The sequence below is a fragment of the Oncorhynchus gorbuscha genome, linkage group LG19, assembly GCF_021184085.1.
Source record: "Oncorhynchus gorbuscha isolate QuinsamMale2020 ecotype Even-year linkage group LG19, OgorEven_v1.0, whole genome shotgun sequence".
Taxonomy (NCBI): Eukaryota; Metazoa; Chordata; class Actinopteri; order Salmoniformes; family Salmonidae; genus Oncorhynchus; species Oncorhynchus gorbuscha.
The window spans coordinates 23,390,342-23,534,520 of record NC_060191.1 but is presented as its reverse complement, the minus strand read 5'-3'; the positions used below and the strand labels follow the sequence as shown (position 1 = coordinate 23,534,520).

The 144,179-nt window shown below is 44.6% G+C and overlaps 4 protein-coding genes and 2 long non-coding RNA genes across 14 annotated transcripts in view; 2 read left to right on the top strand and 4 right to left on the bottom strand.

Moving 5' to 3' along the window:
* Positions 1–1,814, bottom strand: part of LOC124004864 (uncharacterized protein C1orf232) — a 4,767-nt gene extending 2,953 nt beyond the window's left edge. The window contains exon 1 of the mRNA XM_046313693.1: positions 1,389–1,814. Within this exon, the coding sequence (XP_046169649.1) occupies positions 1,389–1,469 (81 nt within the window). The 5' untranslated portion in view covers positions 1,470–1,814. The remainder of the gene's footprint in view (positions 1–1,388) is intronic.
* A 28,183-nt stretch (positions 1,815–29,997) lies between these two features.
* Positions 29,998–36,291, bottom strand: LOC124005776. The gene is made up of 3 exons (XR_006833687.1): positions 35,982–36,291; positions 34,770–34,884; positions 29,998–31,612 (listed from the first exon to the last, which is right to left on the bottom strand). It is a non-coding gene; the product is annotated as an uncharacterized LOC124005776 (long non-coding RNA).
* Positions 36,292–53,542: 17,251 nt separating this feature from the next.
* LOC124005437 lies at positions 53,543–57,151 on the bottom strand. Its single transcript, XR_006833615.1, has 6 exons — positions 57,008–57,151; positions 55,695–55,715; positions 55,260–55,289; positions 55,100–55,150; positions 54,760–54,810; positions 53,543–54,183 (listed from the first exon to the last, which is right to left on the bottom strand). It is a non-coding gene; the product is annotated as an uncharacterized LOC124005437 (long non-coding RNA).
* Positions 57,152–59,082: 1,931 nt separating this feature from the next.
* dhdds (dehydrodolichyl diphosphate synthase) lies at positions 59,083–69,079 on the bottom strand. Of its 3 annotated transcripts, XM_046314696.1 has the most exons (10): positions 68,970–68,989; positions 68,266–68,422; positions 65,877–65,960; positions 65,633–65,749; positions 65,236–65,378; positions 62,848–62,964; positions 62,475–62,576; positions 60,164–60,278; positions 59,766–59,873; positions 59,083–59,528 (listed from the first exon to the last, which is right to left on the bottom strand). In XM_046314696.1, exons 3-10 carry the CDS (start codon positions 65,937–65,939, stop codon positions 59,286–59,288), a joined length of 1,008 nt encoding a protein of 335 aa, XP_046170652.1. In that variant the 5' UTR covers positions 65,940–65,960; positions 68,266–68,422; positions 68,970–68,989; the 3' UTR covers positions 59,083–59,285. The 3 variants fall into 3 exon arrangements, with proteins under 3 accessions (XP_046170652.1, XP_046170650.1, XP_046170651.1); XM_046314694.1 differs by lacking the exon at positions 68,266–68,422 and having other exon boundaries at positions 68,970–69,079; XM_046314695.1 differs by lacking the exon at positions 68,266–68,422 and having other exon boundaries at positions 68,982–69,054.
* Positions 69,080–69,410: 331 nt separating this feature from the next.
* On the top strand, positions 69,411–92,362 carry ago1 (argonaute RISC component 1). Of its 6 annotated transcripts, none has more exons than XM_046314688.1 (19): positions 69,411–70,012; positions 75,184–75,370; positions 76,882–77,002; positions 77,182–77,363; positions 78,911–79,047; positions 79,518–79,652; positions 81,660–81,747; positions 82,078–82,225; positions 82,323–82,442; positions 82,706–82,828; positions 84,893–85,026; positions 85,424–85,608; positions 86,400–86,559; positions 86,782–86,872; positions 87,621–87,815; positions 88,134–88,268; positions 88,466–88,567; positions 89,132–89,331; positions 89,562–92,362. In XM_046314688.1, exons 1-19 carry the CDS (start codon positions 69,988–69,990, stop codon positions 89,671–89,673), a joined length of 2,580 nt encoding a protein of 859 aa, XP_046170644.1. In that variant the 5' UTR covers positions 69,411–69,987; the 3' UTR covers positions 89,674–92,362. The 6 variants fall into 6 exon arrangements, with proteins under 6 accessions (XP_046170644.1, XP_046170643.1, XP_046170641.1 ...); XM_046314687.1 differs by having other exon boundaries at positions 79,518–79,667; XM_046314685.1 differs by having other exon boundaries at positions 79,518–79,671; positions 81,643–81,747.
* A 489-nt stretch (positions 92,363–92,851) lies between these two features.
* LOC124005429 (protein argonaute-3) lies at positions 92,852–135,411 on the top strand. 2 transcript variants are annotated; one of them, XM_046314692.1, is made up of 19 exons: positions 92,852–93,922; positions 106,044–106,215; positions 106,491–106,611; positions 106,776–106,984; positions 107,892–108,028; positions 112,694–112,828; positions 112,962–113,049; positions 113,567–113,714; positions 113,810–113,929; positions 118,564–118,686; positions 123,973–124,106; positions 124,464–124,648; positions 127,225–127,384; positions 128,019–128,109; positions 128,419–128,613; positions 128,998–129,132; positions 129,971–130,072; positions 130,439–130,638; positions 133,745–135,411. In XM_046314692.1, exons 1-19 carry the CDS (start codon positions 93,904–93,906, stop codon positions 133,851–133,853), a joined length of 2,583 nt encoding a protein of 860 aa, XP_046170648.1. In that variant the 5' UTR covers positions 92,852–93,903; the 3' UTR covers positions 133,854–135,411. The 2 variants fall into 2 exon arrangements, with proteins under 2 accessions (XP_046170648.1, XP_046170647.1); XM_046314691.1 differs by having other exon boundaries at positions 92,853–93,922; positions 118,564–118,707.
* Positions 135,412–144,179: the final 8,768 nt, after the last annotated feature.

Here is a 144,179-nt window from a genome sequence, read left to right as displayed (position 1 = left end):
TTGTTTATACTGTATTATTGACTGTATGTTTGTTTTACTCCATGTGTAACTCTGTGTCGTTGTATCTGTCGAACTGCTTTGCTTTATCTTGGCCAGGTCGCAATTGTAAATGAGAACTTGTTCTCAACTTGCCTACCTGGTTAAATAAAGGTGAAATAAAAAAAAAAAAAAAAAAAGGAAAAGTCTGTCATTGAAAAGGCTGGACAGTGCCCAAATGTAACACATAATCCACATCAACAGCAAAATCTTCATTTGTAGCAGCATCCTTTACTCTATTGAGGAAGTCCGATCGGGCTAAAGTCCCCCCATAACTCAAAGATCTCTAAGGAAACGATGTATTCAAACATCATTCTAATGCAGTATCGTTCACATAGGCCCTGTCACCATGTCCAGGACACAGGGAGGGAGGTTGGTCTGAACAGACCTCGCGTCTCAGGGGGTGATCTAGGATCAGCCCCCACTCCTATCCATATAATATTATTCATTATTATCTAATAGGCAAAACTGATCCTAGATCAGCACTCCTACTCTGAGACTTGAACACAGGACATTCTGTCTGTATCCGTTTCGTCCCCCTGTCACTGGAATGCCATCTAATCCGTGTACGCAGCTCCAGTTCGAGATCAGGTTTCCGATGTTCCGAAGAACTGGGTCGTCCTTATTCCTACAGCACGTTCCAATCCCGGACACATCAGGGGTGTCGAGAGACAAGAAAAAATCCTGTGAACTCAATCATCGAAAGACCCTTGGATTTTTTTAACAACCATTCAATATCGGGCATCACTGATAGTATGTCTGACAGCACTCATAGCTTGTCCATCATATTAGCTAACATAGGTTACAGTATGAGGGTTGGGTGAATGTTCATATGAATAAACCAGTAGCTACTGCAGACAGAGTACTATAGCAACGATTTGGGTTTCGGTTTTGCAATTGAAAGCCTATGCTACAGTGATTAGCGTGGTTCAGCCAAAACTATAACAAAGCACAAGAGGAACTGCTCTGCAGTTTCCTCAAAGCTCCAGCAGAAATAAGCCTTCAACAACCATGAATAAAACGTCAACAACAATGGATAAGCAAACCAGCAGATCGGTCGCTGTGCGAACCCACAGCGATCCTAAATGAGAGGTTGTGTGTATCAAGCGTCTCAGAGTAGGAGTGCTGATTTAGCATTAGTTGTACCTTTTAGATCCCAAGTGAATAAGACTACCTTAGTGGCGGTGGGGAATTGATCCCAGATCAGCGCTCTTACCTGCTTGCTTTCTCTTTACCTGATCTGACATCAGTGCCCACACCTGACAAACACAAACTTGAATTCGTGGAACACAAACTCGAATCAGGGAGAGCAAGACATCTGCAGATGAGAGATAAGCTTTTTATTTTCCTACCTCTTCCTCCGTGTACTCCTCTAGGTCCGGGTTCAGGGTCTTCAGCACTTTGCTCTTGTACACGTTCCATATGGGATTCATGCTTGTTCACCCTACAGGACCTCTAGAACTGTTGAAACAACTCTCAGTAAGGCCTCGCAGCTTCGTGAGGCAGACCACCCTCCAACAAAGTCCCCTCTGCAGGTCTTCTCAGTTTGACTAATGCCCTTTTCCCATTCGTACACTTCCAGCTCTTAGACAACGACTCAGCCTCGACGGAACGTTTGACCTGACTCACCCTAGGCCTGTCTACAGTGTTGTAGGCCTGTGCTGTTTCATGTTGTTAGAATGTCAATGTCTCTTGTCAGGAACACAGGTTGCTGGTAACATCCCTATGAAGCATCTGATCAGCTAGAGGAATCAAACAGTTGCCGATGTGAGCACACACACACACAACCCCGGTGCATGTACGCAATCACACACACAAACACACACCAACACACACACCGTCACGGTTCTGGATTCAGGCTGCATCGGTTACCTGGAAACAGGTGTGGGTTTCCTCATGTATTTTTCAGCAGGGCTCTTTCCCAGAGGTAGTGGGCCATTGTCGGCTGGCACCGCTAGACTGGCCACTGTAACCCTAACCCAGTGGGCGCTGGCTCCACCCGGGTGCCATGTTTAGATGCCCGTTACACTCAGATACTGATTAGAGTATATGTCCCATTTGGCCAACATTATGAGAAGTCAGGCCCAAAGCCCAATGATGCTCCTGTTCAGTAGATCAGTACACAGGGCTTAATCTTCCTCCTCGTTGGTAGTCGTTCATTTCTGTCACACGTTGTCATGTGGTAGACTACAAGCAAGATCAGCTCTTTATAAAATGTGGGACGATTCTGGCTGAACGTTCAGGGCAGACTACTGCTACCAAATGAAGTTGTACCATCGCGACATGTACGTCGATACACTAGGGTCGGGGGACTAAAGAGTAGAGTACTTCATGGACTCCAGATACATTTGAAAAGTGTTGAGTGACAAAACTTTATCATGTCTTTCTTGTTTCTTTCTTTATCTTCTACCTAATTAACTTTTAGTGCCTTTGTACACTGCAAACTCCAATCCTTACCTGTTCACCTCCTTGGAGAGCTGGATTCCAAGTTCTGGTTTGTTGGCAACCTGAGGAGGGCTTGCCAGTGTAATGTAGATGGAGACAGATATCATAAAGCTTTGATGACCTATACGGTTTCATTGACTACTGAGCACAATACAACCAGATATTTAAAGGAAATATGTTTCTGCACGATTTTTATAAACTCTTCGAAAACAGTTTTACAAAGTTTCATTATTTATTATCTGACTTTATTTATTACAAAAAAAGTGTTATATAGTTTTGCGTACACCAATCATAACCATGGTAAATATAGCCTCAATCCTAAATGCATTGGTGGTGTTTTGACAATGTAATATTGGCAGCCTTGACGATAATCTTGATTCTACTACACGTCGGTGTGATCTTAGCATGCCTGTAGTTCTCACTATGCCGGTTTTGATGACCATGTAGAGTTCCACTTAATGAGGGGCTGTATAACTATAAGATTGACTTCAATAATATATGGGCTTGTATGAGAGAGGCATACACACACACACACACACACACACACACACACACACACACACACACACACACACACACACACACACACACACACACACACACACACACACACACACACACACACACACACACACACACACACACACACACACACACACACACACACACAGTATAGGCTTGACTGCTGATGGATGTTTCCCGTTTCCAGCCACTGATCATGGCTGCCCGGGATTGGATGTCCTCAGATGGAGATATCCAAATATTTATCTGGGTCCTATTCATTAGGAAACAAGGTTTTTTATTGTAAACCAGTGCCTGTTGTACAGGCCTAAAACTCACTGATCCCCTTCACTCACAGTGTGTTGTTAGTGTTTGCTGCACCTGATCATCATGCCTCTGTCTGCTGAACGGTTGTGTCCTTCTACATTAAAGTTCCATCTGCATTATTCAACAGGAAGTCTACTGGCACAGCAAATCAACTTAGACTTAGGCTGGGATTCAATCCCAAGGTGTGTCACCCTGTACCTAGTTCTAGTCAAGGAATGATCAAAACTCACTAATATTGTAGGAATGTAGCCTCCGCTATGTATTGTAGGCTATATGGGCCTTCTATTTCATGCATTTTCTCCTTATAGACCATAGACCATAACCCTCCACTTAGCTCCATCCTCAATCAATCCTAAGAGGCCAGACTGATCTGACAGCACTGGCCATCTGGAGGTGAAAGAAACAGCATTGGGTTTTCCTTTACCTTGCGCTCAACCTCACATGTGTCTTATTCCATTAGATTTACAATGCATTATCCCTTCTTCCCTTCCTTGAAGTAATCACTGATCTTTAAGTGATTGGATTGGTGTAGGCAAGGCTTTGACCAATCCAAACCATTTAGATCTGTGATAACCAGGAACAGAGGAAGGCTCTGACATGTGGAGTACATCCTTTGTGCATTGCCTTTCATGGCCACTAGATGACTCAGGAAGTCTAAACGTTAATATTTCACGATAGTTTTTTGTGTGTGTTTGACTTCATGGATAAGAATGTATTGATTTACCTTGTCCTGCTTTACCTTTGCTCCTTGACTCAGGATTGATTTACCCTTTATGTTATTACATATGGGGCATGAAACCAGTTGAAACCGGTGTATCTGTACGAGGCTACCAAACTAAATCAATTGTGGTGGGCTAGGAAATTTGAGGAGAAGAAACACCGAATGCTCTTTTTAATGATTGTTTAAGGGGGTGTTGTATGTGAATGTTGGCTAAAAAGAAGTCAGAAATCATCTTGCATCTGTAAAGTGTGATACACCTTGACAGTCGGTTACTTCCTGGTACATGTCAGTTTAAAGTGGCAATCAGCAGTTGAAACAATAACAAAGCACTTCCCCTGCCCCTGTTTCGCTAAAAACCTGTGGGGCTGGAGAAATGTAACCACTCTAAAAACCTGTGGGGCTGGAGAAATGTAACCACTCTAAAAACCTGTGGGGCTGGAGAAATGTAACCACTCTAAAAAACATGTGGGGCTGGAGAAATGTAACCACTCTAAAAATTATAGACAGAGTTTAGTTTTAACCATGTTTTGCGGCTATATCGTGTTTGTTTACATTTACTTTGTTTCCAAACTAAGCTTATATTTTGACGGTTGAACTAAGCTCATGAGGCATTTATAAGTGATATTCTTAAAGAATCAGTAGGTGCATATTAATATAGAAGCCCAAAAATGTTGCAACTGCTGATTGCCTCTTTAAGGAAAAGTATAAAGTAATTGAAGGAAGGGTGTTGGGGTGACATTATTAGTATGGAGAGTATCATATCAAGCTTAGTGAGTAAATGTTCCCAAATCAATGATTATGGAACAATGCTTTTCTCTCCATATGTAGAAAAGTAAAGTCCAACAACATAGCAGTAATCATTATAGGTCACCTAATTCCTGGGACTAGGAACATCAGTAAATGTAAAACATACTGTATGTGTGTGTGCACATGTGTGTGTGTTTGTGTGTGCCTGCCCACCTGCCTGCCTTTTTGTGTATGTATGTATGTATGTATGTATGTATGTATGTATGTATGTATGTATGTATGTATGTATGTATGTATGTATGTATGTATGTATGTATGTATGTATGTATGTATGTATGTATGTATGTATGTATGTATGTATGTATGTATGTATGTATGTATGTATGTATGTATGTATGTATGTATGTATGTATGTATGTATAGTAACTACATTTTAGCAGTGAGGGCTAAGGGTAGATGCATTTCCACAATACACCAACAGGTGGCAACGGGGAGCCATGTCACTACTCTCAGCTCTGGGCATGAAGCACTACCCGAAATGTAGAACAAAATGTACAGAACACAGTGTTCCATCCACACACACACAGTTTTATCTAGCACTTCCTAACATTACTCTTCAGGCAGCATTGGTTCTGTGTTTATGTCCAGACGCTTCTCTTGTTTTGTATCGCTCAATATTCTTTATTATTATACTCACCAACTGCACCTTCTTCCTGACTCCTAGCGTCATTGTTACAGAATACTGCCTCTACAAATGGAAGCACTAGGGACTCAAAACATCTCCTAGACGGTCGGCGAACAGGGACACCTACTTCTCCAACGCCACAATGAGCTGGCGCAACTGGGAATGTCTATGTATGAGGTCCTCCGTGTTCTTCAATGTCTCGATATTACCCAAGGGGCGTCACCTCCAACGAGCGGAGGATTCTCTGCCACAAGTCAACCCAGCGAGCCAGCACCCCAGCCCATCCAGCATTCCACCCAGGTCAGCGATGGCCGTTTGTCCTCCCCCGGAGAAATACAAGAAAGAGATTGCGTTTTAATCTGACAAAGCCGATGTCCTGTTCAGTCTCTACGACTCGGGAGATGTTCCTGTCCTGAGTATACCCACAGTTCTCGAGTCTTGACCCTGTGCTCCTGGACGTAGTTGTGAACATTCGCCAGGCCCTGGAGAGGGAACCTGCTACCTGTCCTCCTGAGCGCAGCTACGTTCCCACGGGGATAAGGGACCGGCTGCTGACCTGGGCGCACCTACGTTCCCACAGGGACAAGGGATCGGCTGCTGACCTGGGCGCACCTACGTTCCCACGGGGACAAGGGATCGGCTGCTGACCTGGGCGCACCTACGTTCCCAAGGGGATAAGGGATCTGCTGCTGACCTGGGCGCACCTACGTTCCCACGGGGATAAGGGATCGGCTGCTGACCTGGGCGCATCTACGTTCCCACGGGGATAAGGGATCGGCTGCTGACCTGGGCACACCTACGTTCCCACGGGGATAAGGGATCGGCTGCTGACCTGGGCGCACCTACGTTCCCACGGGGATAAGGGATCGGCTGCTGACCTGGGCACACTTACGTTCCCACGGCGATAAGGGATCGGCTGCTGACCTGGGCACACCTACGTTCCCACAGGATAAGGGATCGGCTCCTGACCTGGGCACACCTACGTTCCCACGGGGATAAATTGATCGGCTGCTGACCTGGGCACACCTACGTTCCCACAGGATAAGGGATCGGCTGCTGACCTGGGCACACCTACGTTCCCACGGGGATAAGGGATCGGCTGCTGACCTGGGCACACCTACGTTCCCACGGCGATAAGGGATCGGCTGCTGACCTGGGCACACACAGCTGTCGTTGCTGGACATCCAGGTATCACCCGCACTATTCAATCCATCTCTGGAAAGTACTGGTGGCAAACATTAGCGCAGGACGTCACTCGCTACATCAACTCCTGTTCCGTATGTGCCTAAACAAAATCTCCCCGGCATGATCCAGCAGGGAAACTCCTTCCCCTTCCTGTGCCTCAGCATCCCCGGTCTCATCTGTCCACTGATTTTGTCACTGATCTTCCCTCCTCTGATGGTTTCACCAGCATTTTAGTGGTTGGGGACAGGTTCTTTATATCCTGCCGTTTTACCCCTCTCTCTGGTTTCCCTACCACTCCCCAGGTTGCTGAGGCACTGTTCCAGCAGGTCTTCTGGCACTATGGCCTTCTGGAAGACATTGTCTCTGACCGCTGCCCCCAATACATGTCAAGGGTATAGAAAGCCTTCGTGGAGACACTGGGGGATCACGGTCAGCCTCACTTCTGGGTACAGGCCTCAGTCTAACGGGCAGATGGAGAGGATGAACCAGGAGCTGGGGAGGTTCCTGAGGCTCTGTTGGACTCCAAACTAGACTGAAGCTCCTGCGGTGGACAAGTGGTGCAGGCGTGAAGAATACGTTTGGAACGATGCCTACGTGAGGCTCCAGCGCACCGTCCTCCATCAGAAAGAGTAGACTGATTCGCCACTGCAGTGAGGCCTCCATGTTCCATCCTGGTGTTCACAGCTGGCTCTCCACCAGGAACCTCCCACTCCGCCTGCCATGTAAAACGCTGAGCCCCTGGGTTTGTGGGGCCGTTCAAGGTCCTCCAGAGGGTCAACGAGGTGACGTGTAGATTACAGCTCCCCACTAACTACCAGATCTCACCCTCTTTTCATGTTTCCCTCCTCAGGCCGGTGGTTCCTGGTCCCCTGGCTGAAGCCATCCCCAACACACAACACTCCTCCGCCTCCCCTGGACATTGATGGAATCCCCGCCAATGCCATCAGATCCCTCCTGCACTCCCAACGTCATGGGGGTCGGCTTCAGTACCTGGTGGACGACACTCTAGATCGTCCACCGGGGGGGCGAGGGGGGGCGTTACAGTCACGTCTACTCCCCCTCTTGCGATCGTTGTTGCCAGTTTACTAACCACTGGTCCCGGCAACCCATCATTACACTCCCATGGCAACCCTCATTACACACACCTTTATGTCCAGACGCTTCTCTTGTTTTTTATCGCTCAATGTGCTTTATCATTATACTCACCAACTGCACCTGCTTCCTGACTCCCAGCGTCACTGTTATACAACGCTGCTGGGTTTTTCACACTCAACAGTTTCCTGGGTGTATCAAGAATGGTCCACCACCCAATGGACATCCAGCCAACTTGACACAACTGTGAGAAACATTGGAGTCAACATGGGCCAGCATCCCTGTGGTACGCTTTCGACACCTTGTAGAGTTCATGCTTCGTCAAATTGATGCTGTTCTGAGGGCAAAAGGGGGTGAGGGGGGGGGGTGAAACTCAATATTAGGATGGTCTTCCTAATGTTTTGAACGCTCAGTGTATATAGATAATAGGCTTCTTGTACTTGGATTCCTTATCAAGACAGGACAAAAAATGCTTACAGAGGAAAGTGAATCTGCTTAAGAAACCAAACAGAATGGGTGGCATGTTGGTGACTGATGGCGGTCCTTGGTGGTCTGTAGTGGATTAGCCTGCATGGGGGTTCGTGACCCTGGACATTAGGGTGTCTCTGTTTCTCTCTGCCTTAGGCTTTATTCAGGAAGGTACACAGTCACCCCATGATGAACGCGACTAACGGTTTTGTAGACTGAAGAGACAGTGAGATAGGGTCATGGGTTGAGGTTAGAAATCCCCACTAGGACAGTGTACTGTACAGCCTTGAAAAAAGCACATTATCGCCTTAAATATGTCACATGAAGAGTACGTTGATATTTGTAGGTTAAGTGATCTACAAGCCCATTTTTGTGTTGGTATCATCTCTCGAACAGCTGATGGAGAATAATGACTAACAGATCAACACATCTTTGAGGCACTTTATCACGTGGATCCTCAGACTACCGATGTATGGTGTGTTTTCGCTCATCACCTCGAAACCAAAGAACTCCAACCGAACTGTAGTCATCTGATGAGTCTTCACCGTGCACTCACATACACCATGGTCCATTACCCAGAATGCATCTCAGAGTTAGCAGAATACCCACACACCATGGGCTACTGTAAGACCAGTCGTTGTTTGCGGCTGTGCGCAAAAGTATCCACTTCCATGCACCTTGTAGAATTGCTATATTGGTATGAGGATCTTGGCAGATGTCAATATATCTGCGCTCGTCCCTTTTCCCTTTCGTTATCTGAATCCCAAATCAAACTCTGGCTCCTCCTTTCTAGTCTCTAGGTCCTAATGGGAATCTGAAGGGATTGGATAGGTGCAAGCAATATGGCCAAATTCCACACAGTCTAATAAGGTGAAGCACGGGTGTGGGGTGAAGTTTCACCTAGATCTTGAGTCAGTTTTGCATTTTCCTATTAACAGATAAGGTTGGGATTGGGGGAGCTAGGACACGCACACACACACACGACACGGACTCGCATTTAGTATTTAGTATTTAGTATTATGCATCTGGCTGTTCCGCTCGGGCAGCCGAGCGGAAATGGAGGAAAACTCGCCTCCCTGCGGACCTGGCATCCTTTCACTCCTTCACTCCCTCCTCTCTACATTTTCCTCCTCTGTCTCTGCTGCTAAAGCCACTTTCTACCACGCTAAATTCCAAGCATCTGCCTCTAACCCTAGGAAGCTCTTTGCCACCTTCTCCTCCCTCCTGAATCCTCCGCCCCCCCCCCCTCCTCCCTCTCTGCAGATGACTTCGTCAACCATTTTGAAAAGAAGGTCGACGACATCCGATCCTCGTTTGCTAAGTCAAACGACACCGCTGGTTCTGCTCACACTGCCCTACCCTGTGCTCTGACCTCTTTCTCCCCTCTCTCTCCAGATGAAATCTCTCGTCTTGTGACGGCCGGCCGCCCAACAACCTGCCCGCTTGACCCTATCCCCTCCTCTCTTCTCCAGACCATTTCCGGAGACCTTCTCCCTTACCTCACCTCGCTCATCAACTCATCCCTGACCGTTGGCTACGTCCCTTCCGTCTTCAAGAGAGCGAGAGTTGCACCCCTTCTGAAAAAACCTACACTCGATCCCTCCGATGTCAACAATTACAGACCAGTATCCCTTCTTTCTTTTCTCTCCAAAACTCTTGAACGTGCCGTCCTTGGCCAGCTCTCCCGCTATCTCTCTCTGAATGACCTTCTTGATCCAAATCAGTCAGGTTTCAAGACTAGTCATTCAACTGAGACTGCTCTCCTCTGTATCACGGAGGCGCTCCGCACTGCTAAAGCTAACTCTCTCTCCTCTGCTCTCATCCTTCTAGATCTATCGGCTGCCTTCGATACTGTGAACCATCAGATCCTCCTCTCCACCCTCTCCGAGTTGGGCATCTCCGGCGCGGCCCACGCTTGGATTGCGTCCTACCTGACAGGTCGCTCCTACCAGGTGGCGTGGCGAGAATCTGTCTCCTCACCACGCGCTCTCACCACTGGTGTCCCCCAGGGCTCTGTTCTTGGCCCTCTCCTATTCTCGCTATACACCAAGTCACTTGGCTCTGTCATAACCTCACATGGTCTCTCTTATCATTGCTATGCAGACGACACACAATTAATCTTCTCCTTTCCCCCTTCTGATGACCAGGTGGCGAATCGCATCTCTGCATGTCTGGCAGACATATCAGTGTGGATGACGGATCACCACCTCAAGCTGAACCTCGGCAAGACGGAGCTGCTCTTCCTCCCGGGGAAGGACTGCCCGTTCCATGATCTCGCCATCACGGTTGACAACTCCATTGTGTCCTCCTCCCAGAGCGCCAAGAACCTTGGCGTGATCCTGGACAACACCCTGTCGTTCTCAACTAACATCAAGGCGGTGGCCCGTTCCTGTAGGTTCATGCTCTACAACATCCGCAGAGTACGACCCTGCCTCACACAGGAAGCGGCGCAGGTCCTAATCCAGGCACTTGTCATCTCCCGTCTGGATTACTGCAACTCGCTGTTGGCTGGGCTCCCTGCCTGTGCCATTAAACCCCTTCAACTCATCCAGAACGCCGCAGCCCGTCTGGTGTTCAACCTTCCCAAGTTCTCTCACGTCACCCCGCTCCTCCGTTCTCTCCACTGGCTTCCAGTTGAAGCTCGCATCCGCTACAAGACCATGGTGCTTGCCTACGGAGCTGTGAGGGGAACGGCACCTCAGTACCTCCAGGCTCTGATCAGGCCCTACACCCAAACAAGGGCACTGCGTTCATCCACCTCTGGCCTGCTCGCCTCCCTACCACTGAGGAAGTACAGCTCCCGCTCAGCCCAGTCAAAACTGTTCGCTGCCCTGGCCCCCCAATGGTGGAACAAACTCCCTCACGACGCCAGGACAGCGGAGTCAATCACCACCTTCCGGAGACACCTGAAACCCCACCTCTTTAAGGAATACCTAGGATAGGTTAAGTAATCCCTCTCACCCCACCCCCCCTAAGTTTTAGATGCACTATTGTAAGTGACTGTCCCACTGGATGTCATAAGGTGAATGCACCAATTTGTAAGTCGCTCTGGATAAGAGCGTCTGCTAAATGACTTAAATGTAAATGTAAATGTATGTGCACAGAATGTTCCCCATCGAAATAGCACCTTATGTAAAGAGATCAACCCTGGGAGGATTCCAACTGGTTGGCCCTCCTCTCCATGCCAAACACAGTATGGTTCCTATAGTCAAGGCCTAGTGGCTGGAGTGGACTGGACTGATATCCTCCTAGGGGGTCCTTTATGACAGGCTGAGTCCCACATGGCACCCTAATCCTTTTATAGTGCATTGCTTTTGACCAGGCCCCATAGGACTGGACAAAAAGTAGTGCACTAGGGAATAGTATGCCATTTGGTACTCACCCTTGGGTCGTCCAGTGTGTCCAGGGACATCTTCCCAATCAACATGTTGACGCTGAAGACAAATATAGATGCCAAACCAATGGTGGGTTTAATCTGCACAAAATGACCATTATTTTGCCATCTACATATGACACTAGCTCCTCAGGCAATGCATTTTACACAAACAAGTCACATGTCATGTTACTATGATCCATAAACTAGGAGTAGGACACCACTCCTAATATATTTCAAAGCTAGATTTTTTTTTACATGCATCTATGCTCTACTTGTCTTTACAAACACGTAGAGACAAACATACACCCAGCACAGGAGGCTGCTGAGGGGAGGACGGCTCATAATAATGTCTGGGATGGAATGAATGGAATGGCATCAAAAATATGGAAACCATGTGTTTGTTGTATTTGATACCATTCCACTGATTCTGCTCCAGCCATGACCATGAGCCCGTCTTCCCCAATTAAGGTGCCACCAACCTCCTGTGACACCCAGCAACATGTTTGCTGTTAGCACACACAACAACAATCCAAGTTCTCCAAACCCTCCCTGTCCTTGGTTCAGCAGAGAGCTTTAAGTTACTGCTTCTGGGAGGTGCAGCCATTATTAGATACTATTCCGTGTGTTAGATACTCACACTCTTCTGTGTGTTAGATACTCACACTCTTCCGTGTGTTAGATACTCACACTCTTCCGTGTGTTAGATACACTCTTCCGTGTGTTTGATACTCACACTCTTCCGTGTGTTAGATACTCACACTCTTCCGTGTGTTAGATACTCACACTCTTCCGTGTGTTAGATACACTCTTCCGTGTGTTTGATACACTCTTCCGTGTGTTTGATACTCACACTCTTCCGTGTGTTAGATACACTCTTCCATGTGTTAGATACACTCTTCCATGTGTTAGATACACTCTTCCGTGTGTTTGATACACTCTTCCGTGTGTTTGATACTCACACTCTTCCGTGTGTTAGATACACTCTTCCGTGTGTTAGATACACTCTTCCGTGTGTTTGATACACTCTTCCGTGTGTTTGATACTCACACTCTTCCGTGTGTTAGATACACTCTTCCGTGTGTTTGATACTCACACTCTTCCGTGTGTTTGATACTCACACTCTTCCGTGTGTTAGATACTCACACTCTTCCGTGTGTTAGATACTCACACTCTTCCGTGTGTTAGATACTCACACTCTTCCGTGTGTTTCATACTCACACTCTTCCGTGTGTTAGATACTCACACTCTTCCGTGTGTTAGATTCTCACACTCTTCCGTGTGTTAGATACTCACACTCTTCCGTGTGTTAGATACTCACACTCTTCCGTGTGTTAGATACTCACACTCTTCCGTGTGTTAGATACTCACACTCTTCCGTGTATTTGCGTAACGCTCCACATGGGATGCCAAGAAATGGACTGATAGAGGAGCATTGTAGCTAGTGGTCCTCAATGACCATGAGGATTGTCACTTGTGCTTTCCCATTGAACTTGTATTGTGGTGTTGCCGTACAAAGATAGTGTTGATTCTTTAACCTGCGTAGCCCAGCTATGTCATAGATCATGACTCTGTCACGCCCTGACCGTAGATTGCTTTGTATGTTTCTATTTTTAGTTTGTTCAGGGTGTGATGTGGGTGGGTATTCTATTTTTTTGTTCTATGTTTGTATTTCTATGTGTTTGGCCTGGATTGGTTCCCAATCAGAGGCAGCTGTCAATCGTTGTCTCTGATTGAGAACCATACTTAGGCAGCCTGGTTTCGCCCTTGAGTTGTGGGTAGTTGTTTTCTGTTTTGTGTGTATCACCTGACAGAACTGTTTCGTTCTTGTTATTCCTCGTTGTTATTTTGTTTAGTGTTCAGTTTTTGATTAAATTTACAACATGAACACTTACCACACTCCACCTTGGTTCTCTCCTTCTTCCACCTACGACGACCGTTACAGACTCATTAAGAATGATTGGAACACTATAATAGGGGTTCTATATATATGTATATACAAACCCATACGTATGTTTTTGGACAGTGATTCCTCTGTACTCCAGAATTTGAGATTTGAGATCAAATGTTTCATATGAGGTGACAGTTTAGAAATGAAAGCACTTTATAGATCATTTGACGTCAGAAGTATGTGGACAAATTTCATTTATAGTGTACTAAGTGTTAGCAGTTGATGTTATTCTTCAATAACACAGACCCCAAAGCAAATCAGGGGGAGAATTTATCTTTGAAATATTCTTACACAAGGTTGTCCGAAGTTTACTATCTGTTCTAATGTTAATTGCACACAATGACAACATCAAGCTTGTGACTCTACAAACTTATTGGATGCATTTGGTTTTGGTTATGTTTTGGGTTACGTTTTGCCCAATGGCGAGCTTGGGACTATGAGGTTCTACTTGTGTTTTTGTCGAAATGTAGTTATTGGCATAGCCTTGTTCTGTTCAATGGTCTCTACCTAATATAGTACTCTAATGATCTTTGTCACTCTGTAACTTTCTCTCTCATCATTCACAATTAGTTTGTGATTATCCATAATCACGGTAGCATCCACATTCATGTACACATGTAGGTTCTTAATTTGAGCCCGTTTGCTACAGCAAGAAAATAATAATTACAGCAACAGAAAATGTGAATTATTATATAGATATTAGATATATAAAGCTTTCATTACGAAACGGTAAAACATATGCATGAAAATACCCTCAAATAAAAGGTGACATTCTGTCCTGTCACCTCATATAAAACATTTGAGATTCAATCCAAAATCCTGGAGTATAATGACAAATTAAACATGTTAGCATCACTATCCAAACACATATGTAGGGGAGTGTAATCATGTATCACAGTACATGAACAGAGTATGTTCTGTATATTTAGAATCGGAAGAATGTATACAAACCTATACATTCACTCAGCAAACATGACTTTGGCATCATAGTACAGGTTTATGTCATCTGAAATCCCAAACCTTAGTGGAAACAACAGCGAATGACTGTTGTAGTGACGATGAGAGGTGAATGGGTGCTTCATAGTTTGTTACGCAAAAGTTGGAATAGTAGTAGCTAGGAAAATACCTCATTCTACTGCCATTCCCAACAGGCACTTAAAACATGAGTAGCCACACAGCATAGAATGTGTGTGTGTTTGTGTGCAAACCTGTTTATAGGACACAAGCACATGCTTGTGTTTGCTCAATCGCGCGCGCGCACGCACGCACGCACGCACGCACGCACGCACGCACACACACACACACACACACACACACACACACACACACACACACAGGATATATGTCCAAGAGACAACTGTGGTCAACAACCCTTGCATAGTGGACCGGGCACCTACCTACCCACCCACCTGGCCTGTGTACCAATTTGTATAAACTTTAGCCAACTCCTTTGTTGTTGTCATTCCAAACCTGTCTGAGGACCTGGCTTACCACCCATGACCATAATGCCATTTGCAACACTTGTCCCATATAGCCCATAGGTAACATACCTCCATATTGCCAACCCTTGTGTTTACCCCAAAGCACACCCAAAATCCATAAATCAGGAGGCAAAAATAAGCCTGGACGAAAGGTAAAGAGGCTGAGGGAGTAAACAACGGAGCATTCTGGGTGAGAGCCTAATGGCTGACATTAGTGCCCTTTTCATCACAATAATGACCTATCACAGAGTCACCACTACAAACACAGGATGCATTCCTCCAGGCCCCAGCTGCTGATCTGTGGAGGTATACTCAAACACTGGCCAGCCTTCCTGCCCCTCCCCCTTTAGGGCCCCCGTGAGTTGCATTACCAATGGTCCGTAAGGGAAAGGTCTGCGTAATGAAGTCCTAGCCAGTCTCTATATGCATGAGGCATGCAGCGACTCGCCCCTTAACCTCCTCGAGTCGAGGCTGCAAGCTGGAGCATTTCTCATATGCCTGGTAACATTCCGTCACTTAAAGTCAAGCTCCTGAGTAACTTTCACCCCTCTTAACATATAACTACCAACACTTGGAGTGCTTGTAAAAAGCTCTATATCGATGTAGTTTTTACCATTACCCTCTATCTAGATGCAATGCAATAGAAGTTCCCTCGTTGGCCTTCTAGGATTATTAATAGTCCTACAAGGATTGCTCATCTGTCACAGCTGGCATTCATTCATATCATCATAATGTTTCTGTCAGGTCACAAGAGAACATTGGCGTCAGGTTTGGCTGGGGAAAGCAGCTCAACCTTTGTGGGGGTGTTTATTTCGGTGGAGTTTACTGGGGTGCACACGCGCGTGTTCCTGTGTTCCTGGGCAAGCTGGAATGACCTTTGGGCTACTTTGCCAGCTTGTTGAGGGAAACAACGGGGGAGATTTTGGGGTACGCAGTTGCAAAATAGCCCACGGTAAAACTGTTCAAACTGGCTGTGGAGGAGTAGGTTACACAACAAGTTTTCCTGCGTAGTGACACGTACATACACGTACATACACGTACATACACGTACATACACGTACATACACGTACCCTACACCGGACCATATGTCTATGTCTCAGCACGGTTAACGTCTCAGTGGCCGTTATTGAAAATAACACATACATCCGGCATTGGACTGTACAGACGTGCAGATACACACACAAACAAATATGTGTACAGTGAGTTATGACCACAGCCTTGACAAACGGTCGACAGTAATGTATGTTTCAAGGTGCCCAATGCCAGCTGAATAAAGGTGCTCTCCATTGATGACACACAACACACATACCGCAAATGAGCCTGGCTCATGTAGAACCCTTCCTCTACATACATACATGAGGGTAATATTACCCTGTCACTAGGTTGTAGAATAAGGGTCGTACAGGGGGGCAGTGACATATGTTATATTACATGACTGCATGCGCAAAACATGAATTGGATTGAATGTCTTGATATCCAATTTTAGAAAATGATCATGTGACCAGCCCTCTTGACATTGCAGAACACCAAAAGGGCTATATACTGAAACAACTTTACGGTTAAATTCAACCTAATTCACGTTATGTAAGACTTGTGACCTTTGACATTTGGGTGACACACTTAAAGCGAGCGTTCCTTGAAACCATCCAAGCCCTTTTGTTATGTTGGTATGCTTGAGGGCACTGGATTATGCTTGTATTGTCATCACGTTATTCACTTTGATCCTTTGAAGGGCTTGCACAAAACATTTGAGAGAGAGAGAGAGAGAGAGAGAGAGAGAGAGAGAGAGAGAGAGAGAGAGAGAGAGAGAGAGAGAGAGAGAGAGAGAGAGATCATAGCCATGATAAAGAGACAAACCGGTGCAGCCAATTCAACGTCATTATTTACATACAAGACAGAGCCATAGATCAGATTAAGCAACATAACCATGTGATTCAACTCAACCAATCAAAGACCTCCTCTCCAGTCACACTGCATGTTTTCAACTGTTGTTGGCACAACAGAGCACATGCGAACACCAATTCCCTTCCATTCGCAGCCAGCCTATCCTGACAGATCTGCTTTTAAACATATTATGATTGACAGCTCTCTGGACCAATAAGGAGGCAACTCGGCCCACAACAAAGGTATCGGCATCCAGTGAATGGCTGTAAATCCTTTGGGCCCACTTTTAGAGATCCCTGCTGCTGCTACTGCTGGCTGTCGCATTTGGCTACTCTCCCTCGACATGCCATCCCTACACACGGGTCAGTCTCGTTGTCTTTCAGATGGCCATCTGCACCTGTCCCCTTCAACTGTGCTTTCTTAAATAAACCAGCGCTGGTGTGGAATAAATCACTCAAGGAATAAGATCCAGGGTGGAGAAAGGGCTAATATGTACCTCTGAACTCTTCATCCTCATCATTGTACCTGCATCTGCAGTTGTTTTAGGAGGGGGTTACTGTGGTGCATATTTCGTTTTTTTATACACACACACACACACACACACACACACACACACACACACACACACACACACACACACACACACACACACACACACACACACACACACACACACACACACACACACACACACACACACACACACACACACACACACACACACACACACACACACACAGGGAGAGAAGTTAAAGATCTACACCCTACACAATACGCTGTTGTAATTACACTCCACGATACAAAAGCCACCCAATCCTGGCGGACTATGTGCCTTTGTTTTCTCCACCGTCAGCAGTGAGGAAACCAGAGTACTCAGCAATGTCAGTCTATGTCACTCACTTTGGGGGAAAGACTGACTGGCCTGGGGAGTGCTATACACTGCACAACGGTCATACAATGATCACTGCTCGCCGCTGTCCTTCATTTCTATATAGCGGGGAATGTTGTTGTAGCGATGGATGTTGCTAAGTGAGAAAGATCCTCTGTTGACGAAGCGGTGTGAGTATTGCCACCCCAATGAAAGACTGTATTTGCATAATGAGGGTTTATTACAACGTGTGCTTTCACAAACACCTCAGCCTCCCAGGTGGTGAAAAGGTTATAGTACCATTAGTAGAGACTAATGAGTCCCTGAATCTGCAGTTTAGCAGTATGTTAGATTCTACCACATGTACAGTGAAGTTATACTCTCCTCTGGGCTTAATCTATTGCATGCCTTTGCTCATGATCCAGATAAACTGTATATTCCAAGTATATGTCCTGAAAGTATAATGTAAACCTTGCTGTTACTAGGCCGACAAGAAGTATAGGGTGCGGTTCCATTTGATCGCATTAAAACAAATATAGGTCATATGTGGCAGGTGTGAGTGAGTTCTACTGTCATGTGGTCCTGTGTAGCTCAGTTGGTAGAGCATGGCGCTTGTAAAGGGTCAACCACCCATACCTAAAATGTATGCACACATGACTGTAAGTCAGAAATTATATTATTATATCATATATTATGTCATAACCAAATCAACTGGATCCAGATTCTTTTTTAATCTACTGTAGAAACTAGGCTGCCTTCCTAAAGGGTATGTGGGCTAGGTAGGTACTGTATGTGTCAGTTAGTGAAAATGACATGTTTTACTCAAGGGGGAAAGATCCAGGCTGATCTCCGTGGCGGAGATCTTTGTGGGCTATACTCAGCCTTGTCTCGGGATGGTAAGTTGGTGAAGATATCCCTCTAGTGGTGTGGGGGCTGTGCTTTGGCAAAGTGGGTGGGGTTATATCCTTCCTGTTTGGCCCTGTCCGGGGGTGTCCTCGGATGGGGCCATAGTGTCTCCTGACCCCTCCTATCTCAGCCTCCAGTATTTATGCTGCAGTAGTTTATGTGTCGGGGGCTAGGGTCAGTTTTTTATATCTGGAGTACTTCTCCTGTCCTATTCGGTGTCCTGTGTGAATTTAAGTGTGCTCTCTCTAATTCTCTCTTTCTCTCTTTCTTTCTCTCGCTCGGAGGACCTGAGCTCTAGGACCATGCCTCAGGACTACCTGACATGATGACTCCTTGCTGTCCCCAGTCCACCTGGCCGTGCTGCTGCTCCAGTTTCAACTGTTCTGCCTTATTATTATTGGACCATGCTGGTTATTTATGAACATTTGAACATCTTGGCCATGTTCTGTTATAATCTCCACCCGGCACAGCCAGAAGAGGAATGGCCACCCCACATAGCCTGGTTCCTCTCTAGGTTTCTTCCTAGGTTTTGGCCTTTCTAGGGAGTTTTTCCTAGCCACCGTGCTTCTACACCTGCATTGCTTGCTGTTTGGGGTTTTAGGCTGGGTTTCTGTACAGCACGTTGAGATATCAGCTGATGTATGAAGGGCTATATAAATAAATTTGATTTGATTTGATTTGATCACAACCAGCCGTGATTGGGAGTACCATAGGGTGGCGCACAATTGGTCCAGCGTCGTCCGGGTTTGTCCGATGTTGGCCATCATTGTAAATAAGAATTTGTTCTTAACTGACATGCCTAGTTAAATAAAGGTTTTTTATTAAAAAAGGCTTTTAAAATGGCTTTGCTTATCTCCCTGGCAAGCCACGCCCTCCTCTCCCTTTGCAGAGGCTTTTCAGTCAACTCTTTGAACTGGGCTGGGCAAAGCAAAATGTTTCTGCTGTAGACTAGAGAACTGAACAGGCAGAGAAACGGGTGATTGTAGCTATGTTCCTACAGTGTGTTTTCATGTACAGTACCTGTCAAAAGTTTGGACTGGTGACAACATCAAAACTATGAAATAACACCAATGGAATCATGTAGTAACCAAAAAAAGTGTAAAATAAATCAAAATATATTTTATATTTGAGATTCTTAAAAGTATCCACCCTTTACCTTGATGACAGCTTTGCACACACTTGGCATTCTCTCAACCAGCTTCATGAGGTAGTCACCTGGAATGCATTTCAATTAACAGGTGTGCCTTGTTAAAAGTTAATTTGTGGAATTTGTTTCCTTCTTAATGCGTTTGAGCCAATCAGTTGTGTTGTGACAAGGTAGGGGTGGTATACAGAAGATAGCCCAGAACAGCTCAAATAAGCAAAGAGAAATGACAGTCCATCATTGCTTTAAGACAAGAAGTTCAGTCAATACAGAAAATGTCAAGAACTTTGAGTGTTTCTTCAAGTGCAGTTGCAAAACCCAAATCAAGTAATAGACACATCTCAACATCAACTGTTCAGAGATGAATCAGGCCTTCGTGGTCGAATTGCCGCAAAGAAACCACTACTAACGGACACCAATAAGAATAAGAGACTTAATTGGGGAAAGAAACACTAGCAATGGACAATAGACCAGTGAACATCTGTCTTTTGGTCTGATAAGTCCAAATTGGAGATTTTTGGTTCCAACCGCCGTGTCTTTGTGAAACGCAGAGTAGGTGAAAGATGATCTCCGCACATGTGGTTCCCACCGTGAAGAATGGAGGAGGTGTGATGGTGTGGGGGTGCTTTGCTGGTGACACTGTCAGTGATTTATTTAGAATTCAAGGCACACTTAACAAGCATGGCTACCACATCATTCTGCAGCGATACGCCATCCCATCTGGTTTGCGCTTAGTGGGACTGTCATTTGTTTTTCAGTTTTTCAACAGGACAATGACCCAACACACCTCCAGGCTGTGTAAGGGCTATTTGACCAAGAAGGAGAGTGATAGAGTGCTGCATCAGATGACCTGACCTCCACAATCACCCAAACTCAACCCAATAGAAATGGTTTTGGGTGAGTTGGACCACAGAGTGAAGGAAAAGCAGCCAACTTGTGCTCAGCGTATGTGGGAACTCCTTCAAGACTGTTGGAAAAGCATTCCAGGTAAGCTGGTTGAGAGAATGCCAAGAGGTTGCAAAGCTGTCATCAAGGCAAAGGGATGCAACTTTATTTTAGAAGAATCTAAAATATATTTTGATTTGTTTAACACTTTTTTTGGTTACAACATGATTATATGTGTTATTTCATATTTTTGATGTCTTGACTATTATTTTACAATGTAGAAAATAGTCAAAACAAGGAAAAACGCTTGAATGGTGTGTCCAAACTTTTGACTGGTACTGTATATCAAATGTGTGTTTGTTAGAAAGAGATAGACAGAAAGAGAGAGGGGGGATAGGGAGAATTTTAAAAAATGCCTCTGGCGACCTAGTCTCCCCCGATGTAAGCACAAGTGAAGAGGCTTCTTACACAAACCCATTGAGATTCACACAAAGCCTCCAACATTCCTATTTACAGTGCAACGCCTATGACCCTACTTAGAACAGGAATATAATTTGACTTAACAAGCATGTCCAAATTAAACCAAATCTTAAAATGACTGTAAGCCACAATGATAAGACTGTTTTGCAGCTATACTCAACACCCCTCCACTGGGAACTTGTGGAGAGTATAATTCTCTAACCACTGTCTATAACTGGCCCCGGCGTCTATGGCCACAAGTTCTAACAAACAGTACTCCCTAAAAACCTGGTCTGCGAGCCAATCAACTTTTGCTTTAGCTCCCGTTGCTTCCAGCTGTGCAATGACAGGGCCTGTAGAAAACATAGAGCTGACCTACATTTCCTTCCTTTGATTATTATGAAGAGGTTTTTAGTATCAATTAAGGTGAATAGACCGTGTGTACCTGAGAGATGATATTGGTAACACTACTTGACGGAGGTATACATAAGGCAATCATAACACTTTTATGACACCAGTCATAGCACCTTTATTAGTGTTTCAGTATCACTCAGAACAACCTTCATAATGTATTTATTCAACATCATTCATAAGCCCCCCCCCTCATTAAATTGTTACATGTCACCTATTTAGGCTAGTTTGTAGACACATGTTTGTAGGCATCTGAGAACAGCATCAAATAATGAATGATTGACTCTACTCTAAGTTTCCAAACTATTTCTATACTGTATAACTTGTTTATATATGAGCAGTCTAAGATGTCCCACAGTGTTTTCATTTGGCTCTCCTGTTGAGAGGAACTGTAGCCTTGTCCTTGGGCCAGAACTAAGAGCTGTTGAATCAGATTGTAGGGTGTCAGGTGGTTGTGGTCTGTTATGTCAGAGCACTTCCTGATCGGGTTTAGCAACATCTCTTGGCAATGCCTCTCTGCCCCTCGTGTTTTCTCTCACAAACGTAGTTCTGCTCATGAAATGTCTGTGGTGAAGGATTTGTAGCTATGATTGCTGAGGGTAACCCAGATGGTCACTTTTATTATGCTCATACTTAAATCGCTCAGTGCATTGATTTTTATGAAGAAACAGGGAAACATTGTAAGGACATTTCTGAGCTCAACATTGACATAAGATGTTTGCCTTGTGTAATCTTTGTTTCAAAATAATTTGAACAACGATGAGGTTATCTGCACCAAACATGACATCTGGCAAGAACCCATTCTGTCCTTAGGTCAATCTGGACTTATTTTATTGTAGGGGTAGATTTACACCTAACAAAGAATCCCTTTTAGAACTTTGATCTTGATGCCCAGTAGAGGGTTCTTTCTTTTTCTGTTTTCCATTAACAGGTACCAGACAGTAACTAACAGTAACAGGTAACAGACAGTAGCAGGTACCAGACAGTAACTAACAGTAACAGGTACCAGACAGCAACTAACAGTAACAGGTACCAGACAGTAACAGGTACCAGACAGTAACTAACAGTAACAGGTACCAGACAGTAGCTAACAGTAACAGGTATCAGACAGTAACAGGTACCAGACAGTAGCTAACAGTAACAGGTACCAGACAGTAACTAACAGTAACAGGTACCAGACAGTAACTAACAGGTACCAGACAGTAACTAACAGTAACAGGTACCAGACAGTAGCTAACAGTAACAGGTACCAGACAGTAGCTAACAGTAACAGGTACCAGACAGTAACAGGTACCAGACAGTAACTAACAGTAACAGGTACCAGACAGTAACTAACAGTAACAGGTACTAGACAGTAACTAACAGTAACAGGTACCAGACAGTAACAGGTACCAGACAGTAACTAACAGTAACAGGTACCAGACATTATCTAACAGTAACAGGTACCAGACAGTATCTAACAGTAACAGGTACCAGACAGTAACAGGTACCAGACAGTAACTAACAGTAACAGGTACCAGACAGTATCTAACAGTAACAGGTACCAGACAGTAACTAACAGTAACAGGTACCAGACAGTAGCTAACAGTAACAGGTACCAGACAGTAGCTAACAGTAACAGGTACCAGACAGTAACAGGTACCAGACAGTAACTAACAGTAACAGGTAGCAGACAGTAACTAACAGTAACAGGTACTAGACAGTAACTAACAGTAACAGGTACCAGACAGTAACAGGTACCAGACAGTAACTAACAGTAACAGGTACCAGACAGTATCTAACAGTAACAGGTACCAGACAGTATCTAACAGTAACAGGTACCAGACAGTAACAGGTACCAGACAGTAACTAACAGTAACAGGTACCAGACAGTATCTAACAGTAACAGGTACCAGACAGTATCTAACAGTAACAGGTACCAGACAGTAACAGGTACCAGACAGTAACTAACAGTAACAGGTACCAGACAGTATCTAACAGTAACAGGTACCAGACAGTAACAGGTACTAGACAGTAACTAACAGTAACAGGTAGCAGACAGTATCTAACAGTAACAGGTACTAGACAGTAACTAACAGTAACAGGTACCAGACAGTATCTAACAGTAACAGGTACCAGACAGTAACAGGTACCAGACAGTAACTAACAGTAACAGGTACCAGACAGTATCTAACAGTAACAGGTACTAGACAGTAACTAACAGTAACAGGTACCAGACAGTATCTAACAGTAACAGGTAGCAGACAGTATCTAACAGTAACAGGTACTAGACAGTAACTAACAGTAACAGGTACCAGACAGTATCTAACAGTAACAGGTAGCAGACAGTATCTAACAGTAACAGGTACTAGACAGTAACTAACAGTAACAGGTACCAGACAGTATCTAACAGTAACAGGTAGCAGACAGTATCTAACAGTAACAGGTACTAGACAGTAACTAACAGTAACAGGTACCAGACAGTAACTAACAGTAACAGGTAGCAGACAGTATCTAACAGTAACAGGTACTAGACAGTAACTAACAGTAACAGGTACCAGACAGTATCTAACAGTAACAGGTACCAGACAGTAACAGGTACCAGACAGTAACTAACAGTAACAGGTACCAGACAGTATCTAACAGTAACAGGTACTAGACAGTAACTAACAGTAACAGGTACCAGACAGTATCTAACAGTAACAGGTACTAGACAGTAACTAACAGTAACAGGTACCAGACAGTAACTAACAGTAACAGGTAGCAGACAGTATCTAACAGTAACAGGTACTAGACAGTAACTAACAGTAACAGGTACCAGACAGTATCTAACAGTAACAGGTACCAGACAGTAACTAACAGTAACAGGTACCAGACAGTAACTAACAGTAACAGGTACCAGACAGTAACTAACAGTAACAGGTACCAGACAGTAACAGGTACCAGACAGTATCTAACAGTAACAGGTACTAGACAGTAACTAACAGTAACAGGTACCAGACAGTAACTAACAGTAACAGGTAGCAGACAGTATCTAACAGTAACAGGTACTAGACAGTAACTAACAGTAACAGGTACCAGACAGTATCTAACAGTAACAGGTACCAGACAGTAACAGGTACCAGACAGTAACTAACAGTAACAGGTACCAGACAGTATCTAACAGTAACAGGTACTAGACAGTAACTAACAGTAACAGGTACCAGACAGTATCTAACAGTAACAGGTAGCAGACAGTATCTAACAGTAACAGGTACTAGACAGTAACTAACAGTAACAGGTACCAGACAGTATCTAACAGTAACAGGTAGCAGACAGTATCTAACAGTAACAGGTACTAGACAGTAACTAACAGTAACAGGTACCAGACAGTATCTAACAGTAACAGGTAGCAGACAGTATCTAACAGTAACAGGTACTAGACAGTAACTAACAGTAACAGGTACCAGACAGTAACTAACAGTAACAGGTAGCAGACAGTATCTAACAGTAACAGGTACTAGACAGTAACTAACAGTAACAGGTACCAGACAGTATCTAACAGTAACAGGTACCAGACAGTAACAGGTACCAGACAGTAACTAACAGTAACAGGTACCAGACAGTATCTAACAGTAACAGGTACCAGACAGTAGCTAATAGTAACATGTACCAGAAAGTAGCTAATGGTGACAGTTACCAGAAAGTATTTTTTTATTTAACCTTTATTTAACTAGGCAAGTCAGTTAAGAACAAATTCTTATTTACAATGACGGCCTACTCTGGCCAAACCCGGAAGGCGCTGGGCCAATTGTGCGCCACCCTATGGGACTCCCAATCACGGCCGGATGTGATACAGTCTGGACTCAAACCAGGGACTGTAGTGATGTAGTCTTGCACTGAGATGCAGTGCCTTAGACCGCCGCGCCACTCGGGAGTCGCTAACAGTAACAGGTAATAGACAGTAGCTAACAGTAACAGGTACCAGACAGTAGCGAACAGTAACAAGTACCAGACAGTCGCGAACAAGTCTAAATAGAAAAAGCTAAAAAGATTACCACAAAAAACAGAGATACTGTGTCTTGCGAATACCCCCTTGGCATTTTCCTATTTTTTGCCTTACATCCTGAAATGTAAATTTATTTTGTATTTTGTTTGTATCATTTTATTTATACAACATGCCTACCACTTTGAAGATGCAAAATATGTTTTATTGTGAAACAAACAAGAAATAATTGTCCTGTTGGAAGGTGAACCTCCGTCCCAGTCTCAAATCTCTGGAAGACTGAAACAGGTATCCCTCAAGAATGTCCCTGTATTCCCAGTCCCTGCCTATGAAAAACATCCCCACAGCATGATGCTGCCACTACCACGCTTCATTGTGGGGATGGTGTTCTCGGGGTCATGAGAGGTGTTGGGTTTGCGCCAGACATGGCATTTTCCTTGGTGGCCAAAAAGCTCAATTTTAGTCTCATCTGACCAGAGTACCTTCTTCCATATGGTTGGGTAGTCTCCCACGTGCCTTTTGGCAAACGTGTTTGCTTATTTGTTTCTTTATTAAGCAATTGCTTTTTCTGTCCACTCTTCTATAAAGCCCAACTCTGTGGAGTGTACGGCTTAAAGTGGTCCTATGGACAGATACTACAATCTCCGCTGTGGAGCTTTGCAGCACCTTCAGGGTTATCTTTGTTGCCTCTCTAATTAATGTCCCCCTTGTCTGGTCTGTGAGTTGTGGTGGGTGGCCCTCTCTTGGAAGGTTTCTTGTGTTGCCATATTCTTTCCATTTTTAATAATAGATTTAATGGTGCCTCTGTGGGATGTTCAAAGTTTTGCATATTGTTTTATAACCCAATCCTGATCTGTACTTCTCCACAACTTTGTCCCTGACCTGTTTGGAGAGCTCCTTGGTCTTCAGGGTGCAGCTTGCTTGATGGTGCTCCTTGCTTAGTTGTGTTGCAGACTCTGGGGCCTTTCAGAACAGGTGTATATATACTGAGATCATGTGACAGATCATGTGACAGATTGCACACAGGTGGACTTTGTTTAAGTAATTATGTGACTTTTCAAGGTAATTGGTTGCACCAGATCTTACTTAGGGGTTTCATAGCAAAGGGGGTGAATACATATGCATGCATCACTTTTCCGTTTATTAACAAAAACAAAAATGGAACAAGTATTTTTTTTCATTTCAGTTCACAAATTTTGACTATGTTATGTATGTCCATTACATGAAATCCAAATAAAAATCCATTTAAATTACAGGTTGTAATGCAACAAAATAGGAAAAACGCCAAGGGGGATGAAAACTTTTGCAAGGCACTGAATATGTATACATTTACATATATGGTCGTAATAAAACCATGGGGAAACCATAACAGGCCATAAGTAAACAATGTTTGAGTCCAGAGAGATAATCATAGAGTTAAGCAGCTTTCACAAAATCCTGATTAAAAAAGTTTTCGATAGACAGATGGTAAAAAAAACAGCTAGATTATGAGGGGGAACATGCTGCCCTACATTAATGGCTCACCAGGCCAAAGGCTGCCATGGCAGAGGGTGGAAATGATCTAAGGTCAGTTTTTGTATTTCACCAGCTAATGTCAAGATTTGGGGAGGGTGCACTGATCCTCGATCTGTGTCTTGGTAACGGAGTAACAGTGGTGGGGTTGCCACCAGTGTCGTATTCATTAGGGCCCACTGTAGCAAAACGTTTTGCAACGGAAAATCAAAAGGAGCATTCGGCTCATAATAATGTCCGGAGTGGCGCAAATGGAATGGAAACCATGTGTTTGATAGTATTCCACTGATTCTGCTCCAGTCATTACCACGAGCCCGTTCATTAAGGTGCCACCAACCTACTGTGGATGCTAGAGACTGACCGGATGGGGTGTGGGTGCGTATTTGTGAAAATAAAGGTCCTATAAAACACTTATAGAGTTAATAAGTACATGTCTGTGAGCAGATACTGTGTCCTTTTGAGTGGTATTCATTTTGCAAGCCTTTCCACTGTCCCAGTAGCCATTCATTTACTTCATCCATTTGTTTTAGTCATGTTAAATCTTTTTTTAAATAACTTAAACTAAAGACTAGAATCAATGATCACAGATACAGAGGACTAGCAATTCAACAAATACTTTTGTAGGGAAAGGGACAGGGGGTTTGCCCAACCCACTCAGGCACCACAAAGTAATATAGCATTTGCAGAAAACACACATTTCTGGAACCTTCTCTGACAAATCCTCTCACTCAAGAATTGTTACGTTTAGACTTGGAAGGCCACTTTGTTCTCACTTCTCCCCTAAGTGCTAATCTTTGACCTCCTCCCTCACTTATGGTTAAAAAGGAAGCATGTTGGAGCATCATAGCAGTAGACATTTCCCCTGAATTTCTCCCCCACCAACCTGAACCCCATCCCTTTGTCTCGGTGGCTCATATCTGGGCCGATTTCTGTGACGCATCACCGGATAGCCAATGAGAACGCTTCTTTTAGGTTTGTTGTCCCAGGCTCGCATCACGGAGACACCAATGTGGTGTTTTTGCCCAGTGATGGCCAGACAGAACGGTAGGGTGGAGGGGGGCTCGGGCCATGGGCAGAGGGACACGTGTCACCCAACGAGGCCCCATCCCTGGCCTGTCACAGAGCATCACATCTGCAAGTGAGCGTCTGAGCGAGCAATGAGCATGCATTCTCTAGCTTTAGCCCACTGACTCGTTAGTTGAAGAGGAAATGTGGAGAATAGCAGGCTCCAATCTGCCTTCTCTGGGCTTGCCATGAATAAACAAAGCGATTTTGATGTGATCCCCAGTTGATCAAGCTATCTGCCTGACTGACGATCATTCAGAGGGAAATCGACAATATTTTGTCTACTGCTAAAAGTGCTAACAGTTTCATTATTGCTATTGGTGGCTTGGGGCTAATCTATCAGACTGGTTTTCAAAAGCCAACCAAAGCAAGGACAATTCAGACTTCTCTATTATGTGACAGGTTAAACCTATTCATATAACTACTTGAACACAAATTCCTAACACTCAACATGGAACATTCTAACACTACACATACTTTCTCCTAGTTCTGACAAACATCACTTAAGCGCAAGCAATGATCCTTCGATCATTAAAACATTCTTATATCTTCCAAATTTTTTAAGAGCTCAATATCTATCTCCTTTATACTCATCTTCCTAAACTTTAAAGGAGGACAATGAGGAAATAAACTATTCCTTAGATCCATTTGTACCAACTCACCATTGCCATTCCAACTATTTTCTTATTTTGTCCTGACAAAAAAAAAAAAAAAACATTCTTCAAAATAACCTGTATAAAGAACTGGACTGGTGAATCAACACACCGTACACAAACAGCTTTCAACCCCCGTCCCTCTTCTCTGAGTTCCTCATCAGTCACCACTACCCTCACACCCTCCCTAACATGGTCATGCTATAAGTACCTCAGATGCATAGCTTCTATACAGTCTACCCAGGTATAGAAGAGAACATTCTGTAGAGATAACATGGAACAGACAAGGAGGGGCCTCAGAATGGCTGATGTTTAACCGGTGCATGAGTCTTCCTCCAACCCTCGGGATGTATAATCTGCACACATTCTAAAATGAGTGCCATTGGAGAACGTATAGTAACAATTCAGATTTTGCTGCTTTTCTCTATTAACAAACTGTCTGACAGTTAAAGCAAAACATACTGAACAAAAATATAAACACAGCATGTAAAGTGTTGGTCCCATGTTTCAATTTTAAATTTTCCGAATGCACAGAAAGTGTATTTACCTCATATTCTGGGGACAAATTTGTTACATCCCTGTTAGGGAGCATTTTTCCGTTGCAAAGATAATCCATCCACCCGACAGGTGTGGCATATCAAGAAGCTGATTAAACAACATGATCATTACGCAGGTGCAGCTTGTGCTGGGGACAATAAAAGGCCACTAAAATGTGCAGTTTTGTCACACAACACAATGCCACAGATGTCTCAAGTTTTGAGGGAGTGTGCAATTGGCATGCTGACTGCAAGAATGTCCACCAGAGATAAATGAATGTTCATTTCTCTACTATAAACCGCCTCCAACGTCATTTTAGAGAATTAGCAGTACATCCAACCGACCTCACAACCGCAGACCAAGTGTAATAACGCCAGCCCAGGACCTCCACATCAGGCTTCTTCACCTGCGGGATCGTCTGAGACCAGCCACCCAGACAGCCGATGAAACTGAGGAGTAATTCTGTATGCATTAAAGTCCTTTGTGCTGAAAGAATAATTCTGATTGGATGGGCCTGGCTGCCAGTGGGTGAGCCAGTCTCCCAAGTGGGTTGGCCTATGCTCTCCCAGGCCCACCCATGGCTACACCCCTGCCCAGTCATGTGAAATCCATAGATTAGGGGCAAAGAAAATTCAATAAATCAATTTCCTTATATGAACTGTAACTCAGTAAGATCGTTGAAATTATTGCGTTTATATTTTTTTCGGTATAGATTAAAACATTGCCCTGTGATTTTGCCACCACTGTTAAATTGGTGCAGGAGGGGCAACGGATTTGAGGGCAAACTGGTACAGACTACAGATACAGATGCCCCAGTTATGAAGACAACGGCTGTCTGGAGGCCTGAACACTTCCTGTGCGTGCAGACTGCACACTCCTGCGGACACCAGACACCCTGCGATACAGGAAGTGGTGCTGCAAGAGTCTAATATGCCAAATCCAACCAAGCAGCTATTGAGCTGAAATGGTGGGGCAAGATCGTCTTTTCACAGAAAAAAATTGAGATTAAAGAAGTTCCCCTAAACTAAATAGTGATAAAATGCTTGTTCACGTCGGTTTTTCCAAAATTCCCAAACACCTTAAAATCCTTACTAAACTGCCACAGTTCTTATTATTCAAGTCACAGCTTTATTCAAGTCACAGCTTTTCTATAAAAACATCATAGAAATATACATTCATGGTTATCATCCTTTAAAAAAACTGAATGTGACAGTATTAACGTAGAGAATAAAAGCCGCACACCCATGCAACGTTTACTAAAGTTAGAATATTTGTGGTAACACCTAATAGCTATTGCAGATCGAGTTCTTTAAAGAAAGCCACACATTTTTATCAAGACTTTAATCTAGAAACATTGTGAAAAACAAAGTTGTGATTGAAGTGCCTTTCTTTCATATATTTGGATAAGCAAGTTCCCAAAACGTTAAAATACTTAATTTCACCAGTAATGTACGATTGTTTGTGTCTGACATTAACAGATATTGAACATGTGTGGAATTATTGACCAGTTTGAGACTCCTCCACATCTAGTTCACATGGCTCAATTAAAAAATTTAACAATAAGGAATTACAAAAAACCTAAGAGGGTTCCTTTCTTCCCATTTCAACCACACTACGGGCCCGCCTTCAGTCATTACTAGATGCATCTCAAGTGCAGATAGCCTTCCCTTAAAAAATAATTACTGTTCAGTTATTTTAGACAAACTGTCATATAGTTGGCAAGATTCACTGGCAAGATTCACAGTACATTAGAATATTCAATTAAGCATTTCTCTATCCCTTTTTAGCTCAGAACAGTATTGACGGCATCCTGCACGCATGTACCTGGCAACGACTGAAGCGGGGGCCCAGCCTGACCAGAGACAGCTGGTTGTACTTTTTACCCCCCAAACTTTATCAGGACCACACAAACCCCACCATGGGCCTTTCCCACATACACACACACACCCCCCCCATTTTTTTTATATCGACCCACAAGGTCCTCCCAACATCCATTGGGGTGAAAAATTAAGATACCCTTAACAGCAGCAGCCCCCGAATTCTCCTCGCATTGAGAGTGATCCCAGTAAAACTCCAGTGTCTGAACGAAAAGGTGTTGTTCTGGACACCGACACTGTCATCTCCATGGGGGGGGGGGGGGGTCTCTTCAGGGGGTATGGGGATCTCTTCTCTTCTGGAGCCTCTGGACCTTCTCGGTCATCTGTTTGGCACTGTAGTAGGACAGGCTCAGGCCCATGATGGCCAGCATCATAGCTATCTGGTTGACCGCGCGGTCCTGTGGCTGGGTCTGCACCTCACCCGCCACCTGTCTCTGTAGAGAGAACACACAAAAGGCAAAAGTTGAGTTATCAACATATGGGTCGGAGAACATATCTGAACCAAATCTGGAAAAGCAAAACCAATGCCTTAGGCAACATTTAAGTCAAAGATTCTATAAAAAAGATAATTGAATGTGATGAAACATGAAAATGTACAGAACAAAAAAATGCAATGAAGCTTCTTCCTTTCAAAAACAATACCGCTACCTGGGCGGCAGGTAGCCTAGTGGTTAGAGTGTTGGGCCAGTAACCGAAAGGTTGCTAAATCGAATCCCCGAGCTGACAATTTAAAAATCTGTCGTTCTGCCCCTGAACAAGGCAGTTAACCCACTGTTCCTAGGCAGTCATTGTAAATAAGAACTTGTTCTTATTACCTAGTTAAATAGAAAGGTACAATACATTTAAAAAATAAAATAAAATGGAGAATCTTGATTTACTAACCAGATGTACAGTTGAAGTTTACATACACCTTAGCCAAATACATTTAAACTCCGTTTTTCACAATTCCTGACATTTAATCCTAGTAAAAATTCCCTGTTTTAGGTTAGTCACCACTTTATTTTAATGTGAAATGTCAGAACAATAGTAGAGAGAATGATTTATTTCAGCTTTTATTGTCAGATACACACTAGTGTTTGGTAGCATTGCATTTAAATGGTTTAACTTGGGTCAAATGTTTCCGGTAGCCTTTCACAATAAGTTAATTTTGGCCCATTCCTCCTGACATAGCTGGTGTAACTGAGTCAGGTTTGTAGGCCTCCTTGCTCGCACATGCTTTTTCAGTTCTGCCCACACATTTTCTATAGGATTGAGGTCAGGGCTTTGTGTTGGCCACTCCAATACCTTGACTTTGTTGCCCTTAAGCCATTTTGCCACAACTTTAGAAGTATGCTTGGGGTCATTGTCCATTTGGAAGACCCATTTGCGACCAAGCTTTAACTTCCTGACTGGGGTTTTGGGATGTTTCTTCAATAAATCCACATACTTTTTCTTCCTCGTGATGCCATCTATTTTGTGAAGTGCACCAGTGCCTCCTGCAACAAAGCAGCACCACAACATGACGCTGCCACCCTCGTGCTTCACAGTTGGGATGGTGTTCTTCAGCTTGCAAACTTCCTCCTTTTTCCTCCAAACATATGCATGGACATTATGACCAAACACTTATATACACTGCTCAAAAAAATTAAGGGAACACTAAAATAACACATCCTAGATCTGAATGAATGAAATATTCTTATTAAATACTTTTTTCTTTACATAGTTGAATGTGCTGACAACAAAATCACACAAAAATGATCAATGGAAATCAAATTTATCAACCCATGGAGGTCTGGATTTGGAGTCACATTCAAAATTAAAGTGGAAAACCACACTACAGGCTGATCCAACTTTGATGTAATGTCCTTAAAACAAGTCAAAATGAGGCTCAGTAGTGTGTGTGGCCTCCACGTGCCTGTATGACCTCCCTACAATGCCTGGGCATGCTCCTGATGAGATGGCGGATGGTCTCCTGAGGGATCTCCTCCCAGACCTGGACTAAAGTATCTGCCAACTCCTGGACAGTCTGTTTGTACAGATGAACATGCTACCTTCAGGTGTTTGGAAACTGCTCCCAAGGATGAACCAGTCTTGTGGAGGTCAACGATTGTTTTTCTTAGGTCTTGATTTATTTTGATTTTCCCATGATGTCAAGCATAGAGGCACTGAGTTTGAAGGTAGGCCTTGAAATACATCCACAGTTATACCTCCAATAGGCTAATTGACATAATTTGAGTCAATCAGAAGCTTCTAAAGCCATGACATCATTTTCTGGAATTTTCCAAGCTGTTTAAAAGGCACAGTCAACTTATGTAAACTTCTGCTCCACTGGAAATGTGATACAGTGAATTATAAGTGAAGTAATCTGTTATTAAAACGAGTTTTAATGACTCCAACCTAAGTGCATGTAAACCTCCGACTTCAACTTACTGTATCTGAAAGCGTAATAACCATCATGAACCATAAATTCAAACCAGAATGCAGAGACGTCCTCACTACCATCACACATATTCAATTCCTCCTTCCACAAAGCAATTATCACAGCAACATGTGTAATTTTATGTAACAACGAGTCACTTTCTCCTAAAGTCTGTATTTGGGGTATTTGTTTTCCAATGAGTTAAAATATCAGAGAAAACACTTTACACAAATGATGACATGCATCACATTCATGGCCGTAAAGGATTATTGCGGCGGAGGAGGAACAAAAGAATGGGGGAGGAAATAATATCACTAGCATTAGCGTCAATGCTAATCATATCAGTGGCTTTGTTGATGAAAGCAGATTGTGCGTCGCAGATGGGGGGTCCTGGGGAAAGTGGCTACTATTATACACCAGGCCCAGATTCCCGCCTGGCTGAATTCAACATGACAAGTTAGTGTTAGTCATGCCGTTTTAACAACTGGTCACTTGCACCGTTGAGAGTCCACAGTAGAGCTCAGGCAATAAGGGGGAAAACACTACTTAATTTTAAGAGGATTAGAGGCCGTTTTCATTAGCTTTTAGCTACTGGATGTGAGGAGAGAAACCATGGCCTTGGAATAACGCTCAAATACTCTGACGTGGTCCATTTTTCATTTTGCTTACATTCACATCTGAGCCAAGGGGGAAGTTAAACCTTGTCACGCTGCTCTTACATTCCAAGTCGAGTGAATCATAACTCCCTCATAAGAGATACATCTTAGCTGACATTTCCTAAGTCAACAAGGACTCTATTCAACAAAAAAAAACACAAATAAATAAATAATGGGCCATGGCCATTGTTATTCAAGCGTAAAGATCAGCAAATACCAAACTGTGGCAAGGAGAATAGGAATTTCATTGACTGGGTGGGAGCGGATATGCTGCCCATATGACTAATTTCTAATGCATCTGCGACTCTAGAACACAATACTGTTTCACTGAACTTGAATGGTGGTTTTTTTCTTCCTTTAAAAAAAAAAGTGTTGACGATTCCACATGGACTGCATCTTTACATTATTCAGTGCTGACTCACTGTAACAAGTCATATCAATAAGTAGAGAAATGTCAATATATTTCCTTCCGCATGAATTCATACAGTATTAGGCACACACAAAACCCCAATGAAAGGCCGTCAATAGTTTACAAACCTGTAGGAGGCGGAAGTATCCAGGGGTCAGCCTGCCCAGTCTGATGATCATGTCTGTCGTGGGTCTGGGGTTGGTTTCTTTGCGCGGTGTGTTGATGCAGCTCTGGTCTGGAGACCTGAAGAGAAAGAGATAATGGAGTCACTCCATTGGCCCACTAAGCCAATAGGAAACCATAATTCATCCCATGTGTAGAGGCATACGGATGCCTCAATGTAAAAAAAAAGTGTTTTTAGAACCATCCAAGTAGAAGACAATAACATCAAACTAAACTTTGTTGAACACTGAGGAAGACAAAAGTGTGCTTACAAATTAAACCAAAGCCTGTCTTCAAGTTTGATACCGGCGACAGAGTGGCATTATGAGAAACGAGGCAGTTTTCTATGCTTGCAAATAAACTCAAACCATCTGAACGGCTTTGAGGAAGGGAACAGTTCTTGCCTGAGGCGAGGACGATGAACAAACCCAGTCTCCCTGATCCGGTCATGTCCAGTGCAGTCTAGTCTATTTGCAGACAAACCCATCCAGAAGAGTGCCATCGTCAGAACTAACATCTGGTCTGGTTTTGGACCTAACACCATTTCTCAGAACCTTTAAAAAGAAATGTAATAATAATCTCTAATCGGCATGCCTGAACTAGATCTGACGAGGGAAACAATGCTGCTATTCACGAAGCCGCAAACTTGGACACGAGTCGAAAAACGTTACATTCATTCAGCCTCTGAAGATATCACATGTAATGAGAGGTCATCTTGATTGTTATCATGCCAATTTAAGGAATTCCCTCAACACTAAATTCAGGACAATATTACAGATCTTATTCAAAAGTGACAACCATAATTGGAAAGAGCCCAGTTCTATCCTTTAAAAAAAATGTTCAATTGTATTTTTTTCTTTACTTCCAACTGCTTGAGTGGCTTGCTTTGAAGTACATTCCTGCGAGATGCGTAAAACTGAGCGATAGTGCTCCAACTCACAAGTCAAGTAAACAGGACCAGCTGTGTGTGGTGGTGGGGTGGGGTAGGATCTCTAAAGAGATCCTAACTAACTCATTATGCCACCATCTAAATGCATCTCTCCATGACCAATAACATGGGTCTTATGTCGAAGTTCACCAAGTTCACCGCATCAATAACAACAATTTCACTGGGGAGGCAAGGGGAAAAGCTGGCAGTGTGCAGGGAAGGTAGAAACGTGAGGGATTCATATGCCAACCTGGTTGCGATTACACCCTTTTGGTCAGGCAAAAAGGAGGAATGCGGCAAAAAAATGACTTGAAATTCAGGGTTTCCGACTTGCTCCAGGGGAAAAAGGCGGTCCGGAATGCAGTCGTGGAAAAAAAAGTTGGATCCTCCACACCTTTCACAGGCTCTGTGGTGGTAAAGATCCTGTGGCTGCTACTCCAACTGGCCAGTCTAACCTCCAACCATCTAGCGCCCAGCCAACCAAAGAGCACCTGGTAGTTTGGGTACCCAGCAGTGTGACGGGAGAACTACTGAGAAAGCTTCAGCTTTGTGCTCCGCCCTTTTATATAGCCCGGTCTCACCCAACCAGATCTGCAGACTTGCCCAACACACACACACACACACACACACACACACACACACACACACACACACACACACACACACACACACACACACACACACACACACACACACACACAGCTGTCGAAATGCATCAATCTCTGTGGCTTGCGCTCTAACACACATAAGCCCAACCCACCTCCCCATAGTGTAAAAACTCTTTGCGACCTGTCAGATGGTATTTGCTCATCCAGCCAACAAAGTGGAAAGAGAGAAAAAAAATACAAATAAAGAGTTCATAAGCTTTAAAAGGCACACGTCTAAGGGAACATGCGTGTCAACACATTGGATTATGTAACAACGTTGACCTGCCCTCAGGAATGATATGTGAGAAAGATCAGGATTTGCCTTCCAAAACTGATCACTCCTTGTTCATTTCGCCTTTATGATTGTAGTCATGGAGTTGGTTTTGGTGTTACATAAACTCCTTCCATTTCACTGGGCTAAGAGTTTCAGTTTCTCTGCCAGAAATCTTCCAAACAATTATGAAACTAATGTTTACGTCACCAGAATCTTACTTTTAATTATGTCCATGGCATTGCTTGACATCCATACTGTTAAATGGACAATGACCTCACAGCCTTGCAGTAGGATCCCATCATCATGCCATGCTAGATCAATGTCCCTTTGGGCAATGCTATTTGATGTGTTCTATATCTTTGAAGGGCTCCTTCACTACTCAACTATCAAAAAATGTGTTACTATAGAGATTCATGGGCGATCACCTTGTGGCCAAGATCACACAGTAGACCAATCCAAAGCTTTCTTTTAAATCTGTCAGCAAAGCAGGGGTCCGATAAACAACCTTAAAATAAAGTAATCTGATTGTTGGGTCTCCTTTCAAATAATCCGATGAGGAGATTAAATTAAGTCAATCTTTGGCTTTGAACAGGTTCTCGGTCAACATTCTCAAAGTGAATAAAGAACATACTGATATCAATTTATCCAATGTAATTTAAATTGACAAAAAAAATCAGGGACACTTGTCTGGTAAACCAATTTGGGGAATTGTAGCTCTGGAACGTGTTGGATGTCGAGGTTCAGATATAGGCTAAATCTATTAAAAATATTAGTACAGTGAAAGAGACAGCCACCCTCGTCAATACATCCTCTCAAATGACATGACATTTCAGATCAAGCTATAAAATGCCTGCCCAAGAGCTGCCGTCAGACCAGGAAGAGAGGGACAGAGAGGCTATGGAAAAACACAAAGGAGATGGGATGGGGAGAGAGAGCGAGCGAGCGAGAGCAGCAGCAGCAGCCCTCCAAAAATATCTAATCTCTCTCTCAATTCAATTTAAGAGCTTTATTGGCATGGGAAACATACGTTCACATTGCCAAAGCAAGTGAAGTAGATTAAAAAAACACAAGTGAAATAAACAATACAAATTGACATGAAACATTACCCAGAAGTTCCAAAAGAGTAAAAGACATTTCAAATGTCTATATACAGTGTTGTAACGATGTGCAAATGGTTAAAGTACAAAAGGTCAAATAAACAAATATGGGTTGCATTTACAATGGCGTTTGTTCTTCACGGGTTGCCCTTTTCTTATGGCAACAGGTCACAAATATTGCTGCTGTGATGGCACACTGTGGTATTCCACCCAGTAGATATGGGAGTTTATCAAAATTGGGTTTGTTTTTAAAATCTTTGTTGATCTGTGTCATCTGAAGGAAACACGCGTCTCTAAGATGGTCATACATTTGGCAGGAGGTTAGGAAGTGCAGCTCAGTTTCCACCTCATTTTGTGGGCAGTGTACATGGTCTGTCTTCTCTGGAGAGCCAGGTCTGCCTACGGCGGCCTCTCTCAATAGCAAGGCTATGCTCACTGAGTCAAAGCTTTCTTTAAGTTTGGGTCAGTCACAGTGGTCAGGTATGCTGCCACTGTGTACTCTTTGTTTAGGGCCAAATAGCATTCTAGTTTGACGACAAATTGAGCAATGTGTCAAGTAATTATATTTTCTCATGATTTGGTTGGGTTCAATTGTGTTGCTGTCCTGTGGCTCGGTTTGTGTTAGTGAACAGAGCCCCAGGACCAGCTTGCTTAGGGGACTCTTCTCCAGGTTCATCTCTCTGTAGGTGATTTTTGTTATGGAAGGTTTGGGAATCGATTCCTTTTAGGTGGTTGTAGAATTTAATGTATCTTTTCTGGATTTTGATAAATAACAGCCTAATTCTGCTTTGCATGCATTATTTGGGGTTTTACATTGTAAACAGAGGATATTTTTGCAGTATTCAAATCTCTCCCTCAGACACAGGAGCAGTAAAACTGTCATTAGCTTCATGTTTCTGCTGCACCAGTCTTGTGAGCACATACAGCATGCCCCCAAACTCACAGCCAATGACAGCCTTCCATAGCTCCTTCCTGCATCCTCACTCCCCCTACTGTTCCCATCTAAAACAACTCGGGGGTTTCTCCACTGAGGGATGTGGGCTGATAAATGGTGAGAGCTGGAGGCATCAGCAGCTGAGACTGTGCTACCGTCAGAGCTTCAATCTCTCCTCAGAGTCACCGATCTGATAGCAACGACTCCGCATCAGCATTACAGCACATCATAAATCTGATTGATTTAAAAGTTGTGTGATCTCCATTCTCCCCAGCGCTTACCGGGCTTAAAGACCTACCCTCCATGTCACATGACCCTAGTGTGTGCACTACCGTTTCCATATTTCCTCATTATGACCGTAGTGTGTGCACTACCGTTTCCATATTTCCTCATTATGACCGTAGTGTGTGCACTACCGTTTCCATATATCCTCATTATGACCGTAGTGTGTGCACTAACTACCGTTTCCATATTTCCTCATTATGACCGTAGTGTGTGCACTACCGTTTCCATATTACCTCATTATGACCGTAGTGTGTGCACTACCGTTTCCATATATCCTCATTATGACCGTAGTGTGTGCACTACCGTTTCCATATTTCCTCATTATGACCGTAGTGTGTGCACTACCGTTTCCATATTTCCTCATTATGACCGTAGTGTGTGCACTACCGTTTCCATATTTCCTCATTATGACCGTAGTGTGTGCATTACCGTTTCCATATTTCCTCATTATGACCGTAGTGTGTGCACTACCGTTTCCATATTTCCTCATTATGACCGTAGTGTGTGCACTACCGTTTCCATATATCCTCATTATGACCGTAGTGTGTGCACTACCGTTTCCATATTTCCTCATTATGACCGTAGTGTGTGCACTACCATTTCCATATTTCCTCATTATGACCGTAGTGTGTGCACTACCGTTTCCATATATCCTCATTATGACCGTAGTGTGTGCACTACAGTTTCCATATTTCCTCATTATGACCGTAGTGTGTGCACTACCGTTTCCATATATCCTCATTATGACCGTAGTGTGTGCACTACCGTTTCCATATTTCCTCATTATGACCGTAGTGTGTGCACTACCGTTTCCATATTTCCTCATTATGACCGTAGTGTGTGCACTACCGTTTCCATATTTCCTCATTACCACCATTTCCATCACATCTTTGCAGTGTGGCTTGTAAAACAAGGCTTCTGGACAATCAAAACCATTAGCACAAGCCATTTGAAGTAAATGGGAACCAACTGGGCTGGCCACAAGTGTAAACAGGCCAATTTGAATGCAGCTTAGAACACCTACTACCCAGAGTTGACATGTCAGTGGGAGAAAAGCAGGCAGGGGGGAGTGTGATGACAATCATCAATTGGCATTGAGACAATGAGATTACGTATATTAATGAATGACTGTAAAGATCACATAATGCTTGATGCTTCTAGGAATCTCACATATCAATACATTATCACCATATTATGCACTCCCGACTCATGTGGGAGGGGTGGATGGGGGACGTGTAGTCTGATCGGAGATACAGCACCAGAAGTGAACATGTGAAAGGTGAGCTATCAGGTTAGTCCGGAAAAAAGGTCAAACTTATTCATAACTAGATTGTTTAGTTAATGCATAGTTAATGCATACAGTCCATGCATATGGGCCTAGAGGCATTCTAAACAAGAGCCAAATAGCTACTTTTAACCAACATAACTAGTACTTGGTGAGAGGTGAACATATAGGCCTTTTGTGGTTTTGAAAAACAACCAAGCAGCAAATTCCAATGACAAACACCCGCGCGTGAAGTTATGCCAATCCCTGGCATGTAATTAACCAGAAACGCTGTTACAGAACTTCACATACCATGCCACCCCTCATCCCCCTATATAACCCCTCCCCTCCAGACATGCCACCCCTCATCCCCCTATATGACCCCTCCCCTCCAGACATGCCACCCCTCATCCCCCTATATAACCCCTCCCCTCCAGACATGCCACCCCTCATCCCCCTATATGACCCCTCCCCTCCAGACATGCCACCCCTCATCCCCCTATATGACCCCTCCCCTCCAGACATGCCACCCCTCATCCCCCTATATAACCCCTCCCCTCCAGACATGCATTTACATTTACATTTAAGTCATTTAGCAGACGCTCTTATCCAGAGCGACTTACAAATTGGTGCATTCACCTTATGACATCCAGTGGGACAGTCACTTAACAATAGTGCATCTAAAACTTAGGGGGGGTGGGGTGAGAGGGATTACTTAACCTATCCTAGGTATTCCTTAAAGAGGTGGGGTTTCAGGTGTCTCCGGAAGGTGGTGATTGACTCCGCTGTCCTGGCGTCGTGAGGGAGTTTGTTCCACCATTGGGGGGCCAGGGCATCGAACAGTTTTGACTGGGCTGAGCGGGAGCTGTACTTCCTCAGTGGTAGGGAGGCGAGCAGGCCAGAGGTGGATGAACGCAGTGCCCTTGTTTGGGTGTAGGGCCTGATCAGAGCCTGGAGGTACTGAGGTGCCGTTCCCCTCACAGCTCCGTAGGCAAGCACCATGGTCTTGTAGCGGATGCGAGCTTCAACTGGAAGCCAGTGGAGAGAACGGAGGAGCGGGGTGACGTGAGAGAACTTGGGAAGGTTGAACACCAGACGGGCTGCGGCGTTCTGGATGAGTTGAAGGGGTTTAATGGCACAGGCAGGGAGCCCAGCCAACAGCGAGTTGCAGTAATCCAGACGGGAGATGACAAGTGCCTGGATTAGGACCTGCGCCGCTTCCTGTGTGAGGCAGGGTCGTACTCTGCGGATGTTGTAGAGCATGAACCTACAGGAACGGGCCACCGCCTTGATGTTAGTTGAGAACGACAGGGTGTTGTCAGGATCACGCCAAGGTTCTTGGCGCTCTGGGAGGAGGACACAATGGAGTTGTCGACCGTGATGGCGAGATCATGGAACGGGCAGTCCTTCCCCGGGAGGAAGAGCAGCTCCGTCTTGCCGAGGTTCAGCTTGAGGTGGTGATCCGTCATCCACACTGATATGTCTGCCAGACATGCAGAGATGCGATTCGCCACCTGGTCATCAGAAGGGGGAAAGGAGAAGATTAATTGTGTGTCGTCTGCATAGCAATGATAAGAGAGACCATGTGAGGTTATGACAGAGCCAAGTGACTTGGTGTATAGCGAGAATAGGAGAGGGCCAAGAACAGAGCCCTGGGGACACCAGTGGTGAGAGCGCGTGGTGAGGAGACAGATTCTCGCCACGCCACCTGGTAGGAGCGACCTGTCAGGTAGGACGCAATCCAAGCGTGGGCCGCGCCGGAGATGCCCAACTCGGAGAGGGTGGAGAGGAGGATCTGATGGTTCACAGTATCGAAGGCAGCCGATAGATCTAGAAGGATGAGAGCAGAGGAGAGAGAGTTAGCTTTAGCAGTGCGGAGCGCCTCCGTGATACAGAGGAGAGCAGTCTCAGTTGAATGACTAGTCTTGAAACCTGACTGATTTGGATCAAGAAGGTCATTCAGAGAGAGATAGCGGGAGAGCTGGCCAAGGACGGCACGTTCAAGAGTTTTGGAGAGAAAAGAAAGAAGGGATACTGGTCTGTAATTGTTGACATCGGAGGGATCGAGTGTAGGTTTTTTCAGAAGGGGTGCAACTCTCGCTCTCTTGAAGACGGAAGGGACGTAGCCAACGGTCAGGGATGAGTTGATGAGCGAGGTGAGGTAAGGGAGAAGGTCTCCGGAAATGGTCTGGAGAAGAGAGGAGGGGATAGGGTCAAGCGGGCAGGTTGTTGGGCGGCCGGCCGTCACAAGACGCGAGATTTCATCTGGAGAGAGAGGGGAGAAAGAGGTCAGAGCACAGGGTAGGGCAGTGTGAGCAGAACCAGCGGTGTCGTTTGACTTAGCAAACGAGGATCGGATGTCGTCGACCTTCTTTTCAAAATGGTTGACGAAGTCATCTGCAGAGAGGGAGGAGGGGGGAGGTGGCGGAGGATTCAGGAGGGAGGAGAAGGTGGCAAAGAGCTTCCTAGGGTTAGAGGCAGATGCTTGGAATTTAGCGTGGTAGAAAGTGGCTTTAGCAGCAGAGACAGAGGAGGAAAATGTAGAGAGGAGGGAGTGAAAGGATGCCAGGTCCGCAGGGAGGCGAGTTTTCCTCCATTTCCGCTCAGCTGCCCGGAGCCCTGTTCTGTGAGCTCGCAATGAGTCATCGAGCCACGGAGCGGGAGGGGAGGACCGAGCCGGCCTGGAGGATAGGGGACATAGAGAGTCAAGGGATGCAGAGAGGGAGGAGAGGAGGGTTGAGGAGGCAGAATCAGGAGATAGGTGGGAGAAGGTTTGAGCGGAGGGAAGAGATGATAGGATGGAAGAGGAGAGAGTAGCGGGGGAGAGAGCGAAGGTTGGGACGGCGCGATACCATCCGAGTAGGGGCAGTGTGGGAGGTGTTGGATGAGAGCGAGAGGGAAAAGGATACAAGGCAGTGGTCGGAGACTTGGAGGGGAGTTGCAGTGAGGTTAGTGGAAGAACAGCATCTAGTAAAGATGAGGTCGAGCGTATTGCCTGCCTTGTGAGTAGGGGGAAGGTGAGAGGGTGAGGTCAAAAGAGGAGAGGAGTGGAAAGAAGGAGGCAGAGAGGAAAGAGTCAAAGGTAGACGTGGGGAGGTTAAAGTCGCCCAGAACTGTGAGAGGTGAGCCGTCCTCAGGAAAGGAGCTTATCAAGGCATCAAGCTCATTGATGAACTCTCCGAGGGAACCTGGAGGGCGATAAATGCCACCCCTCATCCCCCTATATGACCCCTCCCCTCCAGACATGCCACCCCTCATCCCCCTATATGACCCCTCCCCTCCAGACATGCCACCCCTCATCCCCCTATATGACCCCTCCCCTCCAGACATGCCACTGCCATTTTAAATGACCACATTGTTCTCCTAGCTTTTCCCAGTCAAAGCCCCTACACCACCACCTCAAACCTGGAATGAAGGATCACTGCTGCCACCTGCCTCTAGCATGTGTGAACAACGGCCATTACAGTTACAGTATTTACACATGTAGTAGTACTTTTCTCAGTTAAACTAACAAAATGTAGTAAAACCTTTTTGATTTACCAAATAAAATAAAAATGTATTGGTCACATACACATGGTTAGCAGATGTTAATTGCAAGTGTAGGGAAATGCTTGTGCTTCTGGTTCAGACGGCACAGTAATATCTAACACGTAATCTAACAAATCCCCAACAACTACCTAAATCCCCCCCAAAAAAGGGGGTGAATGAGAATATGTACATATAAATATATGGATGGGTGATGGCCGTGCGGCATAGAAAAGGTGCAATAGATGGTGTAAAATACAGTATATACATATGTTATGAGTAATGTAAGATATGTAAACATTATTCAAGTGGCATTGTATAAAGTGACTAGTGATCCATTTGTTAAAGTGGCCAGTGATTGGGTCTCCATTTAGCCAGCAGCCTCTCTGAGTTAGTGATTGCTATTTAGCAGTCTGATGGCCTTGAGATCTCTCAGTCCCAGCTTTGATGTACCTGTACTGACCTCGCTTTCTGGATGGTAACGGGGTGAACAGGCAGTAGCTCAGGTGGTCGTCTTTGATTATCTTTTTGGCCTTCCTGTGACATCGGTGCTATAGGTATCACGGAGGGCAGGTAGTTTGCTCCCGGTGATGCGTTGTGCAGACCGCACCACCCTCTGGAGGGCCTTGCAGTTGAGGGAAGAGCAGTTGCTGTACCAGGTTGTGATACAGCCCGACAGGATGCTCTCGATTGTGGATCTGTAAAAGTTAGTCAGAGTTTTGGGTGACAGGCCAAATTTCTTTAGCCTCCTGTGGTTGAAGAGGCGCTATTGCGCCTTCTTCACCACGCTGTCTGTGTGGGTGAACCATTTCAGTTTGTCCATGATCTGGGGGAGGTGCTCCCTCTGCTGTTTCCTGAAGTCCACAATCATCTCACTCAGCGTCAACAAAATAAAGGAGAGGTTGTTTTCCTGACACCACACTCCAAGTGCCCTCACCTCCTCCCTGTAGACTGTCTCGCCGTTGTTGGTAATCAAGCCCACTACTGTTGTGTCATCTGCAAACTTGATGATTGAGTTGGATTGATGGCAGCATTCGCGTGAAACTGAAAGCGCGAACGACTGCATTTAATCAGGGCAAGGTGACTGGTAACATGACCGAATACAAACAGTGCAGCTATTCCCTCCGCAAGGCTATCAAACAAGCTAAGCGTCAGTATAGAGACAAAGTAGAATCTCAATTCAACGGCTCAGACACAAGAGGTATGTGGCAGGGTCTACAGTCAATCACGGACTACAAGAAGAAAACCAGCCCAGTCACGGACCAGGATGTCTTGCTCCCAGGCAGACTAAATAACTTTTTTGCCCGCTTTGAGGACAATACAGTGCCACTGACACGGCCTGCAAGGAAAACATGCGGACTCTCCTTCACTGCAGCCGAGGTGAGTAAAACATTTAAACGTGTTAAACCTCGCAAGGCTGCAGGCCCAGAAGGCATCCCCAGCCGCGCCCTCAGAGCATGCGCAGACCAGCTGGCCGGTGTGTTTACGGACATATTCAATCAATCCTTATACCAGTCTGCTGTTCCCACATGCTTCAAGAGGGCCACCATTGTTCCTGTTCCCAAGAAAGCGAAGGTAACTGAGCTAAACGACTACTGCCCCGTAGCACTCACTTCCGTCATCATGAAGTGCTTTGAGAGACTAGTCAAAGACCATATCACCTCCACTCTACCTGACACCCAATACCCACTCCAATTTGCTTACCGCCCAAATAGGTCCACAGACGATGCAATCTCAACCACACTGCACACTGCCCTAACCCATCTGAACAAGAGGAATACCGATGTGAGAATGCTGTTCATCGACTACAGCTTGGCATTCAACACCATAGTACCCTCCAAGCTCATCATCAAGCTCGAGACCCTGGGTCTCGACCCCGCCCTGTGCAACTGGGTACTGGACTTCCTGATGGGCCGCCCCCAGATGGTGAGGGTAGGCAACAACATCTCCACCCCGCTGATCCTCAACACTGGGGCACCACAAGGGTGCGTTCTGAGCCCTCTCCTGTACTCCCTGTTCACCCACGACTGCGTGGCCACGCACGCCTCCAACTCAATCATCAGGTTTGAGGACGACACAACAGTGGTAGGCTTGATTACCAACAATGACGAGACGGACTACGGGGAGGAGGTGAGGGCCCTCGGAGTGTGGTGTCAGGAAAAATAACCTCACACTCAACGTCAACAAAACTAAGGAGATGATTGTGGACTTCAGGAAACAGCAGAGGGAACACCCCCCTATCCACATTGATGGAACAGTAGTGGAGAGGGTAGTAAGTTTTAAGTTCCTCGGCATACACATTACAGACAAACTGAATTGGTCCACTCACACAGACAGCATGGTGAAGAAGGCGCAGCAGCGCCTCTTCAACCTCAGGAGGCTGAAGAAATTCGGCTTGTCACCAAAAGCACTCACAAACTTCTACAGATGCACAATCGAGAGCATCCTGGCGGGCTGTATCACCGCCTGGTACGGCAACTGCTCCGCCCACAACCGTAAGGCTCTCCAGAGGGTAGTGAGGTCTGCACAACGCATCACCGGGGGCAAACTACCTGCCCTCCAGGACACCTACACCACCCGATGTTACAGGAAGGCCATAAAGATCATCAAGGACAACAACCACCCTGCCTGTTCACCCCGCTATCATCCAGAAGGCGAGGTCAGTACAGGTGCATCAAAGTTGGGACAGAGAGACTGAAAAACAGCTTCTATCTCAAGGCCATCAGACTGTTAAACAGCCACCACTAACATTGAGTGGCTGCTGTCAACACACTGACACTGACTCAACTCTAGCCACTTTAATAATGGGAATTGATGGGAAATTATGTCAAATATATCACTAGCCACTTTAAACAACGCTACCTAATATAATGTTACATACCCTACATTATTCATCTCATATGCATACGTATATACTGTACACTATATCATCTACTGCATCCTTATGTAATACATGTATCACTAGCCACTTTAACTATGCCACTTTGTTTACATACTCATCTCATATGTATATACTGTACTCGATACCATCTACTGTAACTTGCCTATGCTGCTCTGTACCATCACTCATTCATATATCTTTATGTACATATTCTTTATCCCCTTACTCTGTGTATAAAACAGTAGTTTTGGAATTGTTAGTTAGATTACTTGTTGGCTATCGTTCCTTGTCGTTCTCAACTAACATCAAGGCGGTGGCCCGTTCCTGTAGGTTCATGCTCTACAACATCCGCAGAGTACGACCCTGCCTCACACAGGAAGCGGCGCAGGTCCTAATCCAGGCACTTGTCATCTCCCGTCTGGATTACTGCAACTCGCTGTTGGCTGGGCTCCCTGCCTGTGCCATTAAACCCCTACAACTCATCCAGAACGCCACAGCCCGTCTAGTGTTCAACCTTCCCAAGTTCTCTCACGTCACCCCGCTCCTCCGCTCTCTCCACTGGCTTCCAGTTGAAGCTCGCATCCGCTACAAGACCATGGTGCTTGCCTACGGAGCTGTGAGGGGAACGGCACCTCAGTACCTCCAGGCTCTGATCAGGCCCTACACCCAAATAAGGGCACTGCGTTCATCCACCTCTGGCCTGCTCGCCTCCCTACCACTGAGGAAGTACAGTTCCCGCTCAGCCCAGTCAAAACTGTTCGCTGCTCTGGCTCCCCAATGGTGGAACAAACTCCCTCACGACGCCAGGACAGCGGAGTCAATCACCACCTTCCGGAGACACCTGAAACCCCACCTCTTTAAGGAATACTTAGGATAGGATAAAGTAATCCTTCTCACCCCCCCCTCCCCCCCTTAAAATAGTTAGATGCACTATTGTAAAGTGGTTGTTCCACTGGATGTCATAAGGTGAATGCACCAATTTGTAAGTCGCTCTGGATAAGAGCGTCTGCTAAATGACTTAAATGTAAAAATGTAAATGGCTATTACTGCATTGTCGGAACTAGAAGCACAAGCATTTCGCTACACTCGCATTAACATCTGCTAACCATGTGTATGTGACAAATCAAATTTGATTTGGAGGCATGCATGGCCACACAGTTGTGGGTGAACAGGGAGTACAGGGGGGGGGGGGTCTGAGCACACACCCTTGTGGGGCCCCAGTGTTGAGGGTCAGCAAGGTGGAGATGTTGTTTCCTACCTTCACCACCACCTGGGGGTGGCCGGTCAGAAAGTCCAGGACCCAATTACACAGGGCGTGGTTGAGGCCCAGGGCCTCCAGCTTGATGATGAGCTTGGAGGGTACTATGGTGTTGAATGCTGAGCTGTAGTCAATGAACAGCATTCTTACATAGGTATTCATCTTGTCCAGATAGGGCAGTGTGCAGGCGAATGAAGTGGGTCTAGGGTGGCCGGTAAGGTGGAGGTGATATGATGCTTGACTAGTCTATCAAAGCACCTCATGATGACAGAAGTGAGTGCTACGGGGCGGTAGTCATTTAGTTCAGTTATCTTTGCCTTCTTGGGTACAGGAACAATGGTATCTATCTTGAAGCAGACTGGGATAGGGAGCGATTGAATATGTCCATAAACACACCAGCCAGCTGGTCTGCGCGTGCTCCGAGGACGTGGCTAAGGATGCCGTCTGGGCCAGCAGCCGTTTAAATGTTTTACTCATGCCGGCCCCGGAGAAGGAGAGGGATGCAGCTCTTGTTAGGAGGCCACGAAGGTGGAACTGTTTTATCCTCAAAGCGGGCAAAGAAGGTGTTTAGTTTGTCTGGAAGCGTAATGTCAGTGTCCGTGACGTGGCTGGTTTTCTTCATGTAGTCTGTGATTTCCTGTAGACCCTGCCACATACGTCTCATGTCCCATGTTTTCTGAAGATATTTTACACAAGAGTTAAATAATCTCATGAAATGCAATGCATCAATTCCCATCAAAACATGACCTAATAAATCTAGTGCACAGATCCAGGAGTTTCTCATAAAAAGTTACACCATATTTCATAAGCTGTTGAATCAAGATGTGTTCCATTAGAGCAGACATCCAACAAAATGAAAAGAATAAAAATACAATGAATACTTTTAGATAAGCAGTGCTACAGGGCAATTGCTCTCAAAGTTGATACAACGTTTTTTACCCCCACTAAATTAGTCTTTTCACCAATCACATTAGATCTTTTTAGAGTTGATCTGATTGGTCAAAATATCAATTGTGGGGAAATAATTGTGATATTGGGCTGCCTGTCTAAGCAGCCTAAGTGTTTCCATTCCCAATTTAAAACCCACACCTATTAATTCCAAATGATAAGTAAAATTATTTATTTAACAATCGATTAACTTATCAAGAATATCTATATCCAATTGAGCGGTTATACGTTCGAATGACTTAAAAATCGGTATTGTATAAAGTAAAAATAAAAACTTTTCCTAGCGGCTCCATCCATATTGTTACCCAACCAAGTCATATTGGGGCGTAAACAATCTGTTCTCTTTCCCTCCAAATGTAATATAACACAATTCAACAAGTCTACACCTCCAGTACGTGCTCATTTCCATTGTTAGCTAATTAATCATGGAGTCAACCAATTACAAACTATTGGAAATCATTTGTGGACATATTTAAAATATATTTAACAAAAACTAATTGTCGCGCAAAAGTTTCATTTAAAAACCTGTAGTTTAAACTGACCTGCAACTGCTCGGATTGAGCTGGTTGAAACGTGCCCAAACTATTGAGGGAGTACAAGCACACGATGTTCACGTATCAGGCTATATAGGAAACCAGGCCAGCCTATAGATACATGAGGTGGGTGGGGCAATCTGAGACATGAGCGCGCAAGACATTTAAGTGTGGATACAGGTCGCACAGACCCGTCTGAATAGAATATGATCGATTACACGTATTTCGAGTCGGAGAAAGAATGTTTCTTTATTGGTCATTGATAACTTTGTCCTATACATGAAAGTATTGTATCGCTTTCGTTGACTGAAAATAGGTTATTAATCCAACGCGCAACCGACAGACATTTAGCACACAAATGGTTAGTTTAGCGCTCTGCTGTGTAGGCTAGTTGTACGTAGTTGAACTCTAGTCTTAAGGCAGGGATGGGCAACTCCAGTTCTCGGGAGCCCGATTGGTGTCACACTTCTGGCCCCTGGTCTAATGCCATGGTGATGGAGGACAGAAGCTATACATTATTATAAACTGGGTGCTGATTGGCTGACAGTCACGGTATACCAGACGGTATGAAAAAGAAAAGGGAGAGCCGCAAACTCTAGGAGCTCAGAAGCAATAATATAATAACCATCGTATCGACAGACAAGCTGTCTTCACCAGGGTATACCACGGGTATGACGAAACATGTATTTTTACTGCTATAATTACGTTAACCGGTGTATTATGTAACCAGTTTATAATAGCAATATGGCACCTCGGGGGTTTGTGGTATATGGCCAATATACCAACTGAAAAGAAACAGCCACCGTAAATGTGTTATGAAACAACTGAACTACCGAGACCGATATACGGCTAAGGGCTGTATCCAGGCACTCTGCGTTGTGTCTTAAATACAACTACAAATTGCTTAAATAGGTCTAAAGAAATGTTGAACGTTAATATCTATTCCTCTTGTCAACACTATCCTAGAACAAATAGCAGAACTCTCAGCAACCCCCATCTTCCTCTTTCCGTTTAGGTTGCTTTACCCTCTCCAGAATGTGTTCTCCTTGTGTGAAACTTTCCCACTCCCTCCTCTTCCCAGCTAGTCCCCATTTGGGTAGTTACCCTCAAATAACGGCTAGTAGGCCTGTGTGTATAGCTTAACATTTACCATCCCCTCCCCCTTCATGCTAGTCACATGAACTCAGCGGAATGTATGGAGTTTGCAGGGTGGAGATGGACAACCATCCCTTATGGTGTCTCGGTAGTTCAGTTGTTTCATAACACATCTACGGTGGCTCTTGTTTCTTTTCAGTTGAAAGGCTGCTTTCACTTTGTTTTCATTCGTTAATCTCCGTTTCTTGTCCATTAAGTGCAACCTGCCTATAGGGAATTCCATTAGGTCTACACTATTTGAAAAAGGCGCACCCCGTCCAACGTGTGAGACCTGCGCGATAGAAGACAGCACATTCAATTCAATTCAAGGGCTTTATTGGCATGGGAAACGTGTTGACATTGCCAAAGCAAGTGAGGTAGATAATATATAAAGTGAAATAAACAATCAAAATTAACACATACACATACAGGTAGATAATATATAAAGTGAAATAAACAATCAAAATTAACACATACAGAAGTTTCAAAACAATAAAGACATTACAAATGTCATATTATATATATACAGTTTTTTAAACAATGTACACATTCACTATCTCCTACCCGAATGATGGTGGAGTGTGAAATCATCATGTGTTCATTTTGATACAGGCCAATCCCACATTTAGGTCCAACCCCTCTCTATAGGCAGCGTCAAGGGCAAATGTTTCTATGTTTTGCTTCTCTGCTGACTCGGATTTGTACTGTATACTGTACTGTGTAGGCTTGTGTTTTGGATAGCGACACTCACAGGTTTACATCTATTTGCCAGTCATATTGGCCCCCTGGTTCGTGGAGCGAGGGTTGTGTCTGTGTGTGACATCCCACTGTAGGGATAGCCTCTCCTATTTGGTTGAAAATATAGTCACTTGCCTCACTATTTTTCCTAATTCCCACGTTCGGGTGGAGAGGCTATCCTTCAAATTTACCAAAATGTGTTAGGGCCTAGCCATGTTGATGTTGCAAAGTTTGGTAGGCAAATGGTTGGATGTATTTTTTAGCCATCATAAAACGGCTATATATAAATTCTAAGTACAATGCATGTAAATTGAAAACACCAACATGTCTCTCCTTATGTCAATTCTAAAGTGCTGGCGATAAGAAAGCCATCTGGTGGATAGGTAAGCCACTGATTAAAGTCCCTTAATTCTGGTCAGACACTGCCCTCTATTGGAGGCTAAAAGGTATCACACTGAGGTCTCATGTCAAAATTGAAATCATGTCAGATTCTACGGTGCATTCGGAAAGAATTCACATACCTTCCCCTTTCCCACATGTTGTTACATTATAGCCTTATTCCAAAACATAATACCCAATAATGACAAAGCGAAAACAGGTTTAGAAATTTTAGCAAATGTATAAGGAACAAAAATACAATTACCTTATTTACATAAATATTCAAACCCTTAGATATGAGACTCAAAATTGAGCTCAGGTGCATCCGCTCTTCCATTGATCATACTTGAGATGAATCTACAACTTGATTGGAGTCCACCTGTGGTAAATTCAATTTATTGGGCATGATTTGGAAAGGCACACACATGTCTATTTAAGGTCCCACAGATGACAGTGGATGTCAGAGCAAAAAAACAAGCCATGAAGTCAAAGGAATTGTCCGTAGAGCTCCGAGACAGGATTGTATCGAGGCACAGATCTGCTGAAAGGTACCAAAAAATGTCTGCAGCTTTGGATGTACCCAAGAACACAGTGGCCTCCATCATTCTTAAATGGAAGAAGTTTGGAACCACCAACTCTTCCTAGAGATGTCTGCCTGTCCAAACTGAGCAATCAGGGGAGAAGGGCCTTGGTCAGGGAGGTGACAAATAATCCAATGGTCACTCTGACAGATCTCCAGAGTTCCTCTGTGGCGATGGGAGAATCTTCCAGGACAACCATCTTTGAAGCACTCCACTACTCTTGACTTTATGCTAGTAGCCAGGCGGAAGGCACATGACAGCCCGCTTTGAGTTTGCCTAAAGGCACCTAAAGGACTCTCAGACCATGAGAAAAAAGATTATCTGGGTTGATGAAACCAAGATTGAATTCTTTGGCCTGAATGCCAAATGTCACGTCTGGAGGAAACCTGGCACCATCCCTACAGTGAATCATGGTGTTGGCAACATCACACTGCGGGTATGTTTTTTAGCGGCAGGGACTGGGAGACAAGTCAGGATCGAGGGAAAGATTAACGGCACAAAGTAGAGATCCTTGATGAAAACCTTTTCCAAAACACTCAGGACCTGCCTGACTGGGGCGAAGTTTCACCTTCCAACAGGGCAACAACCCTAAGCACACAGCCAAGACAACGCAGGAGTGGCTTCGGGACAAGTTTCTGAATGTCCTCGAGTGGCCCAGAATGAACCCAATCAAACGTCTCTGGAGACGTGAAAATAGCTGTGCAGCAACGCTCGCCATCCAACATGCTAGAGCTTGAGGGTCTGCAGAGAATGGGAGAAACTCGCCAAATACAGGTGTGTCAAGCTTGTAGCATCATACCCTAGAATACTCTAGGCTGTAATCACTGCCAAGATACTTCAAAGTACTGAGTAAAGGGTCTGAATATTTGTGTACATTTCGATTTCAGTTTAAAAAAATATATACATTTCTAAAAACCTGTTTTTGCTGTCATTAGGGGTATTGTGTACATTGAGGGGGGGGTGTAATCCATTTTAGAATAAGGCTGTAGGGTACCTGGAAAGTCAAGTGGTTTGAATACTTTCCTAATGCATTATTTATGGTCAAATGGATGGATTGGTGGTAGAAAAATCACAACACAGAACTGCCACATTAGCAGCTGCTCTATAGACGGGGAATTGGTAGGTAATGCATTTTATTCACCCTATGCATTTTTCTCACATGTAACACCAGCTCGAGGTCCCCCACCTACAGATTGAGGAAGCAGTTGATGTCCCTGCCCAATAGGCTATTGACAGGTATAGAAAACATGTGGATTTGTGCACAAACTGGCATGGCAACTAACAAAGAATGTTTGATAATGATTTGTGATATTTAACCAAATCAAACAATAACAGCCTTTTAATCATTTTATTCAAGAACATTTAAATTTCATAGGAGTCACAATAGCTCTTTCCACTGTTTTTACAGAACAATTTAATAAAATAAACAATAGAACAAATGATTAAGTTCACATTATTAATTTTGTGTGGTGATTGTGTGTTGACCTAATACAAGTTAGTGATTACTTTCAAACTGTCTTATGTCTCCTGAATGAGAAGAGCTGATGTTGATTCAAAACATTTGGTAAGTAATTAATATTAAAAAACTTAAAAGGAGTGGCAAAAACCCTATTCCTCTTAACATTTTAGAAACACACTTTAGCTGCCTTTAATGTTTGGATTTATGTAGGAAAATAACATTCAGCAGTTAAAAAACAGGTTTAGAAGGGTATTTTTTTGTGTTTTTTATACTTGGACAGGATATGGACGGTATTCATTTAAACAATGCATAAAAATGGATATGAACATGAGAACCCCTTGGAACAGCTTCATTACCTCAAATGTAAGCCCACAATGAACTATAAATGATATCTTTTAATATAAAAAAAACTTGGTAAAAAATACTTATTTTAAACTGTACAGTCACCAAGTACACAGAATGATCACAACTTCAAACAGTTCTTCATTTGGCGTCTCCAGCGGCCTCAACTTTCGCCTAGAAACGAAGAATGGACTTATCTCAGACATACAACAAAAAACTGTATGCAATGAATAACCTTGGGAAGAAATGTAACTTGAAGTTATTTCCAAAAGAGGATAGAAAATAAGAAACCAATTATTTACGAATATTGAACTGCATCTAACCCCGTAGGCCTACTGTATTGTTAGTGAAAATAATATTTTCTAAAGACCAGTTATTTTTGTGCAAATCAATTAAATTACGTGCACTAATTTATGCCAGAAGCAAATAAATGACAGAACCCCAACACCATAACAGTGTAATAACAATTTCCACAGAACTGCTGGATTAATATCCTTCTACAATTCACACTGAATTGAGTTGAGCGCCCATCAAATAAGTAATGCTTGTATGTACAGGTGGGCTGACTGAATCACATCCCCTAAGAGGTTGAATCCTCATCAAGGGGCAGTGGTTTTTTCCTGGTAAGGGTAACTGATGTATTGCAGACAAAGTCATGTACAGCCTAAAGAGAAACCAAATCTAAACCCTAAGGAGCATTGGAAGAATCACATTGAATAGAGAGCAAACAGATCCTTTCAGGAAACAAACCTCAGCCTTGGCATCACCGTTCTCAGCGGCCTTCTTTCCCTTGACTGCCTTCTGAAGAAGAAAAAACACATTAGCCACTGACAGAGTAATTTTCTCTCCTCTCACTTCCTTCAAGATGTTATGCATCTTGTCAAATGCTCAGCAGTGCCAAAATACTTTTGAGGCTTTCCCTCATGTGGCTGTAAAAAAAAAAAAAAAAGGACAACTTCTGAGTTGATGCCAAAGGTCATGAATCAATAACGCTTAGGTCAAGGGTTAACACAACTGCTAATAAACTCTAGATGCAAAAACAGAACATACTTTAATAATAAAAGACAGATGAAACAAACACTTAACATACTTTGGGTGCTGCCGCTTTTTTGGGTTTGGCAGCCGGTTTTGGCACAGGTCTCTGCCACAAAAAAAAAAAACAAGACAGTAATGAGGGTAAGTAACAATGAGTTTGCAATACAAAGAAATGTACAGATCCTAAAGTAGCCTATATGAATGGTAATACTTACAGATGACAAACGTGCGGAACGTCTTGCAGGCTGAAGAAAGGAACACATTTTACACATCTAACCATGACTCAACTACTACTATAACAATCCCACTTTAACAAACTACAACTTTTAAAGCATAAGGAAGCATTCATAAATAATGATTGCACAGATGTATCGGCAAATTATCATTCATAAGCAAATGTCATGCTTTATAACGCATTTCAAATGAGTAATGCCACATTTGACAAAGCACCCACCTTTTATATCACCCTTTATGTATAAAATTGTGTTTACAAATGATCTGTGAAGCATTTATGTAGACCAAATTTCTCAAGACTTTATGAACATCCTATACAGCATTTGTAAGCTGTAGTTCAGTTAAAGTGTAACAATTATAACCGAAAACACTAGTTAACAGATTAGAATTAACATTGTGAATACTTGTATGCATACCTCATCGCCCTTGGTAGCACTCTGAAAACAGTAGAAAAATGTTTAGAAACTGTGAGGAAATGGAATTCCTAAAGCACATTTTTAAATACGACGAATAATAAATAAATTCAGCTAATGTACCACAGTACTGCATATGCCTGGGTTGTAGAGCATAGGTTCTTTTCAAAAAGTAAGGTAACTGGTGCGAATGTTATGTCTATTGTTGCCCTCTCTCATTCTATGTAGGGCCCCTTTGATCAAAATGAAGCATCACATTCCCAGAGAACATGCTGGGCTTTTGTATAATGTATATTTTGCATAACGGATTACATACACCACAGTGAGCGAGTTAGATACACATTTTTGATGACATACATTTCCACTGTTCTAGGCTACTTCTGACTTCGAAGGAATTCCCGCGCATATTCAAATTCAAATCTGTCCTGTCACAACAGTCGCGCGCTTGGCACTTCCTTTGTTTTGCGTCAATTCGCGCTCGACAGCCGTCAACAAGATGAAGTTCGCGCTCAATAAATGTACAGATCAACATTATTTCGACGAAGTTAATGCGGTGAAAGATTCAGTAATATGTTTTTTTAAAATGTATAACTTTAAGGTTCAACGATAAACCTAATTGAAAATGTCATTGAAAAGCACATATGCTGTTTGTGCGTTCACAAAGATGCTAGCTAATGTAGGCTATGCAAAGATGGCAGCCTGACGTTGAAATTAGCAGGGCTGGGGTAATGACTGAAGTTAACGTCAACAACTCTACCTAATGTTTGTTGGAAAAAAAATGCATTGGCAATGATTTAGTATTTACTGGTAAAATAGAGGATTCATAATATTGCATTTAAGCGTTGCGTCGGGTGCAAATGATTTTTGAGGCTCACTGATTCAAGCCTGCCTCAAACATGACTAGAAAACTAGACACCGAGAAGTTCTAAACTACTCGAATGAATAGTTAGATGTATGAAATACAGCAGTTGAGCCCCGCGAGCTTCTTCACAACTTCCAAGAAGCACCTAGCGTGTGATGCACAAATCGTACTTAGGTTGAGTGAATGAACTCGTCATAGGTATGCTCAATGTAGGACGAATAACCTTAATAAATATGGTTAATATATTTACACTTTATTTCTTATGTAATTGTCCTTTTTTATACGGTTTATTTGATATATTGATGACTGCGTTGAGAGGATGACCCATTTTGCCGCCATTTCTAAACGACGACATACAGTACTGATGAAGAGACCAAATGCAATTTTAAAACGGCCAGATGCAAGCAAAAAAATACAAATATATTTGTTAGCCGGAAAATTAAGCATTCCTTACCTTTCTTTTAGGCATATTGATGATTGTTCGGGAATTGCTACACAATTCCAATTTTATTTGATTTTATGGAAGTTGTTGGGTATCTCACTAAGCTCTTCAAGCCACGTTAGCAATGCAACAATGGTGAATGTAAAATAATGACTGAATGTAAAATATAAGATAGAAACCGGTTTGAACCAGTTTTTATATTTTGAAGTCAGACATTGGATGAAAACAAATCACGTGTTTGTGGGCGTCTCCATATTCTTAAAGAGAGAGTGCATAGAAAATACCACCGCTGTAACGAGGTGGCGTGGTTTCTGCAGGATTTGCAGACTGCAGCAAAGACAGTACAGTATGAAGATATGGATAAACTGCTTCTCCAATAAAAATCCCCAATCACGCTTGTAGGCGACCGCGGCTAGCTAAACTCAGGCGCCGAAACACGTAATCGGGTCTAAGGTTCGTCTCGCGCGGAACTGCGCATTTGCAGGCAATCAAATCAAAGGTACCCCTTCCATTCAGTTGTGTCATTTGGTCAATTTCACGAAGTTGGAGTAATAACATGCTCAACTACTTAATACATTGGGTTGTGCCTATATTTCGAGAAAATTAACAACCAAGGAATTACGTTTAACTTCTGTCATTGACTTCTATAACACCAAACCCCGACCTTGTCGGCTTGATCTGCTTCGCAGTGGTTCCCAGCAGTCTCGCGATGTTGCGCCTCTGGGTTTAGAAACTTTATGCCTGCAGTGTACATCACCCCGTCAATGATCCAAGCAAGATACAATATAAAAGGTTACCTATGTTACAAATAATACATTTGGATGTACAATTTGTTATGAAGCAGCATAATGTACATTAAACTAAATGCACATAATCACGTTTATTCTGCAAGATAAAGAAACCTGGTAAAAATATAGTTTGTTTTACATGTCAAATATGGGCATCCATGACCATAAAACAGTTATTGCACAAAACATGCATTGAAAATTTTACTTGACCAGTCCAGCACACATACACTATATATACAAAAGTACGTGGACACTCCTTCAAAATTGATTTAGGCTATTTCAGTCACAACCATTGCGAACGGATGTATAAAAATGGAGCACATAGCCACACGATCACCATAGACAAACACTGGCAGTAGAATGGCCTTACTGAAGAGCTCAGTGACTTACAACATTGTACAACATTGATCTGTTGTTATTGTGAAGTGGAAACGTCTAGGAGCAACAACGGCTGACAAATCACACTTCACCATCTGGCTGTCGGACGAACGAATCTGGGTTTGGCAGATGCCAGGAGTACGCTACCAGCCCCAAAATATTGTGCCAACTATAAAGTTTGGAGAAATAATGGTCTGGGGCAGTTTTTCATGGTTCGGGCTAGGCCCCTTAGTTCCAGTGAAGGGAAATCTTAATGCCACAGCATGACATTCTAAACGAGTCTGTGTTTCCAACTTTGTGGCAACAGTTTGGAGGAAGCCTCTTTCCTGTTTCAGCATGACAATGCCCCCGTGCACAAAGCGGAGGTCCATACAGAAATGGTTTGTCGAGATCAGTGTGGAATAACTTGACTGTACAAAGCACTCACCGTAACCCCATCGAACGCCAACTGCCTGCCAGGCCTAATCGCCCAACATCGGTACCCAATCTCACTAATGCTCGTGGCTGAATGGAAGCAAATATATGCAGCAATGTTCCAACATCTAATATAATAATAATATATGCCATTTAGCAGACGCTTTTATCCAAAGCGACTTACAGTCATGTGTGCATACATTCTACGTATGGGTGGTCCCGGGGATCGAACCCACTACCCTGGCGTTACAAGCGCCATGGAAAGCCTTCCCACTAGAGTGGAAGCTGTTATAGCAGCAAAGTTGGGGAATGAGATGTTCAACGATCAGGTGTCCACATACCTTTGGTCATGTAGTGTAGCTGGTGCTGTGGTAAATGGTGGTCTCCGATGTGTATCTCCTCTGGGAGTGAGTACTCTGATTCCATTGTGAATATCAATCCAAAGAGAATATCCATGGAATCCATTTGATGGACAGATTTTACAGAACAACTTCTAGAATCATTAGCTCTTTACCAGACTTATCTTTTTATTAGACTTTGATCAGACTTAGAATACACACATAAATATCCCACATATAGCCCCATAGGGGTAAAATTACTCGTACAAAATAAGAAGTTTCAAACCACTCAGCCCTTTCGGGAAGAGATGGAGAGATGTGATTGCTCCCCCAATTCAAGATGGGGAGCATTGTGTTCCCCTCATCCCCTCTTCATGCCAGAGCAGCTTGGCTGGTTAAGTCAGTGAGGAAGGAGTCTCTCTTGTGCTGGAGTGCACCAAGGAAGTCCTGAACCCGTTCCTCTCGGCTGGCAGTGTAGTTGAGCAGTGCTTCCTGTCTCCTCTGGGCATCCAGGGGCTTTCCATTGCCGTGGTGCTGTAGGAGGTCTGCAACACAGGCCCGGTCTGCCTCATGCTGCTGTAGAGCCTGTCCCTCTCTGTGTTGATCTCTGGCTTTCTGCAGCATACATAGGGATCAGTCATTCAAGCAGACCTCAGTGTTCCACACAACACAGTAGTTTATTACAGGTATTCAGATGATCCTGCTAATGAATTCTCGCTCAATGCTGGAAATGCAACTTGAAATAATGTGCCAAACATTTGTGGCAAAGGTGCACACGCGTTTAAAGGTTGGGTAAATATCGTAAGGTGGAATGTATGTGGGGGATGAATGAAGGAAAGAGAGAGTTCATACCTGAAGAGGTCTGTGATTGAGCTGATACTGCAGAATGGCATCACACAGATTCCAGAAGGAGTACTCTGGCCACAGGACTGACTGGAACACTAAGCAGGAGTGTGACGTCTACAGGATAGCAGACAAAAAAATTATTACATTTGTGTCTGCAACATTCTATAAACATTGCACCCCACTGAATAATCCCCACAGGTAACACCAGACAGCCTACATTTACAAAGAACAAGTCACGAGGTAGTGGGAGAAGCAGCTAAACCAGAGGCTCCATTGTCTGTCACTGAAGTCACTGAACAGGAAGTAGGTTTTGTCCTTACCAAAGGATGCTAGGCAAGAGGCTAATCTCATTAGCATTCAACATCACGCTGGAAACAGCTAGCAAGGAGTGTCTTTGTCCTTACCTGCCACAGCAGGAAGTCACTGAGTCGCACCTCTCCCGACGTGCGAATGAGCAGATCAGGATTGGGGGAGTTACTGCTGTACAGACAATGACCCAGCAGGGCCTCCGACACATCACTGGACACAACAACCAAGACAAGACTATATTTATTTTACCTTTATTTAACCAGGTAGGCCAGTTGAGAACAAGTTCTCATTTACGACTGCGACCTGGCCAAGATAAAGCACAGCAGTGCGACAAAAAACAACAGTGTTACACGTGGGATAAACAAAAGTACGGTCAATAACACAATAGAAAAATATATATATACTGTGTGTGCAAATGGAGTAAGGAGGTAAAGGCAATAAATAGGCCATAGTAGCGAAGTAATTCCAATTTAGAAAATGAACACTGGAGTGAAAGATATGCAGATGATGTGCAAGTAGAAATACTGGTGTGCAAAAGAGCAAAAAAAGGTTAATAAAAACAATATGGGGATGAGGTAGTTGGATGGGCTATTTACAGATGGGCTGTGTACAGCTGCAGCGATCGGTAAGCTGCTCAGATAGCTGATGCTTGAAGTTAGTGAGAGAGTTAAGTCTCCAACTTCAGCGATTTTTGCAATTCGTTCCAGTCATTGGCAGCAGATGACCAGTGAGATATACAGTGGGGCAAAAAAGTATTTAGTCAGCCACCAATTCTGCAAGTTCTCCCACTTAAAAAGACGAGAGGCCTGTCATTTTCATCATAGGTGAATGGGTAAATGTATTGTGAGATTTTGAGTGCAAACCTCCTTCCATCAGCAAGGGCATTGAAGATGAAACGTGGCTGGCTCTTTCAGCATGACAATGATCCCAAACACACCGCCCGGGCAATGAAGGAGTGTCTACGTAAGAAGCATTTCAAGGTCCTGGAGTGGCTTAGCCAGTCTCCAGATCTCAACCCTATAGAAAATATTTGGAGGGAGTTGAAAGTCCGTGTTGCCCAGCAACAGCCCCAAAACATTACTGCTCTAGAGGAGATCTGCATGGAGGAATGGGCCAAAATACCAGCAACAGTGTGTGAAAACCTTGTGAAGACTTACAGAAAACGTTTGACCTCTGTCATTGCCAACAAAGGGTATATAACAAAGTATTGAGATAAGTATTTGGTCAATAACAAAAGTTTATTTTCCTCCATAATTTGCAAATAAATTCATTAAAAATCCTACAATGTGATTTTCTGGATTTTTTTCATTTTGTCTGTCATAGTTGAAGTGTACCTATGATGAAAATTACAGGCCTCTCATCTTTTTAAGTCGGAGAACTTGCACAATTGGTGGCTGACTAAATACTTTTTTGCCCCACTGTACCTGCTGGAGTGCGTGCTATGGTTGGGTGTTGCTATGGTGACCAGTGAGCTGAGATAAGGCGGAGCTTTACCTAGCAAAGACTTATAGATGACCTTGAGCCAGTGGGTTTGTGGCGACGAATATGTAGCGAGGGCCAGCCAACGAGAGCATACAGGTCGCAGTGGTGGGTGGTATATGGAGCTTTGGTGACAAAACGGATGGCATGGTGATAGACTGCATCCAGTTTGCTGAGTAGAGTGTTGGAGGCTATTTTGCAAATGACATCGCCGAAATCAAGGATCGGTAGGATAGTCAGTTTTATAAGGGTATGTTTGGCAGTGCGAGTGAAGGAGGCTTTGTTGCGAAATAGGAAGCCGAATTCTAGATTTAAATTTGGATTAGAGATGCTTAATATGAGTCTGGAAGGAGAGTTTACAGTCTAGCCAAACACCTAGGCATTTATTGTTGTCCACATATTCTAAGTCAGAACCGTCCAGAGTAGTGATGCTAGTCGGGCGGGCGCGGGCATCGATCGATTGAAGAGCACGCATTTAGTTTTACTAGCATTTAAGAGCAGTTGGAGGCCACAGAAGGAGTGTTGTATGGCATTGAAACTCGTTTGGAGGTTTGTTAACACATTTGTCCAAAGAAGGGCCAGATGTATACAGAATGGTATCGTCTGCGTAGAGGTGGATCAAGGATTCACCCGCAGCAAGAGCGACATTGTTGATATATTCAGAGAACAGAGTCTGCCCGGAGAATTGAACGCTGTGGTACCCCCATAGAGACTGCCAGAGGTCCGGACAACAGGCCTTCCGATTTGACACACTGAACTCCATCTGAGAAGTAGTTGGTGAACCAGGCGATGCAGTAATTTGAGAAACAATAGAAACGCGCAGAAAACAAATCTCTGATAATGCAAATTGAACAATTACATTTGAGAGGGCCATGAATGCACTCTTATGTAATATTAACCTCCTGAATCTCTGTTGAAGTAGTTTACCTGGATTTGATAAGTCCCTGCTCCACGCCCCAAGCCATCTCTCTGACGGCATTAGCGATTTCATGTCTTGAGGTGTAGGCAAAGCACACGTTCAGAAAGCATCTGTTGGCAAAAGAGGGTGGGCCGTTAATGAATGAGTTATTACAGCTGTAAGTAGCCACTCCTGAAGACATCTTAGATGACTGAACAGAAGCCCACGTGTTGTTTTATGCATAGAGAAATTGCATTGCATTATAAACAACTGAAGTCCAGCATCTGCAATAATCATTGGTGCATTTGTCAAAAATGCAATGTTTTTCTGATGGCTGCACACAAGCTCACAGCCACCTCAGAGAAGTGAGGAGCAGCAGGATGATGAGGTGGCGATGCCTACTTGTTATGAGACCTGGTGGCCACCACAGCCCGGGCTATGTGCTGCTGCAGGTCCAGAGGCAGTAGAGTCAGGTCTCCCAACACCCGAATACACACCCCATGCTTCTCCAGATTCTCCCTGGATTGGAAGAGAGCAGACATGACCAAGTCAGGGTGGCTTTTGGTCCCCTGCAGATGCTATTTTGAGAGGGATGTCTCCTGCAGCTACTCAGCTGGTTGTTGTATTTATAAGCCCATTCATTGCACAACAATTCTAAATGCAATCCCATGTAATTATATATATATATATAACTGATAATTGAAGCGCGTCTCCCATTCAGCATTTAAGTGCAGGCAACAGGATATCAGCGCTTCAACATGTAAGAGGGAGGCAGTACGCATTTTGAAAACATCCTTAAATTGTTTGAACCGCGCACACGGATTTGGCCGTCATTGTAAATAAGAATGTGTACTTAATTGAGTTGCCAAGATAAATAAAGGTAGAAAAAAAAGAAAAAAGATTGCTGCAATGTAGCCTATAGGCAAAATCCGACCACGGAAACGTGGACACAATTATTTTACAAATACTTAATTGACAGCGCGCGATTTTCAAGTTTGGGGAAGCTTACAATTTATGCAACCATTTCTAGCAATTCTAATTTTCATATGCGCATTTTCGTGTTACAGTTTCATTTCAATAATAACGTTTTCGTTTCTTAAAATCAGTCACGTGTTTAAATCATACAAATCCGAGTTAAAAATTATACTAATGCGAGAGCACCAGCCTCTGCCATATGGACACATTGATCCATTGGCGGCTAAAGAAACGAGCGCACTGAACTCATCGCATAATCAACTAAGTACAAATACATAGTCGACTAAATAAAAACATACATTCATGTTCTTTCAAAGCACATTAATCTCTCTACTCAGACTCTCCTGCCTCCCTTTCTATCTTCTTGATTTGAGCCATTGTAAAGTGCAACATTTGTATCAAACCAATCAACTGTGTCTGGCCGGAAGATCTCGCTAGTGAACTTGCAACATTTTATCAACCTATTCCAGGCCCGTTTCCCGCGCAAGTGAGCTCGGCCCAGACAGCTGTTTTTGCCTAAGGGAAAAGTGTTCGGGTATTTTATGAAGTTTCCACGGGTTATATGGGCTCATCAGATCCATAAAATGTTGCTCTTTCACACCGACGCTTGGTGATTATCGAGGGGGAGATTGTTCAAATAGCCTACAGTGAGGAACTATATTTTTAATAGTCTTCATTATCATTCGCAATGGATGTTTTAAAAACCGACTTCGTTGACTTTCCTGTATTTCCGTATGCGTCCATTGTATGCGTTCATTAACAGGACAAAGAAACCAGACACATGCTCATGAATCCAGATTAAAGTTATTATCCCTTATTGATGTCACTTGTTAAATCCACTTCAAATCAGTGTAGATGAAGGGGATGAGACAGGTTAAAGAATTTTTTTTTGCAACTCAATATTAGGAATGTGTTCCTAATGTTTGGTGTACACATATGTAATGGGCAATTGATAAAAAACTATCAAAGGGCAAACAACTCACACAATAAATGCTTAAGAATTTACGTGAGACAGCGGAGCCATTCTAGAAAGAGACTCTCCTTTATCTCCGACAAATACCCAGCCCATTCTTCGTCTCAACATTTTCAATTTATACCCAAGACACTTTATCTTCACACATATTTTAGATGCTATTCACTGACAACCGCAACTCAATAATCAGCTAAGCCTATTTATTGCCCAAACGCGCTGCCCAAATTGCAAATATGCCTACTAGCTTTGTGATTTGAAACAATCCACAGCTATTTTCTAAAGAAGATAATGATCCTCAATTTCTCTGTGGCTAAGTCATGCTTTCTACTGAAGTATTTTGAATGATTTTATGAATTTCTGTATAGACAGAAGTCGTTTTTTTCCCTCACATGTGGATCCACTCTCATAAGCTGCGCTGTTTAGAATGGTGTTTTCCTGCAAATTCCATTTTGGCAAATGTTTCAAAACGACATTTTATTGGCTGCTTCATTACAGGAGTTGCATGTCCTGTTAAGATGAATTATCATAATCCAAATGTGACTTCTGTTATTCTGAGCACCATGGGTTGATTCCCTAATGGTTTACGCACCCAATGCATATGGATCCGGCAAATCTCTGAAATGGCCGTTAAAATTGACATTTTCCGTTGTCTGGCCCAAGTGAATTACTGAAACATCCTCCTTGTCGAGTTTTTAATGAAAGTGTCTGTAAAACACTTTCTGTGGAAAGATAACCCATCATTTAGCAGGTAGCTATATGCTGCTTTCTCTCCCACTCGCTGGGACTCCCACACCTAGGCATCTTTAATGGAAGCACTCTGGCTCCTCGGTTCTGACACTCACTGTTCTTGTAGCAGTCTGATGAACTTCTGCTTGGCCAGCTCCATCAGGCCGTCCACCTCGTCTTTAGACCGCTTGAAGTTCTCGATGCTGAAGGCGTACACAGTGACCTCATGGATGCTCAGGTTCAGGCACCAGCGTAGTGTCTAAAGGAAGGAGCCACCAAGGTTGACCATCAGTAAAGCCAACAGAGTAGTATGTATTTCTAATGTACTTGGTGACAGCCCTATACAAATACATGTTATGATGGTAAATGGTGAAGAATATGGGGGAAGTGCATTTAACCTACTTTTCTAAGACAATGTGAAAGCTCATGCAAAAGGGAAAGTATGAATGAGAACGACTATGATAGAAAGAACAATGACGACATCATGACACTGATGTCCCCTGGGAACCTCACCTCTGCCAGTTTGTCAAAACCCTGTGTGTGTCCCTCTTGGCGCTCCACATGACGCTTGCGGGCATAGCGCCGGTTGCCATCCATGATAAAGGCCACATGTTTGGGCATGGGCCCAGCCTGGGAGAGACCAAGGAGGGGTGGATGGATTCCATACAGATAGAACCATATTACATATCATGAAAATGTGGTTGTGACTCATTCAAATATCCTCAGAAGGGATGCATTTGCAAATAGATCACCATACCTTCAGTATGTTGGCTGAGAGCTTCTCAATGAGGTTCAATTCACCTTCCCTTATCCACGACATATTGAAAAACTCTTGACACCCCTGTGGAGATGCATGCATTACATCTTATTACATACATTAGAGATACATATAAACATACACCTATAAACAAGCAATTTATGAACATGGTTAGCCGTTAGGCTTGTCTGACAAATTCAGCAGTCGCTGGTTTGTATAGCCATGGGCTGCATTAGAAACAGTAGTGAGGGGTATGTAGCATAGTTACATATAGAGCACAGGCCTAGTTCAGTGGGGTGCATCAACAAACATAATGGCAGTGCATTCATTGACGTTAGTAGGATAAGGTGTGGTGGTTCCTTGCAATTTCCCTGACAAAGGACATCAGAGGCCACTGCTTTCTAGTCTTGAGCTGTGCTACAGGGGCTTTTCACCGCATACCAGACATACAGGGAGGTCTGAAATTATTGACACCCTTGATAAAGGTGAGCAGAACTGACTGTATAAAATAAATAATTCAAACATGAGCTGTATTGTATGCTCCAAAACAATGATATAATTTTATACTAATACAATTGCTCAGAGAAAGAGATTTTGATTAAAAAGTAATATTTTTTTCTCAAAAAAAGGTAGGGGTCAAAATGATTGACACCCCAGTTTTGAATACCTTTCAATACCTCAACTTGCAAGGATAATGGCACAGAGCCCTTTTCGGAGTACACATCGGGAGGGATCTTAGACCATTCCGCCATACAGAATCCTTCCAGATCCTTGATATCCTTTGTCTGCCCTCTTCAATATAGCCCCACAGTGGAGGTGTCATAATACCCATAAAACCTAGCGGTCAAACAGGGAAATGGTTCTGAGAAAAAAGATTGGAACCATTTCAATGTTTGACCACTAGGGTTTGGGGTACTCTGACTCATACTGTGATACTCTATTCAAACCACAGGTTTTCAAATGGGGTTTAAGTCCAGAGACTGAGATGGCCATTGCAAAATATAGATTTTCTGGTCAATTAACCATTTCTTTGTGGATTTTGAAGTGTGGTTGTGATCATTGGCTTGCTGGAAGATTCACTCGCAGCCAAGTTTTAACCTCCTGACAGAGGCAACCAGGTTTTGGGCTAAAATGTCCTGGTACTTGGTAAAGTTCAAGATGCTGTTGACCTTAACAGGGAACCAGTAGAAGCAAAATAGCCCCATAACATCAAAGATCCACCACCATATTTTACCGTAGTGGGTTCTTTTCTGCTCATGCATTCTCATTTAGACACCAAATCCACCACTAGTGTGTGTGACCAAAGAGCCCTGTTTTCATGTCATCCAACACATGTAAATGCCTGGAGTTTGCTAAACAGCACTGGTATTTGGATTGGAAACGGTGCATTGGTCCGATGACATGAAAATAGAGCTATTTGGTCATGCACCCACCAGTGGTGGGTTTGGGGTACTGTTGTCACGACACCCGAATTTTGAACTAGGTTTTTGCTCCAACCTTAATCAGGCTTTATCAGGCTACCAAAACAAGCTCTCCAGGAACAGGGTTGGAGAGCGTGGCATTAATGAATCAATGATAGTCTTACAATCAATATGACTTTGTTTTTACCAATCTAACTGCATAACGCTAATAATTTATTTGAATTGTAAATCGCTATTGATAAACAGGGTAAATCAAGATGTAGTCTAGGCCTATTCACAATACAGGTGAATGCATATTCAATAGGAGTGTGTGCATGCATTGAATTATTGAGGGTTAAGGTTAGGTTAAAGGGTTAGGGTTTGCTAAAAGGGTTAAGGTTAGGCTTAGCTAACATGCAAAGTAGTTCAAAAGTAATAAGTAGTTGCTAAAATGCTGAAGTTGTCCATGATGAGATTCTAACACCCATCCACCTCGACCAACCCCCCTGCTTTCGTTTTTTCCTATCTTCTGTAAACCATACTAATTTGAGTGTCTTGGACTGACATCTAGTCTATGAGACCAGTCTGAGCTACTGGTATCTTCTTGCATTCTAAAGTGTTCTAGCCTGTAATGAACATTGTTTTGCTAACAGTTGCAACATCTTCTACATGCCATGTTGCATCATTCAAGTTTGTGGAGCTAGCAGCCAAGACTCCCAGTGAGTGCAGTGTTTCCTCAGGACAGGCTAGAGTTAGCAATGAGTAAGTGAAGCAGGCGCGATGCGCTCGTGCTATAAGGGGACATCAACTGTGCTGATAGACAGACTTGATCCTCTCTCAATCAGTAGATGACGTGACACAATTTATATAAGTACTGAAACTTTTTTCATGTTCTAGTTTTTTTTTAAAGTACTGACGTTTCCGTTTACCGTGCAACACTAGTTTGGCGTCAATTAGAATGCATGAGCAGTAAATAACCCCATACCTACTTGTTAAAATATGTTGGTAGACATCCACGTCATCGGTAGCTTTTGTTGGAGGTTAACTGCCTTGCTCAGGGGCAGAACGACAGATTTGAACCTTGTCAGCGCTGGGATTCAATCCAGCAACATTTCTGTTAATGGCCCAACGCTCCTACCCACCAGGCTACCAAAACAAGTGTGTCAATCATTTTGAACCATCGCTTTTGAGGAAAATCATGTAATTACTTGTTAAACAACCTTTCTTTCTCTGAGCAATTGTATTCGTATAATATAACTTACAAAACATGTTGAGCAGACAATTGCCCAGTATTTAAATTATTTATTTTATAGTCATTTCTGCTGATCTTTACGGGTGTTAATGATTTCGGACTCCATTGTATCTGATTTGTTCTGATTACATACGCCACTAGTCTACATGCATGCATGAATAAACGGGATATATTAACCAAATCATATTCTGAAAACTAGCTATATGATTATGCATCTCTGATTCATGTGGATCAGGTCTTGGATAGCTAGATAACGATATCATAGCTACTGTAGCTAGCTAGCTAACACAAACCGGACAGGGAGCGATAACCAATGATGAACACTGTTTGAAATGTACAAAGCAATTGCACTTTCACTAAAATGTTCGATTTAATTCATATTGTTGAAAGAGATCATGAATTATCAACATTATGAGCCGTATTTTTACATATTTCACATACCTTCCAACTCACAGTTTAAGATGACGTCCCCTTCCTTATTCGATGGAGTGACGTAATCAAAAGACCGACCACTTCCGCCTGGAACTGTTTGTACAGATTTCTCTGCATGTGGATTGACAGGAAGTTTATTCAGGTAAATTGGTGTTCTGGGGTTCGAATAGAATATTTAAATATTTACTGGATCGGTTTCAAATTGGACTCAGTGCTATCCGGGATCTTGGGACGTCCCTACTCCCCACTGAAGTGGGATTTAAAATAGTTAAGGTCAGGTAAGGGTTATGCTTAGGGGTTCCCCAAACTCGGTCCTGGGGACCCCAAGGGCTGCACGTTTTGGCGTTTGCCCTAGCATTACACCGCTGATTCAACTAATCATCCAGCTTTGCTTGTTTGAATTTGCGGTGTAGTGCTAGGGCAAATCCCAAAACGTGAACCCCTTTGGGTCCCCAGGACCAAGCTTGGGAAACGCTAGAAGGGTAAGGACGTCCCAAGAATTCCGGATAGCAATAACCATGTACAGCTCAGCTGCTACACCAAGATAACCCATACACCCGCCTCCAGTAGAGGGCGACTACAACAACTGGTCTACAGAATGCAACATCCTTCAAAGTCAAAGAAGAGGTTACAGAATTCGGGGAGGGGGGGCTGGTCCTTTTTTGTTCCGCTGGAGAATCGTGCTTGGACGGTGAGCAGGAGCATAACAGACCGATAAGAAAGCATAGCGCCACGGACAATCTTTTTAGGCCAGGCAAAGAGCGTTCAACCCGGAGGAAAGAAGACCGACGCAAGGTATCACACAAGAGCCGTTCAGCAGCGGTTCTTGTGTTATCAGACAGGCAGCTTTTGTCGTTACAACTCTGTGTCTCGGGGTACTGGAAGGGGTGGGGGTTTAGCGAGTACGGAGAAGACTACACGCCGAGAGGAGGGGGCTGGAAGTCTGCAACTCTTCCAGCCTGAAAGGGCCGGCGCTGTGACCATAGAACCCTGGACTGTCTAGTGCCCGCGCGGTTAAGTGGATGGGATGGAGCCGGGACCGTCTGGCGCTGGTAGGTCTCTCTCTTTTCTCTGTCAAGGGTTGAATTGATGCTTATCTTCAGCTATAGCAGCTGACGGTATCATGCAATTGCCCACATTTTTTAAAACGGGCGTCATATCTGGTGCAGCATTCTCTAATGCTAGCTGGCTGGCTGAAAAACCCGCCCATCACAACGATTGTGGGTCTTTTTCAACCATAGCTCGTGCACTATAAGAAATGACTTATCATAGCGAGAGACGGGTCTTTTGGTGCACTGACAATGTCCAGGGTCAGGGGCGGGCGCAGGGGGCCGTGGGAACCTCTGGCGTGGAGACACGAGGTAAAGCCCGCCTTCACTACTCAGCACCCCTCTCACTCACACACACCAAATACAAGACTGTCTGTTTTGTCAGTCTGTGTTCTACATACAGTTTTAGAATGATCGAAAAGTGCACTGATCCAAATGTTATTTAGTCACACCCCACCAAAATGAAGCCACAATGAACTAACTCAAGTCTACGTGAACACCACAATTAGTTATGTATTGCAAAAAGTGGCTATTGGACTACCTCGTTATGATTTTTTAAAGATGATTCTTTTAACTAGGCAGGTCAGTTAAGAACAAATTCTTAAATACAATGACAACCCACTGTTCCAAGGCTAACTGCCTTGTTCAGGGGCAGAACGACTGATTTTTACCTTGTCAGCTCAGGGATTCGATCTTGCAACCTTCCGGTTACTAGTCCAACGCTATAAACACTAGGCTACCTGTCGCCCCAATATTATTATTTAGATTAGTACATGCTATAGAAATGAAACCACACCTCCATGGAACCCTCGGTGCCAACATTTTTTACATCAAGGTCATTCCAATTGAATGTTCATATTGGGTAATGCTAGAGTTATTTACATTTGAATAATTTAGCAGACCCTCTTATCCAGATCGACGTACAGTTAATTTATTCATCTTAAAAAAGCTAGGTGGGACGACCACATATCTTAGTCATAGTACGTAGATTTCTCCTCAAAGTAGTTACCAGCAAAGTCCGTGCTAGTAGCGGTGGGGGGGGGGGTCAAGTGTCAATGTTATTTCACGAAAGGCTAGTTATGGCATATCAAAAAGCACGTGGTGTTTCACTTTCGTTACTTAGTTCAAGTGGGCAGACAGGCATCCAACTCTAAATATTATGATGACCTGTGATATTATGACACTGCGCTTTAGTCTGGTCTGAAGTCCAATCTGTGCATAATCAATGGTCCCCAGGTGTTAGTGTAGATCACAGTTATGTTAGCTAAAATTCACTGTCATTCAAATGGAGTCGGCCTGTCGTTCGACAGCTTGTTGACATTTAAATATGGAGTTGTTTGTTTTTAGGTAGGGGGAGGGGGACAAACAGCTAATGACCCTCAGACCCGCCCATCTCCAGAAGTCTTCTTCTCTGACCAAAGCGACATATTCTTTGTTGTGTATCTTCACGCAACTACATTGACTGACTGGCCTCCAGATTTGGGACTAGTAGGATTTTACTGAACATCCTATAGGACACCATTTACACATTAATATGAGTCAGTTAATCAGTAATAATTAAAGGAAGATTCCACTCAATCTATCTTTTGGTATTTGTTTCATTAGTCCACTGTTGATCATATAATGCAAAACGCAGCACACTGTGACACTTTCTGTGTTTTGAAAGTTCTATATCTTCACAACTTGATGGCTGACATGCAAAACATTTTGGGACTGTATCAACAGTGGACTAATGAAACGACTACCAAAATTATAGTTGAAGTGGTATTTTCCTTAAAATGGCTGCATTGGGCCTTTAAATCTCGATATCAAATCATTTCTGGCTAGCGATGAACTACCTTACTGTGATCGATTTCAATTAAAATGGTATGAAATATGAACAAAAATAGCTTCTTAGAAAAAATGTAATTGCTCAAGCAAATATTTTGCTAGGACTGACTGGGAGTGGGGCCTAATTGGAGGAGCCTAATGGGAAGGATGTATAACCTGAAAAATAGCTGTTATTGGCAGAGAGAATGACAAACTGTCTTTGCTACTGGCCTATTAGCTTAGAGCATCTGATGTCACAGGCGGTCCAAAAACCCCACCCAGCCAAACAAGCTGACATTTCCGACTGTCTTTTCAAATAGCTCTTACACTAAAATGCATTATCATAATTTTCAGTATTTTTCTTTCCAACCTCCGTGTGGAAATATAAAAAAAAACACAGTACAATCACGTTTGACTGCACTGCCCCATTTAACACGGACTCTGTCCCCAAGACTAGAATTAAGCTACTAGAATGTTTTATACCTGTACCTCAGGACAGTGTTTGAATACTTATCTGAACCTAAACCTATAGATCGTTAACTCTTAGCTATATCACCATTCCAGACAACTACTAGACATGGGATCATCTCTAGTGATGTCAGCAGGAAATGGATATGGGAATAGCGTGTGTGTAATTCCATGTTTCAATGATAAAGGAACCCGGCCTAAACCAGACTCCAGGGAGAAACACACACACACACCACATACACACAGTTGACGTGGAAAGGGCCCCAGTGCCAGGGAAAGACTGCTATTGTCTGGGGATGTGTGATCTCTGGCTCCACTTCTCACCATCTGCCTCCACTGGGGTGGGGCGGGCTGCCGGTGACGTGTGTGTGTCAGTGTGTTTAGCCTACTCTGTGTCAAGACTGTTGAGACTTATGCCATAGGCGTAACAAACACACCTTCAGTAGAATAGACCTAGTCGCAAGTGGTTTATCATGCCAGATTGCCAGTCCGTAGTTGGCTGCTTTTTCAAGGCCGGTTGAGCGTATTCATCCTTGACGGACTGCTATGCCTGACTATAGGATTTCCAATGCTTGCCTTTTAAACCACAAGCTCTCCGCTCAGCTCAGCTATAGGCCTCGCATGTGAGAGAGGTTAATGACTGGGGAGGAGGCCGCTCGGACCTAATGTGGAAACACTAACGCTGCTTCAGGATGAAAAAGGCCAAGGTACACACACACACACACACACACACACACACACACACACACACACACACACACACACACACACACACACACACACACACACACACACACACACACACACACACACACACACACACACACACCCCTCCACCCACCATCCCTCCAGGTTTCCTGATCTCCATGACAATGCCAGTGTTGCTGTGGAGTCTCCATGGTAAGGCTGGGAATGTTGGGGGGGACCCCTGTGTTTGTGTGTGTGGTAGTGGGGGCTCTCCCTCTTCCCCCCCAGCCCCCCTGTCTGTGTGATGGAGGAGGAGGGCAGCTGCGGTCTTTGTTGTGATTGTGAGAGGGCTGTTCTCTGGGAAAGCAGAGGTTAAGACATGGGCTGGTCAGGGCTGGGCCTCCTCTCAGGCAGGGAGGAAGGCAGGAGTCTCACATTTTACCAGGCCTACACCTGTTGAACTTCACATACTTGTTTTCCTCACTGCAATGCACTAGTTAGTGCACATGCACTTTGTATTGTATTCACTCCCTGCTCAGTACCAAAGTTTCAAATTATGTTTGAAAAGAGGCTAGCAGTAGAATTAATGTCAAACGAAAACATCTCAAATGCAGGCTTTTTGTCATCTTCCCGTGACCGTTGGATACCTATGCTACTATCGCTAACTAAGGCACATTTGTGATTGTTCCATCTCATGTAGGCTGAGGTCATTTTTTAAAATACAAAATCACACTAGAAGCCCTTGTGAGGCTAGCCTACTCCTCCGCTAGCAGTTTCTGAGCCTGCCTGCGTGTTTAAGGAAATGTCTGTATCTTTCTTTCAGTGTCTGTCTGGCTTGGTGTTTCCAGCGTCGCCCTAATGTATTCTTTTTCTCTCTCACCCTTAATTCTCATTGAACCACCAACCACCCCTCTCCCCTCCTCTTTCGTTCACCCCCTCCTCTCACCCGAATCGCTTTGTTCCTTCTCCCCCCTCTCCCGCTATTATCCCTCATCAATATCCTCGTCTCGTGTCACCCTCTCACCACCCCCCTCTCTCTCTCCCATGTACACCCATTCCTTCATTCTTTATCCCCATATTTTGCTGCTCAAACTTTTCATTCCTGTCTGTCTGTTGCTCTTTTCTTCCTCTCTACGTCTTCCTGTCTCTTCCTGACTCATCATCCTGCTCATGCCCCCTCTGCCCATCATCTCATCGTTACATGCCCCCCCTCTGCCCATCATCTCATCATTACATGCCCCCCTCTGCCCATCATCTCATCGTTACATGCCCCCTCTCTGCCCATCATCTCATCATTACATGCCCCCTCTCTGCCCATCATCTCATCATTACATGCCCCCTCTCTGCCCATCATCTCATCGTTACATGCCCCCCTCTGCCCATCATCTCATCGTTACATGCCCCCTCTCTGCCCATCATCTCATCGTTACATGCCCCCTCTCTGCCCATCATCTCATCATTACATGCCCCCTCTCTGCCCATCATCTCATCGTTACATGCCCCCTCTCTGCCCATCATCTCATCGTTACATGCCCCCCTCTCTGCCCATCATCTCATCATTACATGCCCCCTCTCTGCCCATCATCTCATCATTACATGCCCCCTCTCTGCCCATCATCTCATCGTTACATGCCCCCTCTCTGCCCATCATCTCATCGTTACATGCCCCCTCTCTGCCCATCATCTCATTGTTACATGCCCCCTCTCTGCCCATCATCTCATCGTTACATGCCCCCTCTCTCTGCCCATCATCACATGCCCCCTCTCTCTGCCCATCATCACATGCCCCCTCTCTCTGCCTATCACATACCCATCACATGCCCCCTTTCTCTGCCCATCACATGCCCCCTTTCTCTGCCCATCACATGCCCCCTTTCTCTGCCCATCACATGCCCCCTTTCTCTGCCCATCACATGCCCCCTCTCTCTGCCCATCACATGCCCCCTCTCTCTGCCCATCACATGCCCCCTTTCTCTGCCCATCATAACATGCCCCCTCTCTCTGCCCATCATAACATGCCCCCTCTCTCTGCCCATCACATGCCCCCTCTCTCTCTGCCCATCATAACATGCCCCCTCTCTCTCTGCCCATCATCACATGCCCATGCTCACTTTTCTTTCCTCATTACTCCATTTATTTCCTCATCTCCCATACCCACGTCCCTACCGTTTCTGCCCTTGCCTAAACTTCCGACACCTCTGCCCCTCCAGTGCCCATGGGGCCCTTCCCCCCACCCCTGCAGCAGGTGTTCCAGGCACCCCGCCGGCCGGGCATGGGCACTGTGGGCAAGCCCATCAAGCTGCTGGCCAACTACTTTGAGGTGGAGATCCCCAAGATGGACGTGTTCCACTACGAGGTGGACATCAAGCCTGACAAGTGCCCCCGACGGGTCAACAGGTAGAGTAACGTGCCGCCCTACATAGTCTCGTGTACCACATCTGGTCCCCTGTGGGCAATAGCCTGGGGATTGAGGTTACCCAACTCGACACCTGTCACCCAGGTGTCCCCAACTATAAGTGAAGCAGTGGTCCACTTGATCGCTAACATTTCCCCAATGTTTTTAAGAACCACAGAATATGGACTGTAGAACTGAGCCATAGCCAGAACTCGGAGGACCACACTCTATGTAGAGGTCAAACAACTTCTCAAGATGATTCAGAGAGAGACTCGCAGTTCATTGGCGCACCATGACTATGACTCTCGTCCCGTATCCACCATTATCTAACCAGGATATGATTAATGCTCTTCGAGATCCACATTGTATGGTGGTCATCATTGGCCAATCCATTCTAAACCCCAGACATGCGTTTCAATGGTTGGCCAATCCATTCTAAACCCCAGACATGCGTTTCAATGGTTGGCCAATCCATTCTAAACCCCAGACATGCGTTTCAATGGTTGGCCAATCCATTCTAAACCCCAGACATGCATTTCAATGGTTGGCCAATCCATTCTAAACCCCAGACATGCGTTTCAATGGTTGGCCAATCCATTCTAAACCCCAGACATGCGTTTCAATGGTTGGCCAATCCATTCTAAACCCCCAGACATGCATTTCAATGGTTGGCCAATCCATTCTAAACCCCAGACATGCATTTCAATGGTTGGCCAATCCATTCTAAACCCCAGACATGCATTTCAATGGTTGGCCAATCCATTCTAAACCCCAGACACGCGTTTCAATGATTGGCCAATTGAGCCGTCTGCGTTTCTTTCCTGTGGATTTCAGCCGTTGTACAACCTCCTAGACTGTAACTCAACTGTTGTATATCCAACAACAACAAAAATAGCATCTTTCTCTCTCTTTCTCTCTCTTTCTCTCTCTTTCTCTCTCTTTCTCTCTCTTTCTCTCTCTTTCTCTCTCTTTCTGTTACTTGATTAACAGAAAAGCCGAGTCAAATCCAAAGTTTTACTTTGCCTGATGAAAATTTCTATACGAAGTACACACACCGAACACATCTTGGAGCTTCCTGCTTCGTTCTTACTTAGTAGGAGTTTTTTTTTCTTCTCAAACAAAGGGTCCATGCAGGCATGCGAAAGGTCAACCCCGCATGACCTGTCCTTTTCAACCCCGTCCACTCTACCCCCACACTTAGACGAAAGCCACGGCACCATGTATTCAGGGGTGCCGTGGCCCCACAGCTACCTCCCTTTGTCCTAGGGATTCCCCCACAACCATGAGACCATCACCTTTCACCAGCTGTATCCTGCTTGATCCATAACCAATCGAATCGGGTCTTTCCTGCTCCCCAAAAAAACACCCATCCTAAATCCAGATTTCTGATAGGATGTTGGGTTTAATTTGGACCACTACATTTGTTGACAGATGGTCGTCTTTTGTGGTTTTGTCACCTCTGATGGCCATGATGGTGAACCAGGTGTGTTTGACTCTGTGTCGCCCCCTGCAGGGAAGTGGTGGAATACATGGTGCAGCACTTCAAGCCCCAGCTCTTTGGTGACAGGAAGCCGGTGTACGACGGCAAGAAGAATATCTATACGGTGCTAGCGCTTCCTATCGGAAGTGAGAAGGTAGGCATGAGGGAGAGAAAGTGTGTACTATACATTTTGATCAAGTCGCCTTCTACTCCCGTCTGTCCATTTCTTTATCCTGTAACCCCCCCCTCCCCTCCCATCTCTCCTCCGCCTACACTCTCCTCCATCGCTCCATTTTCTGCTCTTGCTCACCCCCCCCCTCTTTCTCCCTGAAGGTGGACTTTGAGGTGACTATCCCCGGGGAGGGGAAGGATCGTATCTTCAAGGTGTCTATCCGCTTCCTGGCCACGGTGTCATGGCGTCTGCTCCAGGAGACACTGGTCAGCGGGCGCCTGCAGGTTCCCCTGGACTCTGTCCAAGCCCTGGATGTGGCCATGCGCCACCTAGCCTCAATGAGGTACGGTACATCCAGCAATGTACACACACACACAGACACACACAGGCAGGCAGACACAGACAGACAGACACTCACACACACACATAGACAGGCAGACACAGGCAGACAGGCAGACAGACACAGACAGACAGACAGACAGACAGACAGACAGACAGACAGACAGACAGACAGACAGACAGACAGACAGACAGACAGACGCACACATAGACAGGCAGACGCACACATAGACAGGCAGACGCACACATAGACAGGCAGACGCACACATAGACAGGCAGACGCACACATAGACAGGCAGACGCACACATAGACAGGCAGACGCACACATAGACAGGCAGACGCACACATAGACAGGCAGACGCACACATAGACAGGCAGACGCACACATAGACAGGCAGACGCACACATAGACAGGCAGACGCACACACAGACAGGCAGACGCACACACAGACAGGCAGACGCACACACAGACAGGCAGACGCACACATAGACAGACAGACGCACACATAGACAGACAGACGCACACATAGACAGACAGACGCACACATAGACAGACAGACGCACACATAGACAGACAGACGCACACATAGACAGACAGACGCACACATAGACAGACAGACAGGCAGACGCACACATAGACAGGCAGACGCACACATAGACAGGCAGACGCACACATAGACAGGCAGACGCACACATAGACAGGCAGACGCACACATAGACAGGCAGACGCACACATAGACAGGCAGACGCACACATAGACAGGCAGACGCACACATAGACAGGCAGACGCACACATAGACAGGCAGACGCACACATAGACAGGCAGACGCACACATAGACAGGCAGACGCACACATAGACAGGCAGACACACACACACACACACACACACACACACACACACACACACACACACACACACACACACACACACACACACACACACACACACACACACACACACACACACACACACACACACACACACACACACACACACACACACACACACACACACAGGCAGACAGACCGGTAGGAGGGCACACAAACACTATGAAAGCAAGGGCAGAGAAGCTTGTAGCTAATTGCAAAGCTAGGATCTATGATGCACAAACAGGCAGAACACGCAAACACATTTGCCACAGGACACTGTGTGCATGTTGTCTTCAAACTGATTGAAAGGCATGTGTTTGCCTTGAGGTGTGAATGTTTGGTATTTTGGATTTAAAAAAAAAACAATAGCAAGACATTCCTATCAAACTTGTTGAACAGCGATTTAGTTTTAGATTCTATTATAGTTACAGATCGAGAGGAGACAACAGATGCCTGATAGCTGAGAACTTGTGTAAAGGTGTCACATGAACAAAATCTAATAATCAGACATTGACTTGGAGGCTTGGCTAGATCACAAACACAAGCTGTTGAATCATTCTGCTGGACTTGATGTCTGCTACGCCTTATAGGTGACACAGAACTACTGGACATTGAGTCATGCTGCGGTGCTGAGACTCAAATGACTCATTCTCTATAACGTCATTATTTTGTCATCCAGGTACACTCCGGTGGGACGATCATTCTTCTCCCCACCTGAAGGATACTACCATCCCCTGGGAGGGGGGAGAGAGGTGTGGTTTGGTTTCCACCAGTCTGTACGCCCCGCCATGTGGAAAATGATGCTCAATATTGATGGTGAGTCGGCTGAGTCCCACCAGGCAAGATCTACTCGAGGGTATGACGTCACAGACCTTGTTGCATCGACGTGATGGAATGAAAATCTGATCACAAGAGGTTATATGTTAGGTCTGCTCTTAAAGTTACATTCACAGTGGTCTATGATTTAACATCCATTTTGTGTGGTGTAAAAATTCACCGCAGATCAATGCTTAGAAATGACTTCAATCTATAGTATTGGGGTTGTGTTCATTAGGCACCAAATGGAAGAAAATGGACCGAAACGGGCAGGAACTAAGTGGATTTGTCCAATAAGAAAGTATTTTTCCTTTTCCGCTGAAACATTTTCTTCTATGTTTTCCCTTGCGTGTCCTAGCGAACACAACCCAATGCTTAGGAATAACACAATCTTATACCACTGGGCTTCGGTCTCCGCTGCACTTCACTTCCATTGACTGAATGCATTACTGACTGCTCTCTCACTCTAGTGTCTGCCACGGCCTTCTACAAAGCCCAGCCGGTGATCGAGTTCATGTGCGAAGTCCTGGACATCCGCAACATAGATGAGCAGCCCAAGACCCTGACCGACTCGCAGAGGGTCCGCTTCACCAAGGAGATCAAAGGTGGGCCGTTGAACAGTGAGTGAGTACCTTCCACACGCCATGCCGCCTGCCTCTCACCAATGCCCCCTCAGACGATCCCCTCACATCTCTTCCTTCTCCACCACTCCTTCCTTCCTTCCTTCTCCACCACTCCTTCCTTCCTCCCTTCTCCACCACTCCTTCCTCCCTTCTCCACCACTCCTTCCTTCCTCCCTTCTCCACCACTCCTTCCTTCCTCCCTTCTCCACCACTCCTTCCTTCCTCCCTTCTCCACCACTCCTTCCTTCCTCCCTTCTCCACCACTCCTTCCTTCCTCCCTTCTCCACCACTCCTTCCTTCCTCCCTTCTCCACCACTCCTTCCTTCCTCCCTTCTCCACCACTCCTTCCTTCCTCCCTTCTCCACCACTCCTTCCTTCCTCCCTTCTCCACCACTCCTTCCTCCCTTCCTTCTCCACCACTCCTTCCTTCCTTCCTTCTCCACCACTCCTTCCTTCCTTCTTCCTTCTCCACCACTCCTTCCTTCCTTCCCTTCTCCACCACTCCTTCCTTCCTCCCTTCTCCACCACTCCTTCCTTCCTTCCTTCTCCACCACTCCTTCCTTCCTCCCTTCTCCACCACTCCTTCCTTCCTCCCTTCTCCACCACTCCTTCCTTCCTTCCTTCTCCACCACTCCTTCCTTCCTCCCTTCCTTCTCCACCACTCCTTCCTTCCTCCCTTCTCCACCACTCCTTCCTTCCTTCCTCCTTCCTTCTCCACCACTCTTCCTTCCTTCCTCCCTTCCACCACTCACCACTCCTTCCTTCCTTCCTTCTCCACCACTCCTTCCTTCCTTCCTTCTCCACCACTCCTTCCTTCCTTCCTTCTCCACCACTCCTTCCTTCCTTCCTTCCTTCTCCACCACTCCTTCCTTCCTTCCTTCCTTCTCCACCACTCCTTCCTTCCTTCCTTCTCCACCACTCCTTCCTTCCTTCCTTCTCCACCACTCCTTCCTTCCTTCTCCACCACTCCTTCCTTCCTTCCTTCTCCACCACTCCTTCCTTCCTTCTCCACCACTCCTTCCTTCCTTCCTTCTCCACCACTCCTTCCTTCCTTCCTTCTCCACCACTCCTTCCTTCCTTCCTTCTCCACCACTCCTTCCTTCCTTCCTTCTCCACCACTCCTTCCTTCCTTCCTCCCTTCTCCACCACTCCTTCCTTCCTCCCTTCTCCACCACTCCTTCCTTCCTTCCTTCTCCACCACTCCTTCCTTCCTTCCCACCACTCCTTCCTCCACCACTTCCTTCCTTCCTTCCTCCCTTCTCCACCACTCCTTCCTTCCTTCCTTCCTTCCTTCTCCACCACTCCTTCCTTCCTTCCTCCCTTCTCCACCACTCCTTCCTTCCTTCCTCCCTTCTCCACCACTCCTTCCTTCCTCCTTTCTCCACCACTCCTTCCTTCCTTCTCCACCACTCCTTCCTTCCTTTCATCTCCACCACTCCTTCCTTCCTTCCTTCTCCACCACTCCTTCCTTCCTTCCTTCTCCACCACTCCTTCCTTCCTTCCTTCTCCACCACTCCTTCCTTCCATTCTCCACCACTCCTTCCTTCCATTCTCCCACCACTCCTTCCTTTTCCCACCACTCCTTCCTTCTCCCACCACTCACTCCTCCATTTCCTTTTCTCCACCTTCTCTTTGACGTTCATCCTAATGCATCCTTCTCTCCACCATGCCCCTTATTATTTTCTACCCCAGGAGTCTCCCCAGAATGTTTTCAATTTCAATGATTGTGATGGAATGCACTATTATACGTCTTGTATGAGTTTTCCTAAAGAAATACATTTGAAAGGCCACACGATGGCGCTAAAGAGTAAAGCGTGAACGACTGAAACACTGGTGGAGCAGCGCCTCTGTGCACACAGCCTATGGGGAGAGCTCTGTCCTTCCCTTCTCCTCCACCCTCTCCCCATCAACGTCTGTCCCCGTGCCGTCACTACTGCTGGCTCTTATCTTTGTGTGTGTCTGTGCCCTGCTGTCGGTGGGCGTTACCAGGTCTGAAGGTGGAGGTGACCCACTGCGGTCAGATGAAGAGGAAGTACCGCGTCTGCAACGTCACGCGACGCCCCGCCAGCCACCAGACGTGAGTAGCGTCACACGGTTGACCCTACTGATGCTCCCCGGGACAACGGATGTTTTGGGTGGATGATATGTCTGCGAGAAGTCCCAATAAAAGTCATGACCTGTAAATCATCATTGTCAGTTGGGATATTGGTCTTTTGTGATTCTGACTACAGATCTGGTCTGTGACAAGGATGGATATGTTTTTTTTTTATTGTCCACATTTTTTCTAGCGTTGAGTGAAGACACCGGTGGTTTTCTAGAGGCGCCTGCATCTATGTGAGGCATGGGGTGACTATTCTCAGGTAGCTGTGTTAGTCATTTAACACCTTTATCACGCATTCCCTACCAGATTTCCCCTGCAGCTTGAGAGCGGACAGACAGTAGAGTGTACGGTGGCCCAGTACTTCAAGCAGAAGTACAATCTGCAGCTCAAGTATCCCCACCTGCCCTGCCTCCAGGTGGGGCAGGAGCAGAAGCACACCTACCTGCCCCTGGAGGTGAGAAACATTCAATCCAGTTGCTTTCTGTACTTGAGAAGGAAATCCCTGCTTATATAATATACTCAATGTTTTTTTTTGTTTTGTGTCCCTGCAGGTGTGTAACATAGTAGCAGGGCAGCGCTGCATCAAGAAACTGACAGATAATCAGACGTCCACTATGATCAAAGCCACGGCTCGCTCTGCACCTGACAGACAGGAGGAGATCAGCCGACTGGTGAGTCGGTGGTGCCGCCTGGTGGCTGGAGGCTGCAATGCGAAACTACCAGCTATGAGCATGAGAATTGGCATTAATGAATTTAACACAGACCATCCAACACAGATGAACACATACTACTACTAGACTTGAGGGGAAAAGACTGTACATAGTAAATTACTTCCTATTATTCTCTCCACAGATTAGATGTGAATTGACAGCATTGTGCAGTGTCAATGTGACACGAGAGAAGGAATAACACACATCCTATCTGTTGTCCACAGATGAAAAATGCCAACTTTAACCTGGACCCGTACATCCAGGAGTTTGGGATCAAGGTGAAGGATGAGATGGCGGAGGTGACGGGAAGGGTGCTGCCTGCCCCCATCCTACAGTATGGAGGACGGGTAAGAGACATCACGCTTCTAGTACGGCCACATTAAGCATCCTTTCAAGTCTGTGTACTTTAGTGCAAAAAAAACAAATGCTGTGTACTTGTTCCAGCACAGTAAATGGAGGAGGAATTAATTTGCTACTCGCATTGGGCTCAGTTCTTTTTAGCAGAATTTACTGTCCAGATATATACACACTACCGTTCAAACGTTTGGGGTCACTTAGAAATGTCCTTGTTTTTGAAAGAAAAGCAAAAATTTTGGGGTCCATTAAAATAACATCAAATTGATCAGAAATACAGTGTAGACATTGTTAATGTTGTCAATGTCTATTGTAGCTGGAAACTGCTGATATTGAATGGAATATCTACATAGGTGTACAGAGACTCATTATCAGCAACCATCACTCCTGTGTTCCAATGGCATGTTGTGTTAGCTAATCCAAGTTTATTCTTTTAAAAGGCTAATTGCTCATTAGAAAACCCTTTTGCAGTTATGTTAGCACTGGCCAGAAACCAATAACTTTCTTATGAAACTCGTCAGTCTATTCTTGTTCTGAGAAATGAAGGCTATTCCATACGAGAAATTGCCAAGAAACTGAAGATCTTGTACAACGCGGTGTAGTACTCCCTTCACAGAACCGAGTAAACTGACTCTAACCAGATTAGAAGGAGGAGTGGGAGGCCCCGGTGCACAACTGAGCAAGCGGACAAGTACATAAGATTGTCTAGTTTGAGAAACGGATGCCTCACAAGTCCTCAACTGGGAGCTTCCTTAAATAGTACTCGCAAAACACCAGTCTCAACGTCAACAGTGAAGAGGTGACTCCGGGATGCTGGCCTTCTAGGCAGAGTGGCAAAGAAAAGAAAAGATGGGTAAAATAACACAGCCACTGGACAGAGAAACAGCTAAAGTGATTTGTTTCTGACCATTTTGAGCCTGTAATCAAACCCACAAATGCTGATGCTCCAGATACTCAACTAGTCTAAAGGACCGTTTTATTGATTCTTTAATCGGGACAACAGTTTTCGGCTGAGCTAACATAATGGCAAAATGGTTTTCTAATGATCAATTACCCTTTTTTTAAATGATAAACTTGGATTAGCTAACACACCGTGCCATTGGAACACAGGAGTGTGATGGTTGCTGATAATGGGCCTCTGTACGCCTATGTAGATATTCCATTAAAAATCAGCCATTTCCAGCTACAATAGTCAGTGACAACATTAGCAATGTCTACACTGTATTTCTGATCAATTTGATGTTATTTTAATGGACAAAAAATGTGCTTTTCTTTCAACAACAAGGCCATTTCTACGTGACCCCAAACTTTTGAACAGTAGTGTATATGACAGGAACACCAGGAGTAGCCCACACAGCTACTCACCGGTAGGCTATAGAGTGGTGAGGAGGACTTCACCATTACTTTTCTGGATTCATGTTCACTCAAACATGGTTTTAAGATTTGTTTTTACTATTGACAGTTACTGCTGATTTTGGGATTGTAAATCGATTCGCTCTCCTTAAATAGTCATGACTGGTTCGATCTGCCGTAAGACCACTGTGGTGAAGAATAACATTGCTACTTACCGCGGATCCAAGTTCAGTTTTGAGATCCACCGGCGTCATTGGCGTAGGTTTAGCCGGAAGTTACTGACAGGTCTTGGAACTGTGACAACGGGGTAGCCACTCCCCGCTTTGCTTGAGGGGAAATGTAGTGATTTTTGCCAACAGCCATGTACACAGTCTTGTACCCGTAACCTTTTTAGAAACTGACTACTGTTGATATAAATCAGACCTTATTAGTTTTATGAGTAATCCAGGAATGCCACGAGTTAATTGACACGAGAACCCAAGAAAATAGCAACTCGACAGAGCACCAACGGCTACGATGATTGAGTAAAATACTCCCGGACACAAAGGGTCCACAGAGTTCCTGCTCACCACTCTATATCAAACCAGGCTTCTGGCTTCAGGAGTCAGTCCCCACTACAGTAGGTGTGGATTTCACAGAGTGCAAACAGCCCTGACATTGATCTGGTTCTGAAGCTTTGGTCTCCCACCTGTTCCACCTCACAGAACCGGGCCATCGCCACGCCCAACCAGGGGGTGTGGGACATGAGGGGCAAGCAGTTCTACAACGGTATTGAGATCAAGGTGTGGGCCATCGCCTGCTTCGCCCCCCAGAAACAGTGTCGGGAGGAGGTGCTCAAGTAAGTACCCTTCTGGGAGACTGGGTAGTGTGGGAAGTGGATATCTTCAGGCATCGTATTAAAGATTCCAGTCAGAATGCAACGATATTTATCTAAAGATAAAATATTTGCTTTTCTAGGTAGTGTTGTGTGTTAGAATAGTGTAATTTGTTTTATATTTCAAGATTTACTTGCTGTGGTATGGGTTGTGTTCATTAGTGCACACTATGGGAAACGTTCTAAAAGATTTTGCAATTGGATGAGCATTCCGTTGGAGAAATCCAGATAATACATCCCTGTTTCAGTCCATTGTCTTCCGTTTTGGTGCTTTAATAAACACAGTCCTAGACTCAGCAGACAGCACCACCATGTGAACCAGGTGCCTTTCCGAACAAAAAATGTTCATCACTCTCCTCAGGAACTTCACAGACCAGCTGCGTAAGATCTCCAAGGATGCTGGGATGCCCATCCAGGGCCAGCCGTGTTTCTGTAAATACGCCCAGGGAGCCGACAGTGTGGAGCCCATGTTCAGGCACCTGAAGAACACCTACTCTGGACTGCAGCTCATCATCGTCATCCTGCCTGGAAAGACCCCAGTCTACGGTAAGGTTGGCCTTATTCATGCCGAGTTTGAGTTTATTTATTCTTGTTCACAGATAAAACTGAAGAAATGCAGAATTTACATGACTAACAATTGCATATCCTTTAAAATACATAACACATACGTGACAAATGGAATATTGAACAATTGAAAATATTTCAGGACATTATTCATAAATCAGTGTAGATGATGGGGAGGAGACCAGTTAAAAAATGATTTTCAAGCCTTAAGAGAATTGAGACATGGATTATGTGTGTGTGCCTTTCAGTGTGAATGAGCAAGACAAAAGTGTTCCTTTGAATGGGGTGTGGTTAGTAGGTGCCAGGCGTACCGGTTTGTGTCAAGAACTGCAACGCTGCTGGGTTTTCCACGTTCAGCACATAAACCATTTTTTTTTATTATATATTTTATTAATCCGACCATTAAAAAAACAAAAAAACAAGCACACATAAAACTTGAAAAAGCCATACGTGCACATGAGTAAAATCATGGAGAATAACACACAATAAAGTCTGGGACTGAATTCCATTCTGGTCCTCTTGACCCAAGGTGGCTAGGCAAGATCGAACACTGTTGAACGCAGTATGACAGCAAGATCATAAAACAAATAAGATCCATCTCATCATTGTAATTACTTTCCCATGTGTATCAAGAATGGTCCGCCACCGAAAAGACAACCAGCCAACTCGATATTAGGAAAGTTGTTCTTACTGTTTTGTACTCGTGTTTAATAGCTTCATTTGAGCAGTTGTGGATCTGTACCTAATTGCTGCCTGTTACTGGTCCTGTGTAGCGGAGGTGAAGAGGGTGGGAGACACTCTCCTAGGAATGGCCACTCAGTGTGTCCAGGTGAAGAACGTGGTGAAGACGTCCCCCCAGACCCTCTCCAACCTCTGCCTCAAGATCAACGTCAAGCTGGGGGGAATCAACAATATCCTGGTGCCCCACCAACGGTAAACTTTCACCAACTCTCTCCACTGGGTTGTGTTCATTATGGCATGCAAAGTCCCTTCCTTTTTCAGTTGGTTTTGTTGCGTTTGGGACCTAATGGATACGAACTTGGTCTTAATGTGCTCTGGATGGAAACGCATTCATGTATATGAGCACTCTTTTCAAATTAGACAAACTCCTGTGAGTTTGACGGAATTTGTCCCTTCTCCCTTCCTGTCTCACAGGTCAGCAGTGTTCCAGGAGCCTGTCATCTTCCTGGGGGCCGATGTAACACACCCCCCTGCTGGAGATGGGAAGAAGCCCTCCATTACCGCTGTAAGGCTGCTTCTCCAATACTACCACTACACCATGTTAACACAAATGATTATGTATTAAGAGTACATCACATTTTAAGACTGGGGGTATGAGGTAGAGAAGAAGGGGAAGAGAATGGCTCAGCACTGACTCACAGACGGGGATGAAATGACGTCACCCCGATCCTCGCAACCCGGGCCTGGCTGTGGTTGGCTGTGTGGTTGCCAAGCGATCATGACAGGCTGTTGAGTCACACAGCCCTCTGTATGCGTCTGTATGTGCTTCTGTGGGTGTGTGTCTGCGCTTACAGAGGTGGTCAGGAAGGATGACCATTTCTCTCACAATAACAAGGCGTAAGGCTACGAGGTTACTGTTATAGATGCTGGCGACCCAGAGCTTCCCACACCGCCTATCCTGTGCCTCTAGAGGATGCTAGTGCTCACGTTGTATCATTGGCTAGAGGTGAATCATAGAAAACTGAATTAAATATTGATGTTTTGGGTTGTCTATCTTTTATTTTTCAGCTCGTCTCTGTATTTTCAAAATTTTTGCTTTTTAAGAGTGGTTTCTGAATTTTGGATTCACAAAGAGTCTTGGGTAGTAGTGCTGATATAGGATCAGTTGCCTTTTGGCTAATAGTGAATAAGATTACGTGGACAGGGGGGACCAGATCATAGATCATCACTGAGATGCTTTCTGAATACATACCCTAGTCTCTGCATGGCCAGTTCCCTCATTTCTCTTTCTTTTTCTCTTCATCTCTCTCCAGGTGGTAGGCAGTATGGACGCCCACCCCAGCAGGTACTGTGCCACAGTCCGGGTCCAGAGGCCCAGGCAGGAGATTATCGAAGACCTTTCTTACATGGTGCGAGAGCTGCTGATCCAGTTCTACAAGTCGACCCGCTTCAAGCCCACCAGGATCATCTTCTACAGGGACGGAGTGCCCGAGGGGCAGCTCCCGCAGGTACTTACTGGTCTCTGTCGTTGGGGGTTATAAATGGTTGTCAATAGAGATGGGGATCCATTTTTCATTATTTATAAGTGACAGAGTTGGATTGGCCAGATCACTATATTTTCCCTCACTTTGACCAATAGGCCTAGTAGTTGATAGCAGTTAAGTAATGGTATGTAGTTCATCTCTGAATAAGTATGATTTGATATAGTATAGCGTGACAATAATGCAAAATACTGGGAAGAGTTACAGAAAGGGGTGAGTAACGCAACTACCTCTAAAGATATCAGTTGGACAGATAATGAGTAAATGTTAAATTTTTCTGCATAGATACTCCACTACGAGCTTCTGGCCATCAGGGATGCGTGCATCAAGCTGGAGAAGGACTACCAGCCTGGTATCACCTACATCGTGGTCCAGAAGCGCCACCACACACGCCTCTTCTGTGCCGACAAGTCTGAGAGAGTGAGTCAACAGTCCGAGCTATTCTAACCGCAACTGTATCATGCTTTATAGGCTTCACTCTAGAACAGGGGTCTCAAACTATCGGCGCACGGGCCAAATGCGTCCTGTGAGCTTATTTGATGTGGTCTGCGGTCGTAATGTTAGGATAAGCGTTTTGTAATTAAATATCGTGGTCCTGTTATTGTCTTTTTCTGTAGATCGGGAAGAGTGGTAACATTCCTGCAGGGACCACAGTGGACACCAGCATCACTCACCCGTTTGAGTTTGACTTCTACCTTTGCAGTCACGCGGGTATACAGGTGAGTGGGGAGGAGCTTCCTGCTGCTGTCCAGCTGTGTTGGTCTAACCTGAGCCATTCTAAATCTCCTGGCTCTTGAGTCACATGCAGCTCTTTTTTGATGCTCCTTTGTGGCTCCATGGCTATTTTTAATTTGTATACTTTTATTTGATTATTTATTTAACCATAGAAATTGAGAGTTACATCTCCAACAAAGCAACATGCATATATTTACGAGACACAACATAAAACAGAACCATGAATGTAAGTTAAAACAGTGCATATGAGAAACTTTAAAAGAGCAGGTTTAAAAACATATCGTTAGGGCCCTGTGTTTTGCACAATCGTGTGACAAATTTTGATTCTGTATTTTAAGCCTTATTCGGGAATGAGAATTACACCAAAGATTAAGCAATTGTCTGAGGATGGTGCTGGACCACCTGACATGAAAAGGGGACAGTTTGAAGTTAAAGCTTTAAACAAAAGGTTCAAATCCAGGCAAAACACAGGGCCCTAATACTAGTTATTCATGTTTTCAAGTAAATCCTCCTCTCTTGAGTGTTGAAATGGTCTCTCCACTCTGCAGGGGACTAGTCGGCCCTCGCATTACTACGTCCTGTGGGACGACAATCGTTTCACCGCCGACGAGCTGCAAATCCTCACCTACCAGCTGTGCCACACCTACGTGCGCTGTACACGCTCAGTCTCCATCCCCGCGCCAGCCTACTACGCCCGCCTCGTGGCCTTCCGTGCCCGCTACCATCTGGTGGACAAGGAGCACGACAGGTGAGCATGGTGGTCTAGTTAACGTTTAAAGGGACTTTCCACTTAAATCTGTTGTCAGATGTTTAAGACTTCAAATGTAGTCTTAATTGTCAAGATGAATTCAAGTTCCATGCCATCCGTTGTGTAGATCCAGCTGTATGCCTCAACCTAAAATGAATGAAGATAAGCACCATATAATTTCCAGATCTTATTCGGTACTTATTGCATCCTGTGTCTTTCTGTCCTTACTGTAGTGGGGAGGGAAGCCATGTCTCTGGTCAGAGTAACGGTCGGGACCCCCAGGCTCTGGCGAAGGCGGTGCAGATTCACCACGACACGCTGAGGACCATGTACTTTGCCTGAGCACCACCCCACACCACCACCACTGTCCTTAAGACTCACCATCCCTCGGTGAGGGGCCTGGGAGCCCACTGGAAGCCTTCCACCTCTCCTCCTCCCTCCATGGTTGTGGCCACCCACACACTCCACACACCTCTTATGACTGACCCACCCCAGTACCAGATCTATACACCCCTCACCTGATCAACCCAGGTCGACTCTGCAGCGTTCTGCACAACGGTTATTATTATCATTGTTGACATTATTAAGTGTTCATTTTTATTTACTTTACCAGGACTGTGTGTTTTTATGTAGACTTTTCTTTTATTTTTTTAAGAGAGAAAAAAGGGTATTATTGTATGCGACCTTCCACACTCATATGAATGCAATATGGAGGGGAGGAAAACGGGCGCTGAGCTGCCCCGAGACTTTTGACTGCCACCACAATGCTGCCTCTTACCTAATGCCAGTGTTCTGTTTCAAGCCCCTGGTACAACAGGAGTCATGGGACCCCCGGGCTGGGCAAGGGCGACAAAAAGGACACACTTATTATCGTTTAATTTTTTTTATCATGAACTCCATTCTTATGTTGCCGTTCTACATTTTTTTTTATGGCCTTGAGGTGTGCAATGGGGACGTATGGTACTTTAGCACTTAGCACTTAGAGATTAGCATGTAGTCAACGCCGCCCACCCTGCACCTAATATGAAGTGTCTGTGTGAGGCTAGCCCTCTGCTCTTAATAGTGGAAATAGAGCAGAGATAGAAAGAGCAGGTGTATTATATCGTAGATACATGAGACTTAAGTCCTTCACTGTATCTCTGCAGGTTGGGGAGTCTCCTCTTAAAATTAGCCAGTAGAGAGAGGCCAATGTAGAAGTTAGAGGGACCATTGTATTGAGTTTATTGAATATACTTGAATATACTCACACCCCATGCACCTAAACCAGCATTATTATTATTAACCAGCCTAATGTGATGCCTACCAATGGAGAAGGGGCGCCTATGTAAACAGGAAGATAATTTTTGTGTCAGAATGCATTTACTCTGCGAAAGGAATTACGAGGCACTTTCTTTACCTGATTGGTTTATGTTACTTCAGAATGGGGATATTTGTCTTCCCTCAGCCTTCACACACAGGTCTACACACACACCCCTACCCATCTACCTACCTACCTACCTACCTACCTACCTACATAATAGATATTCTCACACCTACAACCTCTCTAAGCTTGCTGAACCAATAGAGTAACAGTAGCAATACAAGGTCTTCATCTTGTCTTTGTAGGTGTGAAAGCAGCAAAAAGACATGGGCCAGAGAACACCGAATGAAAAGTGTTTCTCCCTTCACTTTTAGCACTTGACCTTGGCTATATGATCATTCTACACATTCTAGCTACACATTCCAACCTATGTCAATGGGGTCGACGTACACACCAGTACACTACGTTGACATACACACAAACGCGCGCATACTGTACGCACACATAGCACCTCTTTTTAAAATGTTTTTATGTTGTACATAGCTTGTCCTACCTACAAACATCGACCACTGCGTCGATCAACACAAGCACACTCACACCCCCTCATATTCTCCTACTGAGTGTGTACCGAGCCACCTCCACGCATGCACTTGCCCCCCTTAAAACCCCCACATGAATACTTACCCCCCCCCCTTCCAACGCCCTTTTCCCCCCCTATCCATACCTCGCTCAACCCTCTGCCTCGGTTCCCCTCCTCCCAGCCTAGTGTATGATCCCCCATTGGTGCGCTGTGTGCATGGACAACACAGATAGGGGTTTGCTACACAGGTTATTTGGGGGGTTGGGGGGGTATTTACTCAATATGCCCTGCCTTCACTTCTGATCACGTTCTGACTTTCTGAAACGCATGGAACACATTTTTATTATGACTGGGTAGTCTGAGCCACCTCCTTTCTGTTTTCCTAGAGGTAGGAGCTTATTACGCTCACTTTTGCCTGTCAGTCATAGCTTCTGTTGTGTAAGCGGTGAACTGAAAGGCAGTTTTCTGTATTGTTGTGATGAGTAGTGTCAGAGTGTATCCTCAAGGGGGTACTATGCGAAAAGTAGTCTGACAACTTTCACTTCTTGGCCTCCAAGCGCCTCCAATCATGTCTGGTGGGTGGTAAGAGCACCTTTTTATGTTGGAAGGGAATGACGATTGAGATTTAATGATATGCCATTTTTTTGGGGGGGGGTGGGGGGGGGGGGTTCATGTTTATGGACTTTACGCACTCAAAATGCTTCTGTACACCATTGTACTGACCCCATGTGTCCAAGGTGATTTGTATATAACCTGTAATGAATTTGGGCTCACCAATGTAGCGGGGCCTTTGCAGTTGGGGTTAGTCCCCGGCCCCTCTGTGTTCAAATTCAGCTTGGGTAAGCCCAGCAACACTAATCCAGATGCAGTTCTTGTCTCCATTCACTGAAGACACAAAGCACCTTGCAACAGGGGAGGACAACATGGAATTACCCTGGGAAAAGCATCATGATGAGGACACAAGCGATTCCGCTCCACTCAGCCTCACTGACTAAGCAATATAAAAGCCACTGATCAAGAACAGTCTTTGTCATAGCACTTCTCAATTGGTTGAATGAAAGGACATGGAAGCAACTTATTTTGGCTCTGTATGATGTGGGGACTCTGTTGGGGAGGGCTATTTTTAAAGGAAATACATTTGTTTTTTAATACTCTTGTTGATTTTTTTGCGTACAGACAAACGTAATGCATTTATGGTCAGTCCTGGAAAACCCAATTGTATGCAGGATTTTTTATTTTTTATTATGACATCTGTAGCCTAGCCTAAATCACATCATAAAGCTCCAACCACTATCTCTGAAACCTTAATAGATTTAAAACAAATGTATGTCAGTCTACAGAGAGGAAAAGGGAAACATTTTGAAGTAAGAACTGGAGAGGAAAAGGGAAACATTTTTGACGTAAAAACTGAGATGTTCTCTGTGTTACTGTAATATGATGTATTCCCATTGGCTAAAGTCAAAGCACATACTTTGTAATCGGAGCCTAAACATCGCGAGACTTGCAGGAACGCTTGCGAAACTGGTCAAGCAGACCAGGCCGCGGTTTGGGGTTCGAGAAGTGAAACATTCTTCCTTAGTTGTTAATTTTTCGAAATCTGAAGTCACAGCCTAGATTCGATCCAATTCCTTAATTGAACATGTTATTACTCAGACCTCGTGAAAGTGACAAACTGACTCGTTTTCATTTTCGTCAAAAATAAGATTTCGGGGGGTGCCTTTGACGGCGTGCACATGCGCAATTATGCGCGAGACAACCGTTAAGACTCGATGACGTATTTCTGCGCATGAGCTTAGCTAGCTGACGTGATCGGGGATTTCTAGTGGAGAAGCAGTTTCTGCCCATCTTCCTACTGTACTGTCTTTGGGCGAAGTGCTTCATTCTGACGTTTGGCGTTTCCTTTTTGAGATAGAACCCACCTCTTCCTGTCGGTGTCAGACTAGTAACTTCACCATATTTAGTTGGTCAGAGCCCCACAGAGTTGAGCACAGGCAACTGGGATGAAAATCTTAGCCATATCGACGAATGCAACCGGGAGTTGACAGCCTAGAAACAGCGAGACTGGCCGCTGTTGGAGAGTGACATCAGTGGAAACTAGGCGGCACATCAAAACGGGTGCAAGCTCCCTATCGACAGCAGACTTTGAGTGATAAGTAGCTGTCTATTGTCGGATGAGAATTCTAACTAGTAGTCGTAGGTAGCTAGATGGCTAGCTAGCTAATTATCGCCAACTACCAAGCCTTAAACTCGATATCTTCTGGACGTAAAACTGAACTGATCAGATTTTTATTCAGCAAACTGATAATAAACTAAACAGCCCAGTGAATCTGCAATTATGATATCTTGACATTGTCTGTTAGCTATGCTTGTCTCAATCCATTTGCTAATCTAGCATCTAGCTAGTTTATCGTCGTCGTTGAGGCTCGAGCAAGTATCGCCGTGGCAGTGAATTCCGATTGGATACCTTGATCGACTTGCAGACACCGAGACACGGAAGACCCTCATCCAAAGGGACTGGAAAAGGGGCCCGTTTGACAGTGAGCATAGAAGAGAATTCGGGGAAACCCGTAACTACTCTGTTGCATCGCCTGTGCGGTGTTGAGAACTGCCGATAAACTAGATTGAACCAAGGAAGAGTTCCTGACATTTGACATCTGTGATCCGGGGAGTGAACCGGGCAGGGACCTCATGAATGGAAATCGGAACGACAGGTAAATATGCTGTCATTGCTCATATCATGCCAAAATGATTTACTAAATTGTTGCATGTTTCCCAACACTGACATTGCAACAAAAGCAAAAAAACAAAAAAAAGTTATTTGATTGCTAGTTAGCCAGCCCATGTGAGTAAATGTTTTTGTTGGTCCATGTCAATTTCCTTAAGACACAACGCCGACCCACAGGTGTTGGTTGAGGTGTCTCGTTCGTGGCTAGCTGCTTTTAACTACGCTAATATTTACACTCTATAATTGCTAGTAATTAGCTTGCAAAAAAACAGAATAGTCCGCTGGAAGCCAGAAGTTAAATAAAATGTAATTTCAATTTACCCTGCCGATTGTCCTTATGCAGGGGGGGAAATTCAGGAAAAAAATAACGAAAATAACACATTTAAACATACTTTCCTAACTTGGGTCTGTTTTCTGCTGGCTTCATGTTAAAATAAGTCCTGCACGTGTGCCTTATGTGGACAAAATAGGAATACTTTTGGGGGGGGCTTTTATGTTGACGTGAGGTAAGCGGGTCTACAACCTACGTTTTGGAAAGTCTGTTTAATAATATAATATATGCCATTTAGCAGACGCTTTTATCCAAAGCGACTTACAGTCATGTGTGCATACATTCTACGTATGGGTGGTCCCGGGGATCGAACCCACTACCCTGGCGTTACAAGCGCCATGCTCTACCAACTGAGCTACAGAAGGACCACATTACATTATTATTAACCCGATCTTTTAGATATTAATACGATTCCCCATCATAATGACCAACCCTCCTGCCCACAGGCACAGTAAGTTGAAATGGAATTGTATTTAACTTCTGGCTTCCCACAGGGACTGTTTTTGTGCAACCCAATACAATTGAAAGCAACGCTAGTGTATGTAAATAGACCCGCTTTTAATTTATGAATGGCCACCAACTACTTTTTGTCTAACTGTAACTAGGGGACTTCCTCAACAGTTGTCTGTTGGCCATGTGTGAGTCACAGGTGAAATGTCATTCTATGCACACACCATGTGGGAGTACAGTGTCTTTGAAGTCCTGTAAAGTTGGGTTAGTCATAAGTGGAGGAATGCCATGAAATATAGACTTAACAAAAGTTTTGTCGTCATATTTCACACTTCAGCCTTTATGGGCATGTTCCTACTCATGACACTCAGTTGTTAGTCATAGAAAAGTCCACATGGTTATGTATGATGAAATGTTCAGCACACAGGTGATTGGTGGCATCTTAATTGGGGAGAACAGACTTGTGGTAATGAGTGGAGTAGTATCAAACACATGGTCTCCCACTGGACATTATTACTAGTTCTCCCCTCAGCAGCTTTCTGTGGTTCAGCAATAGGCTCATCTTGTTTGTTTCCGCAATGCTGTTTATCAGAGGTCAGTAGGGCCCTAAGAATCAGTTACGGAACCCAGCAATGCCCAAGTTAATTGTAAAACTTGTATTTTCTTTCAACGGTACAAGAATGACCCTGTTTGCTTTTTTATCTGTATTTTTGCCAGGTAAGTTGACAGAAGTCTCATTTACAGCAATGACCTGGGGAATAGTTACAGGGGATGAATGAACCAATTGTGAACTGGGGATGGTTAGGTGACCGTAATGAGGGCCAGATTGGGAAGTTAGTCAGGACAACTGGGTTAACACCCTTACAAGTGCCATGGGATCTTTAATGACCACAGAGAGTCAGGACACCTGCTTAATGTCCCATCTGAAAGATGGCACCCTAAACAGGGTGAAATCTCCAATCACTGCCCTGGGGCATTGGGATATTTGCTTTAGGCCAGAGGAAAGGGTGCCTCCTACTGGCTCTCCAACACCACTCCCAGCAGCATTTGGTCTCCCATCCAGAGACTGACCAGGACTTTCCCTGCTTAGCTTCAGAAGCAAGCCAGCAGTGAGATGCAGGGTGGTATGTTGCTGGCATACATGCATACTGTGTGTGGGTGCGCATATATGTGTAACGGCTAGCTTAGTTAGCGGTGGTGCGTGTTTCAATCGGTGACGTCACTTGCTCTGAGACCTTGAAGTAGTGGTTCCCCTTGCTCTGCAAGGGCCACGGCTTTTGTGGAGCGATGGGTAACGATGCTTCGTGGGTGATTGTTGATGTGCGCAGAGGGTCCCTGGTTCGCGCCCGGGTATGGGCGAGGGGACGGTCTAAAGTTATACTGTTACATATGTCTAGTCTACCGTTTGTGATAATACTAATGTTAAACGTATGTAAGTCGCTCTGGATAAGAGCGTCTGCTAAATGACTTAAATGTAAATGTAATGTATGCTGGCAGATGGAAAGGCTATCCCAAAAAACGTCTCAACTAAATGTTAATTACAAAGTAGCCTGTGCTTACCTGACAGAATTATATCATTATTTGCATCAATCCAGTGACAATTTGTTTAGCTAACTCTGCTTGCACATTAGCGCAACAGAAACCCCGCAAGCCAAACAACTGTCTCAAGCTGGTGCACACTTGCATTATAGGGTAACTACAGCAACATTTCTTAGACCCCCCGGACCTCAAAAGTGGTCTCCTGATGTTTGAGCATTGTTGTGGACTTAGAACATACACTTATGTTTTTTTTTCTATTAGTAATGTTTGATTTAGATTTTATAGGGTCCTAATTCAGGAGAGGCAAAATTACGGACTACTTTTTCCTTATTCAAAGCATTTCAGTTTGAATCGTCAGTGGGACTGCACGGTCATGTTTTCTCATGAATAGACTGCAAAACAGTGGTGATGTGTAGGCTCGGCCTAAATCAAAAGGGAAAGCATCCATAATAGAGGAGACCCTGTATAACCTAGATGGTTGCCTAGGTCAGACTGTTCCTCCTTGCCTTTTTACAATGACAGCCAGGGAAACCGTTTTTACAGTTTGCATTGTCTGTAGTCGTAACGGAAACTTTCCACTTCTCCTGCAACAATACCCAAGCAGGTAGACCCAGTGAGTGACACCTGATACGGCGAGCTATATTAATTCCCTCCAGAGGAGGTCCCCCCTGGCAACTGACCTCCAAGCCTCCTCAGGTTGTAGCGTTTTTAAAAGGGGGATAACTGGGCCATGTTCATTATGCACCAAACGGTAGACTGCGGGTATAACAGGGTGGGGACTATCTGGACTTCTACTGATAAGAAACGCTAATTTTTGCTTTTCTGTTTCAAAACATTTTGCTACAGTGTGCCCTAAAAGACAAACCTGAACAGGGCAGGTGTTTTCTGTCCGTCAGCTGCGTACCCATGAGGGGGAACAGAACAGTGGGCTTGATTCCTCACTGAATGATTGAAAGGGGGCCCTCGTTGCTAAGAAGAGTGTGGCGTGAGAAAATGCTAATTGATTGCCTGGCCTGCTTATTAAAGCACGGTTCATTCCAACGGTAGTCTGGCAGCATGCAACGTTTGTGCCGTTTGAGAAACAGACCAGATTAGCTAGTGCTCATAGGATATGACTTGAGCTTTTAAACCTTAATGGTCACATCCATCACACAGTACATGTTGTAGCTCTGTCTGTATGGTATTTGGCAACACATGATCATAGAATGTTGTTCATATGAGGTTGGATATTACACTGAACAACAATAGAAATGCAACATGTAAAGTGTTGGTCCCATGTTTTATGTGTTGAAATAAAATATCCCAGAAATATTTAATACGCACACAAAAAGCTAATTTCTCTCAAATTTTGTGCACATATTTGTTTACATCCCTGTTAGTGAGCATTTCTCCTTTGCCAAGATAATCCATGCACCTGACAGTTGTGGCATATCAAGAAGCTGATTAAACAGCATGATCATTACACAGGTGCACCTTGTGCCTGGGACAATAAAAGGCCACTCTAAAATGAGTAGTTTCGTCACACAACACAATGCCACAGATGTCTCATGTTTTGAGGGAGTGTGCAATTGGCATGCTGACTGCCAGAATGTCCACCAGAGCTGTTTCCAGGGAATTTAATGTTAATTTCTCTACCATAAGCTGCCTCCAGTCGGTTTTAGAGAATGCGTCAGTTTTAGAGAATGCATCAGTATGTCCAAACTGCCTCACAAACGCAGTCCATGTGAATGGTGTCGAGTAGGCGAGTGGTTTGCTGATGTCAACGTTGTGAACATGGTGAGATTATGGTATGGGCAGCCATAAGCTACAGCCAACGAATACTATTGCGTTTTATCGATGGCAGTTTGAATGCACAAAAATACCGTAACGAGATCCTGAGGCGGTTTGTTTTTCTTCCCAATTTTTTGTTGTTGTTCCATTTGTGCCAAATGTTGTATATTTTTGTTCAGTAAAAGTATGTGATGTTAAGATGAGTTCTACTGTCAGTTGGGGTTTTGGGTGTGTAACCTAGCACGCTTAATAGTGCATGAGAAGTGCAGCTGCTTCCTGTTGTAATGGATACGCTCGTGACATACACAGACTCATCTGCACACACCTGTGTGGGGGCTTACCGAAAGAAAAATGGACACCACACAGGCAGTACAGGCACACACAGGCAGTATAGGTGGACCCCCCCCCCCCCCCCAACTATCAAGGGGGGTTCTTCTAGGTAAATGTGGTTGAGGTACTTACAGTTTGTTAGCAGAAGCTATGTTTGAATAGGCATATATGGTAGTTTTCTTTGTCTTTCTGATTCACACCCTCCCGCTTTCTGTTCTCCTTCCTCTTGTTCTTCCCGCTCTTTGTTTCACCTAACCCCTCGCCCGCCTCTGTAGCTCCTCACTTTATTTGAGTAAAAAAGGCGGGAAAACGATAACCCCCTTTGATTTTCAAATCCTTGTCCAAAGCTAGCCCATTTGGGACACATTGTGAGGGGGTCAATCTTGTGATGTTGACTATCAGCTAGAATATTACATTTTTTGAGTAGTATTCCTTAGGCACCAACCGGAAGAAACCGGAAGAAAACAGACTAACAGGGAGGGACAACCTGGAGTTGTCCTATGAGGAAATACTCCATTTCTCTTTCCGTCACAAAGCGTTTTCCATTGTGTGCCCTAATGAACACGACCCTGCTGAGCCTGTGATCGTTAGGATCTTGCAGCCTGTGTCCCCATAACCTAGTAAGGAATGTTATTTTTCACTTCTAAGTGAATTAAATTAAAACAGCCCATGCATGTGTGCTAGATTGAGAAGCATCTCTGTCTGTGTCGACCTTCACACGTTGTGAGTGTGGCTAGTATTGAACTAATGTGGGTGGGCTTTGTGTGAGAGCTGGAGGGGGAGGGAGATACATGAGTGGGAGAGCCAGAGAGAGTGATTCAGGGAAGGAGGGAGAGCGCGTGGGGATAGATGGAGAGGACTGACTGAGTCAGTAGGAGGGCCCAGTAGGAGTGGGCTGTAAAGGCTGGGGGATGTCTGTTTCAGCTCTGTGGGATGAGGAGGAGGCCTGGATTGGGCACTCGTCTCTCCTTCCTGAGCTCTGTGTTTAGTGAGGACCATTTAGCCTAAATCTATGCGGGGGAACAACACAGAGTGGCACAGTGCAGGAGGGTTGGGGGGGTTCAGACAGGAAGTGAGGGACCCAGGGCTGATGTGAGGGGAGTGTCTTAAGGGGGTAACAACTTGTTTTGTGTGGAAACTGAGGGAGAGAAGACAGAGCCTGACATTGTTGAAAGTGAGAAATTATCCCAGTATTTTTATTTTTTGTGTGTGCCGTCTTGAAACAACACATCTGATTGGCTGGCACTAGTAGGTATGTTTTATATCACCGACTGACTTCATTGAGATGAGCCCACAAACCATCAACCTGCGTTTTAAACCATTTCACCTGCGTTTTAAGTTTTTCGCTTCCACAGAGTGATCAGGGGCCTGCAACTGTAGTTTTCCATCACAGAAAATATATTAGTGCAACCCATTTGGCAGAAAATAGCATCACTTTCAGAAGTGCAACAATGCATGGCCGTTATATTTCTAATGTTCATCATGGAAAGAATGTAGCCCGCTGCAATTTACCAGAGAAAAGCAGCTAAACATCAGTCAGAGCGCTGTCAGCTGACAGAATGCCCTTTCATGAGTTCTCATCTGAGTGGAGAAGTGCAACTGAAGCACAAAATGAGTCTAATGCCCAGCAGAAACTCCAAAAAGAAGCATTTTAGATCTGCGTATACAAAACACACTAAGAGATTTGTTCTGCGTTTAAAAAATATTTTTTTGTCATTACAAACACACAATTCTGCATTAACGTGACCCCTGGCCTAACGCCAGTCCATATCTCTCCCTCCTTCCTAGTCCTAATCACAGAGTCGGAGGTTCTCCCTGACCACTAAACATGTTTTATTGTCCCCTCCGCTAGTACCCTGATGTTCCGACCAGGCTAACAGAGCTAGCTCATTCACGTGTTGGTGTGTGTGTATCCGCTCTCGGTCCAGCCTTCCTTGTGTGTGTCTCCCCCCCCCCCTCTTCCATCCTCTGGGTACTTCATGTTGCCTCTCCCTCCTTGGTCTCCCTGTACAGCTTGTGTTTGTTTGTGGAGTGAGTGGCTCCGGTCGGTGCCCGACACTCTCTGAGCACTGAGGTAGATGGGACAAGTGACAGAGCGGGGGAATAAACTAGTTGTTTGACACGCATCGGTCCCTCCCAGCCCGCGGCGCTCTGTCACTGTGTGCGTCCGTCCGTCCTCGTGTGCCTGGGCCCGCTGCCTGCTGTGACTGACGCCTTTGTGCCCCTCCGCATCGGAGCACTCGCCCTGTTCTCACAGCCCAGGCCTTCCGGATTAGACATACAACAGCTGTATTGTGTGTGTGTGTGTGTGTGTGTGTGTGTGTGGGTCTACCCTGCGTCTGTGTGACTACGTTTTCAGCCAATCATTGTGGAAGGCAGCGGGACTGAGGAAGGGAGAGCCCAGACTTGATGTGTAATGGTATCTAGGCCATGTTCATTAGGGCACACCATTGCAATATGTTTTAAGAGTTTCTTGTTGGAGTTGATTGAGTTCAGGTAGTAGAATGCATCTCTGTTTTAAGTCTGTTTCGGGGTGTTTGCATCCATTCCATGCCTACTGAACATGACGCCAGTCAGTGGAGGTATCCGCTGCTTTTCAGGGATGTGGTTACTCTTTTCTCTCCTAGCCTGTGATAATATAGCCTAGTAATTTTTCTCCTCACAACATTAAACAGCGTCCAGTCTATGAGCGTAGCAAGCTGGGGTCGCCTGAGTTCGAACGCCGGCTTGCTCATAAGACACTTAAATGAAATAAATGATGGAACAATTGCACTAAGCCAACCTTGTCGAGTTTATCACTTGGGTCCCATTTTGGCACATCCACTTCTGTTACAGTTTGACTGAGAAATTGTCATTACAAGGTCAGTTCTGTGATGCCTCCTTATCTCTCCACATACCCACTGACTTGTTCTTTCTAATATCAGGGACGTATTCATTAGGCATCAAACTGAAGAAAGCGGTCAGAAACAGTTCATCCCAGTTCTTCCCTATCTGACCTTGTCCAATAACGCTAGTTTTTGTTTTCTGTTGTACACTGTTTTCCTACGGTATGCCCTAACGAATACTACCCAGTTTACTGCCCCTGTTAGTTGGTGTCTGTACTGTAGTCCGTAACATCCGGTCAGGAAACAAAACGAGACAAAGCGTTGAAAGTACCTACAATTTTTCTGTTTGGGAAAACACGTTCTTCCATTTACGACTCTTCTGACCCCCCCCCCCACACACACACACTTTCAGAGTAAACACATGAGGGGGAGGTTTCCTTGAACCTGCTCCCTCTCACCGCTAAATGACGCAGACCACAAGCCTTTGATGCCTCCACATGGGCTTTTGAGTAGGCCATCTCTCATTGTCAGCAATCTCGTTATGGGAAGGTCACAGGTCATGGTATTCCAGGATAGTTGAGTACCAATCATTATGTTGTGCATTTTAGGCATCAACTTTGTTGTTTTGTAGACTTCAACATTTTTGGTTGATCCATTGCTGTGTATCTCGGGTCAATGAGGTCATATGAGCAGTTTGTTCAGCTTCACACCCCTTTGTTTGTGTGTGTGTTCCACTGAGCCATTGGTCTCTGCTGTGTTGCTTGCTTGGTACTGAGCATGCCTTATATGGGCAGTGGGTGACCTGAGGACAGGGCCAGCTCGGGGCCACTGGGGCCGACACAGTGTCAGAGAAACCTCAGACTAGCCTTTTACGGCGGAAATTTCAGAGCGCCAACTGTAGTACTCGATAAAACTCAAACGTTCATTAAAACACACATGCAAGGTACTCAATTAAAGCTACACTCGTTGTGAATCTAGCCAACATGTCAGATTTGTAAAATGCTGTTCGGTGAAAGCATGAGAAGCTATTATCTGATAGCATGCACCCCCCCCCCCCCCCCCCCCCGAAATACCTGAACGAGACCTAAACAAAAGAATTAGCGGTAGCCGGCGCTACACAAAACGCAGAAATAAAATATAAAACATTCATTACCTTTGACGAGCTTCTTTGTTGGCACTCCTATATGTCCCATAAACATCACAATTGGGTCTTTTTCCCGATTTTAAATCCGTCATTGTATACCAAAAATGTCCATTTATGAAGGCCATCTGATCCAGGAAAATTCACCTTTACAAGACGTAACGTCATTTTTTTTAATTGAAAAGGTTGCCTATAAACTTTTACAAATCACTTCAAACTACTTTTGTAAACCAACCTTAGGTATTAATAAACGTTAATAATCGATAAAATTGATCACGGGGCGATCTGTATTCGATAGCAGCAAGTCTTGAAATCATCGTCCATTTTTTCACTTTCATAACTTCCTCGGTGTACCCCAAGACAGGAAGTGCCTATACGTCATCCCACCAAGGATAAACAAGCAATGAAATGCCGTGTGGAAGCTGTAGTCATTGTAAACGGGACTCCATCTATTTTCTCTTGCCATAGACAATACAAAGACTGGCAGATTAATATTTTTTGGGTGTTTTTTTGTGAACAGTTTTCCTTGGGATTTTTACTCCTAAACACGTTCTGTTATAGCCACAGACATGATTTAACCAGTTTTAGAGACTTCGGAGTGTTTTCTATCCACATATACTAATCATATGCATATACTATATTCCTGGCATGAGTAGCAGGACGTTGAAATGTTGTGCGGATTTTAACAAAAAGCTGCGACAATTCGCAGCATCCCTAACAGGCTAGTGTAGTCAGCTCCCCCCTCTACTTACCTCCCTGCCCTGGCCCCCCTCCACGACGTTCCCCTCTACAGTTCCCAGGGGTGTGCTTGTACTTGTTTTGTCTGCAAGGGGCTCAAATAGTTTAGAAGGGGGGAGAATTGAGAGATACTAGGCCGTGTGTGTGCTTGAGAAGCATTCTGAATGATCAGTGACAGAGAAAATAGGCTAACATGCCTTGGAAGGGATTTTTGCGCTGAGGCTTTTTGCGATCGAGTTTAGTTCTGCACACGAGTGTGTTTTGAATCCATTTCTTTGAATGTCTGAGGGTGAAATGGCCAGGAGGGTTAGGTTTAATAACCGGAAGCTTGGAAATGTTGAGTAGTTTCTGCCAAGTTTTTATTTTTATTTTGCAGTGTTCTGAATTTCTGATCCGCAGTTTGTGGGTGTGTGTTATGCTTTACTCTCTGTGGCCTTGGTGTTTCTTTGTCTCGCTCGCTACATGGTGGGATGATGATGCTGCAGCTGCTTTCCTGTGTGTATGGTTGGTCGAGCTTGCTTGCGCGTTTCGGTAAAGGCCTGTCAGAAGGCACTTGTGCGTGCGTATCTGTAAGACGGCATCAAATTGTATTTGTCACATGCGCCGACTACAACAGGGGACCTTACCATGAAATGCTTACACACACACACACATCAGTTGTGTGTGTGTGTGTGAAAAGAACCATCAGGACTAGGAGAAAAGTGTTTTGTGTTAAATGTATATATTTTTATATAGAATGCCTGGATGGTCCTCTTCCTGTGTTTCTTTCTGCATTTCTCTCTCTGCGTTGTCCCACTGACTCATGCAGCAGGGAGGCTAGTAGTACACTATGCGTGCCTGAGAGTAATACCAGCCCTCCCTGCCCATTCCCCCAGCCATCCTACTCCTCCCTCTCCTCCTGCTTGGCTTACTCACCCCCACCACAGCACAGGAAAAGCAATCTGTGTGTCAGAGAGCGCCTGTGTCTCTCTGTTTGTCTGAGACCTGCACTGGTCTCCCCTCGGCCCCCTGGATCATTTCCATCACAAAAGGGCTGGTGTGTGTCCGTGGGACAGTTATGGCTGGAATTCCAGACTTCTCTCTCCCCGGTTCTCTGCTGTCATTGTGACCCACCGAGGCCTGGCCTTAGCCTACACCCAACCTGCATCTGCCACCCCTGTACACCCACCCCTCAAGGTCCACCAGGCGAGAGAAACGGACGGGGAGAGAACCATGAACGCTCCAGCTTCTGGAAGACAGCCCTAAACAAACATTTCTACTCATGCCCTTAGGCCATAAGCTGGCAGCACCTGAGAGAGGGTTCTGTTATGGTTTTTATTCCACCCCCCCCCCCTGTGCTGGGGCTTCGAATGAACTGACACCCACTCGTATGCTGACACCCACTCGCATGCTGACACCCACTCATCATGACTCAATAGGAGGTGAATCATTCATAGCCCTGACACTCATTTATTAATGACACGTTGGGGCAGTTTGGTTTTGGCGGTGGAGAGTACCAGAGAGAGGCTGAGGGGGAAACTCCCATGGTTTACTTTCTGCTTGTCGTCTTAAGTTGCGAGATGGAGATGCGAGTGTTGAATAGGGGTGATGAGGATATGTATGTGGGACAAACATTTAAATGCAGCATGCATCAATTTCACCAAATTTTTATTGATGAAAAAAAATAACGGCGCTAAGGAAATCAGTTATTTGAAATCAATTCATTAGGCCCTAATCTAGGATTTCACATGACTGGGCAAGGGTGCAGCCCACAAAGGGGCTTTATTACAGACAGAAATACTCCTCAGTTTCATCAGCTGTCCGGGTGGCTGGTTACTTACAATCACGTAGGTGAAGAAGCTGGATGTGGAGGTCCTGGGTTACACTTGGTCTGCAATTGTAAGGCCAGTTGGCTGTACAGCCAAATTCTCTAAAACTATGTTGGAGGAGGCTAATGGTAATTGAATGTTAATTTCTCTATCTGGCAACAGCTCTGGTGGACATTCCTGCAGTCAGCATGCCAATTGCACGCTCCCTCAACATCTGTGGCATTGTGTTGTGTGACAAAACTGCACATTTCAGAGTGGCCTTTTATTGTCCCCAGCACCAGGTGCACCTGTGTAATGAAGCCATTTAATCAGCTCCTTGACATGCCACACCTGTCAAGTGGATACATTCTTTTGGCAAAGGAGAAATGCTCAATAACAAGAATGTTTTCAAAAATGCTTTTTGTGCATCTGGAAAATGTCTGGTATCTTTGTATTTCAGCTCATGAAACATGGTACCAACACTTTACATGTTCCCTTTGATATTTTTGTTCAGTGTAGTTTAGGATGAGAAAACAGCATACTGAACACAGTTGTTAGACTGAGTGTTACGCAATAGTTCAGCATCTCACGTAGGCCATCTGAACAACAATGTCAGCAAATGATCAGCTAAATCAGCACAACGCTTCAAAAGGCAATATATATATATATATATATATTTTTTTTTCTTCTACATCAGCTGCTCCTGATGTTGATGGGCGGGCCACGAGATGGAAGACCCAAAATGGCACTGGGATGAGTGTGGCACATCGGGGTGTTTTTAAAATAACTCTTGTCTATTGGGTTAAAGTGACTCCTGTGTAAGACATCCTGTGCCTGGGGGTGGCAATGTGTGGGACGCACCGCTGTACACACACACACACGTGTCTGGGTGTTTTGTTTCTGTTGGGTTTAATTTTTCATAGTGAAACCAAACCTTTATTCCCCCCCATAGTATTCCTCGCTGTGTCTGTACTTTCTAAAGTGGTTCCTTCCAGTAGGTTCTTTCAGCCAACATCTCTATCTTCTTGACACACAGGCAGCAGGTGATTGAGACTTTACTTTTTGTCAAAAGGGCCACTACAAAGCTAATTTTAGCAATTTACTAATCTAAGCCTGTTCCTCCAAGAACTGGTCTGTTGTAATGGATATGGGATGATTGTTCCCCTTTTCCATTCTCTCTCCCCTCCCATCTCTAGGAGCCGTTGGAGCCCAGCCCCTGTTCACTGTGCCACGACGGCCTGGCTATGGCACCATGGGAAAGCCCATCAAGCTGCTGGCCAACTGCTTCCAGGTGGATATCCCCAAGATAGACGTCTACCTCTATGAGGTGGACATCAAGCCCGAGAAGTGCCCGCGCCGCGTCAACAGGTACGCTTAGAATAATGGAGTCTGCCTTTTGCTAGGATCTCCAAGATGTTTCACATGGTATCAGATTAGGGGTTGTTCATGTGGTTGTTGAAGTGTGACTAGAGGTAATTTCATTTTTTATTCGACTTGTGTTTTATTTATTATTATTACTTTAAACACTAATTACAGAGCCACGTATGGGCAGATAAAGAGCCGCATGCGGCTCCAGAGCCACAGGTTGCAGACCATTGGACAAGTCAAAAGAGGTCAACTTGTTTTGGTTTTGTGTTCTGTAGGGAGGTGGTGGACTCCATGGTGCAGCACTTCAAGGTTACCATCTTTGGGGATCGTCGGCCAGTCTACGATGGGAAGAGGAGCTTGTACACAGCCAACCCGCTGCCTGTGGCAACCGCAGGGGTAAGATGGGTGTAGACTGACACCCAGCCACACACACACAGTCAAACCTACCTGGGGCTCCCACAAGACTGAAAACACACTCTCACTCACGCTCCCACACTTCTTGATCTGTTAATGCACGCACACACATCTCTTAACCCCCCCCAACCCCCACACACTCACAGGTGGATCTGGATGTCACTCTACCGGGTGAAGGGGGCAAGGACCGGCCCTTTAAGGTCTCAATCAAGTTTGTGTCTCTGGTGAGCTGGCACATGCTGCACGAGGTGCTAACCGGCCGCAGCGTGCCTGAGCCCCTGGAGCTGGACAAGCCCATCAGCACCAACCCAGTACACGCTGTGGACGTGGTGCTGCGACACCTGCCCTCCATGAAGTGAGTTAGACAGTCGCGCCCAAGTGGTTATAATACGGAATGTTATAACTATGTGATTGGGTTAATTATTTGATAAACAGGATGCATGCATTTCTGAAAAGTTGAGCATGTATTCCTGGAATCCTCAGCAAACTGATTTAAAAGCAAACGACCCAACTCTTCTACACGTTTTTTGTTTTTTACTTTTGAGGCAGATTTATTTACTGAAGATGTAGGTCTAATAAACACATATGGTATTTAATTTGCTGGCCTGGGAGACTTGATTTTATTCCAAGATCATTTCTTAATGACAAATAAAGTACTGAATTTCAGTGAGGACTCACTTCCGCTTAGTGCCACATTGGTAATGAAACGCGTGAATGTATGCCCTTGCCAATCAAAATGTGGTTGTTTTTATGGCCTGACGATAATCAGTCAGGAAATCAAGTTTATAGAGACTACCTAGGCCTTCATACCTGACTTCACTCAAAGCCTCCTCCACTCAAAAGCAATGCGGAATCAGCGTGCCTACCAAAACTAAGTCTTAAATAAAACCAACTGCCATAAGGCTGTTTGCTATAGCTTCAGGCTACTGCATTGACAGAATGTGTCCAAGGACTTTCTAGGAAACTCAAATGTTGTTATTAATTAGTCTTGGCCGCTCAGTGATGGAATGTCGATAAGGTCGTGTGGAGTTTTCACCCTCTCGTTTCATTGATGTTCTGTGTCAATTGAAAAATAGATTGTTGTCAGACTGTCACTGTGCAAAGCGCTATTTGACCAAGATTCTGGTCCAGGTTGTGGAAACTAACTTCCCCATTTTCCTGTCTGTCCCCCCTTCTATCTCTCTTTCCTTATTTTGTTTCTCTTCTCTCACTCTTCTCTCCCCCCCCCCCACTATCTCTCTATTTCGCCTCCCCCTCTCCAGGTACACTCCAGTGGGCCGCTCCTTCTTCTCAGCCCCAGAGGGCTACGACCATCCCCTGGGAGGGGGGAGAGAGGTGTGGTTTGGTTTCCACCAGTCTGTACGCCCCGCCATGTGGAAGATGATGCTCAATATTGACGGTGAGGACGACGCACATCACGTTGCCACCAATCCTAACCGTAGCTATTAGGGGAATGAAATAATCATCTGGGGCCATATGGATCAGAGTAGGAGTTGTTATCTAGGATCAAGTCCCCCTGTCCATGTAATCTTATTCAATGTGATCTAAAGGGCTAAACTGATCTTATATCATCACTCCTACTCTGAGAGGCTTTATGAACACAGGTCCCGAACCTGTATCAGTGTTTGTGGGGCAACTTTGACCTAATATGGGAGGACTCCATAGTGGGTGTTGTGCCGCATGCTGGCAACAGGGTGGTTTGGAAGGATGGTTCTGGTTATAGGTGGGTGGGCTGGCCATAGCCTTTGTAGACTGTGGATTGGGTGTGTGTGTGTGTGTGTGTGTGTGTGTGTGTGTGTGTGTGTGTGTGGTGTGTGTGTGTGTGTGTGTGTGTGTGTGTGTGTGTGTGTGGGGGGGGGTGTGTCTCTTGCTTTGTGAGAACTGCCTAGGCGGTTGCTGTGGAGACGGAGGTGCATGGATCTGAGGGGCGCTTTGTGTTTGGGAGCGATTTTGGTGGGCTGCTTTTGTTTTGGGGAGTGCTTGACTGCTCTCTCTGCCTTAGTGCCTCTCTCTCAGGCGGTTTTCCCGCTCTCCCTCTCTCGCAAATCATTTGGCTTCGTCTAGCCCATCGCCCATTCGCCACCAAAAGGCAGAAAAAGTCCAGCTGTCTGCAAATTATTCTCTTTTTCATTAGTCATTGTGAGGAGAATAGGCCCTAAAAAGAGCGCGAAAGCAAATGGGCGCCAATGTTCTGTTTTATCTCACCAGGGGACATTATATACAAACACACCCACCCACACACACCCTAGCTGAAGATACAGCAACACAGAGAAAGTGTGTGTTTGTAAGCAAAAAAAATAAAATAATGGGTGCTATTTAAAACCCTTTAATTTTCATACTCCCAAGACGAGAGTATCAGCACTATCACAAGCATCAAAACATACATGAAATTTCTGATGTAATTTCCTGTTTATGGGGATGACAACCCTACCGTCTCCGAGGAGAGTGACCGTCACCTGCACTCCACATCATTTCTAATCGCATGTATGCGCCGATCGTCGCTGTCAGATGTGGCCCTGACGTCAGCCCAGTATCAGTGAAGCATCTGTTTCCTCTCTACTCATCTCTCCATTCAGGTGGAAAAAGCATTAGGGCCTTCATCTAGGGGCCAGCTTCCTCTAACGGCACATAAAACCAGAGGGATGTTGGATGTTCCTCCTAGGTTTTATTTCATGTTTGAGAGCCATGTTGGCATGTCACTTCCCTGAGGTACTTAGGTGGTGTCCCTGGCTATGAAGCAGGCCTTGTGCTGCTGTACTTGGTCTGAGATATAAGCCTAAATAGCAAAAAATGATGATGGCTGATAATTGATGACAAATGGCTGTTTCTGGCGTGATGTACAGTTGAAGTCGGAAGTTTACATACACTTCGTTTGGAGTGATTAACTTGTTTTGCAACCACTCCACAAATTCCTTGTTAACAAACAATAGTCTGTTGTGACATGCACAAAGTAGATGTTCTAAGTAATTTTTCCAACAATTGTTTACAGACAGATTATTTCACTTATAATTCACTGTATCACAATTCCAGTGGGTCAGACGTTTACATACACTAAGTTGACTGTGCCTTTAAACAGCTTGGAAAATTCCAGAAAATTATGTCATGGCTTTAGAAGCTTCTGATAGCCTAATTGACATATTTGAGTCAATTGGAGGTGTACCTCTGGATGTACACTGCTACACAAAATAAAGGGAACACTAAAATAACACCTCCTAGATCTGAATGAATGAAATATTCTTATTAAATAATTTTTTCTTTACATAGTTGAATGTGCTGACAACAAAATCACACACAAATTATCAATGGAAATCAAATTTATCAACCCATGGAGGTCTGGATTTGGAGTCACACTCAAAATGAGTGGAAAACCACACTCTAGGCTGATCCAACTTTGATGTAATGTCCTTAAAACAAGTCAAAATGAGGCTCAGTAGTGTGTGTGGCCTCCATGTGCCTGTATGACCTCCCTACAATGCCTGGGCATGCTACTGATGAGGTGGTGGATGGTCTCTTGAGGGATCTCCTCCCAGACCTGGACTAAAGCATCCGCCAACTCCTGAACAGTCTGTGGTGCAACGTGGCATTGGTGGATGGAGCGAGACATGATGTCCCAGATGTGCTCAATTGGATTCAGGTCTGGGGAACGGGCGGGCCAGTCCATAGCATCAATGCCTTCCTCTTGCAGGAACTGCTGACACACTCCAGCCACATGAGGTCTAGCATTGTCTTGCATTAGGAGGAACCCAGGGCCAACTGCACCAGCATATGGTCTCACAAGGGGTCTGAGGATCTCATCTCGGTACCTAATGGCAGTCAGGCTACCTCTGGCGAGCACATGGAGGGCTGTGTGGCCCCCAAAGAAATGCCACCCCACACCATGACTGACCCACCGCCAAACCGGTCATGCTGGAGGATGTTGCCGTGGAGAACGTTCTGCTGCCTCCGTCTCCAGACTCTGTCACGTCTGTCACATGTGCTCGGTGTGAACCTGCTTTCATCTGTGAAGAGCACAGGGTGCCAGTGGCGGATTTGCCAATCTTGGTGTTCTCTGGCAAATGCCAAACGTCCTGCACGGTGTTGGGCTGTAAGCACAACCCCCACCTGTGGATGTCGACCCTCATACCACCCTCACGTAGTCTGTTTCTGACAGTTTGAGCAGACACATGCACATTTGTGGCCTGCTGGAGGTAATTCTGCAGGGCTCTGTCAGTGCTCCTCCTGCTCCTCCTTGCACAAAGGCGGAGGTAGCGGTCCTGCTGCTGGGTTGTTGCCCTCCTACGGCCTCCTCCACGTCTCCTGATAGCGCCTCCGTGCTCTGGACACTACGCTGACAGACACAGCAAACCTTCTTGCCACAGCTCGCATTGATGTGCCATCCTGGATGAGCTGCACTACCTGAGATACTTGTGTGGGTTGTAGACTCCGTCTTATGCTACCACTAGAGTGAAAGCACCGCCAGCATTCAAAAGTGACCAAAACATCAGCCAGGAAGCATGGGAACTGAGAAGTGGTCTGTGGTCACCACCTGCAGAACCACTCCTTTATTGGGGGTTTCTTGCTAATTGCCTATAATTTCCACCTGTTGTCTATTCCATTTGCACAACAGCATGTGAAATGTATTGTCAATCAGTGTTGGTTCCTAAGTGGACAGTTTGATTTCACAGAAGTGTGATTGACTTGGAGTTACATTTGTGTTGTTTAAGTGTTCCCTTTATTTTTTTGAGCAGTGTATTTCAAGGCCTACCTTCAAACGCAGTGCCTCTTTGCTTGACATCAAGGAAAAATCAGCCAAGACCTCCACAAGGTCCTCCACATCTGGTTCATCCTTGAGAGCAATTTTCAAACGCCTGAGGGTACCATGTCCATCTGTACAAACGATAGTACACAAGTATAAACACCATGGGACCACACAGCCATCATACCATTCAGGAAGAAGACTCGTTCTGTCTCCTAGAGATGAACGTACTTTGGTGCGAAAAGTGCAAATCAATCCCAGAACAGCAAAGGACCTTTTTGAAGATGAAAGGTTGCTCAGCAAGGAAGAAGCCACTGCTCCAAAACCGCCACAAAAAAAGCCAGACCATGGTTTGCAACTGCACATGTGGACAAAGATTGTACTTTTTGGAGAAATGTCCTCTGGTCTGATGAAACAAAAATAGAACTGTTTGGCCATAATGACCGTCATTATGTTTTGAGGAAAAGGGGGAGGCTTGCAATCTGAAGAACACCATCCCAACCGTGATGCACGGGGGTGGCAGCATCATGTTGTGGGGGTGCTTGGCTGCTCAAGGGACTGGTGCACTTCACAAAAGAGATGGCATCATGAGGAAGTAAAATTGTGGATATATTGAAGCAACACCTCAAGACATCAGCCAGGAAGTTATAGCTTGGTCGCAAATGGGTCTTCGAAATGGATAATAACCCCAAGCATACTTCCACAGTTGTGGCAAAAAACAGGGACAGCAAAGTCAAAGTATTAGAGTGGCCATCACAAAGCCCTGACCTCAATCTTATAGAAATGTTGTGGGCAGAACTGAAAAAGCGTGTGCGAGCAAAGACTCGGTTGCACCAGCTCTGTCAGGAGCAATGGGCCATAATTCACCCAACTTATTGTGGGAAGCTTATGGAAGGCTACCCAAAACGTTTGACCCAAGTTAAACAATTTAAAGGCAGTGCTACCAAATACTTATTGAGTGTATGTAAACTTCTGACCCACTGAGAATGTGATGAACGAAATAAAAGCTGAAATAAATAATTCTCTCTCCTATTATTCTGACATTTCACATTCTTAAAATAAAGTGGTGATCCTAACTGACCTAAGACAGGGAATTTTTACTAGGATTAAATTTCAAGGATTGTGAAACTGAGTTTAAATGTATTTGGCTACGGTGTATGTAAACTTCCTACTTCAACTGTATTTGACAGGTCAAGATCAATTCACATTTTGCATCTACAGTAAATAGCTAGTGAGATTACTCTCGGTTTTGGCAGGTAGTGCCAGTGATGGGTAAATTTGAATGAGTGGGATCGAGTCTTGTTTTTGATGGCCCTGTCTGTCCTGCAGTGTCTGCCACGGCCTTCTACAAAGCCCAGCCAGTGATCCAGTTCATGTGTGAGGTCCTGGACATCCACAACATAGACGAGCAGCCCCGACCTCTCACAGACTCCCACCGGGTCAAATTCACCAAAGAAATCAAAGGTAGTGTTTTTTTGTGCGTTTTGTCTGTGTGCGTGAATGCGGATGTAAACTAGGATTTGGGGGTGCCTTTGTACACAAGTTTGTGTTATTCCCACGTCCCTGAGGTCATAAAAGCGGTCACTGTCCTGTCCAGGTCTGAAGGTGGAGGTCACACATTGTGGCACCATGCGGAGGAAGTACCGTGTTTGCAATGTGACCCGTCGGCCCGCCAGCCATCAAACGTGAGTCAAGAGCACCCCAGAGAGATGGTGGTTTGGGACTAGACGTAGATGAGGTAGAGTGGGACTAGGGGGAGAGTGGGAGACGGGCATGGAGCCTGGGGTGTGGTTGTATGTGTGGGGCGGGGTGTGATGGGATGAGAGCGGAGCATGCACTTAAATGTAGGATGACCAATTCACAAGAATTCACCCGAACCACAAAATGTCTGAGTCGTCAGGTCCTTGTCTCGAGGTCAATGGGTGTTAGTCACCGTTGGCCAATATGCTATTACATGCAGCTGTTTATCTACTGCTTTGTTTTCCACTATTTACTGATGCTCAATGTTTTGATAGCTTTGTGAGACCATTTCTGTATCTTCACTGTATTAACTATGAAATTGAAGACTCGAGCTGTTGAAAACCTTGTCTTTTAACAGTCATATATAGTCTACATAGACCCAGACAAGCCCCTCTTGCACAGCTCCTTTCAATGTCAAAGATGTTCTTAACCCTTGCCGTTCCATCGACCTGTTGTGGTCAGGTTCCCTCTGCAGCTGGAGAATGGTCAAACGGTGGAGCGCACGGTGGCCCAGTACTTCAGAGAGAAGTACAGCCTGCAGCTCAAGTATCCCCACCTGCCCTGCCTCCAGGTGGGGCAGGAGCAGAAGCACACCTACCTGCCCCTGGAGGTGAGAAACATTCAATCCAGTTGCTTTCTGTACTTGAGAAGGAAATCCCTGCGTATATAATATACTCAATGTTTTTTTTTTGTGTGTCCCTGCAGGTGTGTAACATAGTAGCAGGGCAGCGCTGCATCAAGAAACTGACAGATAATCAGACGTCCACTATGATCAAAGCCACGGCTCGCTCTGCACCTGACAGACAGGAGGAGATCAGCCGACTGGTGAGTCAGTGGTGTCGCCTGGTGGCACGGAGGCTTATTTATTTTTATACAACAGGTGGGTCTAATCCTGGATGCTGATTGGTTAACCCCATTCCAGGCGTTGTCTATTCCACAAGTTAACACCGGCTAAACCTATAAAGTTGAAATGCCTATTTTCCTTTGTTCCATGTGACTTGCGTAATCCACTGTCTCGTCAGTTCCGCCTCCACTATTAAAAAGCATCTAGACATTATATCCCATTTTCTTTTGGACTAGCATTTAGTTCTCAACAATGGAGATTTGTAATAACCTTTGTCTCTCTCCAACATTTGCAACATTGTTTCAATATTGAAATTCGATCTCCAGTTGTCCTTTGGTAATGAACGTGTCAGGGCGAGACAGGCTTGGCAACTTTTCTCAGCCAGTCGAAATCATGAATCCGCATCGTTTTTATGGATATATATATACAGTACCAGTCAAAAGTTTGGACACCTACTCATTCAAGGGGTTTTTCTTTATTTTGACTATTTTCTACATTGTATAAATAATAGTGAAGACATTCAAACTTTGAAATGACACATGGAATCATGTAGTAACCAAAAAAGTGTTAAACAAATCAAAACATTCTTTAAGGTAGCCACCCTTTGCCTTGATGACAGCTTTGCACACTCTTGGCATTCTCTCAACCAGCTTCATGAGGTTTTCATCTGGAATGCTTTTCCAGCAGTCTACAAGGAGTTCCCACATATGCTGAGCGTTTGTTAGCTGCTTTTCCTTCTCTCTGCGGTCCAACTCATCCCAAACCATCTCAATTGGGTTACGGTCGGGAGATTGTGGAGGCCAGGTCATCTGAAACACTCCATCACTCACCATCCTGGTCAAATAGCCCTTACACAGCCTGGAGGTGTGTTTTAGGTCATTGTCCTGTTGAAAAACAAATTATACTCCCACTAAGCCCAAACCAGATGGGATGACATCTCGCTGTGGTGTCTATGCTGGTAAAGTGTGCCTTGAAATCTAAATAAATCAGTGTCACTAGCACCATCACACCTCCTCCTCCATGCTTCACGGTGGGAACCACACATGCGGAGATCATCCGTTCACTTACTCTGCGTCTCAAAGACACTGCGGTTGAAACCAAAAATCTCAAATTTGGACTCATCAGATCAAATGCATTTTTCGGATTGACTGACCTTCATGTATTAACGTAATGATGGACTGTCGTTCCTCTTTGCTTATTTGAGCTGTTCTTTCCATAATATGGACTTGGTCTTTTACTAAATAGGGCTGTTTTCTGTATACCAACCCTACCATGTCAAAACACAACTGATTGGCTCAAACGCATTAATTTGTGGAATTTCTTTACTTTTTATCTTTTAAAAGGCTCACTTGTTAATTGAAATGTATTCCAGGTGACTAGCTCATGAAGCTGGTTGAGAGAATGCCAAGAGTGTCACAGCAAAGGGTGGCTACATTAAAATCTCAAATATAAAATATATCTTGATTTGTTTTTAGTTACTACTTTTTTTGATTACTACGTGATTCCATATGTGTTATTTCATAGTTTTGATGTCTTCACTATTATTCTACAATGTGGAATATAGTAAAATTAAGAAAAACCTTTGAATGAGTAGGTGTGTCCAAACTTTTGACTGGTACTGTATGAGGAAATGTCAATAGGGGGGGGGAGGAAATGCAGCTAGTTTGCTGTATTCTGGCTACACTGTTTGATGTGAATGCCAGTCAAAGTTGGCTGGCTAGCTAGCTAGGGATTAAAACGTTGCCAGCCATCATGGCAACGGAACATTTAGAACAAACGACTGTTGCATCCATAGATGTAGAACAATAGACTTAACGACTGAGTCGCTGGTAACCGAACCGATAGAACAAATGACCAGCCGGCTTGGGTAGCAACCATAGATTTTTGTCGGGACTATATCTTGTGGAAGGATGAAATAGTATGAATAAATTAATAAAAATACATTTTTTTATGACATTGTCAATCATTATTTTTGTAATGCCCTCAACCGGTGTTTGGAGGTTATATTAATACGGTTTGCCAAAATTTAGGAGTGCTAATCTAGGATCAGGTCCCCTGTCTTGTTCATTATAATCTAAAAGGCTAAACTGATCTTAGATCGGCACTCCTACTTTGAGACGCTTAATGAATACGGGCCCAGGTCAGTGTTGATTAAGGTCAGTGAAATGCCATGTCGGAGATGGCATTGTTGCAGCATGGTGGCTAGCTGTCACCAGCACAATGCCTGGCCATGGTGCTTTCTGGAGGATGAGATTGGGCTGACACCGACGCCATCAGACTCCATCAGATAGCATCTCATTCAGCCTCTGCTGCTGTTCTACCGCTGTCACATAATTAAACACTCCCCATCTCCCACCTGGGATTGAAACATACCTCTGGCTGATAGTACACTGCCAGAGACCGAGATGCTGTTGACTTTTAATTTAGATGCAGAGAACCATCAGCAAATAGTAACTGTGGGCGGAATAACTGTGTGAAAGATGCAGAAGGATTGGACAATCCGAGAGGCAAGTTTGACAATGTTCTAAAGGTTATTTCAGAACGTTTCGTATGGTAGAATTCTGGGGACAATGTGAGCTACAAACGTGAGTTGTCTCAACATCAAAACATGCTCAAACCTGGGTTGTATTCATTCGGGTTTTCCGCACCAAATGAAAGTGTTTTATTTTTAGACAAGTTGAGTATAGAAGTTTGCTTTCTTTTGTTTTTAGTGCATTATGAATGACACTGCCTTCAATCAATCAAATGTATTTATAAAGCCCTTCTTACATCAGTTGATGTCACAAAGTGCTGTACAGAAACCCAGCCTAAAACCCCAAATGGCAAGCATTGCAGGTGTAGACGCACGCTGGCTAGGAAAAACTCCCTAGAAAGGCCAGAACTTAGAAAGAAACCTAGAGAGGAACCAGGGTATGAGGGGTGGCCAGTCCTCTTCTGGCTGTGCCGGGTGGAGATTATAACAGAACATGGCCAAGATGTTCATAGATGACCAGCATAGTCAAATAATAATAATCACAGTGGGTGTCGTGGGTGCGACAGGTCAGCACCTCGGGAGTAAATGTCAGTTGGCTTTTCATAGCCAATCATGCAGAGTATCTCCACCGCTCCTGCGATCTCTAGAGAGTTGAAAACAGCAGGTCTGGGACAAGGTAGCACGCCCAGTGAACAGGTCAGGGTTCCATAGCCGCAGGCAGAACAGTTGAAACTGGAGCAGCAACATTGCCAGGTGGACTGGGGAAACAAGGAGTCATCAGGCAGGTAGACCTGAGGCATGGTTCTAGGGCTCAGGTCCTCCGAGAGAATTAGAGAGAGCGTACTTAAATTCACACAGGACACCAGATAAGACAGGAGAAATACTCCAGACTGATCCTAGCCCCCTGACACATAAACTACTGCAGCATAAATACTGGAGGCTGAGACAGGAGGGGTCGGGAGACACTGTGGCCCGGTCTGACGATACTCCCGGACAGGGCCAAACAGGCAGGATATAATCCCACCCAGTTTGCCAAAGCACAGCCCCCACACCACTTGAGGGATATCTTCAACCAACAATTTACCATCATGAGACACGGTCGAATATAGCCCAGAAAGATCTCCGCAACGGCACAACCCAAGGGGGTGGGGGGGGGACGCCAACCCGAACAGGAAGACCACGTCGTGACTCAACCCACTCAAGTGACGCACCCCTCCTAGGGACGGCATGGAAGAGCACCAGTAAGCCAGTGACTCAGCCCCTGTGATAGGGTTAGAGGCAGAGAATCCTAGTGGAGGGAGGGGAACCAGCCAGGCAGAGACAGCAAGGGTGGTTTGTTGCTCCAGTGCCTTTCCATTCACCTTCACACTCCTGGGCCAGACTACACTCAATCGTAGGACCTGCTGAAGAGATGAGTCTTCAGTAAAGACTTAAAGGTTGAGACCAAGTCTGCGTCTCTCACGTGGGTAGGGAAGACCATTCCATAAAAATTGAGCTCTATAGGAGAAAGCCCTGCCTCTAGCTGTTTGCTTAGAAATTCTAGGGACAGTAATGAGGCCTGTGTCTTGTGACCGTAGTGTACGTGTAGGTATGTACGACAGGACCAAATTGGAAAGCTAGGTAGGAGCATGCCCATGTAATGCTTTGTAGGTTAGCATAACCTTGAAATCAGCCCTTGCCTTAACAGGAAGCCAGTGTATAGAGGCTAGCACTGGAGTAATATGATCACATTTTTTGGTTCTAGTCAAGATTCTAGCAGCTGTGTTTAGCACTAACTGAAGTTTATTTAGTGCTTTATCCGGATAGCGGAAAGTAGAGCATTGCAGTAGTCTAATCTAGAAGTGACAAAAGCATGGATTAATTTTTCTTCATCATGTTTGGACAAAGTTTCTGATTTCTGCAATGTTACATAGATGGATAAAAGCCGTCCTTGAAATAGTCTTGATATGTTCGTAAGTTCTATTTGAGACGACTGTACAACCATCAACATTAATTGTCAGATCCAACAGAAGATCTCGTTGTTTCCTGGGACCGAGAACAAGCATCTATGTTTTGTCCGAGTCTTCTGGATACCAACTTACCTCACCACCCGTAACACCCCTTTCTCACCCTCTCTCTGTCTCTGTGTGTGACCCCCTCCAGGTGCGCAGTGCCAACTACGAGTCTGACCCCTTTGTGCAGGAGTTTCAGTTCAAGGTGCGCGACGAGATGGCCCACGTGACGGGGCGCGTGCTGCCCGCCCCCATGCTGCAATACGGCGGCAGGGTGAGCACAGAGCACTTTATGGTACCTTTCCTTTAAATCACGCTCCATACTCTGTTTGTGTGACACGCTACCTACCCTTGCTATATGAGGGAACTAACCCCCTTGCTATATGAGGGAACTAACCCCCTTGCTATATGAGGGAACTAACCCCCTTGCTATATGAGGGAACTAACCCCTTTGCTTTGGTTTGATTTGATCTGTTTGTCTTTTCTCTCTGTGAATCATCTAGGAGTAGGTGTGCTGATCTAGGATCAGGTCCCCCTCTTATTCAGAGTGATTTCAAAGACAAAATTGAGCCTAGGTCGGCACGGTTACTCGAAGACACTCTGAGAACAGGCTTGTCTGTGTGGATTAATATAAGCTCGTAGTCTTTGCTCAATGCTAACACGGCTACATAACTTTTCTTTACTGCTATTTTTTGAGAATGCATAGTACAGATCGTGACGACACTGTGCTGTGACTCAATTTAGCTTCCTTTTGTGGTGTCTATGCCTTCCCCCCCCCTTTTATATATTTTTTTAGCTCACTCACTTTGGTTTGCAATGTCACTTTTTGCGATTCGTGAGAGTAGATGTCACATGAGTGGGATTTTACTGGAAACAGTCTAATCAAATGTAAGTCTTAATCCCAGACCCAGTTTTGCATTCAACCATTTAAAGTGATTAGGACTGCCCAAGGAGAGCTACAAACTAAAATCTGTTTTTCTGGACACTGGGTGAGGTCACTCTTCTGGTTTCGTTTTGTTAAGACACTACAGGACCTGGCTTTTCTTCTCATCTTTCTTCCGTGTCTACGTTAATAAACCATGTACGTAAACAGCATTTTGATTTGAACTACGAATCATTTTGTGGAAGCTAAATTTGGAGAATGCAGATTCTGAAGCTGAGAAATGAGTTGGCGTGTGGGAAGAGTCTGACTTTCAGCAAATAAATGGCCATTAAAGCAAAGTACAATGAATTTAGCTTACCAATCGCAAAATACCTCTTGAGACCTAATCACAATCTCTTCAAATGAAGTTACTACATATCGAGTGCCTTTGGACAAGTATTCAGGCCCCTTCACTTTTTCCACAATTTGTTACCGCCTTGGTCTAAAATCAGGAAAAAACACCAATTGAATCCAATCTACACACAATACCCCATAGTGACAAAAGGAAAAACAGGTTATTTGAGTCTTTTGCAAATGTATATATTTTCAAATTAAATGTACATACGTATTCAGACCCTTTTAATGACTTTGTTGATGCACCTTTGGCAGTTATTACAGCCTTGAGTCTTCTTGGGTATGATGCTACACGCTTGGCACACCTGTATTTGGGGAGTTTCTCTCATTCTTCTCTGCAGATCCTCTCAAGCTCTGTCAGGTTGGATGGGGAGCTTTGCTGCACAGCTATTTTCAGGTCTCGCCAGAGAAGTTCGATCGGGTTCAAATCCGGACTCTGGCTGGGACACTCAAGGATATTCAGAGGCTTGTCCCGAAGCCACTCCTGCATGGTCTTGGCCGTGTGCTTAGGGTTGTTGTCCTGTTGGAAGGTAAACCTTCGCCCTCAGTCTTAGGTCTTGAGCGCTCTGGAACAGGTTTTCATCAAGGATTTCTCTGTACTTTGCTCCGTTCATTTGTCTCGATCCTGACTAGTCTCCCAGTCCCTGCAACTGAAAAACATCCCCACAGCATCATGCTGACACCACCATCCTTCACCGTACGTATAGTGCAAGGTTTCCTCCAGACGTGACGCTTGGCATTCTGGCCAAAGAGTTCAATCTTGGTTTCATCAGACCAGAGAATATTGTTTCTCATGGTCTGAGAGTCTTTAGGTGCCTTTAGGCAAACTCCAAGCAGACTGTCATGTGCTCCTTACTGAGGAGTGGCTTCCGTCTGGCCACTCTACCATAAAGGCCTGATTGGTGGAGTACTGCAGAGATGGTTGTCCTTCTGGAAGGTTCTCCCATCTCCACAGAGGAACTCTGGAGCTCTCAGTGACCACCAGGTTCTTGGTCACCTCCCTGACTAAGGCCCTTCTCCCCCGATTGCTCAGTTGGCCAGGCGGCCAGCTCTAGGAAGAGTCTTGGTGGTTCCAAACTTCTTCCATTTAAGAATGATTGAGGCCACTGTGTTCTTGGGGATCTTCAATGCTGCATAAATAGTTTGGTACCCTTCCCCGGATTTGTACTTCGATACAATCGTGTCTCTACGGACATTTCCTTCGACCTCATGGCTTGGTTTTTGCTCTGACATGCACTGTCAGCTGTGGGACCTTATATAGGTGTGTGTGTGTGTGTGTGTGTGTGTGTGTGTGTGTGTGTGTGTGTGTGTGTGTGTGTGTGTGTGTGTGTGTGTGTGTGTGTGTGTGTGTGTGTGTGTGTGTGTGTGTGTGTGTGTCATTCCAAATTATTTCCAATCAATTGAATTTACACACAGGTGAACTCTAATCAAGTTGTAGAAACAGCTCAAGGATGATCATTGGAAACAGGATGCACCTGAAATCAATTTCGAGTCTCATAGCGAAGGTGCTGAATACTTATGCAAACATTTCAAATAACCTGTTTTAATTTTTTTCATTATGGGGTATTGTGTGTCGATTGCTGAGGATTTATTTTGAAGTTATCAATTTTAGAACAAGGCTATAATGTAACAAAGTGGAAAAGTCAAGGGGTCTGAATACTTTCCAAAGGCTCTGTTGTCCAGTTTGTAATGGCCTTTTTAAATGTAGTGAGCTTTGAAATGATTTATTTATGTAAAAAAAAAAAATGATGCGTTTAAAATTCATGACATTTTGACAAAATATATGTTTAGTTTTTGAAAGTACTAATATTAAATACCAAAAAGTAGATGCAAAAATGTAATTTCAGCCTCTATTGCCTCACCTTGAAGGGTTAATGTAAAGGTTAAGGGCAATACAATTTTGACAGTTTCATTGTTGATATGCTCAAATTTTACCTTTTTTTTAAGCTGTTTTGAAAAGAAAAGAGAACATTTTAAAACACTGCACCTGTGTCTTTCATTCTACATGTTAGGCCTAAATACACTGGCAAGAAAAAGTATGGGGGAACCCTTTGGAATTACCTGGGTTTCTGCATAAATTGGTCATAAAATGTGATTTTGATCTCAATTTAAATGACAAACAATAGACAAACGGTCTGCTTAAACGAATAAAACAATTACATGTTCATGTTTTTATTGAACACACTGTGTAAACATTCAGTGTATGGTGGAAAAAGTATGTAACTGGTTGACCCTCCTTTGGCAGCAATAACCTCAACCAAACGTTTTCTGTAGTTGGGGAACAGACCTGCACAACGGTCAGGAGGAATTTTGGACCATTCCTCTTTAAAAAACTGTTTCAGTTCAGCAATATTCTTGGGATGTCTGGTGTGAACTGCTCTCTTGAAGTCATGCCACAGCATCTCGATTGGGTTGAGGTCAGGACTGACTGGGCCTCTCCAGAAGGCGTATTTTCTTGTTGAAGCCATTCTGTTGATTTTACTTCTGTGTTTTGGGTCGTTGTTCTGTTGCATCACCCAACTTCTGTTGCGCTTCAATTGGAGGACTGATGGCCTTACATTCTCCTGCAAAATGTCTTGATAAACATGGGAATTCATTTTTCCGTCTACGATGGCAAGCCTTCCAGGCTCTGAGGCAGCAAATCAGCTCCAAAACCATGATGCTCCCTCCAATAGTTTAGTTTAACGTTGTTTTTTCAAAATGGTATTATTATTAATATTGTTATTTTTTACCTAGGCAAGTCAGTTAAGAACAAATTCTTATTTTCAATGACTGCCTCGGAACAGTGGGTTAACTGTCTTGTTCAGGGGTAGAACGAAGGGACAGATTTTTACCTTTTCAGGCCGGGGGATTCGATTTTGCAACCTTTCGGTTACAAGTCCAACGCTCTAACCACTAGGCTACCTGCCGCCCCAAGATGTTGATGTGCTGTGCCTTTTTTTTCTCCACATAGTGTTGTGTGTTCCTTCTAAACAACTGAACTTTAGTTTAATATGTCCACAGAATACTTTGCCAGTAGTGCTGTGGAACATCCAGATGCTCTTTTGCGAACTTCAGACGTGCAGCAATGTTTTTTTTTTGGACAGCAGTGGCTTCTTCCGTGGTGTCCTCCCATGAACACCATTCTGGTTTAGTGTTTTACGTATTGTGGACTCATCAACAGAGATGTTAGCATGTTCCAGAGATTTCTGTCAGTCTTTAGCTGACACTCTAAGATTCTTCTTAACCTCATTGCAAGAGCAGGGTACAGAATGCTATGTCATCTTTGCAGGACGGCCACTCCTAGGGAGAGTAGCAACCGTGCTGAACTTTTCTCCATTTATAGACAATTTGTCTTACCATGGACTGATGAACTTCAAGGCTTTGGGAGATACTTTTGTAACCCTTTCCAGCTTTATGCAAGTCAACAATTCGTATCTTAGCTCTTCTGAGATATCTCTTGTTCAAGGCATGGTTCACATCAGGCAATGCTTCTTGCACTCAAATTTTGTGAGATGTTTTATTTATTATTATTTGTTAAATGTCATCGGGCAGGTCTAACCAACGTCTCCAATCTCGTCTCATTGATTGGACTCCAGGTTAGCTGACTCCTGACACCAATTAGCATTTGGAAAAGTCATTAGCCTTGGGGTTCACATCCTTTTTCCAACCTAAACTACGAATGTTTAAATTATGTATTCAATATAGACACGGAAAATACAATAATTTGTGTTAATTAGTTTAAGCACACTGTCTATTGTTGTGACTTAGATGAAGATCAGATCAAATCTTATGGCCAATTCATGCAGAAATCCAGGTAATTCCAAAGGGTTCACATACTTTTTCATGTGTGTTTTTGCTTTAAATGTATCCAATAAGTGTTGGTGTCTACACACAATTATTTTCTGTGTAATTTATACATGTGTGCCTGCATGACTTTCTGAAGTGTCTTGACTGTTGAATCTGTACAGCATGTCCTACTCCATTGGGTGTATGTGATTACTGTGCACTGATTTTCTATCCTTGTGGGGACCTGAAATCTCCAAATGTCCAAATTATAAAACATTGATAATGATCCCTCTGAGAACAAAGGCTATTTTAAACTTGGGGGTTAGGTTTAGGCTTATAATTAGGGTCAGGTGTTAAGGTTGGAGTAAGGGTTTTTAATGGTAATACATTTTAGGTCCCCACAAGGATATGAAAAACAAGTGTGTGTGTGCATGCAGAAGTGTGTGTGTGTGTGTGTGTGTGTGTGTGTGTGTGTACACCACGCAGCAGATCAACCGTACTACACTGTGGTTTCAGAACCGGACAGTGGCCACCCCAAGTCACGGGGTGTGGGACATGAGGGGCAAACAGTTCCACACGGGAGTGGAGATCAAGATGTGGGCCATCGCATGTTTTGCCACACAGAGGCAGTGTCGTGAGGAGATCCTCAAGTAAGAACCAGCCAGTCTTATCTGTTTCACCCACTTACTATGTGTACAACTAGGTTATGCTCGTTAGGGCACACCTTGGCAAAATGTTCAATGGAAAACGAAAATGAGCATTTCTCATTGGTCCAGGTAGTCCAGAAAGTGATCCTTGTGTAATTAGTTTGTCCTCTACGCCTCTGATTCAACCTTAGGATTTACACAGCGACTCTCAAGGATTACATTACTAAACCGTTCCCTAACCAACCAGATTATATATTCTCCATTACTGTCTTTCCCTCCCTCTTTCCCTCCCCAATTCCTCCATCACTCTCTTCTGCATCCCTCTCTCTTCCTCCATCCATTACCCACCTCCTTCAATAGGGGTTTCACAGACCAGCTGCGTAAGATCTCCAAAGATGCTGGGATGCCCATCCAGGGCCAGCCGTGTTTCTGTAAATACGCCCAGGGAGCCGACAGTGTAGAACCCATGTTCAGGCACCTGAAGAACACCTACTCTGGACTGCAGCTCATCATCGTCATCCTGCCTGGAAAGACCCCAGTCTATGGTAGGCGGCACCCATTGACATACACTACTGTTCAGAAGTTTGGGGTCACTTAGAATTGTTCTTGTTTTTGAAAGAAAGAAAGAAAAGCACAGAATAGAAAAAGGAGTGGGAGGCCCCGGTGCACAACTGAGCAAGAGGACAAGTACATTAGTGTCTAGTTTTAGAAACAGACGCCTCACAAGTCTTCAACTGGCAGCTTCATTAAACAGTACCTGCAAAACATCAGTCAACAGTTTCATAAGAAATGTTTTTGTTTCTGGCCATTTTGAGCCTGTAATCAAACCCAGAAATGCTGATGTCCTAGATACTCAACTCGTCTAAAGAAGGCCAGTTGTATTGTTTCTTTAATCAGCACAACCAGGTTCAGCTCTGCTAACATAATTGCAAAAGGGTTTTCTAATGCTTAATTACCCTTTTTTTTTTTTAATGATCATCTTGGATTAGCGAACACAACATGCCATTGGAACACAGGAGTGATGGTTGCTGATCATGGTCCTATGTACGCCTATGTAGATATACAACCAAATCTGCCGTTTCCAGCTTCAATCGTCATTTACAACATTAACAATGTCTACACTGTATTTCTGATCAATTTAATGGACAAAAAAATGTGCTTATCTTTTTTTTAAGACATTTCTAAGTGACCCCAAACTTTTGAATAGTAGTGTACAGTTGAAGTCGGAAGCTTACATACACCTTAGCCAAATACATTTAAACTCAGTTTTTCACAATTCCTTACATTTAATCCTAGTAAAAATTCCCTGTTTTAGGTTAGTTAGGATCACCACTTTATTTTCAGAATGTGAAATGTCAGAATAATATTAGAGAGCGCTTTATTTAAGCTTTTATCATTCATCACATTCCCAGTGTGATGAAGTTTACATACACTCAATTAGTATTTGGTAGTATTTCCTTTCATTTGTTTAACTTGGGTCAAATGTTTCGGGTAGCCTTCCACAAGCTTCCCGCAATAAGTTGGGTGAATTTTGGCCCATTCTTCTTGACAGAGCTGGTGTAACTGAGTGAGGTGTGTAGGCCTCCTTGCTCTCACACACTTTTTCAGTTCTGCCCACAAATATTCTATACGATTGAGGTCAGGACTTTGTGATGGCCACTCCAATACCTTGACTTTGTTGTCCCTGCATTTTGCCACAACTGTGGAAGTATGCTTGGGGTTATTATCCATTTGGAAGACCCATTTGCGACCAAGCTATAACTTCCTGACTGATGTCTTGAGATGTTGCTTCATAATATCCACATAATGTTACTTCCTCATGATGCCATCTCTTTTGTGAAGTGCACCAGTCCCTCCTGCAGCAAAGCAACCCCACAACATGATGCTGCCACCCATGTGCTTCACGGTTGGGATGGTGTTCTTCGGCTTGCAAGCCTCCCCCTTTTCCTCCAAACATAATAATGGTCATTATGGCCAAACATTTGTTTTTTGTTTCATCAGACCATAGGACAGTTCTCCAAAAATTATAATATTTTCCCCATGTGCAGTTGTAAACTGTAGTCTGGCTTTTTTTGGCAGTTTTGGAGCAGTGGCTTCTTCCTTGCTGAGTGGCCTTTCAGGTTATGTCGATATAGGACTTGTTTTACTGTGGATATAGATACTTTGGTATCTGTTTCCTCCAGCATCTTCACAAGGTCCTTTCCTGCTGTTTTGGGTTTGATTTGCACTTTTCGCACCAAAGTATGTTCATCTCTAGGAGACCGAACGTGTCTCCTTCCTGAGCGGTATGATGGCTGCGTGGTCCCATGGTGGTTATACTTGCGTACTATTGTTTGTACAGATGAACGTGGTACCTTCAGGCGTTTGGAAATTGCTCCCAAGGATGAACCAGACTTGTGGATGTGTACAATTCTTTTCTGAGATCTTGGTTGATTTCTTTTGGTTTTGCATTGATGTCAAGCAAAGAGGCACTGAGTTTGAAAGTAGTCCTTGAAATACATCCACAGGTACACCTCCAATTGACTCAAATGATGTCAATTCGCCTATCAGAAGCTTCTGAAGTCATGACATTATTTTCTGGAATTTTCCAAGCTGTTTAAAGGCACAGTCAACTTAGTGTATGTAAACTTCTGACCCACTGGAATTGTGATACAGGCAAATAATCTCTGTAAACAATTGTTGGGAAAATTATTTGTGTCATGCACAAAGTAGATGTCCTAACCGACTTGCCAAAACTATAGTTTGTTAAGAAGACATTCGTGGAGTGGTTGGAAAATGAGTTTTAATGACTCCAACCTAAGTGTATGTAAACTTCCGACTTCAACTGTACGTATTCACATGATGTTCGTTGGAATCACCTTATCCGTGCTGATTCACGGTCAAACATTTTCTGTATCTATATAATACCTCTACTATTCTATTCTTTGAAACTCTTGTGTTGCTGAAGCAGCTTCGATAAGGGATGTGTGCTGTTGTGTGTTAACAGACGGTGTACATCTGTCTGGTATCTATCAAGGCTTTCCCTTTAATGCATAGGTGGTACTTTACTCTTTACTTTCCTAATCGGACTGTTAATTGCACAGAGATTGATTGATCACTTCCTGTTACTGGTCCTGTGTAGCGGAGGTGAAGAGGGTGGGAGACACTCTCCTAGGAATGGCCACTCAGTGTGTCCAGGTGAAGAACGTGGTGAAGACGTCCCCCCAGACCCTCTCCAACCTCTGCCTCAAGATCAACGTCAAGCTGGGGGGAATCAACAATATCCTGGTGCCCCACCAACGGTACGTGGCCACTGTGGCTGGAGGATAGGACTGTCGAATGACCAAACAAATATTTTTATTCGGCTAAAGCGAGCACATTTATTTTGGAAATGTATGTACCTTTTCTAATTTAGTCATATTTATCTTCCTTTAGATGTGTGCATAAATCAGCTTGAAGTAGCTACAAAACAAGTTTTGTCGCCACCTAATTCCAAAAGGGAGGCTACAGCCAATATTTTTTCCTAAAATTACTGTTTGCGATTCACAATTTATTTATTTTTTGATTCACATGCTTCGATCACCGCGATTGAACCGAATCCCAACTACTATAATCACGTAGTGAATCATTTGTTTTGTCAAAGAATCATTCATATGAATCAAATTTATTTTTTAAAATGTTCTTTAGACCTGTGAAGCGGGGCATCCGTTTAAACAGTAAATTAACTTTGTTAGGCCTAACAAAGTGTGTATTGGTCTTGAGAATGTTTATTTTATTTGTACACATATTCCATCAATATCAATCTCCTAATCAAGAGTCTTCCAATTTATGATTGACATAAATGTACATATTGTGTGAAATCTAAACCCTTAATCATATTAGAGAACCTTTGTTTGAACTCTGTCTTCATTGGTCCTTCTCTCTTCCTCCACCCAGACCCTCAGTATTCCAGCAGCCTATCATCTTCCTGGGGGCGGACGTTACACACCCCCCTGCTGGAGACGGGAAGAAGCCCTCCATTGCTGCAGTGAGTTCACTTAACTCCTATTGGCCTACTACCAGTGTAGTAGTTTACTATTGCAACCATGGTCCACATTTACTGAGACAACCGCAGGCTGCATTAAATAGGCTCGCGGGCCTCATCTGGCCTGAGGCTTGGCCTGAGGACTACATGTTTGAGACTTCTGTGGCCTGGTCTATACTGTATCGCCACTGCATTCAAGTTCATAATGTTTGTGCAGAGCTAATCAATTTGTGCAGCGCTGGTTTGTTTCTCTCACTCACTCACACTCTCTCTCTCACCCTGTTTCTCTCTATTACATTTCTCTCTCTCCAGGTGGTGGGCAGTATGGACGCCCACCCCAGCAGGTACTGTGCCACAGTCCGGGTCCAGAGGCCCAGACAGGAGGTGATCCAGGATCTGGCCTCTATGGTCCGAGAGCTGCTGATCCAGTTCTACAAGTCGACCCGCTACAAGCCCACCAGGATCATCTTCTACAGGGACGGAGTTTCAGAGGGCCAGTTCAGACAGGTGAGTTAAGACAGAGTGATTGTCCTGGGGACAAGAAAATGTAAGTCTCTCTCCCAAACCTCCAGAACATCAGAAACCAGAGGGTCAAAGGTTGCATGTTAAAGTTAGGACATCTACCTATCTGTGTAAGCAAACCATTGATGCACATCATGAAGGTCCACTAAGAGGACAGAGTAACATGCATGGGCTGTGACCAAAACATGACTTATTTACCTGTCACGTTGTCAGATGGTGGTGAAAGGGTGCAATGTTGAGGCCTATATCATCTGCCTCAACTGGTGCGGACTAGGAAAAACTTGCCCGTAACGGAGATGGAGGACTTTCAAAGTCATATCGTCAATAATGGATGTTTTGAACCCTGTTTTGTCCATCTGCCCACCCCAGGTGTTGTACTACGAGCTGCTGGCCATCCGCGAGGCCTGCATTGGCTTAGAGAAGGAGTACCAGCCTGGCATCACCTACATCGTGGTCCAGAAACGCCACCACACCCGCCTCTTCTGTGCCGACCGCAACGAAAGGGTGAGTGGGCCCACTTTTCCTTCCGGCCACCCTCCCAGCTACCTTCGGGTCATTCTGAGATAATACCCATGCCTGAGTCACACTATGGGGCCAAATCACACCCAAACTGACTCTTATGTTTTCTTCTAGCACCGTTCCAACAGCTTTAGTAGATGTGTAACCAGGCCAGTTGACTACAGCTTGACTCAACTCTGTTTGGCACAGCAGTGTGAAACGCCCTTTATAGATTAGGGGGGGGGAACTGTGTGTTACAGAGTTGGGTCCGTGGTGTTTTATTAACTGCTCTAAATGGTTGTCCTAATTATCCAATTACACTGTTGTCAATGGGCCTGCTCTCCTCACCCCTGGTAATTCTGTTCCATTATAGCATTAGGCCTGATTGACGGACCTGGAGTGCCACTCGAGGCCTGGGAGAGCAGGGCTTTTGGAGTTATCACCTTGTTTACAAGTGAAGTGAACTTTGACGGACAAGGAGAAATCCATTTAGTCATTATTCTGGTCATTTGTAGACCACATCATTCAGAGCTGTGGAGATCTAAGGCGGCGCACAATTGGCCCAGCGTCGTTAGGGTTTGGTCGGGGTAGGCCGTCATTGTAAATAAGAATTTGTTCTTAACCGACTTGCCTAGTTAAATAAAGGTAAATCTAAAAAAAATAAACACTACTCCTCCCTCCGTTCGTTCACTTTCTGACGTCATTAAATGAGTCCAAGGGGAAAGTTCAATGAATGGATGTGTGAGAAGCTTGGTGTTGAAGTAGAACAGGGCAGATGGAAGGATGTTTTTAACGTGGGCAGTTATTAATAATGACCCCAAATCGACATGTTCTCTTCGTTCAGGTTGGACGCAGTGGAAACATTCCTGCGGGCACCACGGTGGACACGGACATCACGCACCCGTACGAGTTTGATTTTTACCTCTGCAGTCACGCTGGAATACAGGTACAGCAGCATTTCACCACCTGTTCATCTAGCCTGCTGCCTCACTGCACCTTCCTCTCAGGAAATGACTTCACGAAGTCTCGGGAAATAAGCTGTCTTTTTAGACTTTAAACGCACTGCGTGTTTTGGTTTTTGGAAGGTAAAACCGTTCTTTACTGAAACTAAACTACCAAACACTCTTTGGTTTTGAAGTTGAAATAAATGAGACTACATTTGCAAATAAATAGGCCTATACCTCATTCTAATTGTCCAGAGTTTTAGTGGAAAGCCATTGTCTTTCTACATCACTTTTTGTACCACATCTCCATTAAATCCCCAAATTGAGGCTGTGTAGTATGTGTAACGTCTGCTGTCTGCTTTCCCCAGGGGACCAGTCGGCCATCCCACTACCACGTCCTGTGGGACGACAACTGCTTCACGGCCGATGAGTTCCAGCTGCTCACCTACCAGCTGTGCCACACCTACGTGCGCTGTACACGCTCCGTCTCCATCCCCGCGCCGGCCTACTACGCCCACCTGGTGGCCTTCCGTGCCCGCTACCATCTGGTGGACAAGGAGCACGACAGGTGATTGGCAGGGATAGGGATGGGGGTCACTCTGTCACTGCACAAAACAATCTGGGCTGGTTCAGTGTTTCTGCATGCTTCGCCTCTGTTGTGCTCAACATTATTACATTATTTCATATTTCCTATCGATTTTTGGTGAAATGTACAGTACGGCATTACTGTTTTTTTTGTTTTTGTGTTCTACTGCCACCAAAGCAGCGCTCGATAGTATACTGCCCCCAAATCGAATTGTTTTAGTCGCGTGTCGAATACAACAGGTGTAGACCTTACAGTGAAATGCTTACTTACGAGCCACCAATCAACAATGCAGTTTTAAGAAAATAGAGTTAAGAATTAAAAATATCAAGTAGTTCAAGAGCAACAGTAAAATAACAAGTAGTTCAAGAGCAACAGTAAAATAACAAGTAGTTCAAGAGCAACAGTAAAATAACAAGTAGTTCAAGAGCAACAGTAAAATAACAAGTAGTTCAAGAGCAACAGTAAAATAACAAGTAGTTCAAGAGCAACAGTAAAATAACAAGTAGTTCAAGAGCAACAGTAAAATAACAATAGCGAGACAATATACAGAAGGTACCGGTACAGAGTCAATGTGCGGGGGCACCGGTTAATTGAGGTAATATGTACATGTAAGTAGAGTTAATAAACTGACTATGCGTAGATATTAACAGAGTATCTGCGGTGTAAAGGAGGGTAGGGGGGCAGCAATAGATGTTCAGGAGTCTTGTGGCTTGGACCTAGACTTGTCACTCCGGTACCGCTTGACGTGCGGCAGAGAGAACAGTCTGACTAGGGTGGCTGGAGTCTTTGACAATTTTTAAGGCCTTCCTCTGACACCGCATGGTATAGATGTCCTGGATGGCAGGAAGCTTGGCCCCAGTGATATACTGGGCTGTACACACTACCCTCTGTAGTGCCTTGCGATCAGAGGGCGAGCAGGTACCATACCAGGCAGGATGATCTTGATGGTGCAGCTGTAGAACCTTTAGAGGATCTGAGGACCCATGCCAAAACTTTTCAGTCTCCTGAGGGGTAATAGGTTTTGAGCCATGTTAGTTTGTTGGTGAGGTGGACACCAAGGAACTTGAAGCTCTCAACTTGCTCCACTACAGCCCCATCAATGAGAATGGGAGCGTGCTCGGTCCTCCTTTTCCTGTTGTCCACAATCGTCTCATTTGTCTTGATCACACTGAGGGAGAGATTGTTTTCCTGGCACCACATGGCCAGGTCTCTGACGACCTCCCTATAGTCTCGTCGTTGTCGGTGATCAGGCCTACCACTGTTGTCATCGGCAAACTTAATGATGGTGTTGGAGTCGTGCCTGGCCGTGCAATCATGAGTGAACAGCGAGTACAGGAGGGGACTGAGCATGCACCCCTGAGGGGCCCCTGTGTTGAGGATCAGCGTGCTGGATGTGTTGTTACCTACCCTTACCACCTGGGGGGGGGCGGCCCGTCAGGAAGTCCAGGATCCAGTTGCAGAGGGAGGTGTTTAGTCCCAGGTTATTGATGAGTGTTGAGTGCACTTTGATGTTGATCGCTGAGCTGTAGTCATTGAATAGCATTCTCACATTGGTGTTCTTTTTGTACAGGTGGGAAAGGGCAGTGTGGAGTACAATAGAGACATCATCTGAGGATCTGTTGGGGGCGGTATGCAAATTGGAATGGGTCTAGGGTTTCTGGGATAATGGTGTTTATGTGAACCATGACTGGCCTTTCAAAGCACTTCATGGCTACAAACGTGAGTGCTATGGGACAGTAGTCATTTAGGCTGGTTACCTTATTGTTCTTGGGCACAGGCACTATGGTGGTCTGTTTAAAAATGTTGGTATTACAGACTCAGACAGAGAGAGGTTGAAAATATCTGTGAAGACACTTGCCAGTAGGTCAGCGCATGCTCGCAGTACACGTCCTGGTAATCCGTCTGTCCCTGCAGCCTTGTGAATGTTAGCCTGTTTAATGGTCTTACATCGGCTGCGGAGAGCGTGATCACACAGTCGTCTGGAACAGCTGGTGCTCTCATGCATGTTTCAGTGTTACTTGCCTCGAAACGAGCATAGAAGTGTTTCAGCTCGTCTGTAGGCTCGTGTCACTCGGCAGCTCTCAGTTGTGCTTCCCTTTTGTAGTCTGAGCGTCGGAGCTGGTGTCGTAGGATTCAATCTTAGTCCTGTATTCATACTTTGATGGTTCGTTGGAGGACATAGTGGGATTTCTTATGCTTCCGGGTTAGAGTCCCTCTCCTTGAAAGTGGCAGCTCTAGCCTTTAGCTCGGTGCGGATGTTGCCTGTAATCCATGGCTTCTGGTTGGGGTATGCACGTACGGTCACTGTGGGGATGACGTCATCGATGCACTTATTGATGAAGCCAGTGACTTATGTGGTGTACTCCTCAATGCCATCTGAAGATTCCCGGAACATATTCCAGTCTTTGCTGTCCTGTAGCGTAGCATCTGCTTCATCTGACCACTTTTTTTTATTGACTGAGTCACTGGTGCATCCTGCTTTAATTTTACCTTGTAAGCAGGAATCAGGAGGATAGAATTATGGTCATATTTGCCAAATGGAGGGTGAGGAAGAGCTTTGTACGGGTCTCTGTGTGTGGAGTAAAGGTGGTATAGAATTTTCTCCCTCTGGTTGCACATTAAACATGCTGATAGAAATATGGTAAAACCGTTTTAAGTTTCCCTGCTTGAAAGTCCGCGGCCACTAGGAGCACCACTAGGAAGTATTACCCCCCCCCAAAAAAAAAGCAGCACGAGGCAGTATACTGCCCCCCCCCAAAGCAGCGCTAGGTAGTTTACTGCCTCCCCCGAAGCAGTGCTGGGTAGTATACTGCCCCCTCAAAGCAGCGCTAGCTAGTTTACTGCCCCCTCAAAGCTGCGCTAGGTAGTTTACTGCCCACCCGCCCCCAAAGCAGCGTTAGGTAGTTTACTGCCCCCCCGCCCCCAAAGCAGCGCTAGGTATTTTACTGCCCCCCAAAGCAGCGCCAGAAAGCTAGCTTTCTATGTAAAAAACCATGTAGCGTCAAAGAAGTGTGTGTATAATAGTTGACCTGTCTTTCTGATCATTCATGTATTTCTCTGTCCTGATGAATGTCTTCTCTTCTCCCAGTGCGGAGGGCAGCCATGTCTCTGGTCAGAGTAACGGTCGGGACCCCCAGGCTCTGGCCAAGGCGGTGCAGATTCACCACGACACGCTGAGGACCATGTACTTCGCCTGAGCACCACCCCACACTACCATCACCGCACTTAAAGCACACATACACACACACAAGCCCCGCCTGCCAGTCAAGGAGGGTTGCATCCCCCCACAACCAGTCAATCCGGACCTGACACTGTGTAGAGGGGGGTGGGGGAAGCCCCCCGCAATGGACTGAGGATGCAGACAGACGCTGCTTTAAAACAAGAGAGGAAGAACTTGGCACTATTATGCAATATTAACCCAGCCAACTGCTTTTCCTGGGCACCCCAACTCCGCCCCCACCCTCCTCCAGTCCCTCCCTCCTTTTCACCGGTCATGAAGGAGATCTGTTTTGATTCCGGATGTGTATGGTCAACGTTGCAGAAATCGTTCCCTTTCGTCATCATGCCTTTTAACATCAGCTCAGTTTTTAACGGCAGCACTTCCTGCCCTTTTTCGTGGTTAGTTCTGTTTTGACATTTTCTTTCATCAAAGGTTGAGGAGAGAAGAAGAAAATGATCAGGAGTGTGAAGGGTGGATCTCTATCGGTGCAGACCCATCACTGCGCACAAGCTTGACACTGGTATTTTCCTCTCCTTTCCTCTCCAGCTTTTTTTTTTTAGCCAATGGTGACTTATCAAAAGTGTGAGTGTGTCAATGGACACTGTGTGGTAGGAGACGAACACAAGCTATTATTGTGAGCACAGTGCCACCTGGAGTCTAAACGGTGTAAATGCTCTCTTCAAAAGTTCCAGTCTGTCTGATGAATAAGCTATGATGCTAATCATATGATATTCAACTCGTTATCATTTGACTTGAACCAATAAGTGCTGTGCGTATACGCTGGCACACATCATAGAGGGTAATACAATGATATCACACCCTAGGTCAGTCCCCTATGACATAGGTCTAATGTGCTGTCACATCAACTAACTACATTGCAATGTGACCCTGTTTTGGATTTTCTTTCCTGTACATCGTGTTGATATTTAAGGTGCTTGTTTTGTTGTTTGTTTTTTACCATTCTTTCCCGTATTTATTAGTACGCTCAAGATATAGTAATTTAATATGAGACGAGCGTTTTTAATTCTGCATTCTTTCTATCTCATTGCTCTTTCGATCTCTCCGCTCTCTTGGATTTTAATTTGTGGTGGAAGATCCTAAATTGAATGACTGATCATGTTGCTTTCTCCTAGTGCAATAATCTTTTAGCTGAGGGGAAGGAAGCTTCTTCTAGAAGATACGGTTTGAATATCTGGAAGTGTGTAGCAGTGCGTTACGAGAATGTAGCAGAACCCAGATCTCCTATGTGAACTCTGTTCACAAAATTGGCACTTTCCCGTTGCTCCTCTTTATGAAGGTGAGTAGAGGGGTTCAGAGGTCGAATGGTTATGCCAGTGAGTGTGTTATGGGTTAGAAATCAAGTGCCTGGTTTTGGAAATGAACAGTTAAATGGAAGTTGTATCGATGGATTATGATGTGGAGATCCTAGCCTTTTAAAATGTATTCAAACAAGGAAGTTAAAGGGCAAATATTTAGCTGGAGAAAGTTGACTAAGCTACATTTTGCCTCTTTTTTTTTTTTTTTTTTTTTTTTTTTTGACAGACATTACATCACATTGAAATCCTCATGATAGAAAATCTATATATTCTGTGTGTGTTAGTTTATCCTGTTGTCTTTGCCTAATAGCAGCAGTATTTTAGCAGGTCAAGTCGTGCTGCACTCTGTCTCTATCCTCATCAGACACGGATCTAGCTGCTATATCTACATGTACTCAAGGTGACTAAGAATCGCGGCATGCCTCGGTCATGAGCGGCAGGAGAGCTAAGCTGACATTTAGTTTTTTTCTTCTCCATATCACTGAGCATCCAAACCAATAGTAGCTTCGCTGTCTTCTCGAGTCAACAGCTCGACGAATCTTGGAAGTCCGGGGGACTGAGTGAGTGACTTGTGTGGTCGCTGCTTAGCTCCGCTGTGCTCTCTGACGTGAGGCATGCCTAGTGTTCAAGAGAGAGACAATAATCTGCACTAAAAGAAGTGTGTGTCAGACCGAACACATGCCTCTGGTGCTATGGGGGGTGGCCTCCTTGCCGCGCCCCTTTGAGAATTTGCAGTCTTGAGTAGGCCTTTGGGGGGGGGTGGTAAACCTCCCAATGAGGTAAACGAGAGGATCTTATGTGGGGCACTGTAGGGATTCTTGTCCTAACTGTTAGTGGAAACAGTTGCCATTGAGGATCTCTTGTTTTGACGGTACAATGATCAATGATACGAGGACACAGTTCTCAAGGCAAGGACTGCCCCAAGAGGTGAACGGTAGTGTGGTCCAATGGTAGAATCCTGGGTCCCCCTGTAGTTGCATTTGACAGCCTTCCCAACTCTAGCCTTCCCCTGGCTGGAAGCCAATGAGTTTGAGCCTTCATGATCTTCACTAGTGTCCAAAAAGCCTTTTTAAAAAGCCAGATTGGAAGATGTGTATATGTAACTTTCACATTATTGCAATGCTCACACCACTTATTTTTGCTAACAAAAAAAAAATCTTAACATATGTAGTTATATAGTTAATCATCATAGTAATAATATCATTAAAGGTAATAAAATATGTAAGAGTTGATAATGCAATAGACTGTCGTTGACTCGTGTCCCGTGGCAATGTATAACATTCATTTGTTTATTTTGGCGTGCGTACATTGGCGGTGAATGTATTTCGACATGTAACGTGTGTCTGGATTGTTAGACTGTTATGGATCGGGATGTGGTGGACTTGTCTCCTCTGAGTTCTGGAAGTAAGAGGTGCTTCTATTTCTGGCAGTCTTGGCAGCTGTTGTCAGATCTTCCCTGTTGTCATAGAATCCAAATGGAATCGTTTAGACTTTTTTTTTTTAGAGCATAATTGTTCTGATCCAGATCGTCTTTCTCGGGCGGGAGTTGACGCCTGTAGAGTAGGGGGAGAGCGGGAAAACCGGAATGAGATGGTTACCCTGACTGGTCATCATGAACGTTCGGTACCGATGTGTCCCGCAGTGTTTGAGGTTGAGCCTTGTGGGTTATGAGGCCCCTATAGAGCGAGACCTGGCTCGTAACTGTTGCTTTTCTCCACGCGCAACCAGGGGCACTTCTTGTGCTCCGGAATACAAAGCCGAAAGGCCTCCAGTAAATCTACAATGTCTATAATCTCATTAGTTTTCCCCCCACTTTCTCCTGTCTTTTGCCTCCCATTACCAGAGGACTACATTCCATAGCCAGTCGATATGCCATCGGATTCCCCTGAGAAGTGGAGAAAAGATGGAAGACTAGAGGACAGAAGACATTAAGTATGTGTTGGTTGGTACAGAGTAGGGCATTGTAGTTAGATGGGGTTTTGTGCACGTGGCTGGTTCTGGTGTGTTGTAAAGTGAGAAGTAGGGCTAAGTGCCATTTGAGGGAGGGGCGTGTCTGGATCGGGACATTGTTTAGCAAGCGACAAGCGTAGCTCTCATCCGTACATTATGATGAACGTCAAGGACGACCGAACATTCACATTTTCCTGGGCAAAAGAACACAGGTTTACATATAGCAGATGTGTTCGCCTAACATCCTTATAACATTACAACTCCCTAAATTGTCGTCGGTAACGTTTTTCAGATGTTCGTTTTTGTTTTCGGCAGTTTTTTTTCTTTTGTACTTAGTTTATAGATATTTATGAGCAAGGCCTTTCTAGGTCTAAAACATCACCCCAGAGTTTCCTATACTCTATGGAACAGTAGCTATGTCTGTGTTCATTCCATTTGCCTGTGACGCACAGATGTACTGGATTTTGAGTTCTTTCTTTTCGGGGTAGAAGGTAAATCTATGGCAGAGTGACGAAGGCCACAGAAAGTGCCTTTCTTAATGGTGGTGCTGTATGCACAGTACACACACACACACACACACACACACACACAAGATTGATACTGAGGACCCGCAGTCTGTTTGTTAAAGTATATGATTGTGGTTGAGGGTTCACTTAGTGGTGCATTTTGAGTCTGGACCAATGGACTCGGTTGGTTGGTACAGTGGAACTTGCATTAACAAGCGAGGTCACATTTTAAACCTGTGTGTGTGTGTGTGACACTGCCTTGCCCACGAATGACAAACATAGCACAGCACTTTATAGACTGCCACTCTCACTCAGACATAAAGCCAAGAGGTTTTCTATCTCTGTTCCTCCTCCAATCCCCGCCTCCCAGATACAGTGGTGTATCGAGGACTTGTTTTATTATGTGAATGAGGAGATTTTCCTCCTCCTGGGAAAGGGAATTGGATTACGACGCCAAACAACGGTTGCTATCGCTACTTAGGTGGTCATTTTAAAAGCGTGCCTCCAGCTCATGTGACTTCGCTGATGATGACTCTGTTTTGAGTCCGCCTGCATTTATATGGTTTCTCCTTAAGAATCTGAAACCACCAATGGTTTTTAAGTGTTCCAGTGTAAGGTGTCCATATTAGGAAGTCGGCACTTGTCTGGCCCATGGCGTTCTCTCATCCTAGTGCAATGCCCTCGCCCTGCCGTGTGTCCGTCTTGTCCTTAATGGAAGGATAGTGGGCCCACTTTCATTGGTGTTTTGGTGCAAGATTGGGTGTAGAATAAGACTCCGAGGGTCTTTGAGTCATTTTGGGGTACCGGTCAGTCCGGGGGGGGGTGATACCTTTACAAGAGATTTAAAATAAAATATGCGCCTTGGTTACCTTGGTATGCTGCATATGTTATACCATAGAGGAAAAACTGCAAATATTGCTTTGGTTATTACAGTATAATGCTTGATTAATACCTGATTATGATATTCTTGTAACTATTTTAGACAGACGTATAACTGTAAGATATTCTTGTTTTAGTTTTTTTGTCTTAACACTTATCTGACTTGAGCCGAACGTTTTATTTTGTTGTCCTATTTAAATGTTATTTTTAATATGTATATGAAATGTATATTGCAAAATATTTTATGCTGTATTTATTGAGTGTACAAACGAGCGGCCAGCTAGAGTCTCATTGGCAGCATGGTGGAGGTGGAGCTAGGGGACAAGGCCTTAAACCACCCCACTCCCCTCCATGTTGAAGCCTTATCCTCTCCAGACACGCAAGCACAGCGACGTGGTGGTGGGCGGACGAAGGGGCACAGTTGAGCAGGGGGACCTGTTTTTTTTTTTTTTTAGGTATTAATTATGTAGACCCCTGCGTCTAGGATGTTTAGCTTTCTTGTTTGGCTCCTCGTGAAGGGAAGAGGCCTTCTCATATGTCCTCTTACCACCTTCTTGTACTCCCTCTTCCCTCTCTCCCCAGATCTCTCCTCCCATCTTGGTGAGGCCACCCCCACATGTTGCGTCTCATCTCCTGTAGGGTTAGGGGGAACCTTTACTGAACCACATAGACTGAGCTGACCACTGACATCCTCATCCAGAGCTGCTAATATGTGAGCCATATCAACTCCCCTGGCCTGGTAGAGTACAGGTGGGTGAGAATAGAGGAGAAGGAGGGAATGATGGTGACTGTGCTCAGGCAGAGGATGTTAGGTGTGGCTTCTGTCCTTTCACATTTCCCTTGTGCCAGAGACTTTTACACAGGAAGGAGTGGAGTGTAAGGTCTCATTCCGCTCAAATACAAGCCTCCGCCTTAAGTGTGTTCTTACTTCGTTGTTGGGTTTTATTTACGACTACGGAACACCTGAGTTGAGTACCAAAAAAATGGCCTAACTCCAACTCCATTCTCGTGTTTCTTTTCAAACCACTAATAGTGCTACAGTAGTTGTTGAGCCCCAACGTACAAAGTGTATGTTTCCCCACGTGTGTGGATGTAAGAACAAGAGCCCGAGGGTTCTGTGTGCTGACTTGTACCTGTATAATGAATCAAGGTGTTGTAATAATTCATTGCTGTTTTGTTTGCCCACGGTGTCTGTTAGTTGTTCCAACCTCACCCTAGGGTCAGAGGTCAGAGGCATGGAGCTTGGAAGGGGTCGTCAACCCTGTTCAGAACTTTTTAAATAGGCTTTTCTACCTAATACCCATAGACAAATCCTTTTTAGACATGTTGACTCCATTTAACTACCTGTTTGGTGTGCAAGCAGACGCTGCTTGCTTTCAGTCTATTCGCAGTCCATGTTAAGATGGTGAAGAAACATTTGCTCGAGAGATTATCGGATGCTGTTTTCCCCAATCTTACACTGGTTTGAAGACGGATCTCGTCAGTGGCCATGAATGCTGGACTTTTTAAAGGGTTCCCTATATGTTTCATCGGTATCTTGAGGTTATTTTTGTATTTGATGTGCTTCAGTTAGGATTGTGCGCTGTGATACCATTTTGAGTCCTGAGGCACCAGCTGAAATCAATGGGTGTTTGATGATTAGAACAAGGTAGCCACATGAGTTCCATGCCTCCATCTCTCTCCCTTACTACTCTGTATGTTTCAAACTCTGTTGTACCAACAGTTCTTTTTTTTATTTCAGTTTGAAATGTCTTTTGTTTAATCATTCTTTCTTTTAAGCCTTCTGTTTTGCTTTGCTACAATTTGAAGTGTATCTTTCACTAATACTTGTAATAAAAAGCTTTGCTTTAAAACCTTTCGCTTCACCCCTTTCATTTATGGTGGAGTATAGCTACTGGCTGTAGCCACTAGTCAGTTCTAGTGAAGGTAGATTCAGCACAGATGTAATGTTACTAAATGATTATGACATGTCATTGCACTGTGTTTGAATTCTATGTTGTTGCACCAGACAGTTGCCTGTAGTGTAGACTGTGTTATTTAGTCTCTTCATTTCAAGGAATGTCTGGTGCAACAAGAAATCTACTTCTACTTCTCAAGAAATAGTCTTGAGAAGTAGAAGTCAGAACATATTTTTTGGTAAGTAAGTCCTGTATGGTGTGGCAAAGGGAGTGTATATTACTGGAATCTTTTTTTTCTAGGTTTACAAGTAAACTAACAGAATTTTGATAACTTTCAAGGAATATGGAATTTTATCAGATGACACCTAGTGGCATTTTTGGGTACTTCAGATTATCACAGGTGTCTAATCTCTGGCACTCTGTTGCTTTACCACATGCAAAATATATTTTTTAATGTAATAAGATTGTCAAATTAAACATTGAATGACAACGGTATAAAACGGTAACCCTAAATATAAACCAACGTAGTGAAGTAATGAGGGTTTCACAATGAGAGATCCTTTATTTTTTTACACTTTCCTTTTTACCTTGTCTATGTGTTATGAAAATGTTTTGTGGCCAAACTGGTGGCAGTATTTGGAAGAGTTGCAGAGTTAATTGAAAATAATGCAATTGTGTACTAGTTGTTTTCTTTCATTTGTCAATTTTCCCATAAACCATATGGTTTATCCACTAGAAACTCTATCGATCTATCTCTACACACACATACACACACACACAGAAGTACGTCGACACCCCTTCAAATTAGTGGATTTGGCTATTTGCCGACAGCTGTATAAAATCGAGCACACAGCCATGCAATCTCCATAGACAAGCATTGGCATTAGAATGGCCCTTACTGAAGAGCTCAGTGACTTTCGATTTGGCACTTCATAGAATGCCACCTTTCCAACAAGTCAGTTCGTCAAATTTCTGCCCTGCTAGAGCTGCCTCAGTCAACTGTAAGTGCTGTTACTGTGAAGTGGAAACGTCTAGGAACAACAGCAGCTCAGCCATACAGTGGTATTCCACACAAGCTCCCAGAACGAGACATCTGAGTGCTGAAGCACATAAAAACCGCCTGTCCTTGCTTGCAACACTCACTACCAAGATCCAAACTGTCTCTGAAAGCAACGTAAGCAGAAGAACTGTTTGTAGGGAGCTTCATGAAATAGGTTTCCACGGCCGAGCAGCTGCACATAAGCCTAAGATCACAATGCCAAGCGTCGGCTGGAGTGGTGTAAAGCTCACCGCCATTGGACTCTACAGACAAATCTGTGGGGTGGCCAGAAGAGGACTGGCCACCCCACATATGCTCTCTCTAATTCACTCTTTCTTTCTCTCTCTCGGAGGACCTGAGCCCTAGGACCATACCCCAAGACTACCTGACATGATGACTCCTTGCTGTCCCCAGTCGACCTGACCGTGCTGCTGCTCCAGTTTCAACTGTTCTGCCTTATTATTATACGACCATGCTGGTCATTTATGAACATTTGAACATCTTGGCCATGTTCTGTTATAATCTCCACCCGGCACAGCCAGAAGAGGACTGGCCACCCCACAGCCTGGTTCCTCTCTAGGTTTCTTCCTAGGTTTTGGCCTTTCTGGGGAGTTTTTCCTAGCCACCATGCTTCTACACCTGCATTGCTTGCTGTTTGGGGTTTTAGGCTGGGTTTCTGTGCAGCACTTTGAGATATCAGCTGATGTACGAAGGGTTTGATTTGATCTGAGTGTGGCGGATGCCAGGAGAACACTACCTGCCCAAATGCATAGTGCCAACTGTAAGGTTTGGCGGAGGAGGAATAATGCTCTGGGGCTGACATGGTTTGGGTGAGTCCCCTTAGTTTCAGTGAAGGGAAATCTTAATGCTACAGCATACAGTGACATTCTAGACGATTCTGTGCTTCCAACTCTGTGGCAACAGTTTGGGGGGAGGCCCTTTCCTGTTTTAGCATGACAATACCCCCGTGCACAAGGAATGAGCTGTTTGACAAGCAGGAGTCATACATTTACATTTAAGTCATTTAGCAGACGCTCTTATCCAGAGCTACTTACAAATTGGTGCATTCACCTTATGACATCCAGTGGAACAGCCACTTTACAATAGTGCATCTACATATTTTAAGGGGGGGGGGTGAGAAGGATTACTTTATCCTATCCTAGGTATTCCTTAAAGAGGTGGGGTTTCAGGTGTCTCCGGAAGGTGGTGATTGATTCCGCTGTCCTGGCGTCGTGAGGGAGTTTGTTCCACCATTGGGGAGCCAGAGCAGCGAACAGTTTTGACTGGGCTGAGCGGGAACTGTACTTCCTCAGTGGTAGGGAGGCGAGCAGGCCAGAGGTGGATGAACGCAGTGCCCTTATTTGGGTGTAGGGCCTGATCAGAGCCTGGAGGTACTGAGGTGCCGTTCCCCTCACAGCTCCGTAGGCAAGCACCATGGTCTTGTAGCGGATGCGAGCTTCAACTGGAAGCCAGTGGAGAGAGTGGAGGAGCGGGGTGACGTGAGAGAACTTGGGAAGGTTGAACACCAGACGGGCTGCGGCGTTCTGGATGAGTTGTAGGGGTTTAATGGCACAGGCAGGGAGCCCAGCCAACAGCGAGTTGCAGTAATCCAGACGGGAGATGACAAGTGCCTGGATTAGGACCTGTGCCGCTTCCTGTGTGAGGCAGGGTCGTACTCTGCGGATGTTGTAGAGCATGAACCTACAGGAACGGGCCACCGCCTTGATGTTAGTTGAGAACGACAGGGTGTTGTCCAGGATCACGCCAAGGTTCTTAGCGCTCTGGGAGGAGGACACAATGGAGTTGTCAACCGTGATGGCGAGATCATGGAACGGGCAGTCCTTCCCCGGGAGGAAGAGCAGCTCCGTCTTGCCGAAGTTCAGCTTGAGGTGGTGATCCGTCATCCACACTGATATGTCTGCCAGACATGCAGAGATGCGATTCGCCACCTGGTCATCAGAAGGGGGAAAGGAGAAGATTAATTGAGTCCACATACATTTGGCCATGTAGTGTATATACATACATGCATACATTTTTAAGTTATTCAAGTATAAATTACCATAGATTACCTGCTAATTACCAAAATTACAGTAACTTTAGTAAATTACTGGTAGCTTTGCAACCATACTCCTGTACAATGCATTATTATGCCATTATAATGCATTGTAAGATTTGTCATAAGCATCTAGGACTAGGCCACAGTACAGCCTAGCCTACTTTGGAAATCTAAACCTGTCACCGTTTCAGGTTAAGAACCACGAGAATGCAGAATACGATCTAGTCTACAAACTGAACTTCATTTCATTTTCCACCATTGCCTCAAATTAAATGAATCATAACAAACTACTCGTAATGAAAATGGAAAGTGTACCCAGGTGCACTGAACCAGTTCAACCCTCCTGGAAAATATGGGAAGGATTGAATTGAAACTCCTAAAATCCCGTTTGTAGTCACATTTATCCTTCACTAAGGAAACTCATATCTCTCCGTGGAACAGTCAGTGCACAAAGACCGGGGTTGTGACAGTGGGCCAGCAACCTCCCATAACTGTCTGGAATGTAAAGTAATCAGGAGATCACATAAACATGTAAACTGCTGTCCAGAATGCATTGCAGCTACTACAGGCTCTGGTAGTCCCACGCAGCTACAGAGTCTTCGGTGTGCATGTTTAGGGCTTTTCCACCATAGCTAACTTTACCCCAGGTTTTTCACATT

Coding starts and splice junctions, on each gene's coding strand:
- dhdds (XM_046314694.1), bottom strand. CDS start 65,939: ATGTCGTGGATAAGGGAAGGTGAATTGAACCTCATTGAGAAGCTCTCA. Junction 65,750..65,876: donor TCTCAGCCAACATACTGAAG/GTATGGTGATCT, acceptor GGTCTCTCCCAG/GCTGGGCCCATGCCCAAACA. Junction 60,279..62,474: donor CAGGGACTTATCAAATCCAG/GTAAACTACTTC, acceptor TGTTGTGTCCAG/TGATGTGTCGGAGGCCCTGC.
- ago1 (XM_046314685.1), top strand. CDS start 69,988: ATGGAGCCGGGACCGTCTGGCGCTG. Junction 79,048..79,517: donor AATGATGCTCAATATTGATG/GTGAGTCGGCTG, acceptor CTCTCACTCTAG/TGTCTGCCACGGCCTTCTAC. Junction 79,672..81,642: donor GGTGGGCCGTTGAACAGTGA/GTGAGTACCTTC, acceptor TGTGCCCTGCTG/TCGGTGGGCGTTACCAGGTC.
- LOC124005429 (XM_046314691.1), top strand. Junction 124,649..127,224: donor TGGAAAGACCCCAGTCTATG/GTAGGCGGCACC, acceptor GGTCCTGTGTAG/CGGAGGTGAAGAGGGTGGGA. Junction 128,614..128,997: donor CAGAGGGCCAGTTCAGACAG/GTGAGTTAAGAC, acceptor TGCCCACCCCAG/GTGTTGTACTACGAGCTGCT.